The 144179-nt window shown below is 37.6% G+C and overlaps 1 protein-coding gene and 1 long non-coding RNA gene across 2 annotated transcripts in view; both read left to right on the forward strand.

The window, feature by feature from the left end:
* Nucleotides 1-4281, forward strand: part of TMEM18 (transmembrane protein 18) — a 4451-nt gene extending 170 nt beyond the window's left edge. The window contains exons 2-5 of the mRNA XM_065632387.1: nucleotides 170-290; nucleotides 2393-2447; nucleotides 3480-3573; nucleotides 3667-4281. Of these exons, the coding sequence (XP_065488459.1) occupies nucleotides 170-290; nucleotides 2393-2447; nucleotides 3480-3573; nucleotides 3667-3756 (360 nt within the window). The 3' untranslated portion in view covers nucleotides 3757-4281. The remainder of the gene's footprint in view (nucleotides 1-169; nucleotides 291-2392; nucleotides 2448-3479; nucleotides 3574-3666) is intronic.
* Nucleotides 4282-83170: 78889 nt separating this feature from the next.
* On the forward strand, nucleotides 83171-111702 carry LOC135987116 (uncharacterized). The gene is made up of 3 exons (XR_010605967.1): nucleotides 83171-83263; nucleotides 90122-90189; nucleotides 109674-111702. It is a non-coding gene; the product is annotated as an uncharacterized LOC135987116 (long non-coding RNA).
* The last annotated feature ends 32477 nt before the right edge of the window (nucleotides 111703-144179 follow it).

Raw genomic sequence — 144179 nt, forward strand, 5'->3', positions numbered from 1 at the left:
GAGCCTGTGCAGGGCTTGCTCGCTCCTTCCTCAGCGTGGCACAGCGCGGGCTGGTTGAGCGCGGGCCGTGACTGAAATCCGTTGTGGTTTCAGCCCGGGAGGAGGCAAGCTATTCGCTCTAGGTGCCTGGCGATACTTCTGCCGTAGCCTAATCTCTTTTTGTCCGTAGAAGACGGACTGGTCCGAGCCCTGGCTGGTGGGGCTGGCGGTTTTCCACGTCTTCTGCTTCCTCCTGACGTGCGTGTCCCTGCAGCACTACCGGGTGCAAATAGGGCACTTCCTCTGCATGGGTGAGTCGTGAATTCGTGCTTCCGTGAGCTGGCATTCAGATGACAGAGGGCGTGTGCATTGTTTAAGCTGTTAATACTGCCAAATAGCTTCTTTTGGTCTCTTAACGATAACCCTTTTGTTCATATGCTTGCATAGCGCACAGGTTTATACTTTGCAGCAGATAAAGTGAGTGCAAGTTAGTATTTCACATAGAATCATAGATTGTCCTGAGTTGGAAGGGACCCACAAGGATCATCGAGTCCAAATCCTGTCCCTGCATATGACAACCCCACAGTTCACACCATGTGTCTGAGCGCGTTGTCCAGTCTCTTCTTGAACACTGTCAGGGTTGGGGCTGTGATGCCTCCCTGGGGAGCCTGTTCCACTGCTCCACCACCCTCTGGGGGAAGAACCTTTTCCTAATGTCCAAACTAAACCTCCCCTGCCATTCCCTCAGGTCCTGTCATTGGTCACTAGAGAAAAGAGATCAGCGCCTGCCCCTCCTTCTCCCCTTGTGAGGAAGCTGCAGACCACGATGAGGTCTCCCCTCAATCTCCTCTTCTCCAGGCTGAACAAACCAAGTGACTTTAGCTGCTCTTCATACGGCTTCCTCTCCAAACCCTTCACCAACTTCATAGCCCTCTTGTGGATGGTCTCCAGTAGCTTAGTATCTTTTTTTACACTGTGGCACCCAGAACTGCACACAGTGGTCCAGTTCAGTGAATACAGTCAGCTTTCAGCTGGATTCATTTCTGGAGCATGTTCACCATGTGCACTGCTGACAGCTGTGCTACCACATGAGGAAGAGCAACACTGGTTTGGTACATGGCACTAACAGCTTGTGTTATCTCAGGGTTTATCAGACTTCAGCCGGAGAATCCACAATGGCCTGTCCTAGCCAAAGGTGTGTCTGTATGGCTGACTGGCTGAAGATCTAGTAGCTTTTGCAGAGGGTATTTAATTTAATTAAGATGGCATGGATTTGGGTTAGATCGATATATTATGAGCAGTACCTTGGTTCTCGCTGTGGCTTGGATTTTCTAGTGATTTGGGTTTTTTTACACAGTACTTCAGTTCTAGCATGCTTGCAGGGTAGTGAAGGAAGAATGAGGAATTGCAAGAGATTTGCAGGCAAGAAGACACTTGAAGACTATGTTTATTTTTTAAATACCATTTAACTAGCCAAGCTGGGAGAGGACAAGACTGCAATATAGTTTTGTATTGTAGATAGTCAGAAATAACCAAGGAAATTATGCAGTTATCACCTTGGTTTACCTTGGCAGCTGAGCAGCTATAGATGTGTTTATACTGTGAAGTACCTAGCAGAGATAATCCAGATGATGGCAAAACAAGATAGCACTCCTTCGTATCACCAGGCTAACTATTTAATTGCCTTGTGCAGATCATCTTTAGCCACTGAGTCTATTTTTTTTACTTTGTTACTTGTGGAAAATGATACAAGGACAAACTTACAATTTTGTATTGCTTTTCTGTTAAACATGATTGCACTGATTTTCTTTTTTACTGTCCTGATGGCTTCATATTGCATGTAGTTGTTGAGTCAGAATATGTTAGTTTTCACCTGATTGCAGTAGACTACTCTGCTTTACACCTATTCAAACAAAGTTTGTATTTTAACAGAGTACGTATATATAATTAGTACCCTAAATTCAGATAGTAATGTTAGCAGTGTGACACCATAACATATAAAATGATAAGTTAATTCCATACTGGTTACTGGCATTTCTTTTTACAGAAATAACTTAGAAGCAGTCGCCAACAAGATTGTTGGGAAAAATACTGGACTTTTTTGTTTGTTTTGTTTTGTTTTGTTTTGTTTGTATGCTGAGCTCTTTCTGTAAGCTCAGAAGAATAGGACTTTATGGTTGCTTGTAATATAGTGGGTGTGTTTTGTGATCACTTTGTACTTCTTGGTAACTATATGGGACATTTAAATCAGAATTGGTTTTATGCAGTTAAATATTAAGTGTGTAATTTGATCTTCTGAGGACCAAGGAATTCTAATGTTTGGTATGTATACATCTTTAGTATACATGACAGAACTGATGACAGTTTATTTGTAAAGAAATACTGAATCTAATATTTTTCTTTTGTTGTACAGTGGCCTTAGTGTACTGCGCTGAATATATAAATGAATTAGCAGCCATGAACTGGAGGTAATACTTTCATTTTTGCATTCAAATGAATGTTTTTCTAAAAATATTCTTTTTTTCTTGTCATTCCCGGAACACGTTCATTTAAACAGTCACTCATGCCTCATCAGTAGAATGTGATGGCAAAGGGTCTGTTTTATTGAATAATGTAAAACTTTAGAGCAAAACCATGCAGTACAACATAGTTATCACTTAGCTTATAAGAAAAGATAATTTGTAATAGCTAGCGTGTATTTATTGTACTGCTTAAAATCTATGTGAGTGGTTGTAAATTAACTAGTCAGAGAACTAAGAGAAAAGCAGAGTGCGATGTTTAAGGGGAAAAGGATGTGAGCTTTGATTTTTTTAATTTTTTTTTTTAATTTGTTTGTTGTTGGATTTTCTTTGGTAGCTATTTATGTTCAGTAAGCTGACATTAAGCACCACTTCTCAAAAATATGACTACTGTTTTATATACTTACATATATGCATAAAAAGCATTAGCATTCATCTGTTTTACGAAGCCTGTGTGCCAGAATTAGACTGATGTCTTATTTTCATAAGCACTGAAGTAACCTTTCCCTGATGTAACTGGAAATTATGTGTTTAACACTACACAGGCATCTAAGTCTTTATGTTTCACTTCAGGCATGAATGACATTTATTATTTATTATTTCTCTTATCTTTTCTAATACGAGTAAGCAAAATACCTAAGAAAGTAATTTCATACACTTTGGGATAAGCATGATTTTTGAAGCACGAATATATGTACTATTGTAGTCACATTAGTAAGTTATGGTGGTTTTATTTAGGTTTTATGCAGTAAAACTTCAAATAAAAGAAAGACTGGTGGTGTTACAAATATTCATAACTGATGACACAGTGACTGTCTCTTTGTTCTGATTGAATATATACAATGCTGGCCTGTGCTTGAGTATCCCAAGAAGTAGGATGATCTGTACAATGTCCATGTTGAATAGTTAGTATGAAAGTCTAATATTATGTAAACTACACAGAATAAAGCTTCCTCTTTTGTTTTCCTTAATTTCTTTCAGGCTGTTTTCTAAATACCAATACTTTGATTCAAGAGGAATGTTTATTTCACTTGTGTTTTCAGCACCACTGCTGGTGAATACTATTATAATTGTGGTATGTATGTATTCATTTATATGGATGCATTCATTAAATTGATAAGTAAATGTATGTGGATTAGTTAAATTTAATAATTTTCTTACTTTTCAGATCATCTGGGTATACAGAACTTTGAATGTAATGACTGAGCTGAAAATGTTACAGCACAGAATGAAAGCAGAAAAAGATAAAAAGAAGTGAAAGTGCCTAACACTATTCTTTTTCTATTGCAATAATACTTGTCCAGGTAACCAGTCCTTTTGTATGCTTATCCAGAAACGAAAGTGTTTTTGTGTCTGATGTTAAGACTTTGCAGCCCATGGCTGTGGACAATGAGGTGAAAGCAAGTATCTCCAATACATTTGAATTGGCCGTGAACCTGAGAAACTCTGTGAAACTGAGTCTCAACAGGTCTTTGTACTCTTCAGTGTGTGAGATAGTTTTCCACCATGACCAAGACTATTAGTATTGGTGAGACAAAATCTTCCAGTCTGTTTCCATTTGCCTGTGTATTTTTTAACTGTGTCTTAACTATGTGTTTCTCAAGTATCCAGTCTTCTGCTGCTTAAGCCAACTGGAGCAGTGTTGTGAATTCCAGTAAATGAGGGATTGTATTCAAAATACCTCAGGAATCCATGCTTCTATGAAGCACTTAACTTCTTTATCAATAAAATTTCATAATTCCTATGTGTATTGTGTGCCAGTAGCAATTTGTAAATAAAATTATCCACTGTATCTTAAATGGTGTTAATTTGTCTTAATTACTAATCAGATTTTTTTCTTTTTTCTCAATAAAATTCCCATTTTGGTAAAGTCTTGTACTTAATTTGTGTAAGTAATTCAAAATGATCTCTGCATTTTTTTCAATTTATATTTCATTATTTTAATGCAGCTACATAAGTATCTTTTCTTAAAACTGGATGAAATTTTCATAGTTATTGCTTATTCATAGAACAGCAAAGAAGGGAAGAAACTTTATAGTGTTCTATGCAATTTTGTTCCTTTTTTATGTTTCACTGTTTTTTTAATAAAAAACTGAAAAATTAGCTTAAAAATGAAGACTTCAGTTTCGCTCAGAGTAGTCGGTTTTTATTGGATTAAGGAAATTGGGGGAAGGGAGAACAAACACAGCAGAAGACTGTTCAGACATATTTAGTAAAAGCTGTATCTGGAAAAAGTTAACCCTTTGTGTGGAGACCTAAACTGCTGTCTAAAACAGATGTCATTTAAGATGTAGGAAAGATGAACTTAGACTAATGTGAAGAATAGTAGGGTACAAAAACACAGAACACTAGTAAGTTTAAGGTCATGTGTATTTGGGAAATTAATTTTAAATACTTGAATAGTCTTCACAGCAGTGGAGATGTGGACCTGAGGGAGATAAGCAGATGCGTATGTATACACAGTTTGTGAGTCTCCTACTTAGGGAGAGTGAAACTTTCTGGGGGACTTCACAGCATTGTGGAAGTGCAGTGGAGTGTTTCCCATGGATTGATTTAGCATGGCTCTCCTCACTCACTGCTCTATCAAGAATTACAGACAGATAGACTACTTTATATTAGCAAACTAAATAGATGCAGCCTTGCTGTGCTGTCCCATAATTGTTCTGTTGCAACTCTTGGTGCAGTGTTGGGCAGGGTCAGCAGTCACTACTCCGTGGAAACATCTGTAGTGGTCTGGTAGAACATATGTGCCTTTTGGAACAGTCTCGGTTTTGAAGGAGTGAATAGAGTCTATCCAAATGGCTGCCAGATAGGCTGGGACACCTGTCTTCAGGACCAAGAAAGAGGCCTGTTTGATTTTATTGATTCATGTAGTCCTCTCTGGTTGGTTTAGAAAAGTTCAGCTTTGCTCTTACAATTTGATGGGGAGAGGTATGCAATTTTTCATACACAATCACACAAATATTCTCCTGACTTTCCTCATGTGAACTGTTCTGCAACCGTATCAATGCACAGTTGTTTTAGTGTCATGCATTTAGAAGCTGTGCTCATCGTACTGAGATATCGCCTGTTATCAATTGCCTTTGGCTTCAGAGTATGTGTGAATTTGATTCACAGTAAATGAGCTGGTTCGGAGAAGCTAAGCAGCAAGACCCTTGCAATGGAAAACAATGTGCATTGTTTAGTACATCCAAGACAAACTTTCCCCAAGTATTATTTCAGTATTTTTTCTTTCTTGCATGAAAGGCTGGAAAAAATGATAATTCCCTCCTCTGTAAGGACGTGAAACTGGTGAGATACAGCAATTAGAACTGTCCTTTCTAGCATAACATAGACAAGATAACAGAAATTACTTCTTCTGTATTGCCTCATTTTGTATTACTCTTGCTTGGCATGGGATTTACTAGAGAAATTCTCTCTACCTTTGGGGAACCCAAGTGAAATAAAAAAATCTTGTGCTTTCTTAAATTCTCTTTCCTCTTCCTTTCAGTGTAGCTGACCTTTCAGGCAGTATTTCATTTTGTGTTGATTACCAGAGCGATTTTGCCCTTTAGTATAATATCCCAGGGCATTACAGCCCTTTAACAAAGTTGAAGAACAAAGAACCCTGCAGTGTGAGTGGCAGGTACTTAATTTATTTTTAATTAGCAAGTAAAAATCCATTAGAGCTGTATATTGTCTTGATTTCTGACACCTCTGACGTGTGAGAGCTAGGAGCGGGATAATACTTGGTTTAGAAAGTACCATCGTGATGGGGGTCTTTTTTTGTCTTCTGAAAGTATTGCTGAGTGAAAATATAAACAACTCCAAATTCCAAAATTATATCAATATTTTTTTGAAGGATGAACATCTCAAAATCTACACTTCAAAATGATAAGCTTGGTGTTATTAAACTGTCCCTGACTACTGATATTGTAAGTAAATGTAACGGTTATATAGGATAAATTTTCGCAAATAGAAAAATGTGGTTTCCATATAAATGTTTGTCAGAAAGATATTTCCATTTTCCACATTTCAGAAAGACTCAAACTTTTATCTGAGTTGTCCTTTCACTAACCCTGCCTAAGAAACACTAAGTTTAAAAGCTAAGTTAAAAAAAAAAAAAAAGTAGGTATGTAACCAGAAGAGAAACCCTCAGAATTCAGTAAAGCGTGGCTTTTCTTCATTACGTGACTGGGTGACTGGATTTATGAAGTGATAGTGCGGTAACATAATGTAAGGGCTACTTACTGACAAACCAAAATAATTACCTCGTGAATTTAGAGACTGTTTTGCCTATTTAGACTTTTGTATGTATGAGTGAATGAGCACCAACCTTTTAAGGCTGGTGGAATACCTTTGCTTTTATTTGGGAGACCCAAACTGAGGTTGCTTGCAAAAGATTTTCAGTTTGGAACATGCACACAGAAAAGCTGGTAGCTGCTCTGTTGGATCCCTTGCAGTGCAAGACAAGCCAGAGATCATTTGTCACTGGTTCTGTGTATTTTGCCGACAGTGACTGGAATCTTCAGCCTTCCTTAGCATGTCTTTCCACAATAGCACATGGTGTCAGCCGGCATGGAAAAACATTAAAAGGGAGAAAGTAATATTAACCTGGCAACTTTACCATAGTACAAAGTGGTTTTCTTGCATGTAAGTATGTGAAAAGATAGATTAGCAGAATTTAGTTGGCAAACTTCCTGAAGTTTGGAGTTGGCCTTGTTCCCTATGGAAAAGTAATAATTGAGATGAGATGAGTTTCCAAGAATGAGAACCTAAAATTCTCTCTTTTTCCACATCCGCTGAAATGCCTCATCCTTAGCTTGAAGTGTATTTTCACCTCCTTTTGGTCCAATGAGTCTCATTATTCTAGACAAAACAGAACAGATACAATAAGGGAATTTGAATATCTGTTCTTCAGGAGTATTTGCCAGCTTATTAGGTGTGTTTTGGACATCCCCGTCTCCTACAAAAAACACCTATCTCCCCAAGGCACGGAAGGACAGTAAATTGAGATCTCCTGCATCCTTGTGTGCATTCTAAATAAAGAACTTTGAAGGACAGTCTTAACTACTTTTCATCAGCTGGGTCTTAAAAAAAAAAGGGTTCTACCATAGAAAAGCTATGTTAGATAGTGATCTGCTGTGGCTGTGAATCCTAAATGAAGGAAGAGTCTGTGGAGAATTGCATTTTGGATTTCGAGACTCAAGCTTAAATCTTGAACTCTGTTTTTTATAGAAACTGGGAGTGTCAGGAAAAAGAGGAACAGTCATTATTTGTGTGAACAAGACAGAACACAGCTGTAATGTAGAGAATGTTCTGTTTCTTTAAATACAGCTAAGCATTTTGCTTACTTTTATTGTAAGCTTGATTAAAAATTAGAACCAAAATGTAATTTTTAGCTGCAGATGTACACACCATTTTTATATTAATACATCAAAGTATGTTTCTCTGCTTAGGAAACTCACATATTATTTGTCTATTTAAATGTTTTAAGTATTTTAAATATTTTTAAATATGTTTCAACAAAACACAAGTGTTGATGTTTTCCTGTGCATCAGGGAAGAGATCATTAAAGTTAAGCAAACTCGCCACTGGATGTCACTATCTTATATGCAAAAACTGACTCACAGCTTTCCTTTTGAGCCAGTTCTGTAGAGCTTTTCACCACAGTCATTCATAAATACTTTGTTCAGCATTTTGGAATGGCCATAAGGCTTGGGCTGTAGCCTCTGAAAGTGTAAATTGCCATCTGAGCTCCAAGGTACATCTCCAGTCACTTTCAAATGTTTATTGACACTCTTGCTTTTTACATTAAAAAGTACTCCTTGTAGCAGTGATGATGTGTGTATATGCTTCCAGATTCAGGACTGTGGAGGTATTTTGTGCTTTAAAGCTTCTTAACGTGGCAAGGAAGTAAATATGGAGGATCCTGTCTTCAAGCAATTAAAAAGAAGTATAACAATGAAAAATAAAACAATTAATTACATTCTTGTGTGAACAATATGCAGGAAAGCTTACTGAAGCAGTCAGGTTCATGAACTGACAGACCTTATGCACATCTTCCTTTCTTCATGATTTACCCTCTCTTGCTTAATGCATCGTTAGCAAGTCTGTCCTTTGTATGGTACATAGGTAGCAGTCACTTACAGACGTAACTGAGGTTCTCAGAGTATCACAAGTCAACACAGACTTTCTATGCAATCTGGCAAACAGTACTTGGCAATGTTAGAGGCTTTATGACTTCATTTGAGAAGTTGTAGGTAGAGAGTTCACTGCTTGATGTTCTCCTTTGGGAATACAGATTTCCCGTTTCAATGGACTTCAGTCCCCTTCCTGTGATTTATATGCATGCACCTACACAGAACAACTCTGAAAAGATTAGGCAATTATAACTGTCCTGGTTTTGTTAAAAACAAGTTTCTCTTTTAGTGAATTTTCTTGTCAGCTAAAGTCTTCTTACTAACTGCACTTTCCTGAAAGCTAGATACATGTTTTGGTAGACATAGCAATGGTATGCAAGGTCGCTGATATGGATGGATGCACATCCCATGAGAGGGGTAACAAGGAGTAGTGAACTGAAACTGACCAAGTAAGTATTCCATCCCATTCACATGACACTTCATATAAAAGTGGGAGATCACGAGGATCTCGTCCCTTTTCCTTATGGCCGACATTGGGAGAGGACCTTGTGAGTTGTCCCTGCTAACTGAGGCCTAGTGGCAGACTGAATCCAGTTCCGGTTGGCTGCAGAGTCCAGTCCAGGACTTCGGGTGCCGGCCCTACATCTGCCAGAGCAGCTGCCGGGACTTTCAAGATTGTTTTTGTACATTTTGTATTATTTTCTCTATTTTATTAGTAGCATTAGTAAAACATTTTTAATTTTTCCAGCTCTCTTCTCTCGGTCCTTCTTTCCCTTCCAATCGCCTGTCCTTAGTGGGAAGGGGGGGGTGGGGCTAAAAGGGAAGGGGAGGGAGAGGGGATTAACAATACATCTGCCAAAGTTTATTGTCACCCTGCAATCAAACCTTGACAATAACCCAGCGTGTTTGTGAAATGCCAGCCTCATAACTCAAAACAGATGTGCTTTGTGAACCTCTGTTTTGTAGTCTATCTTCTTCTGACCAGTTCCGCCAAATTGTGGCCGTATGTATACCACTGTTTTGCTGCAATGCTGGAACAGTGTTGTACTGAATAGGATATATCTCAGAGGACTCAAAAGGGAGGCCTCTACATTTTCTATATTTGTGTTTATTGTTTCATATGAATTTGAACTGTAGGAAACTTTCTCATATAGTTTCACAAGCATAATGAAGCTAGGAAAAAAGCTGTAACTGGTAATATGTTCCACTGCTACAAGCACTGACTTTTAAGTGGTCCCACTGAAATCGTGGTCCTGTTTTCTTTGGCACTATCCAGAGTTAGAACCAGTTGAAACCTACGTCAAGAGCAAATGTGTTGCCTCTTTCATCTGAAAATGTTATAATAATCAGCAAGGCATTCAGCGGAACTGATTGAAAGAAGACACATTTCTTAAAATGGACAAGTTCCAAGTGTCATTTGTAGCATGCTTGTTAATCCATCCCTGAATCAAAGAAATAATATCTCATATACCTTTTCTCCCTTCTGATCCAGCAAAGACCTGAGAAAAAGGTTTTGCACAGTACCTGAGGGGAGACAGAAGCAAGTTCAGCTGGACTAAGAGGTACCTAGGCTAGGACCCTTCACTGTAATCATTCCTATCTCTCAGTTACAGGATAAATGTAATAAATACACCAAGGTAGTTTCAACTAGCAGAGCAAGACGTGAAGTTTTTAATGTAATTAGGACTGAAACACCTTGATCTTAAGGACCACTAAGGTTGGAAGGGTTTTAGTATGACACAAACAAGCTTTTAGAAATTCTTCAAGTCATTTAAGTAATCATTCTGTGGATTAGGATAAATACACAAACAAAAGTGTTCTATTCCTTTGCAGTCTGCAGTAATGATCTACCCAACAGCTCATTAATACCATATCTTGAAGTAGTATATGGTAGTATCTAAAAGACCTGAATCATTTTAGGCTCATAAATGTAAGAGTGATGCCACTGATACCATACTCTTCACCTTGATTTAGGGATTAGTGAGAGTAATCAGCTTCCTATAGCTGCAATGGAGAGAACGTGATTTGTAGGGTTTATGCTCAAACAAAAGCATAACAAAAATCAGGAAGCTAAGGTACCAAACAAATAATATGGAAGTCTTCAGCCTTTCATGGCAAAGTATTTTCTAGCAGAATCCAGGGAACTGTAAGCTTTTCAGTTGTTTAAATACATTCAATCCACAGCAGTGTCATAAAATGGGATTAGGAATAGATTTAATGGCTTTACTTAAAAGTGTTGATTTTGTAGGTTAATTGATAGTGAGACCTTTTGTAAGTAATCACAGTCATTTTTCTTTGAAATCACAGAGTCAATACAAATGAAACAGTCCAATTGTATTTATATTCTTGTTTCAATGCCCTAAAACCTAAATTAGACTAATCATTCTATAGTAATTATCAAAAAGCAGGACACAACATCCCTCTGATTAAGAAGAGCTAATTTATAAAAAAAGCTAATGAGACCAATTTCTTTCTAGCAAATTTGTTTATTGATTTTTACCATAAAAAATCCAAATTAATTAGTAAATACTGTCTGTTATCCAAGTTTTATGCTTCCCCCTATTATAGGAAAAACAAATTTAATGTGCAAAATTAGCTGACTGGATTTATATGTGAGCAAACAATGGCGATTGTAATGGTATATGACTTGCATGTAATTATCTTTGAAATAGAAGCAAAAATATTCCAAAATATTATTAAATAGAGCTTCTTCAGAAAGTGATTCGTCAGTAACTGTTTGATACTTAAAAATAATTTGAAAATGTAGAGAATACATAGTTTATACGTAAACTATGGTTCTCTAAACTATTAACTTACATAAAGTTTATAAAAAGTTTGGCAAGTTTTATATTTGAATGAAATATACTGGAGATCTATGTCAGAAAAGAGAAAGCAAGCTCTTCTCCCAATTCTGAAGAAACTAATGGAATTTATAACTTTCAAGACATCTACATTAAAAAAAAATCATCCAAAAAGATTCTGAAATCACAATTTTGACACTTTAAGTGGAGTCTTTCAGATTTTTTTTGTAGTATGAACTGTAAGTCGTATCAATATATTTGTGAAGTGAACAGTAAAATTAATACACTTAAAGACAACTTGTCATGGTTATGTCACAATCAAGAAATATAAAATAATTGCCAAGTAAGCTGAAATTACAGAAAAAAATTGATATTATCACATTTTTCAACTAACAACTTAATTAATTCTTGTACATGCTAATACATATCAATATTGACAAATTCCAGACTGCAATAGCTCAAAAATGTCACAAATAATCCTTTCAATTTAAAAACTGAGACCTTGTCTTCTCAAATAAAATTACCCTCTTTTAAAAGTCCAGCTGAGGCTTCCTACAAAATGTTGAATGAAAACACTAAAGGTATACTAATTTAATCAAAGCTAATATTCTTTGCATTTCTTTCTTTTAATTTATCTACCAAGTTGTGAGTTAAAATACTACCAGTCAGTATACTATACTCAGTTAAACAACACCAAAGCCTTCTGGGTTTATAGTATTATAATTAATAGTATTATTTTATAGCATATATGTGCCCATTAGGCAGGCACATATTAATTCAATCCTAATTGGCAACAGGCATTATCATGCAATATCATTAACTTAGTTTTCATAGAATATACCCTTATAGAGTGGTCATCTCATTTAACTTTAATCTAGTTTAGTGTGATACACTATAGCTGTATTAACTCATAAAAGAAAATATAAAGTGGAGAATATTGTTTCAATTAAATATATAATTGCCAGTATTATGTTTTAGTGAGAAAGCAATCAGTTTGCTTTGTGACCCTTAGAGGGCTCCATTGCCATGTAGTACTGGGAAAGAGGCTAATTTGACATTTTAACGTATTCTGACATCTACTGTAATTCAATTCAGGCCTTATATTAACTCTGTTTACATGGTTTTAACTGTGTGCAGAACCTTCCAAGCTGGTTAAAAGGTCTGATGACGTAGATTTAGGATTGTGAGATGAAGTAGAATGTCTACAAAACTGTTAGGTATAGATTTGCCGGAATAAGTATAATAAATGTGACAGGATTTTCATTTCTCAGATTTCAAAAGTATGAGGACTGGTCCAGAGACAAAATGATTAAATAATGACTTCATAATTTCTCATTATTTTCCGAATGCTTCACTGTCCATCCAGAGTGACTGTGTGCAAATTACAGCATCGCGGCGCAGCTTCTTCTCTTTAACAAGCTAATATACTTAAAGAGGTCAGGGCAGGGTGTTGTCTCTGAACAACAAATCTCTCTTATGGGGGAGGAAGCACAAGAGTTCCCCCTTTCTCCCTTCCAGGGGATTCAGGTGTGACTCAGCTCCTTTCTAGAGGCATGAAAACAGCCAAGAGTAACAACAGGCCTAAGACAGGGCGAGCATCACCGATAAGAAGTGTTCGATATGAAAGAGAAGAAAGAGCATGGATGTGGTAACGGTGAACTCGCTTCCACATACTGACTAAGTCTAGAAGAAGATGCTATTTTAAAGGCCAAAGTGAGGGCTACTACACCAACTGAGACACAAGAGACCTTGAAGGACAGTTGCAACTTCACAGATGGTTCCTTTAGGATCCTCATATGCAGCAAATGGGAAGGGAGATGGAATGGAACTGGAAGTGAGGCATGTATAGAAACAAATGTGGGTGAAATGAGGCATTGAAGTCAGATGTGCCTTCCCTTGTTTAAAGTATACTTTTTAAAAAAGCTAATATTTTGAAGAGAAAGGTAAGAAAAAAAAATCAAGACAAAGAATAAGCAGAGGAAAAACTGCATGAAAAAAACCACAAGATGAGGTAAATGTTTTGGGACAAGTGGAGGAAATATGAGAGCGACGGGACATCTCTACATCTGGGACAAGGAAAGACAAAGACAGCTACCTGAGGAAAAAGAGACATGGACAACAAAGTAAAAAAAGATGGTCCTTAGAGCCTGCCAGCTTTCTCTGGGTAGAAACTGGCACATTCCTGCAGATAAAGATCCTCTGAAAAGAGCTCCTGTGAGAGGGGCCAAAACTACATTGCTCATGTAAGCCTTAAACTCTTCTAAACCCATCAAAACATGAGAATGAAAACTCTCAGAAGTAGCAAACACTTAATAAATAGGTCAGTGCTGAGGGTTAAAGCCATTTAACCCCATGCGCTGCCTCCAGGCCTCTGCTGAAGAGGACTGACCACAAGATATTGCTCCCTCTTCCTTCCCTCTGTGGATTATTGCATGTTTTATGTTTCCCTCAGCTCGGTTCATCCAGAGCATGAAGAAATTAGCCATGACCGTTTCAGCTCGCAAACCAGGCAACCACAAAGAGGTGTCTTTGCCAGGATCAATACTTTGCTCTGCATTTTCAGACTCACCTGATTTGAGCTCTCCGAAGTGGAACCGCTGCCAGCGTGATCTCTTCCTTGACCGCCTTTCCTTTGCAGTGGAAATGGGAAGTCCTGTGTTGCTCCATTTAGAAGTCCCTGATGGCTTTCCTTAAAACAAACCATGGTCTAGTCGCTACAGAATTCAGTGTCAGGAGAATTATTCAGAAGGTTGCTGGTTGACTGTATCCTGGAGCAGGCTAAATGACCTACTGAAAAAGGGGAAACTACCTACATTGCCAAGATTCTTTCATAGGCTTGGTGATGATGGACTCTATAAACACAAAAGTATTTTTATTAATATTAGCCTTTATTCTTGAAGAAGGAGGGTTTTTCCAAGAAAAGAGATAAAGAAAATAGGGATCCTGGCAAGAATGGGATGTTAAGAGTAAGAAACCAAAATGTTATGCCATCTTGAAGTATTTTTCTAATACTAGTATCCCACCTACCTAAAATAGGAAAATAAGATTTTAAAAGTGAAATGAATGACTGTAGTGCTAGTAAGGGGAGAATGGTTTAAGGTGAAAAATATGTATGGGATATATTAAAGTTCCAGCAAATTTAAAAGAAATAGACAGGAAGGAAGGAAAATTATTGAATGAATCATACTCCCTTGGGTAAGAGTGTCAGCAGACTTGAAATCATCATGTTGCATAGGACAAACAGATGAGCAAATTGATGAGTAACTGACAAAAACTTTTTATTTTTTTCTCAACACTGAACAAGCAAACAAGTCTTTTTATATAATAAAGATGTGAGGTAATCACTAGCATCTCTCTGAAAGTCAGAGCTATAAAGAAGGATATAAAAGAGCAGATGGTATGTTATGATGATGGCCTCAACAAGTGCAAGCAGCCATACTACTGCAAGAATGTTTCTTCGTGGACCAATTTAATCACAGTGAATGGATTTTACCCTTATTGCTTTATAACTGTATTTCTGGCATGGTTTAGCCCATTAGATTTGTCTCAGTTCTCATGGTTCGAATTTCTTAACTAGAAGGGTTTGAATTTAAGCTGATCTCTTGATGGGTCTTAGTTCATTTCTGTGTTGGGAGAAGTGAGTATCAACACGTAAGCAGTTTGCATAATCAAGGAGTATTGACTTGGGCCCTGAGCTGACAGTATAGGCCAGCATTTTTTAAAACTCCCTGAAACTTTATTTGGTTTGTATTGATCTTGGTGTGATCTACCAAATTATTATTTTTTTAGTTCTTTCTTGGTTAGGCAGGAAGGTAATGGATCAGATGTGTTTCACTCGGCAAGTTTTTATGATTCCTTTCCTACCTTGAGGTGATGACAGCAATTCCCTTCCTCAAGCAACATTTCAGTTAAGCCTTAAGTTCAGTTTGCACAGAACTAGCAGTAAGGTGTTAGAACAATATTACAATTCCAATGTGAAAAACTAACCATATCCAGAAATAATTCAGTACTGCTAAAGCATTGGTACAAAGATTTCTACAAGAAACAAGATGGACACTGAGGAAAAACAGAAGACAGTAGAAATCAGTGGGAAGTCAATGAGGCTACTCCTTTTTATTTGTCTGACTTTTCTGAAAACTTAATATTTTCCTCTCAAATGAGATTTACAGCTTGAAAATATTGATAAATTCTGCACTACAGCAAGATTTCAATACAGTTCTTGTCTTTGAAAATATTGCACATTATGCAACATATGAACTTCAGTTATGATTTCCCAAACTGTGATGTGGGAACCAAAGATAAAAGTTTCCCAAATAGGATGTGAGAGCAGTTGTAGCCTAGCTGCACTGCCAACTGTTAGTGGCAGGGATGAAAGTACAAATGGTAAAGTGAGAGGAAGATAGAAGACAAATCCATGTGGCAAATGGTCCAGATAAAAAAGACTAATTGGTAATTATATCTGGCCTGCTTTACTTCGCAAACCCTCCAATTCCTCATGTCAATACACAAAATTGTCTATAATCCTCATTCTCAAATAATATGAATATTAAAATAGCGTCTGCCTCAACGCTTAAATAAAATGATAAGTATTCGATATTCTTTTCTAAGACTGCAGTCTCAAAGGTACCACATTTGCAATCGTACCTGTCTTTTGCCTAACTTGTGAAATTCCTGAAATCCGTTTGCCTTCACTAAGATGTACTGTAAACTATTCATTAAAAATCATTAAAACCCCCAAATAATGAAATAATGCTAAGTGATATCACAAAAATACAGTTATAGATGAAACTTTCTATTTTCTGTTAAAAAGGTTAATAGACAAATACAAATGAGACAAACACAGCCTTTCCTTTTATGACACTTTTATGGCAGAAGAAGGGTAACAAACTCTTCTAGAGAAGCAGAAATTGGATGAGAGAAATTATAAACCCTCTTTCACATTTTAAATCTTCCCACTTTCATTTGTGAAACATAAATTCCTAGCTTAATGTTCTTGAATGAAACAGCTGCAGGGGTTCTATTTTTAAAGTATGTCTACACAATCTAATGCAGCAATCACAATTCACATAGGCATTCTCAGCTGCATTTAAACCAGCTCCGGGTTCACTGGTAGTGGGGGAACCACACGAGCAAGTCAAACGAACACTGAGTGGCTGGCAAGCACTCAGCTCTGGGCTGTCACAGAACAAATTGTGACAGAAGCATTTATTCAATGTCCACTAGCTTGAACTTCTCGGTGGCTACTTTCTCCATTGAAACAATTTTTTAATTTGATACTAGAAGATATAAAAACATGACAAGCCCTCCAGATCAAAATACTTCCAACCTGTCCAAACTTTCAGCCCTCAATGTATTCAAGAATTTTTGTTTTCAAATAAGCAAAGAACTCAAACCCTCAAGGCCACTGACAGTTTCAGTGTAAAGAAGCTGTTTTCTTTGCTGAAAGCTGTAAGATGAAGTCTGCTCCATGAAGTTTACCAAATTCTGCATTTAGGTTGTCTAAACATAGTGCCATTTTCTTTCTTCTAGCAGGCATTTCCTTCACACTTTAGTCCCTGGGATAAATGTTTATAAAAAGCTATCTTATTTTGGATTCCTATTTTGACTCCAGTTTGAACAATTCATTATGAGCTATCACAGTGTAAGGAAGAATAGGAAACCCTAGGAGAGATTCCAACAAGTCTTCCCTTTCCAACCCTCCTTCAAGGTGCGAGAATCATCCAGATTAATGAAAACTAACAACCACAAATTGATGCCTGACAGAACACATCCAGCTTTGGAGTAAAAGGCATTGCTGTGCTTTTCCTCATCCTCTGTTCATCAGTGTTTGTAGTTTAGGAAAGTGATTGTGGCTTAGCCTTTCTGTAGGTGTTCTCACAGTGGGAACTCCACCTCCTGCTGACAGGTCTGGTTCTGCCCACAGGCTCCAAGCAAACTGAAGATGCAGAAGAGGACCTTCGCATTGAAGCAAAGGAAGTGATCTAGTAAATTCACATATTGCCCTCCACTGTTGCTTTTGAGAATTTTATGCCCTTCCATCCTAGTTTAGAGGAGTGATTAGCTTTTCCACTTATTAACATTTATGGCTATCTCCTTCATTTATGAATAAATCAGAAAGCTGTTACACACTGTGGAGTGGACAACACTTGGGCTGTACAATACTGTTTAGAGTTTGACATTAGAATACTACTTGCCTTTTCATTGTATAGATTATGTTTCCTAATTGTTAAAAATGGTAAATATTACTGATTTATAAAGACAGAAGATGATATTCCCATACCAAGAGATAATAGGAAAAATTAATAAGATAACGGCTCTGGTGGATCAGACCAAATCCATTCTGGCATCGTGTCTCTGAAAGTGGTGAATAGCTGTTATTTAGTGAAGTGTGTAAGAACAAAAAAATCATATGGCCCCATCAGCTGTCCCCCACCACCACCTGGTGATTTTTGCTATGGGACATCCTGGTAAGAACATTTGCATTCAGTAGACTTTGATGCACCTTTTTTCCCCAAGATTATTTTTTTAATGATAATGCTAGTTTGCTTGGAGTTCTTCAGCATTTTCCAAGCTTTTAATGACCTCTAGTCAACTCTGAAAGCAAAGTATGTGAATACGTGTGAGCTTGTACACTGTACATGATACCTGACACCATGGTCCAGAAAACTGGACTATCTGGTCCCTGTTTAAAATGATAGCTGGATGCCAATCTGACTTGTTACCTTATAGCTTGACAAATTGAATGTGAACAGATGTGGCTACTTTTTTTGTCCTCCTAATCGGGGGTGGGTGGGACTTTTTGACAAAGTATATGTTGATACCTAATTGAAACTGATGTTATGGAGGTTTTTGTTGTGGTTTATGGTTTTGGTTTGGTTTGGGTTTTTTTTAGGAACGAGCTCTTTTCAGTAACATTTTTGTTGGTAGAGGTTTTTCAAGTCTAAGATGGAACTGCTGATTAGGATGATCAGACAGATATAATAATAGATGGTCAGAACCTTATGATGGCTCAAAAATGGGACTCTCATTTAGAAAGGGATATAAACAGATGCAAACACCTGACCTGGATTAGACAGCAGCCTGAGAGTCACACCAGTGGAATGCACTTACCAGCAGCCTCTTAGATCTTCTTGGGCAGTCTGTTCTTACTATCTCTTCTCGAGGGCCACTTTAGCCCAAGAGAGACCGCAATTATTAGACAATGAGAAAACTTGGTTCAAAGTCTAACCTGGTGTGACAAGGTGCACTTACAGTCAGGCCTGTGGGTTCACTCCAACCTTGGTGAGTGGTCTAGCCATCAAAATACTCTGGAATGAGGCTCCCTATTGTTTTTCATGAGCATAAATAAAGGCTATATTTTTTGGAAATGCTTTTAGGAACACTTGAATAAATCTCAAGTTACTCTTTAGGTATCGTACTGGAAATAGGTAGACAGATTTTTAATTGGATCACTAAAGAGATGAAAAAAAGAAATAATTGAAAAATATGCTTAAAAATTAGTAGCATTAGTTTCAAAGTTCATAATACTTAGGCAATTTGAGACAAGCAGTCAAGAGAGACAGTAGGAAGAATCCAATATTCAAGCTCTGTTATTTTTTTAAAAAGATTGCCATACAATTTTCAAGAAAAAAATGTAGTGCTGCAAAAGCTTATGTACATGCATAATGTTCTTAAATCTTCTTTTTTCCCTGAATGTAATTATTCACATGCATGGGAATTTGTCAGATGACGACTGTCAATATGTGCAGTAAAATTAACTTTTAACCACATGCATATGTCAAGGAAGGACTGTTGCTAATCTTTTTGTAACAGCTTAAATGATCATTATTCTTTCTGTTGTTGACAGCTTTTTCCTGCTTAACTGTTGAAAACATTTTAGTGTTATATGGTGGCTTTTCTCCAGGTTTACAGTATATTGTTTTCTTGTTGCAAGAGGGAACATTTACATTAACCTTCATATATAGTACTTGACATTTATAGTGCAAGTGGGATTGATTACTTTAACATATGAGAAAACTGCAGCCTTAAAATATACAGAATATGAGACAATATCATCATGTCCCAATATATTATTTACTTTGTACTACTAAATACTCTACTGCTGGTCAGTTTCAATACTCTTGATATCTGAAAATTTTACTATGAGATCATATATAGTCTTAATGCACAGGTATTTCTGAATGTCGTATCTGTTGCTGTGTTATTGTTTCACCTGTATCAGTCCCACTGTGCAATTTTGCCTGAAACTCAGGCAGAGACATTGACAATAAAGATGTTAAGAAAAATGGATACATTTTTAAGGTTTAGAATTTTGGTCTGAATAAATATATAACAGTTTTGACAAATTCTGAGCTGCTTTTCCCCACCAAGATTATGCCTGAAATTAACCAGATTATTTTTCTGGAAAGAAAAGAATACTGGTTTGCGATTTTGCGTAATACTTTGCCTTTCAGAATTGCACAAAATCTGATGTTATTTCCAAAAGCATGAAAGAACAAAGCTGTATAGTATACATTAAAAATGCTTTCTAAATTGTAAAAAAAAAAAAATTAATCCATTTTTTAATGTGAGGGCCTTTTCTTGCATTATCTTAAAAGTTCTCGTGTCCTTTAATTATAAAAAAATATGGCAGTTCAGCTCACAACTTTTGGGTCAGAGCTATGCCTAAAATTCTCTTACAGTTTGAGGGCAAAACCTGACACACACTTCAGCTGTGATTCTCACAAGGCACATTCCTTAGGTAGTGAAGTGAGCACCAGCCTCAATGAAGCATAAGATTTCTGCCATCTGTTCTCTTACTATGTCTGCATTTCCTTTGTCCCACCTCCTCATTTCCCCTCATCCCCAAATTCTGATAATAAAATTCGGGTAACTTTCATCTTAACAACAACATCTAGCAATAACCAGTTTTGTTTGTTCTTTTAATTGAAAGGAATCAGATAAGAAAATGATAAGAAAATAGTTAACTGAATTTTCACATAATTCATGCTAGAAATATAAATGAATATTTTGGCTTTAAAGAGAGAAAAGTTAGGGAGTCAAAAATCTTGAAATGAGATGACAGAGAAAATCATACAACACAGTGAAATACAGCACCATCAAATCAGGGTAAGAAAGACAGTTGCTCCCGGACACCCTCTAAGGTGGGTGCAGCATAGAAGGAGATGTCTTCAGGTTCTATCAGACACTGCTCTTGCCCTTCCCGCTCACCAGGAGCAGGACCTGCACACCCAGAGTGTGATGATGCCCCGTGGGCAGCAAGTGCCGGAAGAATCTGAGTTGAAAAGGGGTGCTAAAACATATCACTGCTGCTGATATACCATTCATCCTTGCTTGAGAAAGCTGTGAAAATGACTGGTGAGCTGCCTGAATAAATTGGTGTGCAATTGATTGTGCTTTTTTTGACAAACTTTATTAAATACTAACGCTTTGCTCTTGCGTGTGATTTTTCTTCCACTGACCTTAGAAACATCTCACAAGGATTAGTAAACATTATTACCTTTTATACACAAAGGCAAAACACACCAAGTCTAAGAATGTACAAGTTCTGCTTAAAGAGAGAGAGAAAACGGTGAGGAAGCTGCATTGCTCGGGTATCAGCAAGCCATTGCTCTCCATCTCCAGACGACCATTAACACAGGAAGCAAAGGGTCGCTTACCCTTTTCCCGAGAGTGTTAGTTAACATTCAACATATCTTGAGGCAAAGAAACACACCACACTGTATAATTAAATGATTTCTAAGTCACTGAAAAGATATATTACAAAGATGGTGATTGTGACTGCAAAAAAGCCTAGTCTGAATTATTTTTCTGGTTAGTAATTGCTGATAGGTTACTTACAACTATAAGTTTAAATGTGCATGATTAATTAAATATATATGTATCACATTTGACATTTTCATATTTAGTAGTATGTAACTATTAAAGTTTAATAAGCAATTAAAATATGTGATTTGCATCTTAACTTCTGTTTATTCTTTAAGAATTTATAAGGATAACAACGTTTAATGGTTTTTCACTTAATTTTATTTGCATAGTTGTTGGAGAACCACTTTGCCATATTTAATTTCATTGCGTGGAAAAATCCTGATTACAATGGTGTCATAAATACCCCATTTATATTCAGTGTTCCCAATTTTGCTTTTCTGCCAAAATCAGATTTAACTGTAAAATAAAACCAGGCTCCTTGTACATGACACTTACCCCAAGGTTACCATTGTTAGACAGTCTAAACACTGTTTTCCAGCCAAAACCTTTAAAGCCTTTACAGAATATCTTTTCCTTGTCATGCAAGCTTTTGCCTGTAAGGTCTCAAGATTTTCTGTTCAATTTTATAATTAATCACCTAAGAATTAACAACACACCTCAGCTAGTGCAACTATCTAGGAGCAACTGTTATGCAGAACTAAAAATAGTCACAAGTTCTGTATTTTGTACTCTCTCCTGTTTTATTTTATTTTATTTTATTTTATTTTATTTTATTTTATTTAAAAAAAAATTAAAAGGCCGCGTTCCTTCTGGGTCTCTATGAAATATATCTTCTTGTTCTATTTTTGTATGATCTTCAATGAGCTGTCGTCTCTACTGCATATCATTGTCGGTTTTATATAAACACATCCATTTTGATAACTTCAACTTGTCATAATCTTTTAGAGACAGATGCAGGAAAAGTAGCATGAACAGTATTGTATGATATTAACTACATATAACTGACATACATTTAACCTTTTTATTCCAGGGCATTATTCAAATAAAACTTTGCCAGTTTTAGGAAGCCTTTGCCTTTTAAGACATTTTGGTTTAATTATTTATGACAGTATATTGTAATACTTCCAATATAATGTTTCATTTCTTATTTTAGAAGTGCATCCTACCTAAAAGGTGGCAGTTTGGGTAAGTGGGTAAAATTCCAGTTAATCAGATATGTATTGGATTTCCTGAATCTGCAATTACATATTTCTAAAATTTCTGGAGCTAAAGAGGAGATAAGAATTTGGGCAACTGCAAAAAAAAAAAAAGCAAACAAGCCTTTCTGGAATGTAGGGCTGGATGAATACTAAAATTAGATGTTAGTGAATTGTTTGTAAATCAGTATTTCTAATAGGATAAAGTGTTTACTGTAGATTTGAATTTGAGATTAGTACTGATCCAGTGTCTGGATTTCTTTTTACTGAACACACATACTTAAGATATACATATTCAATCCATTAGACACTAGAGATTCTGCACTTATGATCATAGGTTCCTTATTTTCTGTTATTTTGAAGAAGACGTTATATTCATTTCATTTACTTGAAATCTTACATCTTTTCTGACTTAAGTCCAGGAGTGGATCCTAACAACACGTTCAAAAGAACAAAAATTAAAAGAGAAGTATGGTATCCTACTTAATATATCTCTTTTTCAGTGCTCAAATTCTTCTCCCAATGACTTAATGAATCTGTCCACCTCTTTTAATCCTACTTTAAGTCACTGACCTGGCCTGCCTAGCTTGCAGCATCATGCAAAAGAGATATGTGGACAACAGCTATTTTATTACCAGTACAGGTGAAAAATGAAGTAAACATTTAAAGCATGAATGTTAGAAAATGAAAATGAGATTTTTCCCTCACCTTCTATTTTCTTTTAATGAAGTGTCATTTGTACAACTTCTCTTTCTAGTTATAATGTGTTCTTTGTTTTCAGTTACAGAAGCATATTTCTTTTGTAATATTTCCTAATGTTTTGTAATTTGACCAGCCAGCTCCTGATAATATGAAATAAAAATTACGATTTTCTTGCTGTTTCCCTGTCAAAGTTTATCTGCTGTTCTAGAAATCTTACACTCTTGACCTTTTAAAAAAGCTATCACTCTACTACTACTGCACTGAGCTCATTATTACTTCTTGTATATAGTGGTCTTACTGGGAGTAATGCAAACATGCTAGAAGGTGAAACTGATAGTGATACTGTAAGAAAGCAAAAATTCCCTGCTAACCTTATTAATGAGAATGGGAACCAAAATCTTGCGGTTTTGCCTCTGTTAATTCTGGTTTTTTACTTCACGCATCTGTGTCTCTTCATGATCTGTTCTATTTTGAGGGTGGTATGTCATGTCATATCTTTTTGATTTGAGCAACAATTCTCAGTTGAAATCACAATTTTCTTCCATCACAATAATGTATTTTATTGAAGCAGAGCTCAAAAGCTTTGAAAATGATTTTTGGATAATACTAGTGACATTATGCAAATGGCTGAGATAATCACAAAATTTCACTCAAACATCCTGGCTGAAAAATATCCAGTCCCCTTCTTAGCCAGAGAGTATGCAATGGCTGCTTCTGTAGCAATTTTGCTATACTGTGCTAGGAAGCGAGCCTTTTCCATGGGCACATCAGTTCCGACTTGCTGGTATTCATGTTGGCTCTAGCAAATGGACACTGGGAAAAAACGTCGTTGCAATGGTATCCAGGTTTTCTTGCAAAGGTGAAGTGAGGTGAGCCTGGATGCAAACTTGATGTATGTGGGGCACGCCATCAGGGGCTGAGCCCTAAAATAAATGAGAGCAACCTGATGCATCTAGTGAGCTCTTTCAGAATTCTGTTCTTGCTATTGAGCAACATACTCATCTTGCTAAAACAACTACTGCAGAGATAGTGATCTGAAGATACATAAAAGAATGGAAGGAAGGAACAGCTTCATTGAGTGTAATCTGATCTTATTGACCTGGACTTTGTGTCAGTGTTTCCACTGGCTTCAGTGTGTCTAGACTTCCGCTTACTCTATTTATTAGAGCTCCAAAATGTGCTACATGGTTTCAACAATTTTCACAATTTAGTGGAGATCAGCTGAAGGTTTACAATTATGCAAAGTGTCTGAATGTAAGCAAAACATGCCAAGTGTGAAGAATATGACTGGTACAGGAAAACTGGGCTCATTTAAGGTAATTTAATTCACAGCAGTATCAGGAATGCCACATAGCAAACAGGATCTAATACAGACAGTGCCTCTTCACGTAGAGAATTAGAGCATGTAAGAGCACATGCGAAATATGAACACATTCTGCTTGTCACCTTGGACTATCTTGAGAGAGCTGGCATTTCAGAGGCATGAGCATTCTAAAGAAAACTGTATTCAGACATGACCAGTACAGTAAATGAATGAAACATTAATACTGTGGCAAGGCTCTAAATGTTTTAAGTACCTGTGCCTAACAGAATCGTTTCCTGTAGAAACTAATGTCACTAGGGGGTAATCAAATCACTCTTGCAGGTGGTAAACCTCTGGAAGTATCACCTCTACTGAGGTCCAGGTGACAATACAATCCCTTCTGGTTAACAAGCCTGGAAAGCAGAGAGGGTACAATGCATAATGAGACAGCCCTGATCGGAGACACTGCCACACTTATTTGGAGAAAATATGTGAAAAGCTGGTGGACTGGAAATATGGAACAATCTATATAGCTGTAAACTTTAGTTTGTAATTTATGTGCTGCCCTCTGTTTTTTCTTCATGGATTTTACCTCTAACATTTTTTTACTTCGTAGAAGCTGGCTAATCATGTGTTAATTGTGGCACGGTCCCTGAGCAAAAGAAAAGCTGTTCTGGTCCATGAATTTGAACTCAGATGCACCATAAAGTAGACTTCAAAGCGATCATGGCAGTTGAATGCAGGTTGTTCCATAGACACTCCTGAACAGAGTTAAAAGCAAATTTACTGAGATTTTTTCGCATAGGCTGATGCTCATGTTGACACTCCTGTCTCAAACAAGATGGCTGGTTGCAGAAGGAAGGTGGAATGAAGGAGATTTAAACCATTTCCTACCAGAAAAGCTTTATCAGAGAATTTTCAACTGATTCTAGTAAACCCCAGGTATACTGATCTGATACAATCCATATAAAATTCGACACATTCTTCCAAGAACTTGGTGTCAGTTCCCTGCTGGACACAGCCAAGTGAGTGAACAGCAAACTCAGGAAAGAACCTTGAATAATGGTAAAAAAAGGCCCAGGTGAGTTCAACAGAGCTGTACAATTCATTGGTGTAGACTTTCACACCACAGCACACAGAGCAGCTGAAGAATAAAGACTTTGTGCATAAAAAAACCCTAGTGGTAGCATCTATCAAACTGTATGAGCCAAGAATAGTGATGTCTGAAACCATTAAATAATAACTGTATGCCAGGAGACTCCAGCAGAGGAAACGCTGTGACAAGACAGCCAATCCTCGTTGTGAGCACAAGGTTGGAAGCAATCACCTCTGACAGCCCACCAAGTGGCCCCTGTAACATCCTACCTCAGGTGATAAGCACAGCTGCACGTTATTCTGTCTTCCCTTCTGGTAACCACTCTGTGTATAGAGATTTATTAGCCTGTTACTGTTTCTAGTTCAAGGTTTAACAGAAAGTAGATCCTTACTGTGTGTACGGACTGAGCCAGGAGGAGAACCTTGGCCCCAGACCCAGTGGCAGAGGCTGAGGTAGGTACACTTGGCTCAGAACTGGTGTCTTCATCTGCTGGCATTGCTGGCAGCCGCAGCGCATGTCTTCTGGCTCACATCCTGCTGGGCTCCACAGAGCACTGCTGGGATATGCTCATTATTCTTCAGGGGTGCATTTCATTGAGCATATTTGAAACAACAGCAAGGCGCTTTCACATAATGATGCTGAAGCTTCATGTTCTGTAGTGCTGGGTGTCATTTTTATGCTACATGGCAGTATGAGAGGGCAAGGTGTGCTGGGTTGGGACAAAGGGCACCACCAGCCCTGACAGTCACTGTTCCCCCCATGGACATGGGGCCCCCCCCAGCCCCTGCCCCAGTGACACCACAGCAGAGCCAGTCTCCAGCTCCCCACGGCCCAGCCCTGCCCGGCCATGGGCCCCAGTGAACGCAGACCATGGGCCCATGTCCCGGCCTGGCCTCAGACTGTCCCCGTCCCCAGGAGGTGCCCAATGCCTGGGGCTGGGGCTGCCCTGGTGCCCCCAGCTGCACTTCTCTCCTTTGTCCAGCTGTATCACTTAAGGACTAGAAGTACCTGCTCCTATAAACCTCACTTTTCTCAAGTTCTTAGTGCAATTTATCTGCAACAGTTTTGCTGCTAACTTATTCTCACATAAGAGTTTTGTCCTGTTCCAAATAATTTCAAATACACCACCGTTGGCCGCCACTTATAACAGCATCCTCTGATCTTGCTCTTTATGAGAATCAGACCATAACAGCTGAATCCAAAAGCATGAATTAGGTACCTGATTTAATTAGCTGATAGATAAATAATATATTCATAAACCTCTATTAGTGGTCTAGAGACAGAAATGAAAACCAGGACAGATAATGTTTATTACAGGAGGAATAAAAGATATTTATATAAAATTGCTAGAAGTCAGAGTGAAGTCTGTGCTCCCACCCTCACACCCACCCTCACAATCACGTTCATAAAATAAGGCCATGAGGCAAGACAAACACAGCTGGCAAATCCAGCTCAGGCCTTGAACTGGAACTTGAATGCTCCAGAGAAAAGCATTCATGGAGTCAAGAACCGATGACAGAGTCTTTGATATTCAGACCTGCAGTGATGAAACATCCCACCAAGAATTAGAACCATCTCATCAGTTACAAAGATGTTCAAGAAATGGACCCTGACCATCCAGCCTTCAGCTAATAAACACATCTGTTTGTGTGCTTAAGAAGCACACTGGGGAAAAAAAATACTAGCTTATTAATTTTGGAGGAAATTATGGATACTGACATTAACGAGTAGGCAAATTATTGCTATATTTTGTCTTTAACATACACGGTCTTTATTTAATTTACAGAGAATTACAGGAAAATGTAGATTGGAAATGACCTCTCGGTGTCCTATAGTTCAGCCTCCTACTCAAAGCAGAGTTATAACACTCTGCTTTGGGCCTTGTCTAGCTGAGTTTTGAAAGATTTTAATGTTGGAGATTTCACAATATCTTTAGCGAACTTATTTCAGTGTTTAACCCTATCATTGTAAGATTTCTGCAATAGGTCTTCAATAGTTTCAGAAAGTAATGAAAAAGAAAACTGAAAACAAAACAAACGAAAAACAGGAAAAAATAAAGTATTAATTAGAACAAATATTTCACTTATGTGTTTTCTTACTGTTTATTTTTGAATGATAGGAAACACAAGCAAGCCCAAGAATAATAAGCAAACAAAATGCCCAGATTAAATGTTCCGAATCAGTCTAGTGGGCATTTTATTCAATTGTAAAAAAAGGTTTTGTTTATTTTTTTCCTATTAAAATACATATATATATTTTAATTAATCAATATTAAAAATCAGTTATTCATGAAATGATCTAGATATTTTGACACTACTGATATTACACACAGAAAAACTGTGTTGCCTTCTGTGTCCAGGACTGTATTTTGGGTTGATTAAAACCTATTAATAATATATAAGTATTTTATGAGTGATTTTCTGTGAATACTTCAACTTTGTAGTTCAGAGTTAGTGAACTGCCTAGGGATCAGCAGAAGTGGGATCATTTTGTCATATTCTTTTTGAAATGGTAAGAAACAGTATTAGTAAATCAAAGAATTAGAACAGTTGCAAATAAGTGACAAGAAAAGAGCAGGCAATGATGTTCAATAAGGAAGGGACTGCACATTTGTTGAAAGAGCATTAGAATTCAAAATGATCTTGACAAACTGGAAAAATAGTCTTAAAACACTGTGTTATTTAACAAAGTAAAATGGAAGATTCACTTAGAAAATCTACTTTAGAAATACAGGATGGAAAACAGCTGACAAGTTGTCAGTTTCAGAAAGGAAATATTTAGAGATTATAATGGCCAACAAAATGAATGTAAATCCAGCAATATAATGCTCTAGAGCAACAAGTGAACAGCCTGTAGCATCTGAAGAGAGTCAGAGCCTACATGACAGATAAAATAACCTTTCTTCTGCTTCAAAACTGTTTCTTCAGTTAAAGTGTGGTGTAAGTTTGGAGCTCTGCTCTTCTTGAAAGATATGGAGGAGTTGCTGAGTGGAAGAAAGGGAAGTCTGAGGCAAGACATGAAAATGCTCTTTGGATCTATGAAAGGCTGCTGAAGAGAGGAAGTGAATGAGCTCTTCTTCCCTGCGGAGTTAGAACAGGCTTAAATTGCAATACAGTTTAGGTTAGGCTTAGCAAAAAAAAATATTACCTAAAATCTTATCTTTCCAGAAAGTGGTGCTTTTATGGCAAGTTCTACCAGATGGCTTATTAGAACCTGTTACATCTTTTCATCATTATAGAAAACATTTCAATATTTTAGTTTCTGAAATAAAATCCGTTTGTTTCCAGAGTCTGTTAATTTGGGTCGATATGCCATTTCATTCCTAAGGAGGCTGTGGGTACTCTGCTATTTTTATTAGCAATGTACTATGTGAGACTGTGTAAGTAAACATACACTGTCTACACAAAGCAGTGTAATTTTTTAAACTTCAGAATAAAAAAGGATGAAAATATCCCTTTAACATTCACAGTTTGAAATTTTATTATTTTTCAGCTTCAAGATTCAAATTTATCTCACTTCCAGTCTTTTCTAAATTAGAAATACATTGTAATATATTTGATTACATACATGCATATGTGTGGATTTAAGGTTTAGAGAAGTGCCTAATCCACAAGTAACTTCTGAAAAACACAATGCCTTCTAATGCTAACTACAATAGGACTGTCTTAAACTTGTGTGCCTAACAATGATATTGATACATAGAATCATAGAATAGAATCATTTCGGTTGGAAGAGACTCAAGATCATCAGGTCTAACCATAATCTAACTCTAGCACTAAACCATGTCTCTAAGAACTTCATATATACGTCTTTTAAACACCTTCGGGTTTGGTGACTCCACTACTTCCCTGGGCAGCCTGTTCCAGTGCTTCACAATCCTTTCTGTGAATAAATGTTTCCTAATATCCAATCTGGTACAACTTGAGGCCATTTCCTCTTGTCCTATCACTTGTTACGTGGGAGAAGAGACCAACGCCCTCCATGCTACAACCTCCTTTCAGGTAGCTGTAGACAGCTATAAGGTCTCCCCTCAGCCTCCTTTTCTCCAGGCTAAACAGCTCCAGATCTTTCAGCTGCTCCTCATCAGACTTGTGCTCCAGACCCCTCACCAGTTTTGTTGCCCTTCTCTGAACTCTCTCCAGCACCTCAATGTCTTTCCTGTAGTGAGGGGCCCAAAACTGAAGGTGAGGCCTCACCAGTGCCGAGTACAGGGCAGTACTAGTCCAGGCACAGTACTAGTCCTGCTGGCCACACAATTCCTGATATAAGCCAGGATGCTGTTGACCTTCATGGCCACCTGGGCACACTGCTGGCTCATGTTCAGCCGGCTGTCAACTGACACCCCCAAATCCTTTTCCTCCAGGCAGCTTTCCAGCCACTCTTCCCTGAGCCTGTAGCGCTGCCTGGGGTTGTTGTGACCCAAGTGCAGGACCCGGCACTTGACTCTGTTAAACCTCATACAATTGGCCTCAGCACATTGATCCAGCCGGTCCAGATCCTCATCTACCTATTGTACACATATTTTAGAAGATCTAGCAAATATTCATGCAGTGACAATGAGGTACTACAAGACAGGATCAGCTCCTTCTAGAGATTTCTGAAGGTCTGTGATAAGAAGAGCCTTGCAATCTGTCCTTGAAGGCTGCCTCTCTCTGTTCACTGGATCTGCTGCATGCTGTATCTAATAAAGTGGTGAGTCAGTGACATGAGGTTAGTGGAATACACCACTTGGATATTATTGCAAAAATCATTCAGCTTCTTTGTTGGGGCATGAGTCATCATAGCCACAGATTGTGGCCTCTTACAAATTTCTCATTGCTTGTTCTTTAAGCCCACCAATTAAATTTGTGATGTGACTGTGATTTTTTGTTAGAGGTCCGTACTATGCTATAAGGATTCCAAAGCAAAGAAAAACAGAAAAAAAAACCCCAAACAGAATGTAACCTCACTATATAAATTTGCAAAAATGCTTCTGAAACAAAAGCATAATCTTCACTGCCAATATGGCACCAGCAGTGTTGGAAACACATGCTTCCAAACAACAGAAAAGGGAAAAAGAAAAAAAACTCTCTCCATCCCTACCCGGTCTTATAGGAAGACTAAAAATCAACACTCTGTCACTTAGACTATGTGGGTTTGCTAAGAAATCTGACAAAAAATAATCAGTCAACAGTATAAGAACACTTCCCTCTCACAGCGACATTTATAGCAAATCCATGAATTTAGAGGAAAATAGTTACATGAAAATCATTTTCCATAGCACCCCAAAAAACACCTAGTCCATGGAAAGTTGGAAGTAGAGTTGTAACTGACAGACCTCTTAACTGCCAAGTGGTCAATTTAAAACCATCTCGCTCACGGGAAAGCATTAATAACAAAACCTGCTATGTGGCTCATGTTAATCGGCATCTCAAATTAACTGGATGAAACCCACCCAGAATGTGCAAAACTGACTTATTCTCTACAGAAACTTCTTGTTGTGGAAGAAATTGTTGTTACACCAGCCTTTTCTGATTTTGACCTTAGATACATTTGATAAACCCAGGATAAGTTGCAATAGTTACCATGGAAATATAATAGAGTAGATTATCTAAATAAAACAGAATATGTAGCTTGTAGTCCCTGTATAAAAGACAATAGATACAGGTCTTCCTCCATTCACAACTGTAATGTGTTAGTAGAGATGCCATGAGTGTGAAATGTGATCAGTTAAAGGAAATGAAATAAAAGTAACCAAAGTCTGATAGACATAAACTTATTTTCCCCAAGTAGAGAAAGCTTGCTAATTTAGAGAAGAAAGTGAAAATGACAACACCAAAGGTGCTATCAAGTGTACAAAGTGAATGAACTGAAAATAGAGAAGAGATTGGTTTTTCCATAATCTTTTTTCAGTTACAGTAGTTTCACGGATTTTTTTTTTTTTTTTGGTAACAGCACGAGATAATGTCACTGGTACTCAACTGTTCATCCACAAAGAAAAGCATATTCCACCCTTGTTTCCTTCAGATGGAAACTTGTTGCTACCTGGATAGCATTCTGCTGTCCATCAGCTAAAGCTCTTCCTACTTCCCCATACTCTAGATGGGATTATATACTCTCCAATGCCCTCTGTGACAATATGAGGCTTGGGCTCGACTAATAAATGATATTTGTGGGACTCCTATGCTGGTTAAATGCTTTGTTTGCTGGAATTCTGTATTGCGGTTCAAGAAGAAAATCATTCTAACTCTGGTTTGGCTGAAGGATTAGCATTTAACGTCAGTGGTTTAAGCTCACTTGTGAACAGTGAATCATTACTATTAGTATAGGAATCATAACAATCTCCAGTTTAATAATTACTCATTCACTTTAAAATATAATGGTTCTACACAATTAGTTTTAAGTAAAAAAGAAAAATCTTTAAGGAAATGCAATGATGTAAAATTAATCTCAAGACTAATTTCCCTCTGACCTACATCAGTGCAATCAGCAGAAATTATTTCATCGGGGTGTAACTTTCAATAAGGAGGATAGAGTTTATAGACATTTCATATACCCATAAAATACTGTGAAGAAAACAAATAGGAATATATGCAGCAATTTTGTTGAGTCTTATACCTGCCTGGACACTACACAGTAACTTCAGGACAAAAGTGTTAGCTGGCAAATTATCAAACATCATGAAAACCAAAGATTTTGGCTAAGCTACTCCACAGAATCATAGAATGTCTTGAGTTGGAAGGGACCCACAAGGATCATCAAGTCCAGCTCCTGTCCCTGCATAGAACAACCCCAAAATTCACACCATGTGCCTGAGGGTGTCATCTAGTCACTTCGCAAATACTGCCAGGCTTGGGGCCATGACTACCTCCCTGGGGAGCCTGTTCCAGTGCTTCACCACCCTCTGCGTGAAGAACCTTTTCCTAATGTCCAACCTAAACCTCTCCTGGCACATCTTCCTGCCATTCCCTCAGGTTCTGTCATTGGTCACTAAAGAGAAGAGTTTGGCACCTGTCCCTCCCCCTCCCCTTGTGAGGAAGCTGTAGACCGTGATGAGGTCTCTCCTCAGTCTCCTCTTCTCCAAGCTGAAGAAACCGAGTGACTTTAGCTGCTCCTCATCTGGCTTCCCCTCCAAACCCTTCACCAGCTTTGTGGCCCTCTTGTGGATGGTCTCCAGTAGCTTTATATCCTTTTTATACCGCAGTGCCCAAAATTGCCATAAACATATTCCCACCTTGCTTCTCTTTTTTAAGTGCCTAGGAAAGAGCACAACCTGACACAGAGATGCTGAATACTTGGCAGAGCTAAGCACAAACAGTTCTAACCATAAAACAGAGCCACCAGCCAGTATCTGCCAGCATCGCCCTGGCTGCCTTCAGCCCACCCAGCCCAGCGACCGGGTCCTTTGGTTCTGCAGACTCCCATGGGTCTACATTGCCTCCTGCTCTCACAGCTGTGCCGCACACCTGTGTCTGGAAGACATACAAATACGTGCTTTACCTCTAAGAAATCCACAAATGAAATCTGACCTGAAGAGACATTTTGCCTTTAACATCAACTCATGATTATTTTTTTTTTTACTGAGATTTAAGTCCATACTTGAGCATAAGCACTTACTGAGCTTTTCAGATCACTGTTGCTGTGAAATACTTTCTTTATGAAGGTCTGACAACAACATCAACTATATAACATGCTGTTTCTTTACATTCTTATATAGCCATAATGGTGCTATTATGGAATTTTCTGCTGTTATCTCTCATTTGGGTCAAAGCATATATTTTTTTACATTCATCGTTACAGGGCTCAGTAGTGTCTATTTTATTTATGGTACTAACCACAGCACCCTTAGCAATTAGCAAAGAAACAAAGAATATTTGTAACCACAATTTTCTCCCCATTTTAAAGTTCCTTTTATCCCTTACCTAGTCTGTTCTCCATATTATGTTGCATTCGATCATCTTTGCCAACTTGCTGTTTCACATTTGGCAAATGCTAGGACTTTGGAAGAAGAGCACAGCTGGAGTGGATATAATGAAACAGTGTTTTTCCTTACCAAAGTGATCTTGATGCTGATGAGAAAAAATACCAACAATATGGCATACATTTATATCGGTTTAATGAGGGTCTATTCAAAAATCCAGCTGTGAAAATATGATTAATCTATATACATAGTCTTCCAGTACTAGAAACTAAGTTCTCCATAGTGAAGACTGATTCCCACACATTCCAGATTGTATCTTGTCACTTAATCATTTCCTGTAGACCATTCACAAGCATGTAAGCACACTTTGAAACTTGAACATCTTGGAAAGCACAGTATCTACTAATAAACAGCACTTCATCAGTAGAGGACTGAGCATCTACATAATTCTAGTTCCTGAAGTTCTCTGCATGTGGAGATAAATTTATTTATTTATTACTGCTCTCCATAATTTTTTTTTAAACAGAGAACCTTTAGAGCTAATACTGAATTACTTCTGTAGGTGGTGCCAGAGATGTTTTGATGGTTTTATTTGTTTAGTTTTAACCGTGGCTTCCTGTATGTGCAAAATTTGGCTTGATGCCGTACATTATAGTTATGAATCTCTCCTTGGATTCTCTGTGTTTTTCTATCAGAAGATAAAAACAACTGTTACCCCGTCTGGAAAGTAGTGGAATGTCATTCATGTCCTCTGCACTGTGATTGATATAGTGTATTTACAGAAAGAACCTTCTAAATCTTTAAGCAACAACATACAGTCTTTTAAATAAGCTTCTAACATTCTAGGCCCTCAAAATTTTGGTTTTTTTTAAAAGTGATATAGAGACTTATTAATTTCACTTGTTCCATAGATTTGTTGTTGTTGTTGTTAAAGGGAAAATCTGTGTTTCTTTAAATTTATGTAGTATGAGACTGAAGGGTCTGGGGTCAATGCCTTGAGGACAAGAGCAGTCATATCTAGTAGATTATATTATTATTGATGCATATGTATTCTAACATAGTGGTTTTGGGGCTCCAGACATTGATTGAGAAGATGGACAAAGAACAAGCTGGTAACATCACACTATTGACAGGCAGGAGGAGTCAGAGGAAGGTGAAAGGAGATGGGAGAAGGGAGCCACAGGATTCTTCACAGGGAAGGACACCAAGGTCCCCTGTATTAAAAATACCACTTCTAATGGAGCTGTCGAATCTTGTGAGACGAATCTACACTAAAGCATCTGAGCTCCATACACAACAAGATCTTACCTGCATTACCTACATAAGCATACAGGAATCAGTTGTTCTTTTCACAATCCAGTGACATTATTTTCTAAACAGCTGCACAGCTTCCAGAGGAGGTGTATGTTGTACCTGCTTTTTCACTCAGATCCCTGTGGAACAAACTGTTACTTCATGACTAAGGTCTTCTTTGAAAGGAGAGGTGGTGCTGTCTCCTCAGTGACTTCTATATCCAGCTTCCACTTCAGGCACCTTTGTTATTTTGTGGGATCTGTGACCAAGTTTCCTATTAATAAAAAGGAATTATAGTAATTTATCACTTCACAGAGTCATTGTGAGGCTAAAATATTAAATATTAAGACCAAAAAAATTAACCTTATTAAGGAAAATTCATATAAGTAACCTAGATAAAGAAGAATCAAGTTAGGAAGTGTATAACAGACCTGGGAAAGTGAAGTACGCAAAGAATGAGAGAGAAGAGAGGATTCTTTTCATCAAAGGAGTAAATTAAAAAAAAAAGGAAGTAGGCAATAATTCAGTAGATGAAGGAAGCATGTATACTTCACTTTCTGTCCATGGGAAAGCAGGCTTGTAATTTGAGTTTTCTGGTTTTCCTTTTGAGGTAGGAAAAGTGAAATGTTTACATTATAGTTTCCTCTGTACATTTGAATTGAAACATCCTCATTCCCCAAAACTTGCCAACAGTGACAAATCTAGATAGTAGGAAGCTTTTTCACTAGGAAATGCCTTCTTTCTCTGAATACAGGAATGAAGATCGAAGTAGCATTTAGTATAGATGCTTGTTGCATATTGGTTTTAATATTTCATCATTCAACTGGTTATCTATTTGACTGAGTTTTCTTTGGGGACAGTCAAGGAACACATCAGTCTCTGCAATTTTATACATTCATTGACTGTAATAGGGTGATGAGATGGGAATAAATAATAAATAACCACAGCAATGCTAAACATAAGCTAGGAAACTGACTTTCGCAATGGAGCTTTGTCACCCAGAACATGTAAGTACACTAACAGTTTGTTCTTAGACACATCAGTGAAATAAGATATAAATGAAATGAAATAATTACAGCAACAACAGTCAAACAAGAGTAAGGAAACAGTCATCTGTACATTTTGCCACTGCACCAGAAACATCAAATTCTCTAAATCCTATTGTTTCAAAGTAAGTACGATGGAGTCTTCAGAAAAGCTAGTTATGGTATATTTTGTTCCTTCCATGACACGGTTTAGGAGAAAATGGAAGCAATTATATTCATGAAAAAGAGCTCTAAGACTCTAGGTCAGATTCATCACTTTGAACCTGAAAGAATTCTTGAATCAGTTAATTTGGATTCAAAGGTAACACATGCATTGCGGGACTTCAGGAGATGACAGCTCTGCCTGTATTTCAATCCTCCAGCAAAAAGCTATCACCTCAGCTTGCTGTTGCTCCGCTATCCAACCCAGTGGAAGAGACGTGGACAAGACTGGATTATTTTCATCTATAAATGGTGTAAAATGTAAAGGTTAGGGTTACAGCCAACTTGTGTGAGCCAAAGTACATAGAACCACTGAACCATTTAGGTTGGAGGAGAACTGACAAGATCATCCAGGCTGATCTCCTTAGAAAAAGGTCAACAGTGAATTGGAGTTGCTCAAGACTTTGTCCAGCTAGGTACTGCAAATCTCCAAGGATGGAGACTACATAACCTCTCGAAGCAGCCTGTTCTAATGCTTTATTAAGTACTTAATGGCACTAAGTGAAGACTTAGAATAATTTTTAAAATAAGAGGATTTTATAACCTTCATCTAGTTAAATCACAGTCCTAAAAGTCACCTTTTCTTCCCACTTCTTATTCACAGTGCAGAGGTTTTAACATAAAACAATTTGAGATTGTGTGAAGCCTGTTGACAGGGACATATTTGTTGCATGAATTCTACATGTTGATGCTTAGCGCTGATAGCTGTGAGTGGAAGCAGACGATCCTTAGGACTGTTTAGTGTAACCTTCAAAAGAAGTTCTGCTTTCTGCTAGACCAGAGACTGGGGGCACAGCTGCCACTGCGTACTGTGGTAAAAGTTATTGGCTTGAGCTCCTATGCCATGGCATGTGCATGGCTGTTCTGTCATATCATTATACCCTCGAAGGTTACAGACTGCTCCATGAGTCCCTGTTGCTTTCTCCTGTTACTGCACATCAAAAAGTTGTTCCCTGTTCCAGGGTGCAGATGATGGCTACTTCTTGTTCCATCCAGCCTTGGTGTGGTTAGAACAGTTCTAGAAAATGTACCTGGATTTTCCTTGACGTTAGAGGGACTATTAGCATTTATAATATATGGAAGATTATTGCTATTAAATCATGGATATTATATTTCACTTCAAATATTTATTTCCATTCTATTCATCATACATAGTACTGTACAGATATCTTTTAAGCATATGTGTGAAAACTCTAGAAAAGAATGGTGCCTGACCAATTCTTCCTGCATGTCATCCAAATGGTGTCATGAGGGCTGCACATTCTTAAGTCATAACATCTCTCTCATGTCACACCTGTAATGCTGTAAAGCTAATTATCTTTGCATAAATTTCTATTCAGTGTTAAAACATCTAGCAGCATTAGCAATGGCATTACTGTGGCTGACTTATTAAAAGATACTGGGTAGGAAAGAAATGTCACTGTCTTAGTTTATCCTCAGAAGAATATAAGTGATAATCAGCCTAGCAGGTTAGCTTTGTTTATAACAGTAAATAGAGTTTTCAGATAGTATATAAACCACAATGGTATGCTCCTACTTCATGTCTTTGCTTTCCCATTTGGACTGCTGTAATGAGACAAGCCATTATAGTGAAAGTGGTTTGCAGAAAATAGGGAAATGTCTATTTATGACTTGTATTGTATAATGTACGCTTTATATTCTGGGTGGTTGTAAGACTTGTGAAGCAATACCATTCACACAGTTCCCTAAATAATTCTCCGTTGTGATGAGCTGACAGACTCAGAAGAGTGCATTACTTGAAAGAATAAACATCAAGAAGCCTCCAGGGGTTCTTTCACTTCATTCATTTTGCATTATCCCATTTAGCAATTGTAGTTACATCTCTGCAGCCCTAATAACTGTTCAAGTGAAGTAATGTTATAGTTCTAAAAGACATAAAGCTACTGGGCCAAACATAATCATATTCAAGCTGCAGTGATGGACATGCAGAATAAAATGCACGTAATAGCAAGGGGATATGTGCTTGCCAAATAATCAAAGCAGAGCAAAACTGACTCACTTCCTGAAACAAGCAGTTAAGATTTGGGTTTTTTTAAAAAAAATCCCTGCATTCTGCACAAAATTATAAATAAATGCAATTCATATTAACATACTCAAAAAAGGCAGCTCTTCTGGCACTACTTGGGGAAGTTTTCTTTTAAGATAACATATCTGCAACTTTCTAACTTCTTTATTGTACAATCTCAGTCTGAAAATGTCATTTTTTTCGTTCGCTGCTAGGAACAGAAGAGCTACACTGCATTCATGTTTGGCACCTGTACTTAGGCATAAGCTCTAGAGAGGTTTGTGAAGGACTGTGAGCCTGTGTGGCTCAGGAGAACCAGAACGAGTGTTTTTTCATCGCTGTTAGCCCTGTAACTCTTGAGTCCACACCAAACATTGCCATTGGGCTTAAATACAATCAGAACTTCTGCAGCAAGAGCAGGCTTCTGGAGCTAAGCTCAAAACAGGACCAACACAAGACTCACTAACAAATAAAGAGCACTGAATATGTCAAAGGGAAGTTTACATGTATATAACTTGTTTTCATTTCTGTCTTTTTGTTCCTTTGGTTAAATAAGCTCTCCCTGTAGATTAAAAATAAATATTAACATTTCACAATAATCTAGTAATAGACTATTTTTCTTCATTGATGTTCAGTCATGTTCAGCTGTCAGGTGAGTAAGGAAAGAGTAGTCATAGGAGTATGAAAAAGGAAATCGGTAATCTTGGTGGAAAAAACCCTGCAGTAGAGAAAGCATATAAATGCTGTCTGAGGCAAGGCAGAAAAAGAATCACTGAGTCTACAGTGCTGGATGAATAAGCCTGGTAAATGTTAGATTCATCTATCTAGACCAGGAGTCTTTAACTCTTTATTTCCAGGAAAAACTGCAGTAAGTATTTAAGCATAGTTTGAACAAATTAGCTTGCTCCAGTCACTCCTCATCTTATGTTTTAAAATCTGTGAGTCAGAACCTGAAGGTCTATCAGGCTGCATTAACCAAAGGATCTGGTCCCACCTACACTACTAATTAGCACACCTAGTCACACATAGTCACTCTCGTGAGCTGCATTGTTATTGCAGTTCTTGGCTGAAGCACCAATTTTATACTCTTTTATTTGTATCTTGCCTTCCTCCTTTGAGAAAGAACAGATCACGACTGAAATTCATGGAGTGAAACTGCACGAGTCATGACACTAATTTTAAGGGATTGCAACTAGTATGTTCATCTAAATTAAATTTCTTATGGCAGGGTTTAGTGGGACCAGATATCTGTTGACGTACCAATAGTACTTTATAATTGAAAAAAAAGCCATTTTTCTCCTTCTGAGGTTTTGCCTGTAACCTTAAGGGAAGTTGTGTATAAAGAAGTTATGTTAAAAAGAAAAACAATTCAAAAGGTAGATTTTGGAAACCTGCATTCAGAATAAAAGCTAAAATGCTTCTCTAGATCATCTAACATAGCTATCATATCTTATGGTTGATGAGTGAGGACAAAACTGAAGTATTATAGCACAGGAGAAGAATGCTTTGCTGTGTTAAATAGAAGCTAGGACAACTTATGTACAGTCTGCAGCTAAATGATCAAACCCCAGAAATGTCAGCTTCGTTTCAAATAGTAATGTATGTATGCATGCAGACAAACTCAAGCTTTTTGACAAAGCCTCTAGGCACACTGCTTCAGTATGAATAAATAAAAGTAAGCCAAATACATATTTAGAAGCTATGGAGGTGGTATCGTGAAGAAAAATATTTAAATGAAAGAGAAATACCCTAAATTTTTGAGTCTGATCTATCAAATTGTTTTCACTCACTGATATAATCTTTGCCATTCCTGTTTGCATGGAACTAGCTAGCTGCAAATTTTCTTTTAACTGATGTATGTACTCTGAGAGCATGAAACATTTAATTAGTAACTACACATTTATTTAATTTCATATGCTATAGCTGAAAGGGAAGTGACTGGCTGTAAGTGAAAACACTTTCTTATTTTTTCCAGTCTGTTGTAGCTGATCATATTTTAATAATATAACAAATCTGGGCTACAAAACATGCTTTCTTGGTGCCTTCCCCTCTTTTGAGGATACTATAATAGGGGGAGATTAAAAAAAAAGCCTCTAGTAAACCTATAATAATGACTGTTTTTTCTGAACTCAGCTTTTTGACAGTTTAGAGCCAGTCTTCAACCTGTGCAAGGTTTATGACCATAACAATTGATACTCCAAACTCAGAAGGCTACAGAATTGTTTGTTGTGTTTAAATTATATTAAGTTCTCGTGAATAATTATTTTTTAAATATTATGATGAAATACAATGAGAAATTGATTGCTGAATTAGTACATTATTCACAATACTTCTCAGGAGGATGCTTATAAGGCAGGGTACCAAACGGTGGATGACCAGGAACACACTTTATCCTTTACTAAATTGATAAAATAATATGAAGAATTGAAGGAGAATACTGTAAAGCACTGAGTTACTATGGAGATAAAGGTGATATAAGGACTTCTATAGAATGGAAGAGGGTATAAAAGCACAGGGAATTCTTCTTATTAAATATGCACTAGTCAAGCTCTCTGCCTTGTGTTAGTTTACCCACATGCAGCCTCATATATTCCATTTTTTAATGTCCTTTGGGTAATTACTTATTTATCTCATACAAATCATGTAAGTAAACACAGGTTTAATATAACTAGTTACTGAAGTTTATATACCTCTTGGGCTTTTAGTGTTGTCTGATTAGATTAAGGAGAAGAAAAACATACCAAAAAATCCTGGTTTTCTCAAGTTTCCCCTTAACTCCTTTAATTAAGTTGGTAGTATACATATTTAATAATACTTTGCTTTTCTATGTATTTGTATATGGTTGAGTCATATTTAGTAGATTTATATTTTCATTAGATTAAAAACAGGGGAAATGTAGATTTACACTGCATGTATTGAGCTCATTCTGTAAAGACTGACATAAAAACAATCCTGACGCCATAGGTGGTGAACAAATCTGGCTTATAATACTAACTCAGGCTTGAACATTTATCCTGTATACACAACTGAACTGAATTCCTTCTTATAGCCACCATATCCCAAATTATAGCTGACGATACTCTCTGAGGTTGTGTGTATCAGTGGTGGTGTTATAGTGCATATAGAACAAACTATTTGTCAGAAAACCAGATCATGAAAAACATATTTACTCCATTAGCTTCACTCACAGTCTACTGAAGCTTGCAGTCCTAGTCAGCAGGCGGATGTATCTGATCTGATCTCTCGCTCTTCTCGCTCCCTCCTGTAGACAAATCAAATGCAGCAATTATTAATTTACCATGAAGTAATTCACTTATTATACTCTTAAAACAAGTCTGATTGTCATTTATCCTTTCTGTCAATATTTTTTAGTCCTCGTTCTCCAGTTTCCTCTTAACTTTGTTGTAGTTTTACATTTACTTTTACTAGTTCCGAGAAATTATTATCACATTTGTGTTCTATTGAAAAAGTTATCAAGCTTTTATTTTTACTTAATAGAATATTGCAATACTTGCATCTGTCTTGAAAAGTATTCTGAACTAATATTGCAACAAACTTCTTGATCCCCCCTTACATACCTAGGTAACAATCTGTTTATTTTAATAATGAGAACAACGGCAGCTTCTGAACTATAGATGAAATGAGTGCTTAAAAGAGCAATAAATTGTTATTATATTAGTAATACAGAAAGATTAAATATAAAAATAATATGACAAGAGTTATTACATCTGTTTTAGACACACATCAAAATGAAAACTAGCATCATGTAATTAAACACTAATATATAAATGTAGATACATTTATATTAAACTTTTCTTTGTGGTATATTTAGCAGTAGTTCCATCATGGTGAAGGAATGAAAACAGATACAAAGGTTTCTGTTTGACTTGGCTGAAGACCTTGAAGACAAGCATAGGGACAAAATATTCTTTGCTTTTTGAAAAATTAGCATTACCATAACTTTTTGGATCTTTGTTTCAGTCTTTACTGTTCAGCATTAAATATTACAAAGAAAAATAGCAAGAGAGATAACTGGAAATGAAATCCTTTTATTTCCATAAACATGTATAGCAACCCAGTTTCCAGATAGAGCAAAAAATACCACAGAATTAATCAAATCCTGTTTTATTAAATTCTCAGCTTAAACCTAAAACTGTAAACACCTAATCTATGAAGCTGTGGGTGGGTACATGAATCATAGGATCAAGTGCTAATAAATCAAACTTTCCTTTCAGTTTGGGAGCTAGTGCATTGCATCTCCTTACTTAGTGTACAGTTCAATATATCAGGCTTTCTGAAGACGAGCTACAAATGCTTGAAAACTAAAAGCATTTCCTTTCAAGGTTGCAGAGTAGACCGCAAAACAGTTTTCAAAACTGATTAAACCTCTGATAAATCAGAACAATCTCAAGTTTTTAATGCTAAATCTTATAATACCACCTTCACAGTTTATAGTAATGGTATTATTGAAATATGAATTGTTATTATATGGAAGGAAAACACATGGATGGATTAACTGTCTAACTGGAGGAAATCAATATTTTTTTGCATACGATACAAACTTCTTATTTTAACTAATATCTACACTATTGAGAATTTGTTCTGATAAGCAGTCTTGTTAGCCAGCCTAGCTTCAGGCTTCTGGACACTTATTACCTCTTTGTTTGATTGGATTTTATTTTGTTTACTAGGTTAGTCTTTCTAATAAGGATTAGCATTGAAAGTGAACAAAAGTAAACAAATCATGTTCATGAGACTGTGAGGGACAAACACATTCATCACTTAAAGGACGCACACTAGATAATGTAGCACAGTATGTGTCACAGATACAATAGGAAACAATTACTGTTAAATTTCGCAAGCATATAGGCTCCCAACTGGCAACCCAACTTCTTGTTAGGATTTTGAAATTGTAGCATATTCATTTGTTGTTATGTATTTATTAAAGCATCCATTGCTGTCATCTTGCTGTCAGTTAGAATTATTAATATCTTTCAAATATTTATTTCTACTGCATTCCTTGGGGACTCTGATGTTTATACAGACATTCAGTCCTACAGTTCTAATATTTACTTATCTTTATAATGTAACTCCATCTAATTCTGGTGGTCGAATCAATGGAAAGAGTCAAATGAATAACCTTATAAAATCCTAGATTCATAGAAAACATAGGCTGGAAATTCCCCGCGAAATCATCTCTTCCACATTCCTGATGTTAGGCAGGAACAACTCTGTCTGAACTTTTTCCATTTGTGCTCCCCAAAACATTTTCCCATAAAGTTCTGGTTCTCCGTGCAGGAAATGGGAGCTTACTTTTCTTAGTTTTTTTTTGCAGAGGCTTTGCAAGCAATTCACAGCCCCGGAGAACCTCAATTATGTGTTGCAAGCCTGTGACATTAAATCATTCCTGATAGCTATTTGCCCAAACTGTTCTAAAAATGTAAGTCCGGACTCTCAATTTTTTCAAATACTTGATTACCTTTTCATCTAGAAAGATTTCCCCTATGTCTGAAAGTTCTCAGTTTCACAGCAGACCAAGAAAGGCAATCATGGCACAGCACTGTAAGTCACCAGTGATTCAGAGGAAACGTCTTGAAAAGCAAGGAAATGTTCAGCTTCCAGGGCTACTAAATCCATGATCCCCTGCAGAGATCATGCACGTAGTAGCACAGATATGAAGGAGAACTACATAACTCTGTTGGCTTTCAGATATGAGCATCCACCTGCTGAAATACAACAGAGGCTATCAGTTCATTCCAGATAGGTCACAGAATATGCATGAAAGAGTAGCGATTTTCATTAATCACTTACCTGATCTATATTCTAACCAATAATCAAAGGGGTATGGGTCCTAGAATTCATTCCTAATAACCATAAAGGCCTCAGTTCCTTAAGTATTTGATCATCTACAGTCAAAAAATATGATAACCTTATAGGAACACGTGCACAGGTTATCCCATTAATACTTTTATTAATAATTCATTCCTTTCAAAAGACAAAACAGTTATTTGTCAAATCATCTGCTTCTTGAAAGCAGAAGTAGGTCCTGTATTTTGAGAGTATCTATTTTTACATTACTTACAGATCAGATCAACAAGATCTGGATGTGGTAAGCTATTTTTCTTGCCTCGAGATCATCTGGAAGAAAGAAAATTAATTCGAAGTACAATACAATTCAGCAATTTTGACTTGGGGCAATGTCACTAGTTGAAGATTCACTGTAAAGTATCTGGAAGTTCTTTGTCTCACAGCTTTGATGTTGAGCTTATATCTCTCATGGCCACAGCACACTTTCTGGTTTTTAAATTCAGTAATGTGCCACTTTTGCTCACAATGTTCCCAGTTTGAGACTGCGGGGTTCTCAGAGGTTGCAGTGAAGGAAATAACATTTTCCGTTTACTGTGTTATTAGCTTTCTTCCTTAAGTGTCCTTGCCCATCTACTCTTAGAGACAGGGCACTACATTTTGGTCTTACCCAATGCAACTATTTATAAATTCCTGTGGTCAACATGCTTGAAAGTCAGGACATTATTTAGCTACAAAATATGGATGGAGGAGCCTTGGTTAAGGCTTTGAATCTTTTGAATACCTGTCCATGGTCTTTCAGTTGACTGAACCCCATTACAGGTTGGAATCCTCCTTGCATCAGGAATATTATCAGTGTATATAGTTTCTTAATAAGCACTCCACACCATTCCCTTTTGCTAGCTGCTGTGTGGCATCTTTTTTTTAGAGAGAGCTTTGATTCTCTATGTCTTGAGCAACTGGATAAAGCTAAACAAGAGGACCCAAAGACCTTCTAAAGGTATTGACCATGTCTTCTATCAACCTGCTGAGAAACCATAAGAGGTTTTATAACTTTTTTCCCTGTCTTCAGGGAAGGAGTTATTTGAACTTTAATCTTCCTTCTTTTCCAAGAGCTAATTTACAAAATTCAAAAAATTGTCATTCTTCAAAAACGTTTTTAAAAGAGAATCACAAAACCAAAAAGCAGTTGGGGCTGGAAGGAACCTCTGGAGTTAACCTAATACACTCCCCTTGTGCAAAGCAGATCCTTCCAGAGCAGGTTGCCTGGGGCTGTGAGGGGTGGGTTTTGAATATCTCTGAAGATGAAGGCATCACAGCCTCTCTTGGTAGCCTGTGCCAGTGTCTGACCACCTTCAAAGTTACGAATCTTTTCAGTGGCAACAAAGCTAATCCCCAAGCCTAACTACGGCAAAACTTCTGTTTAATTCAACAGGTGTTTTACCTGAATAAGTTTTGTAGAATTTATCTTTATGCCCCCAAAGCTTTGCATTAAGCACTCATGGAAATAAAAAAAATCATGAAAAACACGTAAAGACTCCCATTTTATGCTAATCTCTGACATAAATTAATGGATTTGCTAAAACCAAATTAGTAAAAAAATGTTTCTGGACTTTTTCTGAAGTCCATCATGCTCAACCATGTGCCAAATATGTACAGTATGCTCTATTTTGTTTGGCATGTATCAGAAATTTTAAGCAATAAAGCATGAAAATTTCACCAATACATTCAAAACTGTAGCTTTCAAATCCTTGTGCAGCATGTTGTTTTTCACCAGGATAGTAAAATCTATACTTCAGACATTAGTGGAAAAAATTTTCCCTGCAATTTTAAATTTGTCTTTGACTTCCTGTTGGACAACAATGCCTTATAAATGCAAATTTCTCTGTGTCACAGGAGTTTAAAAGGACATGAGACCACTCAAAAAAAGTTTTCTTCCATAGGTAGACTATCTTCTGTCTACCTTTTTATTTTTCAGTAATTCACAAATAATTTTATTTATTTTGTGTAATCTATATTTTTCTGTTTGATGAATATTAAACACGACTTACATCTTATCCTTGCTACTTAGCAAAAGCTCCATGTGTCTTATATAGTCATTCATTGCCTATACAAAAACCCCCACTGATTTTAGTGTAATACTCTACTTACCCATTGTTTACAGTTATACTTTATTTTTCTTGCAGTGAAAGCATAATTAATTACAATAAATAATAACTTTAATAATAAAAATGCAATAAATTCCCTACAGTTACACCTGTTGAGCTGGTAAAAATTGTCAATTAATACTCATTTTTAAACAGAAATTATTCCCTGGCAATATGGATATCTCTCCTGTGGATGTTTTCGTCTTAAACTTCCTATTTGAGACAAAAATATCAAAATTAGAAGATGAAGTAGAAAGTTAGAGCTCTGTTTATATGACATGGATGGTATTCATCAGAAATTTTATTGAAATGAATAAATTTCATGGAGATGAATGAAAAATTAAATGTTACAAAAGTCCATTCGATTTCAATGGGAATTTTGCCATAACGAAATGGAGTCTAAGGGAACATTTCAGCCTAGCAATTTAACATAAGTAGAGATGTAACTAAACTGCTTGTCTTTTCAGAATCCTGAAAGTTTACAAATACCACCAGTAATGAGTAATTAGTTTTCAGACAGTTATATTTGTCATTTAAAAATCTGAATAAATGCATTTCATGATTGGAATTCCTACTTTAAACAGGTCAGTAGTTTATACCTTACTTATAAAACACATAATAGTGTAAGATTTTCAAGTACACAAATTGTCACGTCAGGGTTACTGGAAATAAAAGAATATTTTATATCCACTTTCTCACCATACTGTGGATATTGTTGGCTAGACTACAATCTCAGGCTTATCTGGAATTCAGTATGGGCTACTGCATAGATATAGAAGCCTTTCCTTATAGGTTACGGGATTTAATGCTAGCTAACACAGGTAGCAGCGCTCAAGGTTTTGACTTCACTCCAATTGCCCTGTTGAGCTTGGTGAGGGTGTTACCATCAGCCTTACTGTGAAAAGCATCTGAGAGGACTCAAAGGCACTGAGAGCACCTCTGTCAGCGCTGACAACAAGGATGTTTCAGAGACTCCCGAAGACACTTCTTTGCCTAATAATGATTAACTATGTTTAGGGAAATATAGAGGTTTAATAATTTCTTGTGCATAATGTTTTTAAATACATGCTTATGGTGCCATACTCTTTGGCAGGGATACATACTGACACCGTTGAAATCCAAATGCCCTTTAATTAAATAAATATCAATATCAGTATAGCCCTCGCTGTTTGTGTAGAAAGAGTACAGTGCAGGATTTGAAACATCAAGTGTTTTAAGGGGAAAGGTGAAAATCTGAGAGAGTTTCTTTGTAGAATATTTGTTCTTTTAGGTAACTAAACTACTGAAGTGAACAGTTGCCTTCAGCAATACTTTCCTGCCCCTGCAAAGCATCCAAGATAGATGATAGGCCTGGAGTAGTGGCAGCAGATAGGACTCTCATTCCTAAAGCAGGATTATAAAGATCCATCTTCATTGGCTAGAAAACCAAGAATTTTGTCACAAAAAAACAAAAGGTTCTGACATTATTTTTCATTACATGCCAGAGTGAAAGTAAGTTCTTCAAATTGAAAAAAAAAGAGAGGCAGCTACAGGCTCACATGGCAATGGCTCCTCCTATATTTCAAATATGACTGCCAGGCACTGGGGTAATGGGCTTTCTTCTAGAGGGGTTTTCTTTACCTATTCCTTCTTTTATGCTGTATTTGAAAAATCTCTAGGATGTAAGCTTTATAGAAAAGGATTTGTACTTGCAAAACATGAGTGAGCATGGAATGAGTGTTTCCCATTTTGAAAATACCACAGTAAGTCACACCTAGCTGTAATCAATATGCTTATTACATAAAGAGTGATACCAGATTCTTACAGATAGAAGGCTTAGGTAGCTGGGTCTGTTCCCACGCAGTGAATTTAAAATTTAATAAGATTCTTTCCCAAATATTACATTTGCAAACAGGCATAGAAACAAAACATCTTTCACAAGTGTTCTTACATTTTCGGTTTCATTATCTAGTTTTATACTTTCCAGCCAACACGGTTTTCATCAAACTGGTTAAACTGCTTCCCAGTAAAACTATTCATCCCTTTTAGAAAGCATACATCCCATGATTATGATCTCCTGGGACTGAGCTCTGAGCATATGTGCAGGAAAGGCACATGTTCCCCAGAATGGATGCAACCACAGTGGTGACAGCAGATCTGTGTATGACACTGAGCATATGCCCTGCCTACAAGGTATATGCTACACCTGCTGTCCCGTCTCTGCCCTGGTAAACCCATCATTGCCCTTGTGTTTCCAGAGGAGCGGACCACGCAGCCCCCCAGTATTCACACCAAGCACAGTGGTTACCTGCAGGAAAAGCAAGTGGATGCTCAGTCATTTGTGAGGACACTCCACTCCCTGAGCTTTATGTTTTCAACAGCAACAGAGCTAATCCCCAAACCTTATTGTGGCAAAATTTCTCTTTAATTCAACAAGAATTTTGTCAATTATTTTGTAGAAATTGACCTCCCAAAGTTTTGCACTAAACTTTATGGTGTTTCTTAAACCAAGCTGCACCACAGCATCCATCAGCAGTGATCCATGGAGCTCCCCTCAGGTGCATGGCATGGAGCGTAGCCAGCACTGAATCTGTAGCTCTTAAAGTAGCTACAGGGGTATGCCTACATCTCTGCTAGTAACTAAAATGAGTCAGATTCCATTCTTTGACCCTGAGGACATGAGACACGACGTGGCTTGCAACGATGTGGCTAAAACTTCTTCCCCAAAGCAGAGTAGTACTGCCCATGCAGCCCACTGGAAGAGCCCCAGGCTATCTGCAGGCTGAGCTCAAGCACTCTCTGGGAAAATAGTGCCTGCCACAGACCAAAATTATATTGAATAGTGCACTAGCATTAAATGTTGTAGATGATACCCAGGACCAGAGCCTGAGCTTAAGCCCTGTCCCTGTTTAGTTCACGAGCACCAACAAAGCCCAGGAAGGCCCAAATGGTGGAAAAAATTGCCTGTGAAATGAAGTCTGGAGGAACTGTAAATATCAGTTTACTTGTACACACCCATGCAGATTTGTTAGTAAGCTCCAGATTCATTCAGTTGAAGCTAAAAGCTAATTATGTGTATGTTTACATAAAAGTTATATGTGACACTGAAGAAATTAAATATTCATAATGACAGCATGAAAGAATTTTATTTATGCCTAAATGAAATGTTTAAAAATAAATGAACAACGTATTCTAAAAATTAAATACTCGTTTTCTCCAACCATGTCCCATAGCTTAGTTAAACAATTGGGAATGCTTCATTTTAACTTTGTGCATTGATTTCAGATGGCATTAATAAAATATTTCCTTTTACTGTAAATTATTAATAGCATTTGTTAACACTAACATGCATCTGAAACCTCACAACCATTCAATGTACCACCTCACCAAGAAATCAACAAGAATATTTCCCAAATGGGCTAACAGCAGGCACTTCTGCTAAAAATCTGCATTTTTAGTTACACAACAAATTCTAAATTCTTCCAGAACACTCCCATCTGCACAGAACCAGCCAGTCACATGTATTTCTTTGACAGATGAGGTTTCTGGTTTTCATTGGATTAAATAGTGCTTTCAGGAAAGAACTCCAACTGAAGACAATAGCTGTGGCTGTCCTTATATTTCACTTAGCCTGCAATACTTTCATTCATAAGTGTTAAATTGGAATTGCCAATATTAACTTACCAAAGAGCTGGCGGAAAAGGTTTATGTGCTACTTATCCTCAAGGGTCCAATTCAATCACAGCCCTGTAAAATGTCACTGACCCACTTCATCAATTACTGAAGGCAGGCGTGGGAGCTTTACATTCTTCCTGATCGTACCAGCCAAATATATCTTCTTTTTTATTTATATGATAACCAGACTGCTCAAAAACAGACTGTTGGAAGGTTCTTTGCATTATAACAATTAAAAGTCTGCTTCTATTGAGCTTAACTTCAGACTTAAGAAAAAGTTGGACAGGAAATTATTACATTCTGACAGACCTGTTAATTGCAAACTATATGCATTTTTGGGAGACTTTGAGCTACAATTACGAAATACAGCTGAGAGACTTTGGAACTGTAACATGTTTAATTTCAGAGTTTGTCATTTAAAAGTGATATTGGAAGATTTTGTAACTTGGAAGTTACAAAGATATTTTCTGGTCAGGTAGGAGGGCATTTTGCGAAACGTACACGCCTCTAAGGGGAGATTCTGTTGACTGTTTACTTTCCAGAGGGTAATACTGTTTTGCGTTTATATTATTTCATAAAATTCTTTTACGTTCTCATTTTTTGCCTGCAATTTTCAAAATGTATTTCAAGTTCAAAAGCAGTGAATTCTTTTCAAATCCTGATTACACTGAGTGAAAAATTAGAAAAATCAAGATACACTTCAGACAATTGAAATACATTGGATCTGCCTGGGGAATACATTTCTTGTGGAAGTTACAGCAAATAGTTAAAAAAAAAAAATCTCTTGCAGTTAAATAATCTGCTCCTGTCAGACAGACAGCAAGAGGTATTTTCTTACAGTGTATCCCAATGCTTTTTTTTCACCTTATTGACTGGAACGATCACAGATTTAGAGGGCATTAATTTTCTGTAATTCAGCATCTAAAAATAAGACACAGTTCAAGTTAATCACTGACACTTAGTAGAAAGACAAAAAGCATCTCTAGAGGATGATACATTCCATACTATGACAGATGCCATTCTGTCATTCAGTGGTTATTCTCATAGTGATTATCTGCTGCATAAAACTGACCTCAGAGACATGACAGATATCTTTTTCCATGCCCAAAGTGCCTTTTTGCACATGAGCTTCCCTAGTTGCATGTGACTCTGAAGCCGCAGCCACCTCCCTGCACCACATGGGGTGTCCAACAGGTGATGACAATCAGCAACATAACCAGCCTGACCTCATTTAACTGGCTGTGGAATGCTGCCACTAAGGAACAGAAAGGTGCTTTCTTTGATGCAGCTCTTGGGCTTTTTATATGATGTTGAGAAGACCAGAAGATGTGTTGCTTCAGACAGGGGCAGGATGGTGCATTGCTTTCATGAGTCTGAGATACAAGTGGTCTTAGCCCAATGATGATGCAAGGTGACAATCACATGGGGCTGTTTCTTCAGTTAAAATATTGGCTTCTGAAAGAAAGTAAATGCAAGGGCAAAAAAAATAAAATAAAAAAAATGAATGAGCAGTGATTTACTCATGACTGACATTGCTAAAAGAGTAGGGTTTTTCTTCCTCATCAGCAGTTAGGCAGGATGTTCAACAGCAACTGTCAGAATGAAACTACTGTTCATTGAGTGGGTAAGAGAGTTTTCACTGCTGCCTGTTTAAATAGTGTGGGGTTACATCAAAGAAAAAAACAGTTGTGCATGATATGCTCTGGCTGAAAGAGCGGTAAGTCAAACAAAAGTTATTAATTTCATGAAAAGTAGTGTACATGTTCTACGTTGAAGGTGGACTCACTAATCATAATGGTCTCTTGTGTGATTACAGTCATATGTGACTATATGACTGATTATAATACGTCCAAAACTTTTTCCATATTTAACTGTGATAAATATTTCTATGTCTACATGATTTCTAGTCCTTATTATATACTTAATAAAATGCTCAGAACATGGTACTTAAATTACTTTATTAAAAACTTTACAAACTTTTAAAAAAGAGGTCACGATAGGAAAACATGGGTTTTTCCTCTAGAACTGAGGTTTGACATTTCTAATTGCATTGTAGACACTAACACATTTATGTGAAACAAAGTAACTGATGCAGCTTGGCTGTTTCGAATCTTGGTGTATAAGACAATTAGAAGGAATCATTTCTAAAGATCAGTGAAAGCAAAGCTCCTCTTACTATAAAATATCTGCTTTAGAAACTACTTAAAGAAGACTTTCCTTGGAAATTAGATGGACATCATTAAAAATATGGAAAGAAAGAGTATGCCATTGAAGAGGAGGATATATTTCTAAAAGATTTTGAGCGAAGGGGAAAGCTGGGTATAAAACATACTGTCAGTAGCCACAACAAAGATGCATGGGACAACATACTTATCTTATTTGTCTTATTTCCTTCTAGAAAGGAAAATTCAAGGTAAGCAGAGATAACAATTTTGAGAAGTTCATGTTGGCCAATTTAGTGGGCAGAAGGGAGGTTAATGAAGATCAGTCTCTGATTACCCCTCCTTTGTTCTCTCTTTCATTCATCATTAACAACAGGTACTGTTCTCAAAGTTGTCACTATTTCCTGCTTTTCAAGATCTTTTTCTGCATAGGGATCATCGTTGCAAAACATCCATCCCATGACAGAGACAACCTTGGCCTCACTACACTTGCATGGCCACCGTTCCTCTGTTATGAAGGCGATGGCTTCATGGGTGTCAGCACTTGCTCAAGACCGCTGAGACACCACATCTCCTGAGCTCCTGTGCCTGGAATAGAGCCCCAGGTAGGGATTCCCACCCAGCTCCCTCTAGCTGAGGGGTACAGGCAACAGCTTAAGCTCTCAGAAGGTGTGAGATGCTCACAGCAGAACATGGAGGTGGAAACAGTAAGTTATAGCTGCTCAGCTGACAGGTTACTTGTTAAACAAAGTTGTAGCAGACCAGAGTCATATTACACTATCTAGTTCACCAGTCAATTGAATGGGCTTGTTAAAGATGCACAGAAAGTGTAAAATATGGTTAAAAATTTTTATGTTGAACATTGGCTTGTACATAAATAAAAATCAGTACTAGAAACCAAATCTCTTCAAAGCTCTTTAAAGATCTCCTGTTCCTCACTGTTAAGATCCAAGAAAAAAAAAAAAAAGGTCTATAAATTCTGGCCTTTCTTTTGTCAGATGTATCACACAGGCAGATCAAAAAAGCTGGCATGGAAAACTGAAGAGGGAACCTGTGTCCAAGGAGAAAACATAACTGACCAAACTACTTTTAAATTGCTTTTAACTGCTCATTTATGTAAATGGTAGTTATTTAATATCAATAAAACAGGAATAGTAAAAGTGCAGGTAGTCTAATAAAAAGTTTGAAGTTTGAGTCAGGTAAAAGTTTTGAGCATAGCATATAAAATAGTAAAACCATATCTAAGGGGCAGCTGTTTAGAGCCTTTGAATGCCCCAGGAACTGGAAGTACCTGAGCCAGCAGCAAGCAATGTTGTCTTCCTACAGAGTCATTGTGGAGTTGTTCAGGCTCCTGAAGTGATGCAGGTGAATTACTGCAGGTCTGCTTTGAAGTGATTTAGACCTGTTTTTGAGCTAATGCATTTGCAGTGAACATTGTCCTAACACACCTCCAGAATTTCCAGTGTCAGTGCTGGCTATCTAGAGCTAAAAGGAGGATACCTGCTTGATATACCACGAGACTCAGGTCTTCCAGCATGAACTCATTTGCAATGCGACTGTCTCCATCAGCTGAGGAGAGCTGTAATGATATGGCAAACTCCTTGAAACATTGTCTAACTTGCAATTCTTATTTCTTTTTATTTTCTAATGCCGGGAATGTGCATCCATGAAATCTAAAGGATTGATTTTCTGATTTAATACTTTTATACACCCTAATTTATGCTGTGACGTATAGAGATGTGAGTAAAATGTATCAGTGAGTAATGTAAATGTAACTGCATATTATATCGAGGACTTACAAGATCTATTGTAACTGATGACAGTCCCTTTAGTGCATCCAAGTTCCTCATTGAAGCTTTCTGTCAACTAGAATATGAAACAAATGGGTTTCATTTTTTTTGCGTACTTAGTTCTGACTAAGCATTTGCTTTTATTGATCCCAAAGATCTAACAGCAGGAAATCACCAAACAAATAAAAAGAAGAATTGCTTCTGAGTGTGTTTTCAGACACTTGATGAATCAACATTATTATTTGTACAGTGTCCTAGGAGTGCACAATGTTTTACAGTGTTAACAGCAAATAATCTGATTTTGCCCACTGAATCCAGATGAAAGTAAGAGGCTTGACATTGAACTCTATTGGCATCAGATAAGTTGTGGAAAGAGAAGGCACACTGTGCATAACAAATGAATATAGTCTTTTTAGCTTATGGAAAAAAACATATAGCTTCTGGTTTAATGCTTTTTCAAATTATTTCAAAGCATTACATTAAGCATTTGAAATGGCATATGTTGCAAAGAGATGTAACAAAGGAATTTTAAAGTAAAAAACCAATTTATATCACTTAGTGATGATAGTGCATCATACAAGATTGTAAATTCATTTGTGTTGTTTGATTAAATGCAAGGAAACAAGCTTTGGAAGATTTCAGCAGGAAGATATTTTAATGCAGAATAGATGAAGGCTTTTCCTGCATAAGGATTTTGTCGTATACTATTTTATTAACCTTTGATGTCTCTTATAAAACATGCATTAGATCTTAAGGGTTCTCTGAATCCAGATATTGAATTAATTAATTCATTCTGATGATACTAGGAATAATCCATTGATTATGTTTCTGACATAACTGTTGAACAAAAAAAAAAAGTCATTGATATCCTTCTTTTTTTCAAGAAAGACATGGAAAACAGTGGTGTTGTATCACTTAGAGATGTTGAAATGCTGTTCTTGTCAGTGAAAACTAGCCAGTTCCTCTGAATTTGCCATAGGCCTACAACTATACTGGCACATGTTAGGATCTTTTGGCCTGTATTTCCAGCCAGGGCAAGCTCTGGCTCCTTTCTTTTACCATCTCTTCTTAGAAGCCAAAGCTCATTTCAATTTTCTGTCTACCTAAAATATTTCTGTCAGTATAGAACTCTGATAGCTGAGTAAAACAACTGTTACTGCAAGAAATGTATCAAAAGAGAATGTTTACTTAACATGCCTAATCTTGAGCTTGTCCATAACTGAGTGAGAAGATTCCACCTGGACTTCATTAGAGTAGAGCAAGAGAAAGTACCACATCTTCCTTGCGTGTCCCATTCTGTCCTCTCCTCTGCTGGAAGTAAGTAAAGCAAAGCTATGCTGCACTGCTGTAAGGCACCTTTGCCACTCCACTAGCTTCTGAGGTGTCTCATTAAATCCCTTTAAGTCCCACAGAAACTACACTCTATCTGATACCTCCATGCCTTCCTGCTTTAGAACAATTATTTTGGGTCTTGCACACAGAAATGTCTGCAAAGGGATTTTCCTAGAAGTGAATATAGACAGTATACATTACTCAGAAAATCTTTATATCTTCATTTGGATTAACTTCACCTTAGGAAGAGCTGTCTAGTGTGAACTGTTAACCATATGTCATATTTTTCTCTGCTATTGGTCTAGACTGAAGGTGTCAAATTCAAAACAGCTCATTCCACTTACAAAGCTGCAAGCAATTTTCATAATACATTTTTTACATTAATCAAGCTCTATCAGACATGAATCATAGACGGATTAAACTAATCTGTCACAAGTTCTTAATGGTGACAGAGAAGAGAGGGTGAGGAGGGAGTCATGGAAGGTGAGAAGTTCAGTTGTTGGTTATACAAAAATATGAGGCTGAGACAGAAGTTGGATAGATTAAACAACTTACATCAGAAATGATAGAAGAGTCTAAAATAAATAAAAAGTTAATATTAGAAAATAAAACAGAAAGGAACTTAGAAGAGAAGCTCAAGGAAAACATTCTTAAAGATATACTAAGAAAATAGAAGGCATGGAATAAGCCACTAAAGGAATAGTCAGAGTGTTAGAACAAGATCATGAAAAGAATGGAAGTTCAAAAAATATGAGCAGGGAAGAGAAAGTAAGGAATGTAGCCAAAGGAAAAAAAAAGAAGATTTAAAAAGAAAAGTTCTGACTTCTCTGTGGCACAATTTAAAACTATAACCGAAATGATGAAATGGGAGCTTAGGGGACCTCCAGCAATGGAGTGGAGATGAATGAGAAGTGAAAAAAGGAAGCAGCAGGAAAGAGAGGAAAAGTTTAAAAAATTTGCAATAAAGAGTAACATGAAGTAGTGCGCACCATATATGTGTCATTGTGGGAATTAGTATGTGATACTTGCACCCATCCCATGACAGCAAGGTGTGAAAAACCTCACAAAACTACAAGAGACTATGTCAAGAATCTCATTATAGGAAAGTCTCTATATTATTTTCAGAATTTGTGTCTGCCATCTCAGGCACCCTGTTTTCTTCTCAATAAAACTTATCAATACTTACCTTGCCTTTGTTTTGGGCCTAATAGCCATTTTCTCTATGGTTTCCTGTGTTAAGAATATAGGAACTAATTTCACATTGAAAAAAAAAATATAATTACATTGGAAGTTACACTACAACTTACAAAAAGTTTCATAAAATATGTTTTCAGCAAAGGAAAAAAGTTGATTTGGGGGTTGCTTCTTAAAGTGGTTGGTTGTGTTTCTATGTAAATCAATATAACACAATCTCTTCCTTTCCATCTGTGAAGTTATTTGGTTTTGACACAAACAAAAGATGATTAAGAATATAGAATCATAAAATCATAGAATGTCCTGAGTTACAAGGGACCCACAAGGGTCATTGAGTCCAGCTCCTGTCCCTGCATAGAACAACCCCAAAATACATACCATGTGTCTGAGGGGATTGTCCAATTGCTGACAGTATTCTGTCAGGCTTGGGAACTAACAAAGTTAGTTAATTTGTGTCGTATATGTGCCCTTCCTCATGGGACAACATTGCAAACTAAAGAATTTTAAAGTCTGATAGCTACTTTTAAAAATATACAAATAATATTCAAAGCTGATAGCTAGGATCACTAAGTATTTGAATACCCATGTTCTTAAAAATGAGGTAAATTGTGTCTTAATATCTCCTACCATTCTGTGATATTTTACATAGTTTTTATGCCACCTGGTGGTCAAATATTTAGTAGATTCATAATGAGTGAAGCATCCTTGTAGCACTGGCAGACTGTCTTGGCTGTAAGACGTATATTGCAGTTGTGCCATGCAAAGAATGGCTGCCCAGGACAGACTTGCTCAGGGAAGAGCTGTCGTCCACACAAACTCCTTCCAGACCAGAGGAAAGAGAGCAAGACTGTGGCTACTAAACTTCCCAAATAGCAATGTAACTGTTAGAAGGTCTATCTAGTGCCTCCAGCTACATTTGGTAAGTTCTTCTTCATTCTGCTCTCTGTTTATTTTCACTTGTCACTGTGGCTTTACTTTATGTGACTTGCACCACAACAGGCAGCTCCCACAAGTCAACAATTAACCATAGATCAAATTTCTTCCATTTCTTCTCGAACTGAGAGAAAACTCTAATAGCAGTTGGTATCTTAGAGTGTAACACACATTCTTGAAGACATTAGGAGAAGAATTCTCTTTCTTCTGTAAATGTAAAGCACCTGTTTGGGACAGATGAACATCAACAACAAAGCCAAGTCTACCTTCAGCTCCATAAGAATAGAATAATTACCGCATTAGGTTAGACTAAAGATCCAGCTGGTCTAATACCCTATTTCTGGTATGGGCTGGCACCACAAATTATGCAGTTGAGTTTCCTATACTTACATGGTGGAAGCATATACCAGCTACCTGAATACCTCTAGTGACTATTCCAGATTCCTCATTTTAAACCTTTGGTTCGTTAACTAATTTTTTGTAATGGGTTACCTCCCAAATTTATTCGTCATATGATTTTGGTGCTTCCCCTCCTCAGACTGTACAAGGTGTTTTAGCTATGGTAAGCCCATTTTTCAATACAGTCAACACGGGAAATGCTCAAGGAATGAGCAGTATAAGGAAACAGAGCAAATACAGACCGATTCCTCCTTGATATACCTCCTAGCTCTAAAGACTTTCTGAGCAGGGGGGTTATATGTGTATTACTATGTCAAAAAAAAAAAAAATCAGGCTTTTCTTTATATCACTAGATTCTTCCTAGGCTACCAGGATTTTTTTATATAGTTCTTCGAAGTTCTATGAATGGCTTCTGCAATAAATGTTCCTACAAGATCTAAGATGACTTCCAGCCCACGCTTGTTGAGCTCCTCCTCATTGGGAAGTAAGGCAATACAGCTTGTCATTAGAAATCTCAAAATGTCATGAAGTACTACTTGGCAGGACGTGAGAGAGAGGAACATGTAAAAATATTTAATAACCCAGAAGATTTTCTATTTGTGGAGTGATAGTAATACTTTGTATTTACATACTGCAATTCTATCTTCTTTAGCAATATTAGTTTAACCTCCTGTCACTCCTGTTAGTATTAGTATAATTTTTCTTATGTCATAAATGAGGAAACAAGCCCAAAGAGAGCAAATAGTCTGCCTTTAACTATTTTGGTGAACACAAGACAGAATGACAGTCAATCCAGTGCCTCAGTCCCAGTCCTGTGCCTTACATACAGGACAATGTTCCTGCCAAGGATTACATATTATTCCCACGTTGCCAGGCTTTTTATCTGACACATAGTGTGTTTGAAATCTATTAAAACTTGTAAATCTTAATGACTGAAACAGTAGTGTCAACTACATAGGTCATTGTCTAGTGATGGAAAATTAATATAATACTTACCATATGATAATACTACATTCTACATTCTAAAATAATATACACTACATTCTTTGTTTTGTTGGTTTCGGCTAATAAATCACAAACACCATCTTCATCTTCTGTTTGCAAAGCTGGTTAGTTCCTCAACATCAACATCTTTTCAATAAAAACCCATTTGGCCTTAAGAAACACTAAAGGATTGAACAAAAAAGACAGAAAGATAACCGCCTTCTGACCAGTCTGGACAAACAGATCTGTCTCTGTGTTTGAAGAATCCATCCAAGTTTACGCCATGTGAAGAAGATTATACACTTTAAAAATAATCTTACTTGCTCTGACTTAATAAAGAAGTTTATTCTCTTTTCCCACTGTCTTTTAGCTTAAGTCGCTGATGCTGGACTTTGTCTTATTGGAGGCAGTTTTCTGCCAGAGCAGTCTCAGGCATCCACTTCTCTGATTTTTTGTTCTGTCTCATAGGAACATTCTTTACATAGCGGTGGGTGGCAAAAAATAAAACAACAGTTTCTTTGAATCAGGTCCCTAAACCAAGAACATAGACTTATTTTAATATAACTTAATTTTAATTCTGAAGTGTCATTACCAGTTCCATCTTTAACACTGCACTAAGTCTACAGAGAATTCAGATGTCAAAATGTCAGTTTGCTCAACAATTTGCTAACCTTGTTGCTGCAGTTGAACTATATTTTGTCATCTACAACAACTGAAAATGGTTTATTTTGCCAGTTGTTCATAGAATTACAGGCAGGTGTTTCTTCATAAACTCATAAAAGTTTAAATATTACAGCAAAGCTTGGATACTACAAAGATTTACATACTACAGGAGTAAATTTTACATTATTTCTGGTCTGGACTTGGGAGAAGTCCTTGAACAACAAGCATCTTATGTGCCCAGTGTTGAGATACCAGTAGATTGCCTAACCTGTTGCTACACCTGGGAGAAAACTGGGAGCTGAATAGGATGTGGAAACAACTGTCTCTATAGGCTTTTTCCTTTTATGTGCAGGCTTTGAGAGTGTAGGAATGGAGAAAACAAAACATAAACGAGGGGATGAACAGTTTAGAAGACATATCTTTTCAGTTAACATTTTTAAGACAAGTTATATCCAGTGTTAATAATATTATTAGATAACAATGGTAAAATTATAATTAATAATTGTATTAAAACAACTAGATCTGAATTAATTTTTTTCCGCTATGATCTCAACAAGAATATTAGAAATCTGCAAAGGTATTGGGTAACAGCGAATCCCATGTTCACACTTGTTCACCTGAACAGATATAATTTAATTTACTTATGTTTTGGTTTTGTCTTTCATCAAGATACATGCATACTCATGTTTGTGTTATCCAGTACACATCAGGCCAGTTTTCTACTTTATTCCAAACTCTACTAACATACTATGGGTCTGACAACAAAACCAATATACTGAGAAACCAGGCATGCTATGTCAACATTAACCTCTCTTTATGATATCAAAAGAAATGTATATATCTACATTGCAGTTACTCAACAATTCAGGGGAGCACAGAGACGCCTTACTAATGCCTTTGATACCTCCTGTACAGCATACTTTTTTGTTGTTTTAACAGATTGAAACTTCAAATAGTTGTGGTAAAGCACGCTGCTGCCTTTTCATTTACATGGAAGTTAACTGCACAGATTGTGATTTACTTGGATGCAGTTAAGTGTAATCCAATATCACTGAGGTAAGGTAAATCCTGGCAGTACTCCTCTGGGATCACAAGTAAACTCATTTTGTATTTCATTCCGTAGTTTGTACCACAAAAAATATCTGAGGCAAAAAGTTTGCATTCTTCATGCCATCATGGAGTAGCAATTTGGTTTTGTCAATAATTTTCTGGAAGTCCCAGACCATTAAAATGTTTGTTGTGCAACATTCACAAGGGAACAGTTTAATGTTACTGGGACCTGAAGAACTGAAGCTTAATGCATTACTTTTTGGCTTGGTGAGAATGGTTATGGTGTCTTTCATTTTGGTATAAAGCCTCTTAAACCAAAAAAATGACCAATATGCTGTGATAGGCACGACAAGAGCTTAGTCAGAAACCTTGAGGATCACAGAATCACAGAATCACAGAATGTCAGGGATTGGAAGGGACTTTGAAAGATCATCTAGCCCAATCCCCCTGCCAGAGCAGGAACACCTAGATGAGGTTACACAGGATGTATGTGTTTCAGTGGCTAGTCCAGGTAAAATGAGTATAAAGTTTCATAGGTTTTTCATATGCTTCTGTGCCATCAAGTCCTATGTCGGAGTGAGTGAGACACCTGCATGCACAGACATGCACTGCTCTTTTGCTGGAGAAATTTACTAAGCTACTTCTTAATCCAAACAAATGCAGACACCATGATCTGCATGAAGACTTTAGTTTCAGTCTCCAAGTTCTACACTTCCAAGTTCATTCTCAGCTTCCTTTAGAAGGCTAAACCTCAACTCTGCCTTCAGTGACATCTGCAACATAAATTTGCAGAAGTTATTGGAGAGAACAGGGGAATCAGTGTAAAATCTGTAAATGTCTGATGCGTGTGCCAAGCCCCTGATGAGGTTCACTGATAGTTCTCTAGTGACAGATTTGATTGTGTGTTGGACTGTAGCTGTCTGTTACAGAGCATTTTTATTGATTAGGACCAGAGTGTGACTTGTGTCATTGGTACCTAGAGTAATAGACAGTGTCATACATATTTAAAAGTCAGCAGATTCAACTGTTACCTTGAAGAGTATCTTGCAAGTGCTACGTAAGGAAATCAATGGAAATTGTTAGATTAGTTGCTTTCCTCTTCAGCTTAAAAATAGGTATAATTTTTCCAACGTTAATAAAAATGTCAAAAAAAGGTTATGTGCCAAATTATAGAGTAGATTGAAGGGAAAAAAAAGGCTTCAGAGAGAGCTGATATCAAAAGATTCACTAATATGAAAGAGATGACTGATCTGAGACCAGCCAACTCCAGCCTGCAGTTATAACTTCCTCCTAGTTCTCAATCCTTCACAGTTTAGCTGAAGATGTTGAGATCATAGTGAGTCTGCTAATATAAGCTGCTACCATGAAATGGCCACAAACTTGGTGTAACTTCCCACAATGGCCACGTAGTATTTCTTCATTCCATATGCATTCCTTTTTTTGGAAAATGTGACCATCCTTACTAAACGTGTTTCTCACATCGAGCACCCAGCTGGCTCCAGGGACACTTTTTCTAGCTCACAGAGTTTCAGAATACTGGTTCTGTCCTACTCTGAAAAGGAGAAAAAAACAATGACCTTATCTTTAGCATACTTTCCCAAAGTTCTCACTAAAAATTAACAATAATTTAATTATCTCTGTTTAATGCATAATGGATTTTATGTGGGAATATAAAGAATTAGTCATCCAGACAGATTATTGGCCCTCTAAATATTGCAAGAAAGATCAATTGTCTACAATGGCAGAGGCTGTGCTACAACTAATTTGTTTTCCACTGCCATCCCTAAACATTAAGAAATGAAGGTAGCTGTATTAAGACAAATCCAGCACTGCAATATATACCCCAGATGTAACAAGGTATTTTGATATCCCTCAAACATATAAAGTTCACCACTAAACTTTAGCTCTTCATTGCTTTACAATGACCACCATAGCTTTCTCTAAATAGGTGATAAGGCCAACTTTGGGCTAGAAAGATTTCAAATCCCAGGCACTGTTCAAGATTCAGAATCTAGTATCTCTTATATTCCCAAATTAATTTGAGAGTCTCTCACAATCTCAAATTCCTTTTCCCGAGGCCACTGGCTTCTAACCAATCATCAACAAAAAGGAAACAACACAAGAGAAAGCATTTGTCCCAGGCATCGTTCAGTTGAGCAAGTTGTGTATTTAAAAGAAACTACCGCCACTACAAATAAAAATCTGTGTGACCCCAATTTCATCTGCATCACTCTGATATGTGTCAGTATAGTCTCCAATCTTTTCCTAGCCCACCTATGACCTAACTCCCAGGCTATAGTAATCATATAGTGAAAACTATTCCAAAGTGAGCCAGAAATAAGAAAAAGATGAAAAGAAGGTGTAGTGTTACTTTTTTAAAATATCAGATGAAGAAAATACCTCTGCTGAAGACAAAAACTCTGAAAGCATGAAATAACTTATGAAATAAGAGAATAAAATTACTGGCTACTGTCCTTCTAACTGAATATTACTGGTGCAATGGATGATTTGCTTTTACAATGGCTGAGGGTCTTTTTTGGGGCCTCCCAAGGGCTTACATAAAAAATGTCACAAATATACTGGCACCTGATATGTCACATGTAAAGGAAAAAATGTCAGAAAGAAGGCATACCTATATTTGACCTTGGAATATTTTGACCATAATAAACATTTCAGTCCCCTTGGTCAAAGATTGCTTCATCCATTTGAAGATAAGTATCCATCTGTATTTGTGAAAAGTTCAATGAGTGAAACTGTATCCTCGTATGTGTTTAGACCACGTTAAAATGATACATCATCCAAGTGTGAGCCAAGTGATCTGATGTTTATAAAGATAAAGCATGCAGGTCAATTGGTCCAACACAGAGAAACGTCAAATTGGCTCAGAATCCCTTCATGGAATAACAGAACCACTGAAGTTGGACAGCAGCTCTGGAGATCGTCTAGTCCAACAGTCTAAGAGAAGGATCACACAGGGCAGGATGCCCAGGACCACATCCAGCTGAGTTTTGAATATCTCCAAGGATGGAGATTCTAAACCTATTCTAGCATTTGACCTCCCTCACAGCGAAAATATTTTTTTTTTATTTTTAAAGAGTATTTCTTGTGTTTCAGTTTCATAGGATCATAGAACAGCCCAGGTTGGAAGGAACCTTGAAAGTCACCTGGTCTAACATTTCATAGTAAAGGGACCTTAGATGAGATTATCTGACAACCTGTCCAATTGCCTCTTGAAAACCTGCAGTGATGGGGACTCTTCCACATCCCTGGGGAGGTCATTCCAGTGTTTGATTTTTCTTACTGTAAAAATGTTTTTTTCTTATATCATGATGGAAAACGTTTGTGTGCCTTTCCTCTCGTCCTGTCATTGGATACCACTGAGAAAATTCTGACTCTGTCTTTTTTACTCCCCACACCCTACCAGGTCTTTATATACATTGATAAGATCCTCCTAAGCCTTTTCTTCTCTAGGCTCAACCTAGGACCAATCCTAGGTTCTCTAGGAACAATCCCAGCTCCCTCAGTTTTTCCTCATATGAGAGATGCTCCAATCCTTTCATCGTCTTTGTAGCCCTTCATTGGACTCTCCAGTATGTACATGTCTCCCCTCATACTGGGGAGCCCAGAACTGGATACAGTACTCCAGTTGTGGCCTCACCAGTGATGAGTGGAGGGGAAGGATCACATTTCTCAACCTGCTGGCAATTGTCTTCCTAATGCAGCCAGGAGGCTGTTGGCACTCTTTGCTGTGAAGACACATTGCTGGTTTGTGTTCATCTTGGTGTCCATCCAGATGCCCAGACTCTTCCCTGTAAATCTGCTTTCCAGCTGGTTTGTGCCCAGTCTGTGTTTTCCACATCCCATTTCTGAACTTCATGAGGTTCCTATTGACTCATTTTTCCAGCCTGTCCAGGTCCTGCTGAATGGCGGTACAACCCTTTAGTGTACCAGATAACCTTTTCAGTTCTGAATTACCTGAAAACTTGCTGTGGCTGGGCTCTGTCCCATCATCCAGGTCATTAATGAAGATATTAAACAAGACTAGCTCCATTATTCACTCCTGAGGTACAACACTGGTCTCCAGATGGATTTCATGCTGCTAATCACAACCCTTTGAGCCTGACTGTTCAACCTCCTTCTAGATCATCTCACTGTACATTTACCTTCTGACCTTTATCAATTTGTCTACAATGATGTTATAGGAGACAGGTTTGTTTGAAGGTTGCATTACTATGGCAAATATAAGATGGAAAGTTCTCTTTCAGCCCAGCAGCTACAACATCATGAAACTGGTACTTGATGTAGCTGTACTGTGTAATTCACAGTTCAGCCTCTAGGAGAAAAATACCAGAGAAATGCAAATAATGCATAAAGTTGCATCAGGTGTAATAAAACTTCTTCCTGTCTGATGGAGTCCAACATTCAACCAGATATTCCCTCCCATCTAGGAAAAGCCACCCTGAGACTGCCTGGCAGGTAACTCTGAATGGCAATGATCACGTGATTTACCTATCACTTCTTCTGTTTCTTGACTCTCCTTTTTGTCATCTCATCTCTCCATTTCCCTTCCTCCATCCCAACCTCCTTCCAAATAAATTTTTCCCTGATTTCCAGCCACCGGTCCCAGTTTTGCCACATTCCTGGCACAAAATGCTTTATATAGCATAAGTGATATCATGTCCCAGGTAATGCTGGCCTTGCAAGAGTCTGCCCCTGTGAAGGTCCCCAAGACTCCCCTCCAATTGCCTGTGAAGTATGGCCATTTTTTACACAAACCCTTTAAACACCTGTGAAATCCAGCAGTGGTCACAGCATCCAGTAACTTTGGTTAGCTTCCCACACTGCTATCTGTCATGGCCAGCAATGTTTCATTTCATGATCAGTAGTTCTTCACATCCTCTTCAGTTAATCTCAACTGAAGACCTTGTCAGAGGCCTCATCATCTGCTGGCAGCTCTAACTCATGCTAGGGAGAAATTTCCACTATTTTTAATATGAAATATGAACAGAGGTCTGTAACAGAGAATAATGATCTTCCTCTGTCTCCTATAAATGGATATGTCCGGTTTATACTCACCTCCTGAAAGCTGCACAAATCCAGCTCCTTAATATAATTCAACTAATTTCTACTTTCCCATGCTTAAGGCAGAATTATGAGGAATAATTAAAAAATACTTTGTACTCTGTTTCAAAAAGCTCAGCACAAAAATTTCAGAGACATTGTCTCTGTCCCATTCTCCTTTTAAAATCAAGATGACACAGGGTTATAGGGATTTGGCCTCTCAGTTCAAGAAGGACAGGGAACTGCTGGAGAGAGTCCAGCGCAGGGCCACAAAGATGATTAAGGGAGTGGAGCATCTCCCTTATGAGGAAAGGCTGAGGGAGCTGGGTCTCTTTAGCTTGGAGAAGAGGAGACTGAGGGGTGACCTCATCAATGTTTATAAATATATAAAGGGTGGGTGTCACGAGGATGGAGCCAGGCTCTTCTCGGTGACAACCAACAGTAAGACAAGGGGTAATGGGTTCAAGCTGGAACACAGGAGGTTCCACTTAAATTTGAGAAGAAACTTCTTCTCAGTGAGGGTGACGGAACACTGGAACAGGCTGCCCAGGGAGGTTGTGGATTCTCCTTCTCTGGAGACATTCAAAACCCGCCTGGACGCCTTCCTGTGTAACCTCACCTAGGTGTTCCTGCTCTGGCAGGGGGATTGGACTAGATGATCTTTCGAGGTCCCTTCCAATCCCTAACATTCTGTGATTCTGTGATTTCTCTGAGCCGTTGTGGTGGGGTTTTTTTGGTGGAATTTAATGTGTTTGCATACAATTGCAAAGGGCATATCTTGCCCTATCCTGTTCTTGTGTTTCTGTGGTTACTCTTCTCATTTTATGTCTGTTTTATTAAAATTAGATGTAAGCATTTTTCTTTGCCAGATGGTAAACATTAAAATATTTCTAATAAAAAGACATGATGAACAAGTTTTTATTTACGCCTGTTTACTGAACAAGAGGGATGGGAAGAGGACTGAGAGACACAGGAAATATGATCACATATATCTCACTTTCTCAGAAAACTCAACTAAAAATGACATAATATATTGCCATTGCAGCTGGCTTTTCCCCTTGGCTCTGTATCACCATTTTTTAAAATCCAGTGTCCTGTTATCCAAATTACTGCTGACACTAAAATACATGCTATCCATATTTTCTTGTAGCCAGAACCAGGACTGAATGATTCATTCTCATGACTCATCACAACTCTTTTTTGCACACCGTGTTATCATTCACTGAAGGATTAACATAAAAAGTGCTGTTGTCTCCGTGTTCTGATAGAATCTTTTTTGCTAAAGATTTTAATTATTCTCTTTCAAATTATTTTAGCTTTTTTTTCCCTTGGATTTGGCTTTATTTGCAGTGGAAACAACAGCAATTAAAGAGTTACAGCTCATCTCTCAATCTTTGCAGATAGGCCTGATCAAAAAGACACCATCTCCATATATAGTGTGATCTTCTAGTAAAAAATGTCAAGAGTTACCAGTATTTTTTTTTTTTTTACCCAGTTCTAATGCCTAAATTAATGCCTGGATTAAGCACACTGTTATACACCCACAGCTGAGCAACATCTCTCAGCACAGTTATCCAAGCAGGAACTGCTAGAAGTTCTGCAATACCTCCAGTTCAATACACGAAAGTCATACAGCAGCTTTCCTGATGAAAGACTATATGGTGCAACTGGGACCCTTACTAATAGTGGGATTTATGTTCTGATCTCCTACAGATACTCAGGAAAGCAAAAGAGAAAATAAATCACCTTCAACCACCTGGGTAACTAGAAGATCTACTCGGATCAGGAAACCAGGTCCCAGACCTTATATTTTCCATATGATTTCATGTGGAACACTATTACATTCAGCTACTTACTCAGAAGGATATTTAACAGGAATTTCCCTCCAGAGGGATTGCTCATGACAGTGTGTGAGATAGGAGATATTTGAAAACTGGTGAAAGGGATTAATCTGTGGCGAGTGTATAGTATGAGAAAATGGAAGTGCTTGAGAGGAAACCTGAGGAAATCATGAAATGGTAGGAGGTGTAGGAATGAGCTAATTGTTTTCCTCAGTGCACAAATTACCAGGGCCAGTCACAGGAAAAGGGTTTGCTTAGATAAACAAAGACTCACAAGTATTCAATGACTGTTTGCAGTAGCTTCTTACTACAAAGAAGCCAGAACTGTCCGGGAGCAGTGGGTGGTAACAGACCATGCAGTATGCGCTGGGAAGGAAATGAATGCAGCATTTGCAGTAGGTCCTGTTGCAGGTAAGCCACAGGGATTTAAAAACCATTGTCTTCTGAACAGTGTGCATGCTACTATGGAGACCACTATTGTGACCTTAAACCTTGAAAATGGTAATCCATTTTTTTGTCTTGTCAGTGTGCAGAACTAGCCTATTAACAGCTGAGAATGTTTTGAGAAATAAAAAGTTGTTCAGTATATGCTAGCCCACGAGCACAGTCTTTCTGTGAGATTTCTAACTGAAGGCAAAAAGCTTGTTAAATAAGTTCATATAAATCTGTCTAAAGAATTTCAGTTCTAAATAAATTTTTTATAAAAAAATCTAAATAAACACAGCTGTGATATTTCAGAGAGTAATGTTCTTTCTGTGCCTCCTTAGTGGCACAGACAAGATCATATCAGTGTAAGAGTTTAAACTCGTCTTGCTAGAAGGTGGCAATTAAACCAAAGGTTTTACAAAACATCTTAAATGACTTTGCCTGTCCCATCGTGCTCCCTCTATTGCTAGATCTGCTACAGATCTGCAAGGGGACATAAGTAACTTTGACTGCCTTTTCTAGGGGCATATCTATGGTGCAAGTTCCCCCTGCCAGTGCGCCAAGCCAAATAGTTCCTGCATTGCTGTAGCTGGTGCCATGCTGAGTCCAGGCTCCTCAGTCCTGCAGAGAGGCAGAAGACATTTGATGGGGCTTTTGACCACAGTAAGAGGGCTGAGGAAATAGCTAAATCTTGACCAGATCTGCCTATTAAGTTATAATGGTATCTTCGTGGTCAGATAACATCATGCACTTCAGCTCTCACTCATTGTTTGTACTGCATGATGGAACTCTGCGAAATGGCTAACCATTAATGTCACGCCAACCATAAATGTTACTTTGACGTAATTCATTGTATTCTTGGAATAAAATGCTCCAAATGACAACATGTTTGCTGGTTTTAAATGTCACCAAAATGTCCATAGCATCTTGAGAAAGCATTTATATATAATTTTCATTCATTATAAAATAAAGGAAGCTTTCTTCATAATGATTTTGAGGTAAGAATCTGATCCAGCTAATATAATTGTAGAGGTTATTTGTTGATTTTATAAAAAAATAAGGTACATTTTGGCTCTGGAATTGCCAAAGATTTTTTTTTTTTTGCAATATCGGTATATAATGTCCAGAAAGCTAGTTCAAAATTCCTGGATATTGCTGACGTTAAGCCAAAAATTCACTATACAGCTATAAAAAGGTATAAAAAAACAGATAAAAAACTCTATCTGCTTGGAAAACCAGGATCTTTGTGGCTGGAGAGAAGATACTCTCAGGAACAATGTAATACTGGATAATATTAATCCAGCTGCCTCCTGTTTGGGGGACAGAATAGTTAATCTTGAATTAAGCCTTTTTGTTTTCTCTATAAGGTATTATATAACATTAAATTACATGATAACACTGCCAGAGTGCAGGGAATGCACTATGAATTTTCAAAGACCGAATAGCTGAGTGGTTTCCTTTAATTCCCGTAACTTTCAAAAAAGGTCATGGTTACTTGACACTACAGCTCAGTTGAAAGAAACAGTTCAAATGGGTCAACAGAGTAAGCATGTTAAGGGAATAAAGCACCCTGATAATTTATTTTAAACTTGCCAATACCAATTCTGTGTATTTCTGTCTAGTATTCCAATACATGGGCAGAATTAGCCATAACAATAACACACCAACATCTCTCTTAGCTTGCAGCCAAGAAATCTGAAAATGCGCAGTTGGTCTCAGTAACATGGATCGCCTTCCAATTAAAGAAATGAAAACATGCAGACTTCAGAGTAATTAAGATCGTGTCATTTTTAAAGCCCCAATGCTTTCCAGAGACCTCTTGTTCTCTGGCACCCATCTTGCTTTAGCTGTTTCTCAGGCTTGGTAATGTGCTCACAGGTTTCTTACACAAACATCTAAGAACATTAAAAAGTTTGTGTGATGGAATTACAGACAGCAAAAATGGTTTCTTCTGTGACTGAGTAGAGACATGAGAAAACTCCAGAGGAGAACAACAGGTGATGCAGAAGCCGGAGAAATCCTGAAGATAGAGAATCTCTCTCCTGTGACTTAATGGACTGTGCATCCCTGAGGGTAATGTTTGCTAGGTGCTTTTGCATGCTGGATGCTTAATTGTCAGAAATTACCACTGATTCACAAGATTACCTATATTGTCTGCCGCTCCTATGTACTGAAGGAGCAATGTGCCGTCAGAGTGGAGTAAGACTATCAGAATTTGATACTGAGCCAATGCATTAGGGATAGGATGGTTGGTAGACACTCCTCTAATCTTGTGAAACCCACCAGCTGCCAAGAATACTATAACTTGAACATTAGATATTCCCAACTCATTATCTGGTTTTCCACAGAGAGGATCATATTGTGTGCTATACCTTTGAATTTCAGCTTTCCCCACCTAGGTATTCAGTTATGAATTTCATATTTCTGTCAAACAGCAACAAGAAGAAAAATTAAATTAGACAAGAGAAGGATATATGACAACAGAAGGGTAGCTGCTTGAGGCAACTGAGTTAGTTAGTTTGTTTCTTTGATTTATTAAATAAATCAGCTCGTATTCCTAACCTAAACATTAATTTTATTTTGCTTATTCTGTCTCATATTGATGAGTTCACTGATTGTTCTGAAATACCTCCCCTAAATCTCCCTAAAGGTTTAGAAAGACTACAGGGAAATAAATAAATGACAACATGCCGAGGTCCGTCACAATGGGTGCTGTTCTAATTCATTTGATACAGGTCAGCTCATATCATGAAGTTGGAAAGTTGACATTGATTTAATTAACTGCAGCACACTGTATTGTTTTAAAAGGAGATATTCTTTCCATGTTTTACATATAAAATTTATGGCATACCCAAAGCAAAAAGTAACATTGTAACATTAGAAAAGACTATCGAAAAATTGACTCACTGAATAAAAAACTGCTTCCATTTGTTTGATTCAAGAGAGGTAGAGATGATCTCACCAAGAGCTAACAGAATCAGACAGTAGCAATGGTGAAGTGATTGATTTTTGTTGCAAACTTAAAACACATAGAACAAAGCAGAATACAAGTGCTCTGAATCTAAATCCACAAAAATTAGAAGGGACAAAAAAAAATCATTCATTAAATCAAAATCTAGACAGAGAAATCGTAACATTAATTGTGATGCCCAACCAGACTTGAAACACCTCTGTTCTTCACTTATTTTAGTACTGTTCAGTTGATGTTCAGGTCTGATCCCAGAGTGCACGTTGCCACCTCAGCTGGTTTCCTTAGCACTGGAAGAAGTCAGTGAGAGAAGAAATAAACACAAAATTGCAACCAAACCTCAGCTGTGAAAGCAAAAATCTCAGCCAGGGAAGTGCCCTGTGTGACCCTCTGGTTGGATGGTCTCCTTCAGGATGTGTCCATCATTTCTGTACTGTGAGTAGGTGCTAATACAGAATTGTAGAATTATTTAGGTTGGAAAAGACCTTTAAGATCATTGAGTCCAACCTAACACTGTTGAGTCCACTAATAAACCATGTCCCTAAGTGCCACATCTACGTATCTTTAAACACCTCCAGGGATGGTGACTCCACTACTTCCCTGGACAGCCTGTTCCAATGCTGGACAACCCTTTCAGTGAAGAAATGTTTCCTAATATCCAATCTAAACCTCTCCTGGCACAACTTGAGGCCATTTCCCCTCATCCTATCACTTGCTACTTGGGAGAAGAGACCAACACCCTCCATGCTACAACCTCCTTTCAGGCAGTTGTAGAGAGTGATAACATCTCCCCTGACCCTCCATTTCTCCACACCAAGCAACCCCAGTTACCTCAGCTGCTTCTCCTAGGACTTGTTCTCTCAACCATTCACCAATGCAGCTTCTTTGCTCTTCTTTGGACACACTCCAGCACCTCAATGTCTTTCTTGTAGTGAGGGGCCCAAAACTGAAGTGCCGAGTACAGGGGGACAACCACTTCCCTAGTCCTGCTGGCCACACTATTCCTGATGCAAGCCAGGATGCTCTTGGCCTTTTCGGCCACCTGGGCACACTGCTGGCTCATCAACACCCCCAGGTCCTTTTCCACTGGGCAGCTTTCCAGCCACTCTTCCCTGAGCCTGTAGCATTGCTTACGGGTGTTACTCAGAAAAATGTACTTCTAGAGCATCACCTGGGCCGCTGCAGGGAAAACTGCAGGACACCTGTGATGTGCCTTTTCCTCCCTCTCCTCATGTAATTCCATTCTGCCCTCCTCCAGGAGTACAACAAGAGGGAGCAGAAACTAAACCAGAGCTTAGACCTAATTCACCGCTTTTTAGGCTGTGCACTCATGCTAGGGGACACAAGCAATCTATAGCCAGGCCCCTGGCCACAGCCACCACTGTGGAAGCATGTGCTTGGCTGGAGCCTGAGATGGTGCATCCTCCACGTTCCTGCAAGCCTGCCTTTCCTCCTCGGTGTCACAGCCAGCTGCTGCCTGCTCTGGGAGTATATATGGGGTTATGTCCTTTGGAGATAACCTAAAAATACTTCAGTCAGCATGGTGACACTTAGTGACACTGATGTGTGGCACTGAGACAGACTGACTGCCAACCACAGTGCACAAACAGTGAATTATCCCTCCAGAGAACATGCAGATGGTTTGACATGTACCTGCAGGGGCAGAAATAAACTCGTGCTTTAATCCACAAGTATAAAAAGGGACAATGACGTTTCTATAACAAAACCCACATGCTCGTCAAAAATAGATTCAAACCATGATTCAAACCAACAACTATGGCTGGTTCAAACCAACAATTTATGTTCAAAATGAGATTCTCCCTCAAATATTCACTGATTCCAGTTCTATATTTTTTAGTCCAGTGAAAATCTGGGGGTTATTTCACTGTAAGATCCCTTTTTGTTTCAAGATGTAGGTGAACTAGACTCAGGTTCAGATTTTTTCAATACCGGCAGCATTATAATTCCTTTTTCTGTTCCAGCTCTAAAATAAAAATCAGGAATTGTTATTCCCAGTATCCCTGGAGCTCATTCATTCATAATCAGGGATAATGAAGAGACATAAAAAGCAGACTTAGAGTATTTAGATTTTTTTCCATCAAGACTGTCCTGAAATCAAGTAATTCAAAATCAGAAAGAAAATTGTGGCATGACTTAAAGTACATTTCTCTCATCTATTTTCTGGAATATGTTTGGTTTTACTGGAATTTTCTTGATTTCCTCTTGTAAGGTTTTGTAATTTTAAAATATTGGAAGTATCCAAAACTACATGTACAGCAGAAGAAAAATAAAGTAATACCAAATGTAACACACACCCCCTCAAAAAACAAGGAAACAGCTGCTTTTCTACTGGAAATAGAAAAAAAAAAAAGGCAGTAATATTTTGCAGTCACCTTCCTCCTTTTAGTTGCATACACACATCTGACACACACACAGAGACACACACACATACAAAGTGTTAACTTGTATCTATTGGAAATATTTATCAGGGCAAGTTGGATTTTCTAAGTCAACATTAATACAGTTTAAAACTAATGAGATGGGAAACAAAGTAAACAGGAGAAATGCATAAAATCATGAACTTGATTTTGATCTCAAACATACAACTTCAAACCCAATCTTTTTAAACTGATAGAGATTTACTCCAGATTTATACCATTTTAATGGATCTTTAAGGACTGATGATTACTGCAGCTAATTACTCAGACTGGAACAATTAGGATGCACTAAATTCAGCAGCATGAAGCAGTCCAGTGTTGGCTTGGCTAGAGACTGGGCTCAAGAGTAGATATAACATAAACAAAGACCATTCAGACTTAAATTATCTTGCTGTGTAACTTCTTGTTCACTGTGAAGAGAAGCCATTTTAAGCAAATGAGGAAAATGAGTGCTTGAATGAATTTTTGAGAGGCATAACAGATACTTGCAGTAAAATGGAGTTTTGTCCAAAGAATTACTTTGTTGTCAGACTGGAACTGCTTTTATTGCCTCTATAAAAAACCTCAGGATTGTTTTAAGCCAATATGTAACTATCGATATATTGTAAAAATTTACAGGCTGCCAGAAAGACAGATAACGTTTCACAGCAGTTAAATTTCAAAAGCCGTAAAAATAATGTTTAAGAAATATGTTTAAACCTACCTATTAGCTTTGAGATAAGAAAGGAATAACTGAACATGTACAGCCCATGCTGACTACATGTACAACATTTGACAAAGTATTTTCATCAGATGGTGATGCTTTGGAAGAAAAGGAGCTGGTAAGACAAAATGGATGAGACATATCTCTTTGTTCCCAAGGTGTAAAGACTTCAGACAGCAAAACAGCATGCAAACTGAACTGTAACTCTCTGGTGATTTGCAGCTATGTAAAACAGAATACACAACAACCCCTGCCACTACATGGGATGCTACAGAAGCAGACAAATCCTCATGGAGCACAAACTGCTCCATCCCTTGCCTCTAGGTAGGGGATCATGTTCAAGACTTCTCTTTTGGATTGTTATCCAGCTGCTAGATAGGGCCTCAGGAACAGCAGTGGCAAGATCCAATTTTTTTAGGAGCTGGGAGGCCATTAAGGGTTTTTAGTGGATACATTTCACAGGGAGCCTACAGATCCAGGCTTGTACCTCTGAGATTAATGTGAGCTCAGTTACTGACTTTGACGGGAGATCAGGCTGCTAGAGGAGCTGGAAAACAGCCCTGATCCCAAAAAACTGCAGGGATTTGGCAGTGTTTCATTTCTGATACAGAAAGAAAATGGAATTAAAACAAAAACAAACAAAAAAAAACCCTGAAAATATCTATTTCCATGCAACATTATTTCAGAGCACACAGTTTAGATCCCTGTTACCCACAATTCAGAGTTTTGCTCCCATAGCTTAAGCAAGCAACCTGACTGTAAGAAAGCTTGAAACTCTGGTATGGGTTAACTCTTTCTTTTTAACTTATTCTGAGCAAGAAACATCCTAAATAAAAAGCAGCATTTTAGTTTAATTATTTCTAAAAAATATTTCAGACTTAACAAAAGACTTTTTCAATGTAAACAGAAGGGACATTTTAACCTTCTGGTGCTATCTTTAGTTTTGCAGTGAAATATTACTCTCTTTACCATGTGGAATTTAATATCCAAAGTGCAAATGAAGGTTTGTGAAATCTGTGTATAACGGAAAACACAAACCATAAAAGCATGGTACAAGAGACTTAATCAGAAAGTTTTTTCTCCTACATTTCCTAACAAAATAATTTGTCCCACTGCTCACTGTTCTGTGAATCCAAAAGCTTATGTGAGGAATTTAAGAAATCACGGGGAACTGTTACATGACAAGCTAAAAATTAGGAAGGTGTTAAATCTGAACAGTTTCCAAGTAATTCAGTTCTTTACAAGAAAATAGTCTGATGGTTTTGCCAATGAAAGAGTTTTCCATGATTGTGTTGTGTTTCAGAAAAAAACCAGGCTCCTAGTTAGATATTAATCTTTTCTTATTCCAATACATGGCAGCATATAGGACCACCAAACATATTGATTAGGAATTCATAATTATTAATATATTCAAAGTCATCTGAACCAGCTCGATCTGAAAGGTTAAATTTGTTTTATTATTTATGACAATATTGCAATCCTAGCCAATTACATGCTGTTTCTAACTCTTTGAGTGGAAGAAACAGCCTTGTTATCTTCTCTGGTTTCTTCTTTCTTTGCTAAAAGTGGCTGTGCATGTTACGAGAGAGAACAGATGCTCCATAGATGGCACAGGGAGGAGGCAGCAGCAGGGCAGCAGCTGGAGAACTGCCCTCACCCAGGGGCAGGGGCAGGGGCAGGGGCAGGGGCAGGGGCAGGGGCAGGCACTTCCCTGCTGTGAGGATTTGCACCTGGGGTGGGTGCTCCGAGGGCTGGTTAACCACAAGGCAGATGAAGACCAAAGGAGCCCTGAGCCATAACTACTTTGCTGATGAAGGAGCACTTGCATCCTCCCACTAGCACCATGCTTCAAGAGCACATCACACGTCATCTCTTCCACCCCAGTCGTGGCTGCTCTTTTCCTAGAAAAGTTCTCCAACAAACCCTGGTCTTTGTAGCACAGCTTAACCTATAGAAAGGGAACTGAAATGTATCTTTTAACGTGGAATCTGAGATTACCTTTGGTAATTCTGAATCCTCCTACATTATGGGAAAGTTTAAAGAGCAGATCTGATCACTATGTTGTTGAATTTCTAAGAAATCTATAACAGAATTAAGGGAAATAAATACAAATTATGGTATTTAAAGAAAAAGAAAAAGAAGAAAAAGAAAAAGAGCATTTAGGTAGAGGTGATCTGAGAAGAGGATGATAAAGGAAGCAGCCAAATTTATAACTGGGGACAGAGGTTAAAAGTTTCTGTTTAAAATACTTTCAAATTTATGCTCCAGCTTATAAGAAATTTAAGGATTGGAGTGCAATTATTAAGCTCCAGCTGACTTCCTTAGAGCTGCTCATGTGAGGAAAGTGAGCAGGATTTGGCCATAAAACAGAAAGCCTTTTGGCCTTGTTTTCATTGCCAAATATTTTCTAATTGATACTGCATGTAATCTCTGCCCTCTGCTAATACACTAAATAGTCAATGCTATCCAAGCCCATGACTCATTTTCTGCCGAAGATGTGATTTTGTTTGTATCACTGCCACAGGGATGATGAGGGAGTGGGAAGGGGTCGTGATGTTGGACTGCTCCTTCCTCACGTGGCGCCGTTTGTGTTATTCCACACTCACTAATGGAGAGGTCATAGCTGCCTTAGCTGTAGTCCCCTGGTAAATCCCTACCCAGACATAATCCCCTGCACCTTGAAGAAGACGGGATTCCTCTGCTTTCTCCAAACACTGCTTTATGTCCCTGCAACTACCAGCCAGCTTTAAAGACAAACTGATTATCCAAATCCTTATAAATTACATGTGACCTTTGTAAAGCTCCCTAATTAGGGAGAAAGTACTCCAGGGCTTGGAAACTCACGATGTCCTGAAGAGAAATGGGCCATACTTCGAACATCTCCATTAATTTTGGTAAATTCTGGTATAAACTCCAAGACACGATTATGATTTACTAGGTATTTTGTTCAACTTTTTTGATTAATACTGTTGATTTGCAGAATTAAAAGCTTACTAAGGAAACATGCTCAACTTCACTGCATAATGAAAGAGTATTTTCAGTACATAAAATCTGAGACTTAAGACCAGTCTCTAAAGTCAAATTCCCAATAGTTGCCTATTCTCTGATGGTATTCCTATATGTTATGAGACCAGTTGTATGAAAAAGGTGCCTTAATTTTACATTCACATCTCAGAAACCATCCATACCATCTCTCAGTTGTACAATTCTTGATGGTGGTCCTTGAAGATGACTCTATATTGATCTTTTTGTGTCTACGAAATAGTGAAACTACTGAATAAACCTACCATAGCAGGTACCAATGATACCTAATGATTCATGAAAACAAAAGATCTTGCTGTTAAGATTTTTGTCACCTGTCTTCCATTACTATTGTCTAATTTTGTAATATTTATATTGGTTTCATAGGAGGCATCAAAATTTCAGGAATTATCAGAAAATGTTACTTTTAAATCTAACACAACCTCCTATCAAATAGAAGCACTAGCACTCTTAAAGCATCTTTGAACTGATTTTTGTTTGAAGTGAAGAAGATCTTAAAACATCGCAAATCATGCAATGTTTGTAAAAAAAGCCCAGATACTGAGAATGTTAATGCATGTTTCCTATAATAAGTCATCCTGGTAGCCAAAATATGCACCTTATTTCTTATCTAATTGTGACTTTCAGCCGCTAAAACTTTATTATGTTTTTTTCTTGCTACATTCAAAATATTATTTGCTCCCACCTTATGTTGCTCTTTGATAAGTGAAACGGACTGGGTGCTTTGAGTGCCACTCAATAACATCAGCTTGTTTGTTTTCTAATCATTCTTCTATGAACACTCCCCAGTGATAAACAGCCTGTATGAACCACACACTCCAAAGCAGACAGAGAGGGTGGGATTTCTCTCACTCAAACTGCAATCCAGACGGCTCCCTGCAAGGTAGTCACACTGAGCTGTCTTTATAGTCAGTGGAGAGAAAGAGCCTCTTTTCATGTGTGATTCACTGGGTACTTTGTATGTTTGAGATGAGATGAATAATACCCTAGAAGTGCCCATTTGTAGATAACCACATCATTTCAATGAGTTCCAGTGTTCCAGAAGTGGTAGCATCAGTAAAAAATACATATGCAAAGTTCTTTATCCTACTTGATTTCCTCAATTTACGTAAAGAGCAGTTGCGTTTACCTTTTTGTCCAGAGTGTTCCCAGAAGACTTCACATTTTGCTGTTCATCCTCCATGAACAAAAGTCAGGATGCAATTCCCCATCCTTGTATATATGCTATATTTCTCACTGTAGTCTATGCATTTTTATTATACATAGACTGCTCTGGTTTGGCCCCAGATGGCAGCTAAGTACCACACAGGTGCTAGCTCAGTCTCACCCCCTGGTGGGATGGGGGAGAGAATCGGAAGAGTAAAAGTGAGAAAACATGTGGGTTGAGATAAAGACAGTTTAATCGGTAAAGCAAAAGCCACACAGACAAGCAAAGCAAAACGAGGAATTCATTCACTGCTTCACATCAGCAGGCAGATGTTCAGCCATCTCCGAGACAGCTGGGCTCCATCACACTGAATGGTGTCTTGGAAAGATAAAACACCATCACTCTGAACATCCCCCCCTTCATTCTTCTTCCCCCAGTATATATACTGAGCAGGATGTCGTAAGGTATGGAATACTCCTTTGGCCAGTTTGGGTCAGCTGTCCTGACTGTGCCCCCTCCTAGCTTCTTGTGCATCTGGCACGGTGTGAGAAGCTGAAAAGCCCTCAACTACTTAGCAACAACTAAAACATCAGCGTGTTATCAACATTCTTCTCAATATAAATCCAAAACACAGCACTATACCAGCTACTGGGAAGAAAATTTACTGTATCCCAGTCAAAACCAGGACATATACATATAGATAAAAAGTACAGCATATTTAATATAGTTCGCAAGGTTCAATGTATTTGACATATTTTTTGCTTGTCTCAGAGGACTAAGTGAGTCAAGCAGTACCATACCAATGACTTTCAATTCAATGTTACTGCTCCCCAGGCTTTTGTGTTTTATTTACAATCCCTCTGATACTTTTAGGTTTTGTTGCAAATCACTGATAAAAAACAGTCAACAGCTAAGTTTGGGAACATATTTCTGTTAGAAACTGAACTGGGATTCCACATCTAGTGTTAAACTGGGATCTGTCAGATCTCAAAACATTATGCCTTACAATATGTTACATGTGTATTATTCAGAGTTTGCTAAAAGTAAATCCACTAGGCGCATATTCAAATTGTTGAATTTAAAGATACTGCAGCAACAGTACTGCTATTATTAGTAAATCTAGAAAGATAATTTAAAAAAAAAAAAAAAGACAAAACAGAAATATTAAAGGAGCCATGTCATTTCTTTTTTTCCGCTAATAGCATCAGGGTAGTTCTATGACTTCATAAATCACTAAAGGTATCATGGGGTTTGGCTGTAAAAAGAATTGAAATGAGTGTAGGACAAGTCTACTGACTTCAGGGAACCAGCGTTAGACTTAACTACTTGCCACTGTGAAAAGGGATTATATTTTTTCACATATTCATACATATAATGCACACACATGCATGGGCAGACAAGTACACAGTTGTTTCATATGTGTCAGTACCTGTGTTAAGTTTAAAATCTCTTGGCAAAAGTTTGGTCTCAAACTTCAGCTAAGGGCAGAGAACTCATTAGTCAAGTCTAATACAGAAGATACTGATTTCCTCACACTATTTATGGAGTATCTCTCATTTATTTTATATGGATAGTAGTGATACACTTCAATAATCATTGTAGATTCCGTTCTCCAAATAAGGAAATATGTGACATCTTCATAGGTCTTCTGAATTATTTTGTGGGCAATCTAACAGCATAGGTGCATGACACAGCTGCTGTTAATGCACAAAATGCCCTGAGAAGGTGATCTGCCAATGTCTATTAGTTTCAGAATGCTTTTATTATAGCAACAGGGTTTTTTTCATTCAAATTAATTGCTAAAAGATTAACAGTTCCTCCAGAATCTAATTCAAGAAATGGTTTAGAATAATCTTGTTAGCGTTTCTTTCCTTAGAAACATCAATTCACCAGATAGGTACAGTTTATCAGAAAGGGAAACCTATGATAAATTTCCATTAACACTATTCAAGTTGTTTTCTGAAATTCTAAAGTATTCTCTTAAAGTATTTTCTCAACAGAAGACCACATTTTTTCCTGATTAAGATAACCTTACTTACAGAAGCTAAGAAAAATATTTTGAAGACCGCCCCCAGATGAAATATTTTTCAAAATTAGTGAAAGGAAACAATTCAATATAATGTCATATTAATGTTCATGTATGTGTGTGCATTTTGCGTATGATAAACATAAACATACGAAAGTATATGTCTGTATTAACTCACATTAAAAGTGTTGAACAGCAAATCCTTAGCAGAGAGTATAAGAACAAGCAAACAGTTCTACTTCTTCAAACTACCTTCTGAAAATCAGTGGTTTATTGGTCAGTGACTACCAGGTATTTAATAAGCATGAAAGACTTTCCTTTCAGGACATAATCTCTGGTTTTGAATATATGCAAACCTTTAGCTTTTACAGCATCATATAATGAAGTATTCAAGAATAGCCATGCATTTTATGCCACTTGCAAGCTTCATAGCATGCTCTCAACTATTTTTTTCACTTGAAATAATGAATAATTGCCTATCTACCTTTTCAGCAACTCCCACCATGGCCAGCCATACATATGTTTCATAGGCTGAAAACCCCTTGAAAACCCTATTTATTGTTTCTTATAAAAAATCTGTTCTATATCTTTTAAATTCATTTCTTAAACACTTTTGACAGTGCAATTTTGCATCCTGGTTTGGTCTGGAAAAATGTTTGAAATATAAAAAATATTCTTTGGGGATTGAAAAATAATTTTCTGTCCAGCTCTAACTTTCAATTCTTTTTTACTATCAAGAACAAAGAATACAAAATCCACAAACATGTAGAATACATCTGGAAGCAGGTACTTCAGCATAGAGACAGACTTAGACAACGAAATAAATTTACTCTCCCTGACTTCCTCAGGTGATTTGTTGCCACACAAGCTTCTTCTATTTTATTTTCATTAAATGTGTTCACCATTAATAATTATTACTGTCTGTTCCAGTTGGGTTCCAGTTTATAGTGTTATAAATTAGAAGTAGTTTTGCAGAAAACAGTATGATTTTTGCTTTAGATTATAAACTTGGATATATTCTACTGTTTTCACTCAGGCCTGATGGAACTTTATAAACAGTAAAGTCTGTAGAAAAAGACTGGTTTAACCTCAGAAGTCAAGTCACTATCATGAGTAACAGAGTTTCCAAATGGCATTAACATTTATGGACACCTGTCGTGGTTTAACACCAGTCAGCAATTAGGACCACAGAGCCACTTGCTCATCCTCACTCCTGCCCAAGTGGGAAATGGGAAAGAATAGAGAGAGAAGGGAGAAACTCGTGAGTTGAGATAAAAAAGTTTAATAAGACAGCGAAAGAAGAGAAAATATTATTATTATTATTAATAACAACAGTAATAATAACTACTATTATCCATTTAAATAATAATAATAATAATAATTTTTTATATATAGTAAATTATGCACAATATATTTGCTCATGAACACCAGTCTCGTACATATGATCCCATAGGGGCAGACACACAGGCACCAATTGCACCAAACAGCTAATCCTGGAAAAAAAGGATCATTAGTTGTGAACAGACAATCCCAGACGGAGAGCAAAAAGGCAAAAGGCAGAGCCAGAAATGCCGGCTCCAGCTATATAGAGCACGACAATAGTAAAGAATATCTCATTGGCCAGCCTGGATGTCAATGTAGGTTCTGTCCTGTTATGCTCCCTCCCAGCTTGTACGTGCAACTGCCGTTGAAAAAGTCCCTGGTCTCCTTCGCAGAAGTCAAAACATTAGTGAGTCCTCACATCCTTTTCACACCAACTTCAAAACACAGCCTAGCTACTGGAAATAAAAAATTAACTCTGTCTCAGGGAAGATTAATTCTTTCTCATGGGAAGTTCCGTGTATTATCACATTATTCTCATACTAAATCCAAAACAAAAGACTGTGCTAGCTATTAAAAAGAAAATATTCTAACTACTATGAAGAAAATTAACTTGACCCCAGTAAAACCAGCATAACACTCAAATTAAAAGGTGCAATTTCAGAAAATATTTGGCAGATCTTCAGCAGATTAAGTCATTTTCAAATGGTTTATATGTACGTATTGAAGAAAACAAATAATGATTTTTGAAAATCAAATGGTCTCATGCAAGCTTACTATTCTGGTCACACCAAAGCCTCTATTGCTGTTAACTAATGTGATTCTGGATATGTTCTGTACCATCTACATTAAAAAGTTTTTATAGTTCTTTACTTCAGGATGAAGTAAAATAAGTTAGGTAGCAGACAAAACCAATTGGTTGAAAGGGAATACCTATAGGAAAATAAACTGTGAAAAAAAGGAGTGTATACGCTTTCTCCTGATACCTTCAAGCCAAGGGTATGTTCTTCTCCAGAAGCTATGTTTCACCAATAGCAGATAATAAGAGATCAATTTTGCAATGACTGTGTACTATGTAATGAATGTTGCTATACACAGGAAGAGACATTGACCCTGTTTACCTTACCTTTTTTTTTTGTTTTTTAACTTTGAGGGCTTATCCATGGACGAGTTGTCATGGGTGACTTCACAGAATGTGATGGATTGAAATGCACCTCAGATATGGAGCCACAGACTGAATGACAAAAGCAAGAAAATGACATTTCAATTAAATGCACAATAAAACCGGGGAAGAAACAAAAAATTTTTGCATGGGAGTGGCATTGGATAAACCAAATAAATTAGTATTCAGCAACTATTTTTAATTAAGCTCAATTCATCCACGGCTTATTTTAAAATTTCTAAATTTTGCTGTTGATTTAGGACTACAAAAAAGTTACTATCTAAACACAAGCAAATTATGAAATTCTAAAAGTTGCTGTGAAACAGAGTTGCCACCTCTAGTTGTCTGTTCCACCTGCAGACCATGTGTAACAGGAGAAGCGGGATGAGGAAAGTACAAGAGAGAAAGGACATATCATTGCACTGGAAGTCTTTCTGTTAATTATAAAACCATATTGTGGTAGGTTACGTTTAAGAAATTAAAATGTTTAGTAAGTTAACAAAGTGAGCAATATTTTACTCTAGGTCTCAGCAGGACTAGTTTATAGATGGAATAGACTGTACAGTATACCAGCATCATGTCCCTGGAATACACTGATATTTGAGAATGTCATTATAGGTAAAAATAGCTCTTCTTGTAAGACATTTCCCTTTTCTGGGCCACTATTAAGTGTATCTATGCAGCACAATATGGGACTGTGTTGGCAGTTGCACTTTCCTCCCCCCCCACGCCCTGAGAACCGGTGTGGCGGTTGCACTGGTAGCTGCCCATCCCCGCTCAGAACTGGGGCCTTCAACGGGCAGTTAACGGCTCTTTGTGAGACCCAGAGTCGGTGGGCAGGGTCGTTAGCAGAGGAGAGGCCAAGAGCGCCCACAGCCCAGGGAAGCTGAGAAGCTTCTCGAAGGCCCACACTCGAGGGGGCGGGGTGTAGAGAAGCCGAGAAGCTTCTGGAATGCCCACAGCCAGATCTGAGCAGACTATAAATGGGGTTCCCGCCGGCGACTCCCTGTGTGTGGTCTCCTCGGAGCTGCGGGTCTGCCGTGCTGCCGGAGTCCCTCCCCTTAGACGGAGAAGCCGTCTGAGGTAACCTCCCGGGATTGGGAGCGCCTCACCTCCGCATGTGGGTGAGTGATAAATTACTGGATATATGCTTTAATAAGTCCTTGCCTGGTAGGCAAGTGTAAATTCCTCGTCTGGGACAGACAAGTGTAAAGTCCTGGCAGCAATAGGCTGATGTTTATCTTTTATGGGCAAAACAAACCAGAGAGGGTTCTGGTTTGTTTTTCTTGTGAGTGCGTATATGCACGCTGTGGATCCTCGTTCTTATTTCGCTGCACCCCAAATAATTTCCTAACCTAATATCTGAACCTTTATCTTATGTTATCGGAGTGCTAATCCGCCTAAACTTATATTTGGGACACCTCCATGACAGGAACCATGATAGAAATAGCTGAATTACTGCTGAGCAACCTAAAGCAAAGATGTGTGCAGAATTAAAGGCTGAGCTCCTGGAAGTGGTAAAGGTATGTTAATGTGTCGCTGCCCCTTCTCATAGCATTGCAGTGGGGACAGACACACGGCTACACCTTTTCTGGCTCCAGAGCTATTATGTTCAGAGAACTCTACAAAACACCGGTATGCAGGCTGGAGTCAAGCCTTGAAGACAGTGAAGTTCTTGTGTAACAATAATAGCAATTAAAAAAAAGTGAGAGTGACATAATTTCATGTGAGCAAGTAGTTAACTGCTTTAAAGTGTTTCTCACACATTTGTAACTTGCTGAAAATGATCGCAGGGGTGAGTTGAGAACATTGGTGAAGAGACACAATGAGAGGCATATTCCTTAATTCAGTTTCACAGCAAAGTCCTTTCCAAGCAGCAGCAATGATTTATAAAAGCCCTTGCATAGACTCTATAGCTGCCTGTACTGGTTTTGCTTTTCCCACTAGCTGTGTTCTATCACCTCTCACAAGGCTCCTTTCAAGTGTATGTCTACTCTCAACTGGTCAAGAAATATTAGAACTTCATAAAATTTAATCAGGATAATGTGCTGCATTCCTCCTCTTACAAGCCCTGTAAGAGTTTTGACTCTAAATACTCTCTTACACTGATGAGGAAAAAAAAAAAAAAAAAAAAAAAAAAAAAAGGAGAGACGATTTAATAAATACAAGGAAAGAAAAAACTGAAAATCTGAGCAGCTGTCTGTAGACCATAGAGAGTGTGCAAGAATATGAAGGACAAGGATGTATTTGCTGCCTTCAATATTTATTTATTTGTTGGTTGGTTTATTTGTTTGTATTCTGGCAGCCACAGCCAGGGGGTGAATAGATCTACCATGTTAAAGAAATACGTGATATTTTAGGTCAGAAACTCAGGCTGAGGAATGAAGAGATAACTTCCATGTCAAGCTCTGAATTGCTACCAGTGGCTAACATTTGTGAGAGCTCAAATATTTCCCAGAGCTGTATCCATCAGTGCAATCCCAGACTGTATTGCTGAAGCTAGAAACTTGTGCAACTTCCCACATTTTGCTTAATTCTGAGTGCTCAACCCTCTGTGCTACTGACCATGAAAACATGCTGGAAGCAAAATGACTAGAAACACTTTAGATTTGGATCCATATTCTGTCATTTGTGAAAGTTTCTGTGTGTTACAAAACTGTAAAATGTTCTAATATTATACTAGATACCTAAATAACTGTCAATCTATTCTCAGAAACATGAAATCTGGACTTTTCCTTAGGGCGAAAGGCACATTATTCAACCTAATGAAAATGAAAGCAGCATGTCATAATGTGGTGGAGTAAAGCATCACTCAAAATTCATAAAACCATCACTCTCTAAGCAGTGCCTTTTAGCCCCGTGTTTCTAAAGGGGTGGCTATTTTCAAGGTCTCATTGGAATATTTTTTCAGTGGCACCTCGCGGAAGTCTCTGTAAATGCAGCATACATATCCTCATGAAGCCTGCGACTAGTCCAGTCTTGGCTCACAATGAACCGTGAAAACTAGAAGTCTCTCGGTAGTGATACCTTCACACAAAAATACCTTGAGCTATTTACCATCCTTCTGCTGTGTCACCATTAAGGTCACAGATTGGGTGGGCAAGAATTTGTAGGGAAACACAGCTCAGACAGCTGACCCCACATGACTAAAGGCATATTCTACACCATATGACGTTGAGGTCAGCAATAAAAAGGTCAGGGAAAGAAAGATAAAGGGTGTTACTCGTGTTTATGGAATTTCTATTCCCAAGTAAACATTACAGGTGCTGAGGCCCTGGTTTCCAGGATGTGTCTGGATACCAGCCAAAGATAAGCAGTGAATGAATTCCTCTCTTTTTGGTTTGCTTGCACATGCATGTTTTGCTTTCCCTATTAAAACATCAGTACCCTGATCCATGACTTTTCTTGCCTTCCTTCTATTTTCATCCCATCCTAGAGGAGAAGGGAGTGAGCAAGAGGCTGGGTGGGTGTTTGGTTGGTAGCCAAGGTTAACCCAACACGAAATCTTAGAGGCTGTCCATACTAGTCGTGCTCACTGTGCTTTTCACTACACTAGTAATGTTTCTAAAATAGTCAATATGCTCTTCCAAAAGCTAGCACTTACCAGTAGCATGGCTGTTTAATCGCATGGTTTTAGGATATACACATCAAACCTAATTGCTCAGTAGTGGTCTGTTTTTTACGCTGTGCATGTGGCAATGGAATCTGGTCTATGCAAACATAGTTTCTGATTTAAATTTTCTTTTAAATTGGCCTAGCAATTCTAAAGTAACTACATAATCAACACAGCAATCAAATATTTTGAAAAAGACATACCTCATCCCATGTCTTTTGATAACAATGAGAACTGTATAAATGTTATCTTTGTGTTAGGCTGAAACAATTTAACTATGTTAAAATAGAGTTGTTAAATACAGACTTTTCAGGGACTTACTTGTTCCTCTAGAAATAATTTTAGCACACATTTTTCCCCTACATCGGTTTTCTTTCTGATTATCTGTGAAATGAAAAAGATAACTCTACTGCTCTATTTCTAAGATGTAAGCCTGCCTTCAGTCCCATACAAGTATGTCATACGAGTAAAACAGAGAAAATTAACTTGCAATCATATTGCTATAAAAAAAATAATCTTTCTTCTCCAACTTTTTGCACATCATTTTTATGCCATGTGAGACAGTGCTGTCATCTTACAGCTTTAGCAGGCCTAAACAGTCCTGCCACACTGGCTGATGGCCATTGCATGAAATTCTGAAGCCCTCTGGCTGATGAGAGTTGTGTGTCACCATGCTGATCTTGATCGGGATTCCAAATGCATATACATTCATTTATTATCTATTTATCTTATATCTACTCAACTTCTTAATGAATATAGAAGACCTAAAAATTAAATGTGTCTGCATAAGATTACTAGGGGGGGTTAAGTTTGTTCATGAATTTTTGTATCCTTTTCTTTCTTTGAGTAACAAAAGATATGGAAAACTTACCTGTGCCTGTGTCACCAGACACAATTTACAGACTGACTTAAAATAATCAATATATTCTCAATTATTACAATATTCATTTGTACTTCCCAAAAATAATTGTACCTATGCAGCTTTTACATATTTTTGCCCCAACAAGCTTTAAAAACCCTTTAAGGTAGTAAATCCATTGTTTTGTAAGAATTGCCAATGTAAAACCACATACATTTCTTGTGTAAGCATATCCTCCCCTAAACAAATCAATTTTAGAAAATAATAGCTTGGAGATTAGCTTAAAATCTTACTCATCAGAATCCATGTCTTCTACAATGAGCAAACCTCAAAAAGAAAAGTGTGGAAGCTGCTGAATATCTAATGTGTTCAGTTTTTTATACAAGTGTTTTTCTTTGAATAACAATGCCCACTGAATGGGATTTAGGCACCTAAAGTTGTGAAGGCCTCAGCAAAATCCCATGTAGACACTATTTCAAAACTTCATTGATTGACATGTAGTGATCAAACTGAAGTGCACTGGACTGCCCTCTGTAGACCCCCAAATCCCTCCACCTGTGTCTGCAGGGGGATCACAGGACAAGCTGCCTCAGTACTTAAAAACATGCACAAACGAAGTGCTTTAATTAGGTGGGTTAGGTCACACCTACAAATAACATCTTCATATTTTCAAAGTCATTTTGTTGATTGTTCACACAGCACAAATACCCAGTGCCAAACTGAAAGCTGACAAGTGTTTGTTGAAAACACTCGAAAAGTACTTGGAAATAAAGAGTACCTGACTTGCTCATCACAGGTTCATCTGCCACAGGAAAGCTAACCTTTGAACAAATATTATCAAGAATGAGCTATTTGATCAGGTGTAGCTTGGAGATGGATTTCATTTCAGGTAACTGCCTCAAAGTGATAATAATTTTCTGTGCCTTATTTGCCTGTCTAAACTTCTTTGGTCTGCAGACAATAAACAATCTAGAAAAGAGCTATTGACACATTTGCAGGACTTCCTGCGTTTATCAGGGTGATTCATGTTTTAAGCACACTTGTATGTTGGGTATAGTTTTACTGAATCTATTCAGTTATTCAAATTTACATTTGTCTCTCAGTTACTCAGAGTGGCAGGAATATATATAACATGGAGTCCTGAAATACGCTTCCTCGTTTTCCCCTGAATTTCTCCTTAACCTTTTCATTTTGCACTTCCTACTTATTAGCCCTTTTCCCTTTGCCTTCTACTATTCTTTACACATCTTGATACCTTAACTTTTTGCTTACAGTCTGTGGAAACTTCCCTTCATTATCTTCTTTCTCATTTCACAGTTACCTAAAACTCCTTTTTTTTTTTTTCTTTTTAAGCTTTTCTTTTGTTTTGCTACAACAGAGATGCGAGACCAGCTGTTTCCACTTGCAGATTCCCTCTGTACCTTTTCACGAGCCTTCCTGTTCCTTCTGTTACTGCTTGGACTCAATCCTGCTCTACTAAAATTTCTTGGGGGGTTGAGGTTTTTTTGGTTTGGCTGGGGTTTTTTTCTGGTTGATATTGGGTTTTGGTTTGAGAAGGAGAAATGAGGTATCTCTCTGTGACATTTGGGCAGTGCAGAAAGTACATCCCAGTTCTCCTGACTATTTCTTAATGAATGAGAAAGAATAAAACCCTGTGCATTGGGAAATGTAACACAAACCTGGGAATCATTTGTGCAAGATATTAGCAGACTTTTTATTATCACACTGTCTCTGCTTATCAGATGGAGCATAACTGTTTATCTAGTGGAAGCTGTGTTGGGTAGCACTTTCACACCATGGGACTTTTTAGAAATATGATAGGATATATAGCCATGTGGAAGAAAACTCTAATGCAGGATGTCCTGCTGAATGTGTGTTGTAGGAATTAGACTGTGAACTAAGCAGTTCCTTGGTGTGACTAGGAGAGTAAGGGCAGTGATTAAGACTGGTTGCCAAATGGGTCTCTGTTGTGCAATTAAACAGATGAGCTGCTGGAATTCCCTTATGTCATTCTTGCTGCTTCAGTCTGTGGTATGAACAATTGGATCTCCTGGCAGTCACTTATTTCATTTCCTGCTCAGCTTCGTTTCCAAATGAAAAAAATCTTACTTTTGAAGTGAAAATGAGACATCAAAATGCAATGCAATGAATTGGCACTCAGGTGGACTCTTTGCCACCCCCCTTATCTACAAATAGAGAATACAGATTGGGAACTACAGCCTGCCAATCTGAACAATGGGGAGCATATGAGCCAAACATTAATTTTTCTGTCCATCCATTCCACTGCTGAGGTTCAGGCAAAGTACAGTACTATGACAAACTGGCCAGTAACAGCTGTGAAGTACAAAATCTTCCAACCAAACAAAGCATATATAAATTTTACATGGCATATGTTGCCTTCTGTGTAGACCTTAGCTCGACACAGGGGTGAAAATCTTCTTGGCCCCAAAACTAAGTGTTTTGCTTGTTTAAAACAAATTAATTCTAGATTCTCAATCAATCAAATTTTAATAGTCACCACAGGGACCAGAGCTTGGTAGAGAACGAGAGTCACTTGATGTATTCTGGGAAAGCTGTTGTTGAAAACTTGCTGTGTTGTGAGAAGCAAGGCCAAATACGTAAAAACAAAGAAAAAAGCCCACCTCCAAAACCATTTGACAAATCCTTCAGACAAGAAAAAAATCCAGAAACTTTGCTTGGTCTATATATCAAGAAAAAAAAGGTCTGAGTATTACTGGAGAAAAGATACTGGGATAATTCTTATCCAAACTGTAAGTTTGATTGGTTATTTTCGCTATAATTTGTCATGCCTGAGGTCCTGGAGGAAGGAATGGAAGAGAAGGTACTCTGAAAACACACAGTAAGGCAAAATAGAAGTTTGTGCTATTTCCTTAAAGAGGTAGACTTGTGCCATGACTGATTAACCAGATGGTTGTCTAAGCATTGTCACAGTTAAGCAGATAACCATTAAGCTTGATATTCATGTCAAGCCATGCTGTGGTGACTGCTTGGAATTCCTTCTCTAGACCAGAAAATGACTTACGGTACCTTGTAAGTTAATCTTTTGTTACCCTGCTTGTCCAACAGAGTTGAGATACATGTTGTGTGTCTTTCAGCAGGTTGTGACCTGTCATACAGTTGCCAAATAGCTTCCTTAGAATAAAATTACTGTCTGTTTAGCAGTAAGGACAAATACTAGAGAGTAAACATAAGTAAACAAGTTGCCTATCATACCCATCATAGCCCTAAATAACCCCCATTTTGTCATGGCCTTGAGAAACCTTTCACAGTTTAGACTTCAAAAACTTGTTCGTCTCTTTTGCTCTTCTCCCCAGAGAAGTGCACCTCCTAAACCTGCACAGAGGGGTAGTTTCCTTTCACTGTGCTCTTGGCCTTCTGCCTCCTTTCGCCAAAACAAATTTTATGGTCAGGCTGAAGAGGCTGGGAAAATAATCAGAGCTCTTAATTTGAGCAATATCCCTTTATCATTCCTTTGCTGTTCACTTGTAGGTGCCTATTTTGCGCTTATGTTTAAGAAAAAGATCCGCCCTTGACAGAACACATTTCCAGCATACGTGGTAAGATGCTTTAATGGGTAGTTACACTGCTGAAAATATAACATCTTTACTTCTAATCCGAATACATGTAACTTTGGGAGTCACTTCTGGTGACTCATATGATTTCTCCATGTTATACTGCAATGCCCTTCACCATCACATTTCTGCTTCTTGTATAGACATTTAGAAATGCCTGAGGGTAAGTTATCCTGTATTATTGCCTTTAGTAAGCTAACCAAGCCAAAATTTTAAATTCTTTCTCTAGGAGAAACATTTTTCAATTCAGTGGTCATCCTTACAGCTTTCCTTGGAAGAACCTCCTGTTTCCAAAAATCTTATCAAAACAAGTTCAATATGTTCTGAAGCCCATGTATTAGAGAAAGATTACCTTTATTCAGACACAAGTGGATTGTTTGAATAATGGGATACATGCTTTTGCATTACATGTCTGCAAAACTGCGGGGGGAAATGAAGCCAATTAAACGGTTTATTCTGCATACCAGTGTCAATATGGAAGGAAAGTACATGGGTAGATTCCTCAGAAACTTCTTGGAAACAAAAAGCAACTAAGCCAAACATACTTATGTGGGAAAGATCCAAGAAGTTATAGAACAATTTTAAGAGAGCCATTAGACTGAAAGATCAAAACAATTTATTTGAATAATCGTCTATATATGGAGATGTTTCCGATCGTTGATTCCTGGTTAACTCCATGCGCTGGTATTCACTTTGCAAAAAAACACTGCCCACATAGGGAGATAACCAGAAACAGTTACAGGAACGGCTTTAGTTGTGGGGCTGCAACAAGAGCTTTCACACTGCACTTGCTAGCGCTAATTAGGAAGGTCGATTTTCCAGCAGCTTTCTCCACCTTGGAGAATGACACTTGTCTGATTTTGCATCAACTATATTTTGGAAAAGCTCACACATCCATGAAAAAGAAAAGAAAGAAACGTGGAAAGAGTAATACAGTATGAGTATCAGACTGTGGGAGTCCTTAAAGAAAATAAGTTTATGCCTACCATGACTGAGTTGCTAGGAAAGCTTTTAATGGCTTACAACTTGAAGGGTTTTAGCATAACAAATCAGAAATATGGAACTTATTTACTGTTTAAATTCCGTGGGAAAATACTGTAGAAATGTTATCCTTGGATGTGAAAGGTTAGCGTTTGTACAGAGTATCCAGAAAACCCGGAGGGAATTCCAGCACAGGGAATATCAGCTATCTTACTTATGATTTAGACTGAAAGAAACTCTGGAAAAGCACCCAGTGAATGCTCAGGGCACTCCTGTCTGTGCATGTAGACAGAAAAACCAAACAAAAACCTCAGCATTAGTGACACTACATAAATTCATTCAAAGTAGTAACACCTGTTGCCTTTCATCCAACCATGCTTCCCAGCAATCCATTATACTCAAAGCCCATAACTTTTCCAGCCTCAAAGTCTCATCTCATTACAATTTGTTTGTATCCATTGGTCTTTGAACCAGTCCAGTTCACAAACAGGGAGTGTGAGCGATTGCAGAAGGCACTGGACTGAATTTGGAACAGCTCAAACTGCAGCTCAGTGCTATATGCCCAGTGTGGTTCAGAACAGTGTCTGAGCATCTATCCGCTTAGACCACCAGATAGCAGCTTAGCATCTTCTCATGACTCTCCAGTCATGATCCACTGTTTTTCACTGAAGCCTACAGTTAGGCTTCAGAAATATTTTGACTGCTTTGTGCAGGGCATGAGCGGATCTGAGGTGCTCTCAAGATCAGTCTTCCAATGAAAGAGAATTAATGATGTGAGTCAGGTTCCTAGGATTTTTTCTTCAAAATGTTTGACTGAAGTAATCTACCTGCAGGTTAACATCTCTTGAAATAGCTTAGGTCAAATGACAGTCATCATGCATCGAAACAATGTTCAAACCACACAAAATCATACATGTATCTCGAGTCTAACGTATCAGCTATTTCAAGCAACATTCTGCATGTGTCCAGATGTCAGGTAAGAGGCAACACATAAAATACACCGCAGAGTCATTTAACAGTGAAAACTAGCCCTGCACGTTGGGTAACATTCATCCTATACACACTTACATGTTTATTGTATGATAAGAAGAGCTTCTCCTGGAAGCAGCAGATTTTTTCCATTGAATATAAATGGCATACCTAGTTTAGACTTAGGCAATTAATTTTCAATGTCTAAGTTAATTAAAATAAGTCTCATCCCCATATCAGTCTTTGAAGAGCAATGGTCACAGATTGTGCTGTCATGTATTGTTAGAATAATCCCAGCAGAATACAAAAGCTTAGTTCCAAAAGGTGTTTTTAGGAATCAGACCAAAAAACAAATCTGAAATATCCACAGAGTTGCTAACATCAAAACCTTCTCATCACTATGGAAACAAATCCAGTGGGAAATGTCTGAATATTTATTTTATGTACCAGTAATTTCTAACAACATAACTTCAACCAGTCCTCAGTAAAAACACAGTTCGCAATATTTTTAATCTGATGTCATATTCAGAATGTCTGGGCAGTTTATTCGAGGAAATATCTGTCTGCATACAGATAAATATGCTAAATATAGCATAGGTTAACTTCATATAGATGTGACTAAAGATAAGCTATAAGGATGCAAAAACAGTGACAGAACTAATCAAGCTTACTAAAATATCTATATAGTTGTTTAGGAAAAAAAATTACTATTTTACTCTTGCCAAAACAAAAACCACAAAACCAGCATCAGATATGGCTAAAAAATCAGAACCCGAAAGAGGTAACTATCATAGAATACCAGGTTGGAAGGGACCACAAGGAACATCCAGCCGAACTTTTCTTGGCTAAAGCACAGTCTAGACAAGATGGCCCGGCACCTTGTCCAGCTAAATCTTAGAAGTGTCCAATGTTGGGGAATCCACCACTTCCCTGGGAAGATTATTACAACGGCTGATTTTTCTCATCATTAAAAATTTCCTTCTTGTGTCCAATCAGAAACTCCCCAGAAGCAACTTGTACCCATTACCCCTCCTCTTCTCCATGTGACTCCTTGTAAACAAGGAGTCTCCATCTTCTTTGTAGCTACCCTTTAAATACTGGAACATGGTGATGAGGTCTCCCCTAAGCCTTCTTTTCTCAAGGCTGAACAAGCCCAGTTCTCTCAGCCTTTCCTCATATGGCATGTTGGAATAAGTCCATGTGAGAAGTGCTATAAGAAAATTTGCCACTATGACACAAATCACAGGAAGATTAGAACTAGAGTAGCTCCACGTTAATGTTAGTGGTTGTGGCTGTGTTATGGTGATAATCTGATTCCCATTTCTCATAAAGTTCCCTAGTGTAAACAAGGATCTGATCTTAGCAATATACAAAACCTACACACAGAGGCTCACAGTCTGCTCATTAATACACTTGCTAATGATGCCTAACCTGGTATCATTATATGACCCATTTTCTAGTTAATTCCAGACTTCATGTGAAATAATCTCATAATACTTGACGGTATCTTTTCAAAGCATATCTAACCTCACATTTACCTATATTGACACTTGTTGCTACATCCAAAAGACAAATAATTCTTGAAAAGTTTTAAATCCCAGTAACAAATCTGGTTGTCTATTTTACCATTCTTTCTAACTCACTTCTGCATTCTAATGAGCCTTCTACTTATGTTACTTGTTGATCCTTTTAAAAGTTACAGCATTACGTCTTCTTCAAAAGTTGACTGGATTATGGCAAATGTAACATCACTAATTGACCAGTGAACAATATTCCCATTCTCAGTTTCTAAGAGGTTAATTTTACTCTCCACTTAACAGATTCAGTGTAAACTTTAGTTTTCCTTCATGAGTCTGTGCTTGAAATATTGATATACAAAGTCAGTGAAATGATACTGAAATAATACAGTTCAGATGGTTCATGCTTTTTTCTTTTGTTCCATACTTGTGAATAATGAGATAGTCAACTTTAAATTTATATCAGGAACTTGGCTAATGCTTACTCGGTACTTAGCCAGACAGATTTTGGTATACAGTATTGGACAAGGTTTCTTGCTGACCTGAAGGGAGGCAAACATTTCCCCCTTGAAGCTCATATTTATTAATTTATTTATTGCAGCCATAAGTCATGGTGGGAGGAGAGTCAGAAAATTACAGATTTTCAAAGAATGATGTACTAGTAAACTGATCACTGAATATCAATTGTATCATGAAAATTTTCACATCAATACTTTCCTTCAAACAGCACAGAATTCAGCTGGCCACAATCAGTATTTCCCTGTCTGTCAATAAAATAGTCTACTCTTAAACCCTCACCACTTAAATGGCAGTATGGGAGCTATTTATTTCTTATTATGCATCCAGCAGAAGAGTATTACTTTGTAAAGAATTCTTCATATATTCGTCTGACTGAGTATTGGATTATTTAAAATTTATTTTTAAGTATTTAAAAAGTTGGGATTAATCACTAATTTAATATTAGCCTTAAAGTTACTAAATTTAAAAAGCAAACAAACAAACAAACAAAACTTACCCAATAAAGTTTTAAAAAGAGAGAGAGAGAAAGGGAAATAACAACTAAAATGAAAATTTGGAATAGAAAAAGCTTGTGTAGTGATGAGGAAAAAAAAGTATGACAAGCTGAATAAATTAACCATAACACGTGGTAAGATGACAAATATTCACCATAAATTTTCAGCATAAATATTTATATTCAGATGAAGCTATTGCTGTCAGTGGATAAACTCCTTTTTTTCTTTCAAGCAGAAGGATAAACAACAGAAGTTAATACAAATCCACAACATTAATTGCAAAAGAGTGATATAAAAATATAGAAGTTATAAAAACTTAATAAAAACAAGGTAAAGAAAAAGCACTTAGAACAGTTTTCCGAAGGAAAACAGAACTGTAAGAAAATATTGTCTTATATCAAAAATGCACCTGGTAATTCAATTAAAAAAACTATTGCAGAACATTCTATTCTTAACTATATCCGGAAGTAGCTGCTGAGCATCTGTACCAATGACGTCTATTTCAATACGTACTTTCCTTGGGGACAGCAGAGCACCGAAAAACAATGCTGTGAGAGCTACAATATCTGACCATTGCAATGCTAAGGTTTGTTTGTCCGCTTGCTTTTAATAAAACTGCGGTAATTTCTTCCATTTTCTAGGGGATCACATAGGCTCTTGGCAGCAGATACAATATTAACTCATCAGTAATCTCAGTCTTCTCTAGGTTTTGAGGAAGAATTTCATCAAAACATAAGCACAAAAATTAGATTTGTTTTAAGAAATAAATACTTAGAAGCTAATATTTGGTAGAACATCATTAATTTCATTTATTTATACAGACTTATTCATGCCTTCAGTGTACAGAGCTTGGAGTGTTGATTCATAGATGAAACATATGTCAGTATTCACCTGAAGCTACTTTCACACGTTCGCCACTATCTTTTTAATCACCTGATCCCACATTCTTTAAAATGAAGTCACCTGGCCAGGCAAGCTGGAGCTGGCTCTGAGAATTTTTCCAGAAACAGATGGCAGAGAAAGGTACTTAGAGAATTTCCACTCTGACTGCTTATCAGAAAGGATCTTCTTGAGAAACTGGTCTCTAAAACAACCTCTCTTCTAATAAAATTTAAGGTGCATTCCTAATATGTGATTAGAAGCACAAAAACTCTGTTGGATTTTATAAATAACTACAAAGTCCTGACAGATCTCCTTATGAAAGCAGAAGGCAACGTTGTACATAATCTAGTAAGTCTCGTTGGTGTTAGAACTGAGTTATCCTGTTCATCAGAAAATGGTTGGCCTCAAACAGGTCAGAGAGTTTCTTGGATATAGTTCCTGAAAAGGGATGGCACATACTAGCCTGCAATTACATTTACACAACATGCAAAGTTAGTAGACTAGAGAAACCCTGTAACAGTCTTCTGGGGATAACTTTGGCCCTCTGTTAGCGCTTGCTTACTCTGAGGATGCAATTTTTCTAATGCAGGTAAGAATGTTGCCTTTTATTTTCAGGAGTAAGAAGCACTTCAATTAGAGAAAACAAAACAAGATAAATTATTTATTTAAAATAGAAAGTCGTGAACTTATTGTTCATGAGAGCTGCCTGTGGTGGCTTGACTTTGGCTGCCTGGCAGACCTCCACCCGGTTGTTCGTTCACTTCCCCTCCTCAACACAACAGCTGGGAAAATAAGATGGAATAGCTCATGGATCAAGATAAAGATGGGGAGATCACTTACCTTCAACCATAATGGGAAACAAAATACTTAACTTGGAGAAAATTAATTTAATTTATTGCTAATTAAAATAAATATAGGTAGTGGGGGGAGGGGGAGGGAAGCTAAAACACCTTATCTTCACCCACTCCCTCCTTCCTAGGCTCATTTTCACTCCTTCATTCCTGACCTCCTCCCCTACCCCAGGTGGTGCACAGGGATGAGGAATGGAGGTTGTGGTCAGTCCGTAACTCCTCTGCTGCTCCTTCCTCCTCACACTTCTCCCCTGTCCCACTGTGTGTCCTTCTACAGGTTGTAGTTCTTCAGGATAAACCAGCTCCAGTGTGGCGTCCTCCACAAGCTGCAGTTCCTTTGAGAAATATCCACCTGCTCCAGTGTGGAGTCTTCCATGGGCTGTGGTGTGGGTGTCTTCCATGTGGTCCCGCACAGGTGCCAGGAAATACCTCCTCCGCCGTGGTGTCTCTCACAGGCTGCAGGAGAATCTGCTCCAGTGCCTGGAGCACCTCCTCCCCTCTTTCTTCTCCCACCTTGGCTTTCACAGGGTTGTTTCCCTAACCCTTTCCCCCTCACTCTCTGCTGAGTGGTTTTTTTTCCCTTTCTTCAATACTTTTTTCCGAAGGTGCCCCCACCTCAGCTGGGGGGCTTGGCTGTGCCCTGCGGTGGGTGGTTGGAGCCGCTGGAACTGACTGTGTCTGGCACAGGGCAGCCCCGGCCTCTCCCCACAGACACCCCTGCAGCCCCCAGTGCCCGGGCACCCACACCCAGTACAATATTATTGAAGATGAGAAAATTGTAATTAGTTCACATGGTGTGGGGGCTGCTGGTGGCCATAATGGCAGTATTTCGTCCTTATCCATCATGATTCTTCAGCCTGATCCCCATGGTCTCAAAATTTGAGAGGCAATAATTTTTACCATCGTTTATTTGGCCTTTAGCCTCTCAATTGATAAACCCAACAGGGATGTCAAATATTAATTGTGGCTATTTCAGAAATGTTATGCTGGGACAGGACCAGACGCTTTCACAGTAGCTCGAAAACACCCATTGGGCAGTAATGAGGCTCCCTTGCTGCCATTCTGCCCCCATGTCAGTTATAGAGCAGCTGCCTTCGCCATCTTCTACATGCCAATCCACAGAGTCATCCAGTGAACCCGGCTTCGCTATTTTAAGATTCCATTGAGCATATGATGTGGCCATAAATAGAAACATGTTTGAAGACAAATAAATACAAAATAAATTCCTCATTTTAGCTCGTGCAAAGACTGAAGAAAATAACTGTCCTTCCAACGTGAAAGTCAAGGCAGTTTTTTGCCATTTTTAGCTAGCGGTTCATCTGTTTCCTTTGAATTAAGGAATATTTCTGTACTTCGAAAGCACTGTAATCTGAAGAAATTAGAATCTATTTTGTTGCTTTCCAGTATCTTAACAATTTTCCTCCTTTTAAATTGATTTGAAATCATTTCCATTTTAATTCAAAATGGAAATTTCTGCCCAGCTGATAATATTCAAGTTCCCAATTTCTGTAAAAATTAATCACCCTGTTTGGTTTCTGTTGGCAGGAACTGATGAGCTATGCAGTCAGTGATCACACCTGCTGGTGCTGCCTTGCTTGAGGTTTCGGTCTCTGCTTTACCCCGTGTCAAACAGCTGTTTCTAACACCATGTGAGCACAGCTTGTGCTGGCGATGACTGGGACATGATGATGCTCAGGACAGATATCTGATCTACTGAGGCCTCTGTCAGTACTGTGAGACAACATCCATTGGTGCAGTTTAAAGCTATCTCTCTTTACACAATGCAAGAACACTTTCAGGCCTTCAAAAACATGGAGAAAATGGTGGTTTATGGCAAAAACCTGTAAGCTTTGGAAGGGTTTAAGTGTTTGCATATTCAGTTATAAAGGTCTCACACCTCCACTCTGCAGGTGTGGCAGTTTATGAAAGCTGAAGCTCTTTTCCACAAAGAGCAGCAGAAGGACCAGTCTCAAATTTAAAACAAAGTAGTGTAAATTATGACAGGCAAAATGCAAGGTATAACAATACAGGGAATTTGAAAGGTAGTACCAGAAGTCATGCAAGGAAATATTGATAGAATAGCAGAAGTGAAAGCTCTAAAATAATTCTAGCTTTGCTCAGCCTGAAGAAGCAACTTGAACAATCTAGTTGAAAACCCATCAGAAATATCCCTAGGTATTTGTTCACTCTACACCTTTTAGCAACCCAAAGTTATTCAACTATTTTTATGTGGTGACTTGATGAAGACTCTGTAGGGAAACTTGCACATTCTCATGTGCTTGCATGAGGTCTGATAAGCACTCTATAGGCTTACATGAATCACAGTTTTTAACATATAGAAGATTAGATGCCCAGACTTGGGCAGGCTCATTACAGACAGAAGAGCTCTTTTCCTTCTGAACAGGTTAATGGCTTTTCTAAAGTTAAATCAAGTACTGAGTATTTCAGTAAGAAGTTTTATTTGCAGTCTACCCAGGAGATGATTCACTGTAGCTTAGGGACAGAAGCATTGTCGACATCAAGTAAGGGCCATCCATAACCCTTTGGGAGAAGTATTAGAATGATAAATGCATAATTAGTTCATGAATCACATAAAAACCTTGGGAAGAGATTTGAATCTGAACAAAGTGGAAAAAATAAGGAAATGTCATGAAAGGAACCAATGATTTTATATCATGATTCTCTCTGTTGAAAGTGATACCCAGGATGGAGGCTAATCTTTTCACATAAAGTTAAGGCCCCACTAAGCACAGAAACAACGAAAGAGACACTCAAGGAACTAAACTGGATGGTTGCATGCAGAGAGTAGTGATCAATGGCTCAATGTACAGATGGAGATCAATGATGAGTGGTATCCCTCAGGAATCCATACTGGGGCCAGTACTGTTTAATATCTTCATCAAGGACATAGACAGTGGGATCGAGTGCACCCTCAGAAAGTTTATGGATGACACCAAGCTGAGAGGTGCAGTTGACACACCTGAGCGACGGGGTGCCATCCAGAGGGTCCTGGCCAAGCTCAAGAAGTGGCCCCATGTGAACATTATGAGGTTCAACAAGGCCAAGTGCAAGGTCCTGCACCTAGGTTGGGGCAACCCCTAGTATCAATACAGGATGGGGGTGAAGGGATTGAGAGCAGGACTTGGGGCTACAGGTGCACGAAAAGCTGGACGTGAGCCGGCAATGTGTGCTTGCAGCACAAAAGGCAAATCGTATCTGAGGCTGCATCAAAAGGAGTGGGGCCAGCAGGTTAAGGGAGGTGATTCAGCCCCTCTACTCCACTCTGGTGAGACCCCATCTGGAGTACTGTGCCCAGCTCTGGAACCCTCAGTACAGGAAAGACATGGACCTGTTGGAGAGGGTCCAGAGGAGGCCACAAAAATGATCAGAGGGCTGGAACATCTCTCCTATGAGGAAAGGCTGAGAGACCTGGTGTTGTTCAGCCTGGAGAAGAGAAGGCTCCGGAGACACCTTATTGCAGCCTTTCTATACATATAGGGGACTTGTAAGAAAGAGACAAACTTTTTAATAGGGCCTGTAACGATAGGACAAGAGGTAATGGTTTTAAACTAAAAGAGGGCAGATTCAGGCTAGATATATGAAAGAAATTTTGTACAATGAGGTTGGTAAAATACTGGCACAGGTTGCCCAGAGAGGTGGCAGATGCCCCATCCCTGGAGACATTCAAGGCCTGGCTGAATGGGGCTCTGAGCAACCTGATCCTGTTGAAGATGTCCCTGCTCATTGCAGGAGGACTGGACTAGATGACCTTTGAAGGTCCTTTCTAACCCAAACCATTCTATGATTATTTGATTCTAAATTATTAATGTTACAGCATAGAGCATCCATGGCATAACATGCCAGCTTTTATCTAATAGTTTTGAAAGAATGTAACAGTTAAATATTTGAGCTGTGTGTAGTTAAAAAAAATCAGTGACAAATTTGAAGGATTATATCAGTGACAACCTTTAATGTACCACCAAAAATGAACACACTGGATCTGAACAGGAACCCTGGAAGTATAATTGGAGGAAGAATTATAAATCGCCTTGTTAAAATCATATGGGTTTGTTATGGGCAATAATGCTGGTAATATTTCAGCTAAATAGCCAGTAAAGGATATCTAACTACTTTATTTGGACTTCAGAAAGCATTTCAAACAACGCACTTAACAGGCAATTATGGAACTAAATAGATATTAATACATGGTAAAAGATAATGAACCTCCAAAGTGAGAATGCTTAATTCCTTGAAACGAGATACACTAGAACACGATCCACAGACTTAGGTGCCTTCAATAGCCTTTTTATATATACCCACAAAGTTCCTTTTCATCATACAAGAAGGAAAGAGAGCGAAAAAATATATAACCAAAAATTAAGATTAATCCACGATTTACAAAACTAGGCTAGTAGGCTGCAAATGTTCTAGGAAACTTTGTTTCTGAGGAAGTTAACCTCATTAAAAACAGATTCCAGTCTGTGCAGCCTCTAGGAGACTACTTAGTAACTACCTGGGAAAAAGAATAAATTTGAACACTGATGTGGAAAACTGATCCATGTGAAAGACTATGACAATGTCTTAAACATTGCCAAGCCTTAACATGGAAGTCTGACCTAGTCACTTCAAACAAATTAATGAATAATATTAAAATGGAGTTATAAGGGGATGTACGTGACAAAAATAGGAGACAAGGGAAACCCTCTAGTAAACTGAAATGACTAGATGAGATCTATAAAATAATGGTTAATAAGGTATTCTGTTTTTACTTACCTCAGCATACTAGAAGGAGTAATTGCGTGGAAAGAAACACAAGAAAGCATTTGTTTACAAACTGTGTAAATAACCTATGTAAGGAATTGCCACATGATATGCAACCATTTAACAGCATTAAAAGCATGTTTATATGGAGTCACCACAGATAAAATCACTTATAAGGGGAATGGCTGTTGTGCTTCAGGGCATAATCAAACCAACATAATCAAATCAGGAAACAATGGGGCTAGAAAGAAAGTTGGTGTTGGGGAAATAATACTTACGTTTGCTAAGTATATCTGGGCTTCCTGCTTCACACGTTCATAAGCTCTTGTGATATAATGTTGTGTGTTCTCTCACATCATAAGCCAAAACACTATGTCTGACTAGGTTTATTGCTTACTCTGTTCCCAAGTGAAACATATCTTTTTGTAAGTCTCTAGTTTCCTAAATGATTTTAGCAGCTCAAGTGAGCCCTGCAGATCCTACATCCTGCATCTCAGGACACGGTCAGAGCTGTACAAAATTGGTCACTCTTACAGAAATTGTCTGACTTCAAAGATTCCCTTTCTTTTCCCTTTTTTTTTTTTTTCCCTAGTTCAATATGTCATTGATTTTATTTGGCACTATAAATCTGCCAGTCATGTAATCTCTAATTTTAATGCCTTTTAGCTTCTTCCTGGGCTGTTTTTGGCATTTGAGAGTTTGTGGAGATCTCAGGACAGTTTTCCACATCCATTCTGCCTGTTGCACAGCCCTGTGCCATCCAAATATTATCATTCCAGCTGGCCAAGACTGTATGTTGCAGTGAAGTTGACATCTTGAGCACCTCCAGACCCATCTAGAACCACCTAGCTGGGCTGCTGATATTGAATGGATTAGAAGAGTGACATTACAAACTGTAAATAGCAAAGAGACAATCTCTGAATCCTTCCCTATTACACTATGTCCAAACTGGAGCCTCTTGTTTCCCTTTTCTCCAAAAAGATTAAAGATCTTGATCTGCAGGAAGTGACAAAAAAACTTTCCTCGTACTGTTATTGGGCTGATCTCAGGCTGTTTACTCAAGAATGGGCACATACAAGGTCTGGAGTCTGGGCAGGCCATAAATAGGGGACTAGAGAAACTCTAAATCAACTGGTTTAGAGCTTTTTGGTCTTCTCTTGCTCACAATTATCTGAGAAGTAGCCGTATGATAACAGCTCTTGTAAGGTGCTTTGTACCAGGAGGTGCTGGTTATTTTCGGATCCCAACAAGAAAGACACAGAGACTTTCAAGAAAGACTATTTTATTATCATCCCATCTCTTGTCTTTATTAGGATTGTAGGATCATAGGATAAGTAAGGGCAAAAAGGGACCTCAGGAGGTTCCTAGTGCAATCCCTTGCTTAAAGCAGGGTCAGCTATGAGATCACATCAAATTGTTCAGGACTTTAGCCAGTCCAGTCTTGAAAAACTGCAAGGATGGAGGCAGCCAGTGCTAAGTAGAGGGGGATAGTCCCTTCTCTTGGTCTGTTGGCTGTGTTCCCACTAATAGAGCACAGGATGCTCTTGGCCATCACTGTTGCCAGGGCTCACTGATGATTCGGGCTCAGCTTGCTGCCCACCAAGACCTTTTCAGCAGAGCTGTCCCCTGGGCAGGCAGACCCCAGTCAGGATCACTGCAAGGAGCTTTGAAGTACTGATCTGAAGTGTTCTTATTGTTGAAAATGGATGTTCACAATTTACTGACTCACTGTAACAGCACTATCCATGACACTGAAGGCCACAGGAGTTAATCTCCCCACAGTTTACCAGCCTGTGAATGCATATCTTAGTAGTTGCCTCAAGGTGCAGGATGACAAACGGATTCCTGTTTCAGTCCAACCTTTTCCAAAGGATGTCAGATCAATCTACTACTGCATCCAGTGTTAAATTAATAGCTAGCATTCTTCAGTAAGTCTAGTATCCTACTCTGAGAAACACATTTTTACCACTCACTGACAAGTAAGACATCTATGTCCTGTAATGTTACACTCTATCACTGAAATGAATGCGCAAAGTATTTTTTTCTTGTGTTTTTCTCTTTCACTTGCCATAGCAACTTCTCCTTCAATCCACTCTTCAGTCAGATTCTAGGACACAGAGAACCGTCAGCATTACTGTCAACCATGAAGTCTTGCTTGGTGTGTATTAGTAATCTTCTGAAAAATGTTCTTTATATGTAGCTTTTCTTTGTATTCAGTGCTATATCTGAAGGTCCTTCTAACTGAACATTTGCTAATGACACTCTGAAAGTTGCCTTGATTAACACCTCTACCTGTTTACCAGATCTGTTTTGAAACTCTTCTTTTACCTGATGACCTTTTGTCTACTTGACTACAGCTCTTGCATTTCATTAGCAATGGCTGCCCTTGCACCTAGTTTTCTTTTAACTGTTGTGGATTATTACGAGGCATGTAGAAGAGATCACACCATTCAGCTGAATTTCCCACTGACACCTTTTGAAGAAAATCTGTAAACACCTTTACAAGCCTCATGTATAGTTCACAATGTCTGGGAAATGATTATGAGTATTTCCTGAAATTATTATTTCTTCAAGAGCAAACCATTTCAATTTCTAGTTATCAAGCAGCTTCATTTTTTTGTTCATCCAAGATGCTAATTTATATTTGCTTTAGTAATTTATTTTATTCCATGGTGGTAATTTCTTGCTTCTTTCTCTTTATAAACAGATTGCATTATGTTTACACAGAGTGGCCTTAAGCGGTTTCATTTTTTCGTGGTTTTATTTATTTTATTTTTTTTATTATTGCTCCATTTCTATACTACAGGCAAAGTTCAAATTTTTTTTAAAAAAAGGTTCTTCATATAAACTTCCATCTTTTAAGAACAGGTTTATGTCAGCTTTAATACTCTGATGGTACATATGAGAAAAAAACAAAAGTGGAAAAGCATAACAGAAAAAAATGAACCTGATATTTTGGGCCCAAATATGGATTCTGTATGCTGTGATGGAAAACTAACCTTTCCAGGTGATCCATTGGATATACTAGAAAATCCGGTTCAGTTCTTTCAGATTCTAGAGCTATTTTTTTTAATGGAGATAAATGGCTTTGTGTTCAAAACAATGAAAGCTTCCATTAGATATCCCAGCCTAAAAATCTCACCGTGCTTTCTTGTACAGAATCACCAAGCCACCTGCAATCCTGTGATCCTCTAAACAGGAACTTGCCAGGTTTTAAATTTTCCAAGGCTGTTTGTCTAGGGCTTCCATTTTCAGTAGACTGTAACAACTCAGTTCCCATAATCATTGCTCTATAGTGTCTTCCTGTCACTTGTGATCATCCTACCTCTTGTAGTCTGAAAAATAACAAAATTCTTCTCATTAACAAGACTCACACTGCCTTTCCATTTAGTTCTTTATAAGGTATGTGGTTTGTCAGAATGAAGTCTGGATTTGAAAATCCAGATAGAGAAACCTGGGAATTCTTCTTTTAACCTTTGTAGAAACAAGGTCAGACTGGTCCTGCTGCAGGCAATAGTAAATGAAATTACAGCTTACAGTTTCTTGATTGCACCTTGTGATGTCCGAGGCTACAGTCAGTGCTAGGACTGCCAGCTCTCATCTCAGGCAACAAATTCTGTCTCCTCCATTCTGTGGCTTGTTCAGCTGCATTCCTCTAAATGGCCTGGAACAAATAGTCTCACTGGAAGTTCCAGATTTGTTACACTCTTAATCATAAACTCAGCTATTTAAGGAGTACTTTGTTTATACTGGATTTTTTTTTTTCTTTTTCTTTTTTTCTTAAACAAGCTTCTCATGGATTGTAGCTGCCATGGTCCATAGCTACAAGCCAGCCCTCCTGCTAGCTGTCACTCACACCCACATACTTGCCACAGCGTTGTCCTTCTTTTCTTAAAGGAACTGTTCCCATTTCTCATGCTATGTTGTATGTATCACTATTAAAAGAGACGTCAATATGTTTACTGTCTTACTAATAATTAACAGCAAGAAATTCTTTGCAAAGACCTTCTGAGATTAGTCAACTTTGACTTGCTGATAGCCCTGAAAGAAAAAGATATCACAGGTACCTGAAATCATCTGAGATTGCCTGACGTGTTATTCATTCCAAACAAATAACATATGCAAGACAGGAAAACACCTGGCACAGTCTTGGATGTCACTCAAGTTTTGACTTTCTCAAATATTCCTGCCTTCTTTCATCATTCCTCTTTACATACTGCAACTGTGATTTGCATTTCTGCCAGTCTCCAAAGTATGACTACAAACCAACAGTTATTCAGTAAAATTACTCCAATTCTTATTCCAACAATATGCCCACCTTTTCCTTCTCTGTTCTTGGTTTTAATCTACTTTTAACTCTAATCTTTCTGTCCCAAACCTTAGTTTCCAGTCCCTGCAATTTTCTTTTCATTTTTGCTGTTTCTTTCCTCCACCCAGTCATCCTTACCACAAATGTATTTGCTTTTTGCCGGAGAAAAACTCTGTTCTGGATCCTATGGACTTGTATTGTTTGGCAGTGGTGTTGAGCAGGTTCCTGACACTTTCTAGAGATAATTTTGAGGCTGACTTGAGAGAGAAGGAGCTCGGGGAAAGGAGTCAGGGATACAAGTAAATCTTTTGTTTATTTGCTTGTTTCCTCTGTTCCCCTTCAGAAATGCAATGGAAAGAGTCAAAAGGTGGAAATGCATTTCCTAAGTTTGAGATCAGCACTATGGTCTAAAAGATATACATGTGGTATACTGAACATTCTTGTATTTTGATCCTTTTTTCGTGATAACTACCTGCAAAAATGAATCAGGGAACAAGACAGGTCTTATTGCCATCAATTATTAGTTTACCATGGGGTAAAAAAAACCCCAAGAATGTAAACATGTGGAAGCTGTAAAAATTTTTCACAGTGGAGGTCAATTTACAGAAATTTATATGATGGAAAAAAAGACTTTGGGTCTAAATGCAAGACCGATGGAGATGCCTAGTTCCATATAGAGGAATAAAGGTACCTCCAAACCAGAAGTAGAGGTGGACCATTGCAAAGCCAGAACAAAAGCCCCTTTCTCCAAGTGACACTGAGTACCTAGAGCCCAGGGCTTCTGTTCTACTTAACACCAGTTGGGAAAAAGAAGATGCATGGTCATGCTTTTGCAGTATATTTTTTCATTTTATTTTTTTTTCTTTTAGCAGATGTTTTCAACTTTCATCCTTATTTTTTCTAAACATCTTGTATTTTCCTGGTGACAGAACAGGAAAAATCTCACATGGGCGAGTACGAGAGTATACTCTGGGTTGCTTAATTTCAAACAAACTAGTAATGTCTAGATTTCAGAGTTAACTTTTTAATGTGGCAGAGTAATCACAGTAAGGAGATGGCTGGGGCTCTCTAACTCCAGGTGCTGTAGTGGAAAGATACTTACTCATGCTAAGAAGTCAGATCTGAGCTATTCTACCAGTTAAAACGACATCTATATTACTGGGACATATCTCAGAACATTGATTCATTCTACTGAATGGGAACAGAAGTTGCTTAATTGGGACTGTACATCATGGTGCGGTAGAGCAATCTAGTGGAAAGGGTACAGAAGGGAATTAAGAAGGCTCAGGTTCCCTCTCCAAGTATATACCTTAAGCTATTTTTGTAGTCTTGAGCTATTATTGGTATAATAGAATGATGGGTAAGAAAATTATGTATATAGAGAGGACTTGTGTTCTGGACCTTGTAGGTGAGGTGATGGCTCCATCTACACACTGTTTTGTGTACAGTATTTGTATAAAATGTTGCAACAAATGTTGCTTACTAATAATTAACAGCAAGAAGTTCTTTGCAAAGACCTTCTGAGATTAGTCAACTTTGACTTGCTGATAGCCCTGAAAGAAAAAGATATCACAGGTACCTGAAATCATCTGAGATTGCCTGACGTGTTATTCATTCCAAACAAATAACATATGCAAGACAGGTATATATGCAAGACAAGTATAAAATGTTGCAACAAAACCAGTAAGAAACAAAAGGAGCTACGTCTGCTAAGTTTACCAAAAGGGAGGTCAAGATGTGTTTTTTACTTTGGAGTTTTATTCTGGTACTTTGCCACATCCCAGCTGAGGGAGCCAGAGATTTCAGTGCGATGGGAGAGAAAATTCTTAAATTAGCTCTGCCACCAAAAAAAGTGAAACTATTTCTTTAGTTAGAAACATGTTTTTCTCCTTAGTTTCTCATTGTCAGATATTAGTGGTTATGCCTTGTGAAAGACAAGCTGTGAAGTAATGCCTGTGGTCTGCCACAGGCAGCCCACAACAACATTTCAGCTGTTGCTGAAGTCTAGGAACAATTCAAATTATTCTTCTCCATGCTATGGGCATGGGGCTGCCGAGTAGCTTCACTTCCCAGTATATATATATATATAATTTTTCTTTAAACAACAGATGCTAAATAAATGTCAAAATATTAGCATCTGTCTAAATAACTGTCTTGGTAAATGAAGATGATATTTTATGTTTAGAAGTTTTGCATAAGGAAAGGAAAAGTTATTTTCCAGCAAGAAACCCAAAAGTTGTGTGGGTTTTTTTTCCCCAAGAAACAATCACTGAGCATTATAAGCTTTTTTTTGAGGGCACTAACTTTTCCAAGGGCAAAACTCCTCATATTACTTTTCATCTTAAATGGAAAATATCCTGTGGTAAAAATATGTGTCTACATTGAAGTTAAATGGATTCTACCAGAAACTGAAAAGCTTTTATCAAATGCATTTGTGATAATCTGTGAAGAACAAAAACTCACCCCTCACCATCTTTCAACTCCTACAGTAACCCAGGAGTACTCCTGGCCTCAGAGCAGGTGTCCATTCCTTCTATGGAAGCTGCTTAGAGTACATTTTCTCCAGAGCCCAAACTGTTTAAAAGTTCTTATTTTTATCTGTCCCTGTGTGGTAATTCCCACAAGGCAAATAATTCTCCAACCTTCAGTTGTGCTTAGGCATACAGTATATTTTTTGTGGCATTGTGCTGTTTGAAATGCAATGGTATCTGTGAAATGATTCGAATTAAACTGGATTAGCCTAAACGATGAGGGAAAAAAAATATAACGAAAGGATAATTGCAAGCTTCTGATATTAAAAACAAATGAAAGGGAAATCAGAACTTGAAACACTCGGATTGAACAAATGTTCAAAAAGAAAATTAACTTGCCCTTCCATATTTCTATGTCTCCTGTATTTTTGTGGGAACATATTGTTTAAATCAGCAAACTGAGTCATTTCGAGCCACTAAGTACTAATTTGCTACTTGTTCTAGGGGGCACATTGGGACATATGGATCATCACATGCTGTTAACCAGTATTGGAATAGAAGTTGTCTTCTGTCACTTTCTGAGCAAGGGGTAGGGTTGATAGAGAAGCACATAAGAAGACATACTGTTGAGCCACAAGACTGTGTATGCAGTTCAGTACAGAGTGGTCTGAGGGCTGCAGAACTGTGAATACGCAGAATAAACAGGAGTATGTTGTTGCCAGTAGGGAATGGATCAAGATGATACGATGCTACATGATGCTGACTGTTTAATGCTGTGCAGCCACTATGTGCTGGCTGACTGAGAATAATGCTAAGGTGGGTTAGACTAATACAATACAGCTCTATGGTTGTACTGCTATGGTTTGCCATGGAAATGTCAGCAAGTGACGATTCAAAAGTGATTAAATGACTGTCGGGTTGCAGTTCACAGCCCAGTTGAGCACGCTCAGAGTTACGGTACAGTGCATGCTATGTAAGGTCAACATGTACCATTTTTGCGGACTCATCTTGCATAAAGTTTAGAAAGTAACAGCAGTCTTTGAGACTTGGCAGGTTTGCATAAAAAAAAAATATATATATAGTATAGCAGACAGAAACCTTAGGAAAGCTTTCCATCTTTCCTGCTAATCCTTAATCCTCACTCCTTATTACTTTTATGCCAGTGAAAATAATGTCAATTTACCAGCGTACAAGGACTAACAGAATGAAGTCCTGTGTGTTACACTTAAAATATGTGGGGCTTCCCTATAGCTAGCCCTTACAGCAGAGGTTTGGGTATTGTGATAATTAAAAGCTGGTATTCACATCAACATTTGAGAGAAATCTTCCCTGCCACAATGTAGACTTCATCGCTAGGATATAATCTGATACAAATACCGACATAATCTATATTTAAAAGAACATGGAAGGCACAATGCATAGGTTTTAGACTCGGCACTGAGCACACAACAATGCAGAATAACTCTGTGTCCAGCAGCAGTGCATTTTTTCCCCACCATGGTTTCAAGTTAACAACTTCAAGGTTTTCTAGGTTACAAAACACTTTCCAGACTAACTTCTGAGTTCTGAGCATTAGGTTGTGATAGCTGTCATTCTGCAGGCCAGGCTGTATGTCTGAATCCTGCTGTCCTCTGTGATCTTCCTTGCTGAGACAATTCCTGCCTTTGCTGAGGACAGTTAATTTGCTGAGATGACTTGTATTCCTTCCTTTTCAGTCTCCCCACCTCACCTCACAGTCTGAAGTGGTGTTCTCACGAAGGACCCCTGTTACTGTCAGCGGAGAAGTTGCTCCCACCTTTGCAGGCAATTCCTGGTGTGACCCAGTGTGCAACAGGCAGAAAAAAAAAGAAAAACAACGAGCATTCCTCTCTACATCCTTGTCTACTCTTTTTGAAGGAACATCATGTACAGTAACTGCAAATAAACCCATTAAACAGCTGCACAATCCACAACAAATATCAAAGACCATTTTGTGGGTTTTTATATTTATGTCGCAGAAGTTTAAGATGCACAGTCATCCTTGCACAACTGATCTGCAATACAGGCATCACTGAATCTCTCATGAACAGATTGCCATTGTGTTTTTAAGAAGTGGTGCATCCTCATGTAGCTTCGATGAGAGTTGTATCATATCCTTAGTCCTTTGCTCTTTTATGTACCGTTGTGGCTGCATTTCCAGGAAATCTGAGCTCTGTAATTTTCACAAAAGTTTTGTATCAGGCATGTTTGTTTTGAGGTCCTAAGTTCTTTACAAGCAATCAGCAGCATGTCAGACCCATCTGTGAGAACAGACTTGCCAGAGCCAAACAAAGTGGGATTTTCAAAATACCTAAGGGATTTTGACTTCTGCTGGATTAGACAAACCTGTCCCACATTACAAGAAAAAGGGTTCTGTTATATACTGTTCTTCCAGATCTTATTTTTTCTCCCTCATGATCCTTGATCCCATTCCCACTTGATCTTTCTGCATTAAATAGTATTTCAGGTTCCACTTCCTAATTGAAAGGGAAGAAAGGCAATGACAAAAAGAATTAGAAAATACAGACACTAGCCATCTTATAAGTATTATGCAAACACCAGTGTAAATGATCTAGTGAACATAAGTGTACGTGTATACATCATCAGCCAGCATTACCGTCAGTGGCAAGGTTGGCATTGTCTTCAGTGGCAAATAGATTAGGAGCTGCGTGTGCTTGTAAGCACACATATGTATGTAGTGTTTAGTGACATGGCTTGATGTGGACTTGCCAGCATTAGGTTTAAGCTTGGACTCAATGCTTTAAGGGTCTTTTCTAACCTAAATGTTTCTGTGATTCTATATGTCCACACTGACTTCAAAGTCAGGCACAGAAACAAGAACAATCATATAAGCTTATTGTGTGAGAACCAGACCTTACTCATATGCATTTTGTTAAGATCAGGAACACTGATGTTGCACACACAGTGTGTCAGGATATCCACAGCATCCCAATACTTTCACATTTTGCTGTCCTGGAAGGAGATGTGTCTTAACTCCTTTAGGCATTCAAAATGTAGTTTTGTGCCTAGAAATGTGGCAGCATGGACCATCGTGCTTAATGGAATAAAAGTGGTGAAAAGCCATACCTGTATCCAGAATATAAAAGATTACTGTTTTCTGAGGCATAGAAATCTCCTTGAGCATAATCCAACTGAGAATCTAACCTTCAGACAGATGATAGTCCAGACCCGATTATTTTTTTCCTGGTGTGTATTAAAATGACACACTTCTGCAAGCCCCTGGGGATGCAGAACACAACCAAGGTGGAAGTGCTGGGAGTCTCAAAGTAGCCTCATCATAGTAACAGCTTTATTATAACACTCAGTGTTCTTCCAGCTTATACACTAGTATTGTAAAATGTCCAGACAGAGTGTTTTTAGAGCAAATTGCTAATGATAAATAATGAAATGCTGAAATTTCTTTCTTCCTTCCTCAATTTCTTATTTAAGGCACCAAACTCCCAACATTAACTTATTCCCTTCAGAGTCATAGGACAGACTCTGGCTTACTAACTTCCTGCCTAATGGATCTTTCTACACAAATTAGGCTTATAGGAGTTTATTTTTCCCTGGAGAGAAGATAGGTGGATTAAGCTTTTTTTGTTGTTGTTCTTTATCTATTATTTATATAGGAAAAAAATTCCTTTCTTTTTTTCTTGCTGAAAATGTGCAGTTATTCCTGGCACCAATAACAGGGGTTTTGTTAGTGTAATAAATGACTAGTTACTGTATTCTTTCTAAATTTATATATTACAGAAATACATGTTGAATGATCAGCAAGTCCAGTTTTGATTGGCATAATTGATATAGGAGATGAGACACTGCATTCTAAAAATATGTTTATGGGTATGCACAAGGTTTGGAGATACCCATGCATATTTTCTCTGATCCACAAGAACTAATTCTCCATGATTCTCCTTTCTCTACTTTTTCAACACCTTTTTCAACTTTTTCTTTTTTTAGCTTTAAAACACAGATAATTTGTAATATTTGTTAACAGCAACTAATATATACTCACAAAACACAATATATTTCACTTTAGCTAAAAGGGCTTGAAATATTACTGTGTTTAAGTGTTAGAGGATGTTTTTCTTTTAATGACACAGAAAATCCATAACATCAAGAATCAGAAGATTTTTTAGACCTTACTGTTCTAAATGCAAGTTCCATTAGGCCTGTGGAATTTTCTCTGCTGACATTTAGGTCTTAGCAAGGGTGACCTCAGTCTCTGACTAATGTGAATGATTAATGACGGCATTCAGTCGTGTGCCCAAGGAGATGATGTGCTTCAGGTGAGGTTGTGTCACAAGAAATGACTAGATACAGAAATCTGTCAATCTGATTCTACCTGTCTGGAGAGAGCTACTTAAAGGTAGCAGCTTTCTCTAAAGGAACCCAGTTAAGTCCAAACTTAACTGGGCATGTATCACCTGTGTGAAAGAGGTAAGAATGCAGTAAGCATTTTAAATGTGCACAAAGTCAGGTACCAAGCTGTGTTGATTCAATAAGGATTGCACAACAAACAAGAGATAGACACTGGAGAAAAGCCTGGTCTCACTGAAATTGAATAAAAAATTCTACTGGACTGGAAAGGACCCAAAGTTTTAGCTCTATTACTTGAAAATCGTGAGTTCATTCCTCCTGTATAATGTCATTACATTGAATATCAATAACTTACCTGCCTAGGCAGATACAGAAATATTTCATGTATTTCTAAAAGTGGTATTTTTCTGCTCTGAAGTTAAGCACAAGTGTAATACACAGATTTAAGAATATACATATTCACCCTAGTTTTTGAATATTACTCACCTGTTGCTGAGAAGCAGCCTATAGTTCATATATTTTCTGTGCTGTAATTTGTTTGCCAAATAAGCAGACTTTAGACTCTCCTTGTAGAATTAATTCTAGAAATTTTACCAACACTTTCTGCAGTGACCACTGTTTTAAAACAGAGGAAAAATGCCTCTATTATTTAATATCAGAAATGTCATCAGATAGCAGCACACACACGCAAAACAACAGCAACAAAACCCCTCACAAAACCAAACCAAACCAAACCAAACCAACCAACCAACCAACCAAAAACACAAAACCAGTAGAGTAACTTTGTTAAGTACATATGAAATTTCAGTCAAGTCTTCAAGAAAATAATCAATTACGTTGGTAATGATGAGGTCAGTGGTTCTCGATCTGTTACAGATCTGAGGAAACCAGGTTATCAACAGGTAGTCCTTATCTGTCATATTATTAAAAGAAAGTTGAAAACACAAACCTTTAGAGAATGAAAGGTTTGAAATTATTATATCAGATATTTATGGAGCATGTGCTAAGATAAAAAGTTCTAAAAATAGAGTGATTGGGACAATTATCACTCAGTGAATGAGAAATGAAATCACTTGAGATCTGTGCCACTGAAGTGGGCAGAATTCTACTGAATTGAAGTTAGTTGATGTAGGTAAGATCAAATCACACTCAGTATCAAATAAAACTTGCAGAACTCTTTCTAGTGACAATCCTAAATCCTCAGAAACACAGTAAAATGAAAGGTAAACTCCATATGACTTGTGGGGAGGTTTTCTGGTCTTTCACTTCTTTCCACTGTCACATGATTCTCATTCTTTGCTGTAGATGTTTTGACAAAACCTTGTATTATTAGATAAAATTAACTTTAGTTGAAAAGACAAAAAAACCCCCACAAGATAATTATGAAAACAAAAAGGCTTTAAATTTTTTTTAAACATGATAAAAATTTTTTAGATTTATTCCATCATCAGTTTCTCAGCTGGATGCAACTATTTTATGCAGTTTATATTAGTGTGAAATCTAATGTATTTTCCTAGGGTTACCTGTAGCTGTCTAAAATGATGTAGACTTCTCTTTCCCACCATAGGTCTCTGTTTACTCATTTCTTACTAGAACCCACTGAATTTGTTATGTTGATGTATCTTTAACCAGCTACGATTAATTTCCATCCTCCATATGAATTTCTACCTATCTGGATGATTGGAATTTTTCTAATTTCTGCTTTTGAAAAGGTGTTCGAAGTTCAGCAGTATCTTTACAAAAGTAGTTGCTGCTGGATGGAGAAAACTCCCTGAAAGTATACGTCAATTGATTGCAATTTTGTTTCTCTTTTGAATTTCAAAACTTTGTGAAAAAAGTAAATGACCCAGAAAAATGAAGGCCTTTCAGGGGAGCTTTGACTGTGATTCCTGTTTAAAATTAACAACCAGACCCATTTTCCCACAACATATTTTTCTTACTTGCCAGAAAACTATCTTGTGTTATTTACAGGAAAAAGTGTGGGCCTGGGTTCTGCTGCACTTCCAATTCATATTAAAGAAACAGCAAACTTTTCATTTGAAAAAAACCCTAATTTTCTAATTTTCTCTTTGTCCCATAAGGAAAATATCCTTATGAACACCTGGTGAACTCTCAGTGATGAGATTCTTTGCCTGCCAAGGCAGTTCCTACCATTATTAGCTCTGAAATATGTAATTCCCCTAAAACATAAGGTACATTCATGTTAAACTCCCAGTGATGATGCTCATAAAAATTACTTGATGACGAGTGTGATATTATCTGATGAAGAAGTGTATTTTACTAAAACAATAATAATAAAATATATATATATATATGTATATATGCCTGGAGCAACTTTTCTTAAGAAATAAAAAAATAAAGGAGTAAGAGATATTGAAGGTGTACTTATAAAAACAAACAAACAAACAGAACCAAAACCAAAACCAAAATCAAACAAAACATACGTGACTTCTTAATGGAAAGTGAACTAAACATTAATTTCATAATTGAAAGAGAAAATCTTTCTAAAGAATGTCTTTAGCTAGAGGATATCTCAACTATCCACAGTTTTAAAATTGCACTTTTATTAGTACTTACGGGAAAATTAGGTTTTAGATGGAAGAAATTTCTAAATGAAGTGACTCAAGGTAATTCCATTAAAAATAGAAAACTGAAAGATCAGACTGCATTAGAATACAACAGAAAAGCTTGAACTGATTAACTTAAAACATTGGACCTCAAAATACAGGAATAACATCAACAGAATAAGAAAGAAGAATGATACAGTCAGAGACAATGAAACCAATTGAAAAACATAATTGTGTGTTCTTGCACATAACGCTAAGGCCAGTGAAGCTTTTCCTGATTTATCTAGCTCATTCACAGATGCAACAAAAATAAAAGGTCATGGACATAAAACGGGAACTCGTTGATTTTTGCACTTCTTTGTTCTGCAAATTCAGCTCTTCAAGAGCACAAAGGCCAAGTTTGTTATAATGCCCAAATTGTTTTCAAAGTATCAAAAAGAATTGAAGTGAAAATGCTTTTCTGTGTGTTGTCTAGCAGAAAGGGCAGGGTACAGTTCACGTAGTAACCTATGTGCTTGGCCTGAGACCATGCAAGATCAGTTAGATTTTTGTAAGTGACTAATAATGAGTAAATTCACTGTTCAAAGTCAATGGGACAAATCAACCTAAACCCACAAGGAGTATTTGGGAATCAGAATCTCACAGAACTATCCAGAGTGGAACTGACCTCAGGAGGTCTTTAGTCCAATCCCTCTGCTCAAGGCAGGGTCAGCTATGAGACCACACCAGGTTGCTTAGGACTTTATCCATTTGAGCTTTGAAAACATCCCAGGATGAAGACTGCACAGCCTCTTTGGGCAACCTGCTCCACTTTTTGTTTGCCTTCACTGTGAAAATTATTTTCCTTTCACCCAGTCTGAACTTAGTCTGTTTTAAATTAAAACCATCATCTCTAGTTATCCCAGCATGCACTTCAGTATAGATAGCCTGGCTCATTTCTCAGAAATGTCCTCTTGGATATACAGCCTCCAGGAACACGCTTGTCTTCTCAGTCACTCGAAGTGGTCTCTTCTCAGGAATGCCCCTGAAAGGCTAGCCCCTCTTCACAGGACAAGTGCTCCAGACCCCTTCCGTCTTGGTGGCCTCTGCTAAACTCACTCCAGTCTTTCTTATATTAAGGAGGCCTAAAACTGGGGGGAGTTCTCCAGATGCAGTCTAGTATGTATTTGGAGTGTACCTAATGTGTATTTTAAAAGTGCTGAATAAAGAGTGCGCTCCACTGCCTCCTGCAGGTCATGGATAAAGATGTTAAACAGAACAGGTCCCAGGAGAGAACCCCATAGCATTCTACTTGTGACCAGCATCCAGGCAGAGTATGAACCATTACCCCATACAATCTCAACATCACATCTTACCCATCTAAGACACCTCTAATCTAGACTGTAACATACTAACTTGGATGCAAGGATACTCTGGGACACCATGTCAAAAGCCTTGCTAAAATCAGAACAGACAACATCCACCTCTCCCACTTAATCCACAGATCAACAGATACGCCTAATATTTCATCATAGGCGGCAACCACTTTTACTCTTGATCAATCCATACTGGTCAATCACTCCATCAGCCAATCATCATCTTCTCCTTTATGTGCTGATAAATGGTTTTGAGGGGGATATGCTTTGGGATTATTCCAGGACAGGAGTGAGACTGACTATTGAGTAGTTCCCCTTTGATTATGAAATTCTATGATACTGGACATGAAAACCTGCTACCCACTCCATTGAAACAGATTTTTCTAGGTGGTGTGGTAAATAATATCTGCCCCAAAGATTGCCTAAACCATTTCAAAATAAAGAGCAATAAAAACAAAAACACATTGTCATTAGCCAACATTACCAACATTCAAAATTTTAACACTGAATTAGATGTTAGGGGATAAAATTCAGTCTATTAGCATAAAAATACAAATAATTAGAAGAAGAGAGTACCTTTTGGGGGATTTTGATTTTACTTTTTCCTCCAGGCATTGTGTTTTCTTTTTGTCAACAATATCAAAAATAATTTAATATTTAACAGGTCACTCTCAAAAAAAAAGAGTTGCATGGCACTGGTATTTTGTGCTAAGGTTCTGTTATGGGAAAAAAATGTGGAAATGTGGTACTTTTGGTACCTTAGGTACCAATTATGTCTGAAAAAAATTGTTTTCTGGTGCTCAGTTCTGTGGAACCCCACTCTTTCCTCCTTCCTGTGCTCATTCATGTGGAGCCCCACAAACTAGTTTCCGACTTCCTGAATAAAACTGAGGAATTGCATTTACAAGTACACTCTGCCACATTCAATCTCGGCATTTCCTGCAGGAATATTGTCTATTCTGATAAAGTGAAAATGGGGCCTTAAAAATCTTGTTAAAGGCTCTTCATGACACAGTTTAGTTAGGTTTCACCATTGTTGTTTCTGATAGAAGGGACAGGAAAGAATATTTCTTGCAATTTAGTGAGGAAGAACTGTACTTTTTCTTCTAAAAGTTTTGGTCAAAAATAACCTTTAACTACTCTTAAACTATTTATTTTTCCTTTTTTTTTTTTTGAAAGGCTTTTACAAGATAACAGGAATCTACACAATTCAGATATCATTTACTTTTGCTAGTCTGCTTACAAGTCAGAGCACTACACAGAAACCTCACAATCTGAATTTTGTGATCTTTTCTGAATGACATGCTAAAATTATCAGCCAGCTTCATTAGATAATGCACATGCTGAGATGCTGATCCACCTACTATCCACAGGAGCTGCTGTTCGATGACTATTTGTTACTAACAGAATAAAGACATTTGGGAAAAAAGATACTTCTTTTCAATTCTAATGTTCTTCACTGCGGTGCCATGGGAAGGCCTGTACAAACTAATTTTGATTGTGAGTCTTATGATTGCAATAGTAGCTACACAAAAGAGAGGAGGAATTGAAAGCGTAGTACTTATGATTGACACTGAGTGTCAGGATCAGTATATAAAAGGGATTGTCCTTATGTCACTCTTAAAACATGATGGTTTGTCTATGGTTTTCTTAGAAACCTATGTGCTCTTGAGCAACTGATGCCTTGTTGAAAAGATCTCCAAGATTCAGCCAACTAAATCAACTCAAATGCTATCCTGTTAAGATATCACTACGGTTGCGAGAGTTCTCATGTTAAGAAAGTTAACAAAAAGTTTAAAAGTAAAACAGTCTTAGCTTATATAAATTAATACCATGTTAAAGCCTATGTTCAACACTAAGGCCACTGTGGCTGTAGATGGGTCAAATTTTCAGCTGGTTTTAATCAGTAAAATTCTCTGGGTTCAAATAGAGCTCTCTGATTAAAAGCATCTGAGAATCTGGACCTATTATTTCTAGATAAATTATTCATGAAATAATGGACGAAACTGCAAATAATTAATTTTGTTAATATGACCTGACCATCTATAGAGTTGGCTAAGTAGGAGAAAACATTTTTGTGAAAACATTATTTGATAATTAATTGACAAAAAATCATCTGTCATTATGATTGATCCCATGTAAAAAGAACACAGATACTGTAATAAAGTGATGACAGTGTTTACTGGATTGCTTATTGGATAATTACAAGCTATAGAAGTGGAGTGCATGTGTATAACTTGCTCTGAGATAGAAGCTTTATTGCTCAATTATATTACAATTACATGTCTATTAATCAAGCTAATATCAAACAAATCAGTTTGATTCCAGACATCCAAACAAAGTATTTCAGAGGAGAATGTGGGACAAATCTTGATGTACTGCAAGTGGTGTAACTGCATGGCTGGATTTGAACTCATGCCTCAGGCTTAGCCTGTTTATATCTGAGAATAGCAAGGAAAAATAAAGTAGAAGCACACAAGTATCAAATACATAAGCTGTTACTGGGTTCCAAGAACAACACAGTACATTACTCCTAACATCAGGCCGAGCGTCAACGAGGAAATAAGCTGGAAATTTGAAATTAAGTAAACTTGCCATGTTTCCACTGCAACCTGGATATGTTCCAAGTAAGTATAAACAAATTTAAATATATTGAACAAACATCTGGACTATTACTATTGTTATATATAATGAAATTAAAAAGCAGTTGCTTAGACTCAGCTTTTTCAGGTACTGGAAACACAAGCAAAATGTCATAATTGCGCAAGCCAACATGTGTGAGACATTATCATATCACAGAATTGCTCAGCATAGCAAGTAAAGATTCTCCTAGAGAAAATCACTATTAAAACTGAAGGCTTTAATTTTCATAACTATCACTGCTTCAGTACCCAGGTAATTTATTTTTGAGATTTCATTAGCTTCTATGCGCATCAGTAACCTTGCTAGTCTGAAAGACTCACAGAGCATTAGGCCCTGCAACTTTTGTTTGGTTAAACATTCAGACAAAACATTAAAAGCAAAGTCCGCTGGCTTCAGCTGACATACTAATAGGGATGGTTGAGTCCCAGCATCAACAGAATTGAGTATTTTTGTAACTTCTTCAGACCTGAGAGTACTGAAAGTTGTTGCTCTGTATGTCACTGGGTTCAGCTCTTCCTCTTCCCTTTGCCCTGTTCTGGCTCCACATCTATAACCATCTTCTCGTTGTCTCCCACAGAGTCAGCACAGCTCAGGCTGTAATTGTTCACTTGTGCTACATGCTAACAGGGCTCTCATTTTCTTGAGAACCACAGTTCTAGGGCACAAAAAGTCTGGGAAAAAGGATTCCCATATCTTACTTCCACTCCTGTGCCTACATTTATAGCATCCTTTTATCAAACACTCTCTGGGAAATTACCACGAAAAGGAAACAAGAAACAGCTTTCCCAGTCAAACTACCTGGAAATTTCTTTCCTCCCCTGAATAGTGTTCGAAGGTCTGCGCTGAGACAGTGAGATGCTAATAAAAGTCCAGGATTCATGTTGCATGGACAAGTTTGAAAAATGGGAGAATCATTTTGTTTCAAATTGTTTGTTGCCTGTATTTCTTCTTTTTGGGCTACAATTTTGCTGCGATTTCTCTTTAAATCATTGCTCTGCCAGACCTCTCTTTCTCATTCAGTACTGCTATGATAAGTATAGAATTCCGTCAGCTAATCCTAACTATGGAAATGGTGAAGAGTAACCAATCTTACTCTTACTTTTGTATCCCGTCAAATACTAAATATTAAAACTGTGGTTGTGTGGAGGACACAACACTTTGTGCTTTACAGCAACCCACATACCTGAGAATAACTCATTTGATTTCAGCAGAATTACGTTTTCTTCATTGGTGAAAATAACATTGCAATCCAGGGTGGGATTAGGAAGGTGCTTATACACTGCGCATTCTGTCACTTTGGCATTATGTAATTCTAATTCTCTTACAAATCACTTTCAGTTAAATAGGGAAAAGACATGCATCACTGTATTTCTGCCCTTGCTCGAAGTGAGTAGCAGCTCATTGTTCTGGCTGCAGTTAAAATCAGAGAAGCTAGCTGCATATTAACTACACTAAACATAAAGAAAGTGGCATTTAAGGTAGAATATAAGTATAATTCAAGGAATGAAATGTCAAAGTCCTAATAAGATCTTAGACACCTGAAAGTCCATGGGGCCTGTGTTTTCCCCAGGCTAAACTTCTCTGCAGATATTGAACTGCCACCTTAAAACCTAATCTGGTAAGCATACAATAGTGATGACTGTCAAATACACACATAATCTGTTTTATTTACAAATAAGTTTGGAAGAGATGATAATGACAATGTGTAGTGTTAGGACTCAGAGGGCTCAGGGTTCAGATTTTCCTCAGTGGGGTTTGCAGATTGCTCGGAGTCCACGTAAGTCAGGAAGAAAAAAATCTAAAAAGTCACATTTCTCCTGCTGAAATTAAGATTTTGCACAGAAGGATGCAAAATTTTCAACATGAAGGGGGAATGGCAAAAATAAAACTCTGCAAGAGCATCGCTCCCTAATGAAGTGGTATATAGCTGCTCACTCAAGAAAGGGGACTTTGGGACACTGCTCTCTACATATTGTTCATGCCTTTTGTCACGTTAAAGGTAAGTATATTAAATGTTGCTGAAATAAAACAATCTTAGTAAACCACAAGATTTTTTTTAAGTGTGAGTGTTTGCTTGACTATGCGGAGTTAAAGATGGCGGAGCTGGGGCCTCTGTAAGGAAAAGTATTACTCTGCCACATACTGTATATAGCCAGCGGCTCCCAAGCCACAGCACTTTGCTTCCAAGACCAAATATGATTTTACCAGGGAGACTGTGTTGTGTTTTCTCAGCTGTTTTTATTATTTCACACTTTTTTATGGCTAATTCTGCCCAACTGAGGGAGCAGGGAGTCTGGCCCATAGCCTTTCTCAGTGTGTTCCAGCAAATCAAATTGGTACAACCACTGCTGAAAAAAGAGGCCTTAGGTGGTCAAGAAACTGTGATGACAGAGAAGCAAACATAAGATTCATGTCTTTTTAGTTTGGACTGGAAGTGACATTAGAGAGCTGTTCCCAGGGCTTGTGAATAAAGCTGGTCATGTGGAAAGGTTGTGTTTATGTTTAAAGCAGTCAAAATCTTTAAAACAGCTAATTTCGTACCTCCGGAGTTGTCTACATAGGAACTAAATCTGTATTCTTTTAGCATGACTTATACTCCAAAAATATCTATTGTAATATGTTGCTTCTCTTTTTCATGACATGTAATATCATAATACAGTTGTTATCACTGTACTATGATTCTGAGACTTACAAGACTTCTGATATCAGTATAGGCATATATTTGCATTTTCAATGTAAATATAGTCTCACTTGTTGTAATGGAAATTTTCCAATAAGGTTGATTTGTTTTCTAACTCGTGTTCTCATTCTCTGTCACCATTTGATATTTCTTCATTTGTGAGCAATTCACACAAAATATTCCTCTGGTCCTTTTTTAAGCTATCCAAATGATTAATTAGAAAGCTCAGCCACTCTGTGGGAAGTTGAAAAGATACTCTTAAAGTCATCTGGTCCAAATGACAACCTTCATTTTTTTCTCTCCTCAGCTGGTTGTAAACGCCTTGCACATGTTTGTGATAAAGTCAAAGCCACTGTTTACATGAGAAAGTAGAAGTTGGAGTGGTGCTGGTTTGCACCTGTTGTTATTCTTGTCCAGTAAAAAACTATACGTGAAATACATTACTGTATTTGCATAACTATTTGCAGAAGAATGAGAGTAACAATATGGCTAGAAAAATGCCTGCTTTTTTTTTTCTTCTGAGGAAGACTTCTGACATCATCCTAAAGTGTTTATGGACATAAATCTTTAAGAACATAAAAAGTTTATGAGGAACCAGAACCATAGAGAGAGAATCCATGAATTTTGTGAAAGCAGTGAAAGAAAAAAATGTGAAATGTCAGGCTACAGCAAGTACCAGAGGCTGCAGGCTGACTAACGTAGATCCCATACATATATAGTAGGAAATAATACCAAGAGGAAACTGGATGGACTAATTAAATGAAGGTCATACTTGATAAATGTTCCTGATGGCACTGGAATAACACAGCAGAAATGAAGCAGTACACAACATGGATCTTGATTTTAGAAAGGCTTCCTATAAGGTACAGGCAGTACAAACAAATCAGATTCCATAACCTTACTGCCGAGGTAATAGTGTGCAGCTGCCAACAACAGACTGCTAGTTATTTTTTTTAATGACTCTAGTTGGATAAAAGTAATAATCCAGAAAGGTATAAAGGATCATCACTATGATTTAGGCACATCACTTCTATGTCAGCTGAAACTCAGGAGACTAAGAAATGAGTCACCTTAATGACTCTCTGGATGTTGGCTTAGGGGCTTACTTTAGTTGGGGAAAAACTCAGCACGTGGTGACTGAAGGCCACACGAACATTTCCCATTGTTTTGGACTTGTACATTTGGATTATAGCTGTTTCATTTATAGAAAAATGTTTTGTATGAATTTGACAGTTTTCAGACAAAAAAAAATAAGAATGTAGCAAACAAAGAAAAGGATATTGCAACAGTAATTTTTTTATATCAATATGATGTAGATCTGGATAGCCCGGTCCATCTTTAGACATTTAGCTTAATCTGATAAGCTTTTATTTTAGCAAATCCATTCATTCTTGGCTTATCAAAACCTCTGCCATGATGTCTGTACATCTCTTGGCACACAAGTTTGACTAAAATAAACATCATAGCATAACACTGGAGTCCTACTCAAAAACAATGTGAGAAGAAGCCTCCTACAAAAGTGACCAAACAAAATCATTTCCCTGCTGAAAGCCGACCATAAAGTACAGCTCAGTATATGACAGAACAGTCACACCCTGATGAGAAAATTCAAAGATCTATCTCTTTTAACCTCCATGTAATCACGACCTTTGATTGCAAGGTGTCTTATGATCATCAGTATCCTTTTCAAGGCTCGTTTGTGCTGTAAGAAACACTGGTAAGCGGTCAACCAATGCATTGGAGAGTAGGCTTTAACTTATAGGACCGAAAATCTTAAAGAGAAGATAAAATACATGAATACCACATGAGGAAACTGTCCAAATATTTCATATGTATGTGGCTGTTTGCCTTTTCTCCGTTGCTCCTTCAGAAGTTATGCTGCCTAGCAAGAGGATAACAGGCAAAGCCTCGGGAGACCAACATGTGTTTTTCAGTTGTACCTGCTAATTGATTCATCCAGAAATGAGACACCAGAGCTTGAGGCTTGTGAGTCATCTGTACTCGCCTCTCCCAGCAGGCAGCTGGGATCAGCAGATACTGGGTGATCAACGACACTGGAAGGAAACCTGCCAAAGTTGGGCAACCACGTGGTAGCAAACCTAAGGTCCCCAGGGAGAGAGTGATTCCTAAATCCGTAATAGGATGAAAAGGGCACTCCTCTGCAGAAGATGCTTGGAACAAAACTTGTCTTTTGCATTAAGGAGTGCTTGTTCAAAATGTAGTGGCAGACAGGCCTAGTTCCTAATTTTTTTTTTTTTTTCCCATTGGACTCTCTGCGTTGATTTATGCAGAGATCTTCTTTTTCAGCTTCAGCATGGAGGATAGTGCTCAAGCACTTCCATCTGGCCTGACACAACCGAAACATCATGCTCTCACATGAGTTGCAGCCTCAGAGGTTTGAGCCAAAGGTAGCCTAGAATCCAGATTTCCGAGTTTCCAATATGAAAGAGCATTCCTCATTCTCCACAGGATGCTGGATAAACTGGTCACAACTGTGGTGCTGGCATGCCCATCATTCTGAAGTCAACGTTGTCAGTGTCTTCTAGAAGAATTTGAGCGCATGGATCAGAAAAGGCCCTTTGGGGAGAGCCCTCATAATACTTATTTTTTTACTTCTAAACAACCTCGATGTCCCTGATGAGGTGGCTGTACACAGAATCGTAGGCACCAAAAGGCACTAGGGAAGGTAGGCATGGAGGGTGCATGTTATTGCTTTGTTAAGCGTCAGTATTTAAAACATGCCTGAAGTAGTCCTAAGGCATTTGTGTTCTTTTGCTTCAAAACATAAGGAAAATAATAGGCAAAGAAATGTATACTTGGGACTAAAAATACATTCAGGGGTAAGTTAAAACTCTGCTCTTGGTCAGAGTTTTCCTCATAGTCTTATATCTCCTACATTTCTTTAATTTCTCCTTTCATGATACACAGTAGCAGAACTATGTGGTGATTTTGTTCTGCTCATTATTCCAATGCCAAAATCTATGAAGTGAGCTAAATAATTTAGTAGTCTTGCTGTTTAAACTAAAGTATGCTAAAAAGGTCTGATGAAGCCAGGAGTTTCTTCAATGATTTAATTCATCCACCTGAAAATATAATACAGCCAAGTAATAGGGCCACTGTTCAAACACTTATCTAAATCATGTATTTTTATTTAAAATGTTTTGCCACCAAGCAGTATTAAAAGGAGTATGGATGTTATTAAAGCAACAACTTTTATCCTGGCAGTCTTCTCCCTCTGCTAGCACTTTTTAATTATTTATTGAATGGTTTCCCTCATCAGGTTAAAAAAAAGAATCCCAAGGTTTCCTATATTTTGTCCTTTCTCTGCCATATTTTCATCACCTATACTAAACAATGCAATTACTGCAAGCATAATAAACTGTAAGAATAAATGCTCAGCAGAGACTCCAGTCCAGTCCTAAAGCTGAGACAGTATTCTAACCCCTAAAGCTGCCAAACTGCAAATGAGCAACTTTCATACAGGAGAACTTTTGGCTTGTACACAACAGTCCATTTTCACACTGTGATCTTCATAATCCTACTGCCCTTCACCTAACAGTGGTTGGCACAGTAGACTTCGTTATCATAACTTAGTGGTTTTATGGATGATTTTAACAAGCATTGCCAACTTAAGTAGTCTTTATATAAGTTATAGCAATAAACAAAAGGCCTTAGGTAACCTTTTTCCCCTCTCTGGAGCTTATTATATACTCCTTTGGTACAGATAAGATTAATACTTATATTTTTATCATCTTTGTAACATGGTGCCATGAGTGTTTTAGGTAGGATTGGTTTATCTAGCTGAAGTATCTACAGACATTATACCATAGTGTCAAATTCAAGTCAGGGTCACCAGAAGTTGGTGCAGTTAATTCGTGTATGTTAGCTGTTCATTTGCTAGACCTGAGTATAAGCCTGTGGTTTGGCACTCTCTATGTAGTCTGCAGAGCTGGGTACCCTGAGGAGGGCACCCTCAAGCCCCTGGAGGAGAGGGGCAGCTCACCTACCACCTCCTTCTGGCATTTGAGCACTCTGAGGGTCACAGAGGGCAGGTCTCTCCACCTTTGTGCTTCTTCTGCTGAAACTTGGCCACCCTGAAAAGAAAATTGCAAGTCAGAGACAGAAGATCAAAGAAAGGAGAGCATGACACAGTAGTCTAATGAATAACACAGATGGCTTAAGGGTAGGGAGCATGGGTACTACTCCCTGCTACAAAAATCTTTCTGGGTTCAGATGATGGAGTTTTTGACATGAAATGCAAAAGCAGTTCTGGAACTAAGACCCAAAATCTGGATGTTTTGGTAAGCTACAAAATCCTGCTTGTTCATTTTTGCTGTCATTTGGTCTTTTGTCTTGAAGAAACAGGAGCAACTGCTCTATCATCTGTAAGTTAAAAGATGAAAGCTTTCCTGGCCTCTGCTGTTCTTTGTTTATCTAATAAGAACTTGCCACCTGCCAGGCCCTTCTAATGGAAGTGCAAACAACGACAACTCCCAGGACTGTTAAGGAATGCTGTGTTTGCTCTGCACCTGTGGGTATCAAAGGAATCGGTCAGGAAAAAGCAAAGATAGAAAATTTTCAGTACTTCAAAGCTGCTTGAATTTCATAGAGTTCTTTTTTTTTTTAAGCTGAAAAAATCTTTTAGATATTTTTGTTAAATCTTTGGTTTTCCTTTAACAGAAAGAGCAATGACAAACTGTCACCAAAGAGTAATCAATATATATTTTTAAAAAACAAGCCAGCTGTGTGCAGCTCTGCAATATATATGTTATTATTTTCAGAACAAAGGAAGAAAATATACTGGTTTTTCAGAGCTATGAAAATTTTTAATTTTTCATTGTCCTCTTCCACAAATCTGTACTGTCATACTGTGTAATTCAGTGTAGAAATTGAGCCTATGGTAGCATGATCAGAAACAATAAAAAAACATATAATAAATCAGTAATTTTAGATTGCCTTTCTATAATATGCTAATATAGATAATCCAAATAATAACTGTTTACTTAAAATGACCAAACTGGCATTTAAAAAAATGGAAGTTTGTATGTGTGCAAAAGGGAAACTAAAGTACATTCTTCCTAATGTCTTTATCAGAATAGCACTTTACATCTTTTAAGAAGCTAGCAGGCTATTACGTATGACTAATATAACAAGTTTCAATGCAGCTTTTATTCAAAGTTTAATAGAGATAATACTAACATAAAAGACACCCTCTGGATCTTATAATTAAAAGGACAAGAGCCTGAGAGTCATAAGAAGGGAACGTAAAGTTAATTACTTGCTTGTGTGCAGGATAGGAAGTCTATAATCTTAAGTAGTAGCCGATTTATAGGTTTGAATTCCTGAACAGTAACATATTAGGAGAATAATTTCAACTTCTTCTGATAATTTCTTCATATAATTATGATTAGACTCTTATGTATATTTTAATTTACTATGCAACTTCCCAACATTTCCCTTTCTCTATGGTTTTGTTTACCAGAGCAAAGATTTCAGGCACTAATGTTGTCTAAAAGCTTACAGTAAATCTAAACAAAAAGATGTTTTACAGTCAGTGGCAGCAGAAAATAAAAAGTGATAGTGCTGAGATGTTTGTTAGCAGATATAAAATCCAGTGGGGTAAAAAATTATTCTGAAACATTAGCTGTACTCTGTTTACACTAAGGGTAAAATTAAGGTGAATTTAAACAGGAGGGAAGGAGGGAGGGAAGGAAGGAAGGAAGGAAGGAAGGAAGGAAGGAAGGAAAGATATATTCTATATTCAAGAAAGACAAGCACATTGATTGCACATGACAAAAAAGACTGGGCTGTTAACCGGAAGGAGGTTGTGTAAACAGAAATTATCACAGCTAAAATGGGAACAAATTTTAAATCAAAAATATTTTAAATAAATTCTGAAAGGATAGATATTAAATTTGAGAAAGAAAGAATGGGGTTTGCTACTCTGTCAGCAAAAGGGGATGTAGTGGACTACCCATGTTTCAGGAGGCACGAAACAGGTTTTGAAAACCTGCTGCGATATGAATTTCATATCACTAACAGCAGGGATGAGACCTTGCCAGATTTTAATTATACCCTTAAAACTAATTCAAAGAGGCTGCATACCTTTTACAGAATCCTGAATAATCACAAAATAGAAACACATTTATCTGTGAAAAGACATAGTGGTATTTCTTTGTTTTTGCAACACTGGTATGCTTACTACGTATTCCAGTGAGACTAGCCAAGTTTTCATTCTAGGACATGTATTCTAAAATTTTCTTTCCTATGTTCGCCAGTAGTCAAAGAACTACAGTAAGCATCGTTAAATTTGCAGGACAAATTGAATCTAAAAATATGTGTTTGTCCATGATGGTTACATGACTTCAGTAACACACCTGCAAAATCATCATGTAAATATGAATGTTACCTTACTTTGCCAGAAAATAAAAAGGATTAATCAAAACAATCATTATGTTGAAGTCCCACAAATCTTAAATTCTAATTCAATAAATATGTGAGTTTCTCTTCTGTTTTTAATTTTATCCCCACTAATTTGAGGTTTAAAACTAAATAGTGAATATTGGTAAATAAGATATTCCCTGCATTTTTACACTGCTAAGTATTGGGTTTTTACAATGCTATGTATTATCTCATTATGTCTATTCATGTAATAGATAGATCTACCTAGCCACTTCTATTTTCATTGTCATTTATTTTGGATTTATAATACTAATTAGATTTCTCTCTGTGCCTTCTAGTTAAATGTTGCCATGGCATATAGTTCAAGCTAAAATGCTGATACAATTACATCTGTATAATATGTTGGATTCTAGTAAAATTAAACAAAACAATTTCCCAGAAGTGACATAATGCCTTGATGGATCTTTGTACAATACTGTTATTGGGGCATAATTGTAGAGTGCACGATGCCTCAGATACAGAGAAAATTCACATGATGGTGTGAAAATACTGTTACTGAAATCACATTTATTTTCCCTCAAATATATTAAGATATAAAAATATATTAAGATATAAAAGTTATCTTTTTATAAATAATTTATAAATTTATTTCTAAATAATTTAACACTATATAATATACAAACAAAGAGGCTGGAGCCTTACGAAAGATTCCATTTCAATCCAGTGGATCTACTACCTCATGGGACTTCAAAAAGTTCTTGGTCATTATTTGTATCTCACTTATTAATTGATTATAATGGGCTAACAAATAGTTAATACCAATTTGACTAATGATCAAAGAATTAGAGTAAGGTATGGAGACCATACCCACTGCCTTGCACATGGGTGTGACTTAACCGTACAGAAACTGAATATTTGTTCTTCTACTTATGGCACATATTTTTTATAGGTTTATAATATATTTGTCATAAATATTGGTATATTAAAGGCTTGCAGCTGTTTTCATAGCTTTAACAAAGACCACAGACAGAAGGTTAGGTTTATTCTTTCAGAAGAATCATGGCATTTGGTAGATTTGTAAAGATGTATCGATTAGATTCACATTAAAAGGTATTTTAATGTAGAATTCTAAAAGTCAAAAGTTGAAGACTATTTCCCACTTGATTTATGTCACATTTTGCAATAAAGATGGTGTAATGGTCCTTTTCTAGTATCAGACAGAAAATATTTGTTTCAGAGTAAAATAAGGTATTTCATCAAAGAAACAGACACATACAGAATTGCACTTTTGCTTATATTCTCTGATTAATAATAATAATAATAAAAGGAAGCTTTTATCTTTAAAACATAGGTATAAAACCAATTATAATTCACATGAATGTGGAAATTACACTATGTCATAATTATGAGTATCAAAACATCTCAGAATGAGTTGCAAAGGTTTTTCTTGTAGCATTGTATCACAAGGTCACCCATGCTAATTCTGTCTTCCAAAGGACATGATGGACATCTGGGTGAGTGCTATACACACATAGCCCTCTTACCATCATCCACCTCCAAGTCAATCAACAACTGTTTTAACCATGGCAGTCCATAAGTTTATCACTCCAGAGTATCACACTTGTGGTGTGATAAAGTTATAGAATCATAGAATGGTTTGTGTTGGAAGGGACATTAAAGATCATTTAGTTCCAACTTCCCTGCCATGGGCAGGGACACCTTCCACTAGACCAGGTTGCTCAAAGCCTCATCCAGCTTGGCCTTGAACACTTCCAAAAATGCAGTATCTACAACTTTTCTGGACAGCCTGTTCCAGTGCCTCACCACCCTCATGGTGAATAATTTCTTCCTTATATCTAACCTAAATCTACCCTCTTTCAGTTTAAAGCCATTAGCCCTTGTCCTATCACTCCATGTCCTTGTAAAAAATCCCTCTCCAAATTTCTTGTAGGCTCCCTTCAGGTACTGGAAGGCTGCTGTAAGGTTTTCCCCAGAGCCTTCTCTAGGCTGAACACTTGTGCTAGGATCTAAGGATTTGGATCTGTCCTTTTAAAAGTCTATTTTACTCAGGTTAAGATCCAGATCTGGAACACTCTTACAATTAAACTCTTAACATTCTTAAATCTTGTATGTTCAGTTCAAGGACATTAACCAACCTGGTAGCCTTCTTCAAAGAGATGGCTAGCTTGGTGGACAAGGTGAGAACAGGAGAGAAATTGCTGTTCTCTGCAGCCTGAAAAACAGAAGGCTCAGGGGTGGAGATCTTAACAAGGTGTATAAATACATGATGGGAGGGAACAGAGAGGCAGGCTCTTCTCAGTAATTCCCATTGACAGGAAAGGGGCAATGGACACAAACTGAAACATAGAACATTTAGTATGAACACAAGAAAAATCTTTTCATAGTGAGGGTGGTCAAACATTGTGTCCTGGGTCATTGGAGGGAGCAATGAGGGGAGGTGGTCTGAGTCAGGTGACCATGAACTGACCAATTGGAGTATTCCATCCCATTCACGACTTCCTGGATATAAAAGGTGGAGACCAGAAGGACTCTCTTTCTCTTCTGCTGGGTCTTCTGCTGCTTTGCTTCGCTTCTTTTTTTTCTGCTGTCCCTGCAAGCTGAGGCCTCGTGGCTGTCCCTGCAAGCTGAGACCTCGTGACAGACTGAATGTAGTTCTGGTTGGCTGCAGGATCCTGCTGGACTAGCTGCTGGGAATCGCAAGACTGGTTCTATAATATTTGTTCTGCTTTATTTTTCTCTATGTTTATTTAGTAGCATTAGTAAAATGTTTTCAAATTTTCCAGCTCTCTTCTCTCTGTCCTTCTTTTCCTTTCCTCTCAAAATCCCCTGTCCTTAGTGAAAAAGGAGGAGGGGAGGGGGGCGGAAAACGGGAGGGGAGAAGAGGGTTAAGGAAAATACATCTGCCGCGGTTTTTGTTGGTCTCCCCACGATCAGACCATGACACATTGACATAGGTTGCCCAGACACATTGTGGAGTCTCCATCCTTGGAAACATTCGGAGCCAGATAGGACATGGTCCTGGGCATCCTGCTCTGGGTGACCCTGCTCTGAGCAGGGGATTAGACTTAATTGTCTCTGGAGCCACCTTCTAATGTGTCCACCCACTTTGTTGGTTCACTCACATCTTTTGTTGGTTTGTATTAAAGCCCATCACAAGCAGATTAATTTTAGGAGTCTGTCACTGTTCCCAGAATCAATTAAATTTAAGTACTACTGACTAAACCAAATTCTCCAATTTATATGCAAAATACATATGCTGAAAAGGAGCACATGCATAGCTGAGGGCACCAACTGCCCCGGGTACTGTACATTATTTATGATGATGTTCAACAGCTTTTTACATTTAATTTTTCCTTCACCATTTAAGCCAGAGTGCTACTACTAAAATCAAATGAAAATATTTACAGTAGAAGATCAGGAGAGGCAATATTTTAGGCTCATGATAAAAAAATAATGCATAGTTTTATGCTTTGGGAATTAATTTCCCATGTCCTGCAAAATATAGTACTGAGATGGGTTATAATGGATCTGATTTATCTGGTGCAAATACCGTAAGATATGATTTCCCCTTCAGCTAACAAGAATTTGCTAATTATTAGCATGGAAGATTAAGTGTTTTGAAAGAACAGTGAGGAGGAAATTGCAGTGAAAAAAATCATATTACAAACTTGCAGCAACACTTATTATTCCCATTAAATATGAATCATTTATTAAGAAAAGTGACTGTAAGTGATACACATGCATTCACAGATAACTCAGTGTGAGGCTTATGAAATTAATGGGAAACAGAGCAATCTTTGTAATGTCCTGTTTAATGGCTAGTCCCTGCTAATATAGCATGAAGCACTTTGAAGTGTCATGGCCTTTTATCCTTGCCTCACTTCTGGTTATTGTACGGCAAACTTAGTATCGTGAATTGTGCAGAAGTACCCAGGAAGTGTGTCTTTGCCTTGATTGGGTACATTCTCTAGAAAAAGCACAGTCAGACCTGGTTAAGAATGACGGATGTTGGAACAAGTGAAAATTAAATCAGTTACCCCTAGAAACAAACATTAAATGCTAGTGACTAAGGTCCATATCTCATCAGACTTTTTGGTCCCCTAAATTTTGTTTAAAGAAACGGATGTAAGGAACTTGAGTTAGGAAAAAGGAGTTACTTTATTCAAATCCTATTTTACTACTTTTACTAAAAAATAAGCAATACAGTGGAGATGATAAGTATAGAGATTTTAAAAGGATGCATTGTCAAACTACTCTCTCTGCTTCTAATATACGGTGGCCACACATCTGTGATATTGAAGTTGTAAGAGTTTAAAAGGTTTATGCACCTGTTAGATGAAATTATAAGGGAGAAGTTTTGCCGAAGCTTTCAGCCACCACACTGATGCTTTCTACTCAAAAAAGGCAGGTGAACACCAAGATATTTGGTGATTGCTTGGAGGGAATCTTTTTATATGTTGAAACCATTAACATATTTCCTTGAATCTCCTATTCTCTATACAATTCCTGAGTAGACCCAGTAACAGACCTAAAGATGAGCTTATCTTCTCTTGAAGTGTTTATAGCTCTTTATGGAGAAAAATGTATGGAGGATAAAAGATAAAGTGAAGAATTAAAAAAAAATAGCGAGATAAGCTGATTTGAGCTCATTCTAGTGGTCATTACAGAAGTTGCAGACAGCTTGTTGAGTGTGTACATACATATGTGTACAGGGTGCAGGTGCCCGGGCGCTGGGGGCTGCAGGGGTGTCTGTGGGGAGAGGCCGGGGCTGCCCCGTGTTGGACACAGCCGGTTCCAGCAGCTCCAACCACCCACCGCAGGGCACGGCCGAGCCCCCCAGCCAAGGTGGGGGCACCTCGGGGAAAACATCTTGAAGAAAGGGCAAAAACACCAGACAGGCAGAGGAGAAGGAGAGAAAAAAAAAAGAGAAACATCTGTGTGAAAGCCAAGGTGAGAGCAGGAGGAGAGGGAAGAGGTGCTCCATGCAGCCTCTGGAGAGACCACGATGGAGCAGATATCCACCCTGCAGCCCATGGAGGACCCCATGCTGGAGCAGAGGATATCCCCTGAAGGAACTGCAGCTCATGGAGACCCCACACCAGAGCAGATTTATCCTGAGTGACTGCAGCCCGTGAAAAGGAACCACACTGGTGCTGGGGAGATGTGTGAGGAGGAAGAAGCAACAAAGAGGAACCACTGTTTATTGACCGTAGCCCCCTCCCTGTTCACCATCTCCCCTGTGCCTCTCAGGGGGTGCTGGAGGAGTCAGGAGTCAGGGGAGAAAAACTGTTGGTTTAATGTATGTTTCTCACTACCTGAATCTATTTTAATTGGCAACAAATTAATTTATTTTTCCCCAAGTCTATTTTTCCTGTAATAGTCACTGATAAGTGATCTCCCTGAATTTGTCTCAACCCATGAGCTCTCATCCTATTTTCTTCCCCCGTCCCACTGAGGATGGGAAGTGATTGAGCAGCGGGGTGGGAGTTTGGCTGCTGGCCAAGGCTAACTCACCATTATATGTGGGTCTTATTCATCTTAAGATTTAGCTGACAGATGAGCAATCATCTAATAAAAAATATTCCCACAAAGGTTTCTCTGTGAAATCCTCATTAGAACATAAAATACTTTTTCCTTGTGACAAAAAAAGGATAGATCTTTAAGGTCCAACCCCTTTCTGCAATCCAATTCATTTTGGATTTCATTAGAGTTTTCTGAAAGGCTTTAGTTTAAGAAATAACAGGGTTGAGGTTATGGTGCCTAAGAAAACATTTCTAGCACAGGTATTTTGTTATTAGTAAAGCTTATCGTTTACTTCATCTGTAAGTCCCTTTATAAAGACTGCCTACTTTCCTTCCCTTTCATTTATAATAACCAGGTTCTAAAAAAAGCAGTAGTTATTATGCTGTATTTTATGTTTATTAGTTTATATTTTGTATCTGACGTTTTTCTTCTCAATATTCTGTTTGTACTGGTTTTCCTCTAACTGTTACAGACCATTTCTCCAATTTATCAAAATCATCATGAGTCCTCCAAGGTGCTTGTGATCACTTCAAGATTGGCCTTGTCAGCAAATTTTATCAAGTACTTTCATCTTTAATTCACTAATCATAGAGTTTCTATGTAAAAAAACCGCAACATTTAAATCCAGATCGTACAGCTGGGAATTGCTCTATGATAATGTAAGGAAGAGAATTCTGTTTCCAGTAAAACGAAACACTTTTATATTTAATTAGAGTCAAAATTTGAATAAAAGTGTAATGTATTTTGTTAGAACTATAAACATAAATGGAAAAGTGGTGAGGTATGTCCAATTTTCCAATTTTTAAAAGTCATTTGAAATGGAAGAATTATACCACGCCAGTTTAGTGGTCTTGTATATATCATCATCTGGTTCTTCATTAGTGCTTCAAGAGTGTGTTGAATCCTTTAATAGACTTAATCATAAAAGAAATAAACAAACCAACAAAAAAATTACTATAAATTATGATTCTTCAGCTAATGCAAAAAGTCTCAGATTCTGTCATGAGGAATTTGGGCAACAAATTACCTTCCATGGCTATTTTTGTCAAGCAATGCTTTCTCATTCCTAAACCGCATCTTGAAACCATTATTAAGTGGAAAAAGATGGGGACAGAATAAACTCAGGAAACCCAGCAACGAATAGATCAGCATGTCCGTTGTTAGGGAAGCTGCCCACTCTAAGAAGTCCCAAGGTGTCGTTAAATGCCATTTCCTTCAGCAGTAAGGCTAGTGCATGCACATGACATACCCCTTTCTTCTTCCCCTCTTACCAGCTGTTCCATCCTACTCACAACCAGATCATACAGTTGTCGGTGAGGTTTCATGATATATCGGACAAAATACTGACACTGATGAAAAATAAACTTTTAAAGATGACTAATTAAGGAAGCAATTACAACAAGCACTATCTTCTGTCTTTCACTCACTCCACTCACAGTTTCACATTCAGGATTTACAGAATCCTAACCACAAGTCAGTCTATCAAAATGTCCAAAAAAAAAAGCTATGCCAGCTGAAGAAATTACATTCACATATACAACAGCTAGGAAAGTCTTATTTAGGGATGCTAAAAATAGGTTTCAATTCTCAGTAATAAATCTTGCCTCTGCATGATCCACCACTTCAGAACTCCACAGATCCACCCACCAAAAACTGAGATCCTTGGTATTCAGTGAAATTAAATTTTCCCATTACATATACGTCAAATTTCTATGTCTTTTCAGCTGCAGGTAATTCATCTCCGATAGAATAGACAATTCAAAGGCACATATGTATATATATATGGTGAAGAAGACTGAGGAGAATAGGGAGTAAGTCATGTTGTGGTTCCAGCTATGGAAAGATAAAGAAATTTGAATAATGTGGGATGACTAGACAGGGAAATAGAAATAGAGAAAGTTGGTATCATCATCAAGATAAAGGAAATCCAAAGACCTTGACAAAAACTAAGGCTAGAAATTAGCAACAGTGCACCTTTGGAGGACTGCTGGTCTTATATTTCTTACAAATTACGTTCATGGATATTTTAAGAAAAATCCCAGTAAGCATTTTTGCATGCTTCTTAGAGATGTGTGACTATCACCACAGACACAGTGTGTGATACACAACATTTAAAAAAAAAAAAGTATTCTCTGATGTAATTAAAGATTAAGTATACTGCAATAGTCTAAGGAAGTGAAGATAGCATGCTGAGTCAGCCTTATCAGAGATACTTTCAGTTACCATGATCCGGTAGAAAAGATTTTAATGGAATACAACACTTACGTAAGTATGCTTTTGTTTGTTTGTTTGTTTGTTTCAGAATCAACACTCATTTAATTGTTTTTATTTTCATTTATACTACGGTCTAGTTTTCCATACATATCTTTATTGGTCTGTACTTTTGATTATATTTACCTCTTCTTTTTTTTATATGGTTAAATTAAACCACCACACAAAGTATACAAAAAGAAACTCGTATAAAGGAAATTGTAGTCAGAACTTTCCCTTTGAAATTCTGATTCTGAATTGCACCTACAGTTGAATGACTTCTACTTTTTTTTAATCATTCAGTAATCAATACTCTAATCAATAATATTAGACACTAAAAATTATAATGATATAATTATTAATGTTTTCTTTACATTCATATTGCCCAATTTCCATTGATGTTTTTAGGAGGAGAGTTATTACCTGCTGTTGTCCTGAATATGAGGTATTTATTTCTATATTCTCCTCCTTACCTCCCAATACTACATTTTTTTCCTACGCCTCTGATACTAACCCCATTCTCTAGTCCATGAGACAGAGCAATTTCTGGTGAAACCCCAAATAATCTGCTTAAAACACATACTTTGCTACAAACAAAATAAAATGACTGAAGCTTCCTCTCCTGAAAAAGCAAAGCTAGCAGTCTAATTTTTATTGTCCTTCTTGGATGCAGGAAGGTGGCTTCACTTGCAATACAATTACTTGCTTCTACTTTCCTTCAGAGAAAAGCAGTACTGTTTTTATTTAAGTCTATGACAAATCCATATTATGAGTCACTCTGTAAGGTCACTGTAGGTGCATTACATCACAGGGAGAGGCACAACTCAGCCTTGCATTTCTGTATTATGTCATTGGAACACTTCTGCCAAGTTTTGTCAGCAGCAGCAAGGGTCAGGTTCAAAATCTATGGTTCTTTGTAAAATTACAAAACAAAACCAGATGAGTATTCATTCAAGCACCTGGGAAAATTAAACCCTCCCTCTGAAGGCCAAAGGTAGTAAATATTTTCCTGTTCTCAAGGAGTGCATAATTCTGCAGAGAGAGGGGAAAAGAAAAAAAAAAAAAAAAGAAAATGTATATTAAGGTGAAAGAGAGCACAAGCAACAAGCAATTAATAAAATGTAAATAATGTATACAACACACAGCTCAAATTAATTTTGACAACTTTTCCCTTTGCTTCCTTATGTATTAATGCAAGTACCCATTGGATACATGTCCCTTTGACACACACAACTTTCAGTTTTAACCTCTAGTTACTGGCATTTATTTTCTTTTGGTGAAGGTTCAGACTCAGGAATCCACTTCGATTAGTCCATTTCTAGCCCCTCAATAGAAATACTCAGTGGTTTCTTTGGACATGCATACACAGACTAGGGCTCTTCTGCTCTCAGCAAAGGTTTAGTACTGAAGCACCCAATTCATTATCAAGTCAGAGCCACCTTGTACATGACTTGCTCAGACAATGGACAAAGGATCATAAATCTTTCTAAACCCACCCCATAAGTGGAGTACAACCATGAAATGACCTCTTGAAGGCACTTCAAGAATCTTTGCAATAGCCTGGTCAGCAATGAGCATCTACTCTTATATTTGTAGATGCTGTACAGAAAAGCCTTCATATTTTTCCCCAGGTCAGCTGCCATAGACACCAATCTGTAACAATCTGCAGCAAAGAACAGGTGCCATCTCTTTAATGCCAGGTTCATCTGTAGCATTCTCCGAAGTGATGCTGATTTTAGCTCTGTGCTTGTTTGAGAAAAGAGGGCTATCACAAGATCTAATTCAGCTCTTGATGCAACCTACAGCTTCAGCACAATGCTCTCATCACACTTCAGGAAGAGCTTGAAATACACATCTTACCTCTGGACTGCATTATGGAAATGGTTAAATGGGACACAGGTTCCCTAAACCAATCCTATGTCTTAATGTGTTAATATATGCTTTTGCCAAGATAGGTCAGACAAAGATGGACTTGTAAAAGCTGAGGTAGTTGGAGCCATACCTATCTCAGTATTCCCTCATAAATCTTCAAAGTGTCTGAGTGTTACTATGCAGAGGAACATTTCGTGCTTGTGGCATTTGATGTGTACTACAGAGAGTTCTCTTCTGTTTCAGTCATACAACACATGTAGCAACACAGTATTCCTATACTTTAGTTTTAACCTCTATGTTAACAAAATATTTGGACTGACAATGAGGAGGCTGTTCATTGCAAGTTATGTCTTCCATGTGATTTCTACTCCTGGTTCAGCTGTAAATTGCAGAATATTCATTCATTTCAGACCCATGAAAATGAATGGAGCAATATAATCCTTAAACACCACCCATTTGTTCTTTCTCATTTCTTTCAGCTGTGTCAAGAAGCTAAAGGATAGTGAACCATTTCTTTGTTTAACGTGGGAGAACATCTAGTGAAAGCTGAAATAGGATCAGACTTTTGGCCCTTTTAAACTGGAAATGCAGAATCAATTTTTATTTGTTGGTTCATATCCCAGTTGAGTATCTGGACCATAATTTCTAATTTAAACAAATGTGATGCTATCATCTGATAGGCATAGCAAAAGAATAAGAAACTGAAAGATCATGACTTCAGGTTTCCACTGGTCCATAATTCATATAACCTCTGATACTAGAAGTGTACACGACAGGTTTCCATCAAAGAAGGTTATTTGTCCAAGTCAAAAACAAAACTCCAGTTGGTTTCAGTGATAGAAGACCAAACCATAAATGTTTCAATCTTAAGAGTAAAGTTCTTCTATTTCTTTTTAGCCTCCTAGGTGACCTAAGTTCATAGATGATTTGAAACAGATGATGCAGAAAGAAAAACATCTATACCACCAACAGTTAAAGTTTGAGAATGAATTGAGATTTTGTGCATATGTTCTTCAGCAGGTAAAGGCAAGATTCTTGGACTGACTAATTAGCAAATTTGTTCTACTTGGTGGACAGTTTAATTCTTCATTACTTGCCTTCATTTGGTGGCTCTTTGTTTCTAGCATGATAATTTTTTTTCAGTTTGTGAATAGAATGAATCATAGAATGTTCTGAGTTGGACATAATAAAATTAAATAGTGTGAGGCAAAAGAAGCTGAGGAAATTTCAAAGAAGTTATTCCCTTAAATGTTCACAATTTATACTTTTTGCCATTTTGTAACACTCAAATTCAATGCATATTTTCCCCACGATACCTCACGAACTTGTATGTAGAAAGGAGAAATAAAGAACTTACTTTCAAATCTTGAGAAATGTTTCATTCCTGAAAAATAATGTGTCTCTTTCTGAAAGCAGGAGCACAAAAAACAAGATTAACATAAGTGAAACATTATGCATGATTTTTGGTTAAAATATTTTAACAAAATACTGATTGGAAAAATCAGGAAATGTTAACGGTGTTCATAAAGTTTCATAACATTTCAAAAAGTCAAAGGAGCTGTTTGTAAAAGAAAAGACATCTTGTTTGAAACTAAAATAAAACAATTTCAGTCCAGCGTGCCTGCATCTGTCAGTACTCAGTAAAGGGCATAACAGACAAATCATATGTCTTAAGTAGTTATGTCTGACTTCAATTTATTAGAAACATAGTTCTGCATCCATTCTGGCTGAAAAACGCCAATACAAAAGGACAAGAGAAAGGAGCATGTCAATAACATCCAAGACAACATCTTGCATAAGGATTTTGTTCATAAGATGATTGAAAGTTGAATATTCTGTTTTGAATTAATAAAAGGGATGTTTCGGCTAGACAGCAAATAGTATTTATTCCTTCATTGCTGATAATCCCAAAAAGCTTGCCTGCTATGGTGTTGCTCTTTTTCTGCAGGATGCTGATGGCCACATTTCCTAGGATTTTAATTTCTTTCCCCCTTTCCTAAATAAGCATAAAGAGCTGGCAGGATGATTAATGAGGAGGCATGGGCTACAAAGCATATTTGACATTGTATCTCTTCTACCAGATCTATCTAGAGCTTCTGAGTGACTCAGAATGTGGATGAGGCTGGAAATTTATGATAACCTATCTAATAAGGGATCTTCTCTATAAAACATTAGAAAGCAGAAAGAACTGACAGAAGCAATTGTTCTTGTTACATGAACCACTTTGCATGTGAGTGTGTGAGAGTCTTCAAGTCTTAGGCTGGGCCACACTGGCTCTTCAGCTCCCGGTAGACGGTGGTTTACAAATGTTCTGCATAAAAAGAAATTTTTTAAATACCCGCAACTTAAATCCACTTTTAGACATTAAAATTAAGTTTAATATTTATGGTTAATAACAGATGTATGTAATCATATGCTGATTTAATAGAGCAGTAAGAACGGATTTCATATCCTCCAGCTTTAGTCATTGAAGAGCTAGGTGCTTAGTCTAATCAAGTCAGGAGGGACTGGAGCATCACCCATGTGAGGAATGGCTGAGAGAGCTGGGACTGTTCAGCTTAGAGAAGAGAAGGCTCAGGGGGACCTCATCAATGTCTATGAATACCTGAAGGGAGGGTCTAAAGAAGATGCAGCCAAGTTCTTTTCAGTGATACCTAGTAATAGGGCAAGAGACAATAGGCACAAACTGATACACAGGAGGTTCTCTCTGAACATCAGGAAACATTTTTTTACTGTGAGGGTGACTGAGCACTTGCACAGGTTGTCCGGAAAGGTTTTGGATTCTCATTCACTAAAGACATTCAAAAGCAGCAATACACAGTCCTGGGCAGCCTGCTGCTCTCAGTGACCCTGCTAAGCAGGTGGATTGCACAAAGTGACCTCCAGAGGTCACTTCCAACCTCAACCGTTCTGTGGTTCTGTGACGCTGTAAAGTCCTCAAGTTAAGCTATATACTTGGTGAAGACAGGCAACTACAGAAGGTGATTAATCCAACCCATGTTAGACATCAGTCTCAGTAATTGGACCTTTGAGGCACCATTTTCTCTCTACTAATTCACTGAGAGCCTAGGTGACTGGTTTAGTTTTTATGTCTGAGTAGCAAACATAATTTTCTCTTTGTTTATGAAATTGATTGTATTTAAAAGCACTAAATTTGTAAAATAAAATTGTCATCATTAAGTACTTGTAGTCACCATAACAGAATTAACATGCTTCTAGAAAAAACGAGTGTCAGTAAACTCCCCTCCCCAAAAACCGCATTGAATAAAACTATTCTATTGAAGAGCACAACTACATAGTCATTTAAATAATTTTGGATAAGAGAGGACTGTTTAATCAGGCCTCATGTCTTTCTGCTGTCTTGACATGGTCTTCATGCATGACAGCAGGCTAAATTTTTTTTGAAAGACTATGCAGCCTGTTGGAGCAAGATTTTAAGAAAACACTCAGACATCTAAAAATTCTGAAAGAACTATTGAATTATGTGTATAACATTTCAACTTGCAATTTTGACTTCGAAGGTTATTTTTACTTCCTATGTGAGTCAGAGCTGCAGTTTATTCCGACTCTTCTATGTACCTTTATCTCTTCCTAAAGAGATACGCAAATCTTGCTATTGTGGATTCACATATTGGTTATTCTCCCGATCACACACTTCTTCAACTCTCACATATCTTTACCAATAACAAGCTAAAGAATTAAAAGTGTTGAAGCCTGGTCTAAATTTTCAAGAGTGGAGAGTGATTTAGGATTGTTGAAACAGCTGGGGATCAAGGATGTGAAATTTTATAGACGCAAGAGCTAGCTTTCGACTGCTGAATTCCTGAAAATTTTCCAGAAAATAAGCTTAAAAACAACACAAGAATTGAATAATTCAGTTGATGCACTAGTAAATTCTGAAATGCCATTGAGCTAATCTCTTCTATTCTTCATTCTTGTTCTGAATTGCTGTGCAGTTAAAATTTACCATACTGACAGTAGTAGCAATATAAGGACATAGGCAGAACAGCAACAGGCCTCATTTTTGTGTTGAAAGAACCAGTAGTAAAAATTAGGGATCAGATAGTTAGCAGGTCCGACACAATCCCTGCAGAGATTCACTCAACTTATGGGTGGAACTTTGTAAGGATAGGAAACCAGAAGGGAGGGAAGACCAGGTAAATCTAGCAAGGAATTTCTTAAGAAAATACTTTTTTCATAATAAATGGTGTATGGTCAAAGCAAAAAATGTTCACAAGGAAGGCAATTAAAACTATTTTGTACTTTGGAATTTTTTTCTCTATAGCTTTGAAATTGCCATAGATAAAGATGAGTCTTCCCTGTTCAACATGCCTTCCAGATCTTAAATGTAAGCTAATTAGAATAATTTTTTTTTAAAGCACGAACCAAAATGACACGTGAAGATTAGAGAAAAAAGATATTTCAGCTGACAGGACACTGATTTTTCTTGGATAAAGTTAGTTGTATTTTGCTACAGCAATATTTTTTTAATTTTATTTTTTCTTTTCCCAGCATGGAAAAAATATTTCCTGCCTATCTCCAGCAACAGAAAAAATTGTGGCATTTTGTCAGGGCAGAAAATAGAGCCAGAGTAGAGCCATGCCAGTCCTTGGGAGCCATGAAGAAAGCTCTGTACTTCTGAAAACTAGGAGGAATGTAAACCAATCTGCCCTTTGTAAGGCTTCCCCTGCTCTTAAATCAGTTTGGCAGGAGGAATGGTTGGGAGTTGCGACTCTCTCTTTTCTAGACCCATGGAGACTGGCATCCCAAAAATGGATGCAGGTAAAAATCCACACTAGTTGCATTTGTTTCTGATCCTTCACTAGTAGAATTTGAGGAACAATTTTAGTTCCAGTGAGAATTCACCTCCACAGCTAAGCCAAATTTGAGAGCACATTAGATTTGTTATATTTATAAACTCAACTAAGATAGCCAAGTTATCCGATCACCCAGGACTTTCACTCTCAATGATGAAAAGAAATAGGTGTTTTCAGTAATTCATTCTATCTCAGAACATAGTTCTGAGTGAATTACCTTCTGGAAATACCTGTCATTTCCTCTTTTTATTGAACAGCAAAACTCCTCAGTTAAGCAGCTAAAATTAGGAGTGATAAATCTGGGCCTATGAGTCCTGGTAGTATGACACCTTAAAAAGTGCTCAGGGTCTTCTTTAAAGTCCTTCTGGAAAGAGGTATTTTTGCTGAAGGAGTACCACAGGTTTGCTATTCTCTTTGTACATGTTTGTATTGCTTCTCTTAATGCTTCTCTTTATGGCAAATAAAATTATATTTTAAAATTTTATTCACTCTTCAGATTTGCTAAGTTTTTATGTTTTACTGGATACTACCCGCATGTGTTACACTGAAATCCAATACTGTGAAAAAATAACTAATACTTAGGATAGGATTCTCATTTTTTTGAATAAAGAGTTGAATAAATGCACCCCATTTTACTAGCTGAGATTACCAGTAAATAATCATAGCAGCTCTTATTAATAGAGAACAAAGATAATTCTTTGACAGTTAGATGCCTAACATTCACATCAAATTGTAGTGAACTGCTCTTTGAAAGTTGAACACTAGTGAAATGAGGTAGCTGGTTGGAAGTTTCATAACTCAAATTCAGTTGTCAAGGTTTCCCTTTATAGTCTCAAAACTGGATCCAAAGGGTTGTCTAAAATTTAAGAAGGAAAACTCACTATCTTGGAGCAAGTCTAACGAAACCAATGACTGTAAGATTTTTCACACTAATCTGGTCTGTCCTGATATACAACATCAATTTTTCTATAACCATAACAGATTATGGGTGATGATAATCAATTGGGCAAGTGGTGAAAATACATTTAGGTTTTTTTCAATTTACAGCAACTTCTGTTTTCTCCACTTGTGAGCAAGAGACATATTTTCAGTTCTTTGTTCAGGCTGCATCAAATCATTCAAAGTTGAAACAAAAAAAGTATTTTGCACTTATATATTCTGCAACCTACAAAAAATAGCAATCAATAAAGATATTTACAGTTCCCAAAGAACTGTAAGAATCTGTGGATGACGTGTTTGTTTAGGCATTTTTACAATTTTACCCCTGGTTTGGAAAAAGAGACATCACTGAAAAAATATTCCCCTTTAGCCTGTCATTTTCTAAAGTTATGATCATGGAGTCCTAAAATCACAAAAGTATTAAGTTTGGAAGACATCTCTGGAGACAACCTAGTCCAACCTCCCTTTCAGAGTAAGGTCCTCTAGGATGCCCAGGGCTGACTTATCTGGTGGCCTTCTATGACAGAGTGACTGCATTGTTGGCTAAGGAAGAGCAATAGATGTCATTTACTTGGACTTCAGTTGTCAAGACTTGATGTAAAAAGGCAGCAGACAGAAGCAGGGTAAATCTAATGTGAAGAAGACTTTTCCTGTTAGCAAGCAAGCAAGGAAGGAGTCAACTGAATAGAATGATCCTACATCAAGCTAGCATGAGCTTATTGAGATATCAAGTCTACCAGAGTCTAACGAGCACTTAAAATTCTGGCTTATTCAGCTTTGAACAAGAATTGCTTTTCTTCTACAAAAAAAA

This window comes from Caloenas nicobarica, chromosome 3, assembly GCF_036013445.1.
Source record: "Caloenas nicobarica isolate bCalNic1 chromosome 3, bCalNic1.hap1, whole genome shotgun sequence".
Taxonomy (NCBI): Eukaryota; Metazoa; Chordata; class Aves; order Columbiformes; family Columbidae; genus Caloenas; species Caloenas nicobarica.